Below are 144,179 nucleotides of genomic sequence, written 5' to 3'. Positions count from 1 at the left end.
GGATGAACATGAAGGGAATTGAGGACTGCATCGATACTGCTTCAGAAAAAGTTAAACAGTGGCTGAATAAAAGCTTGTAAGTCTATAACTGTATCAAGAGCAGAAATTTGATCAAAACGAGCACTCAGCTGAGGTAAGGTTCATGGATTGCTTATTTTTCAAAACCAGCCTGTGAAAATAATCCACACAAAACTCTGTCCAAATCAGCCTGCTTTCTTCAACGTGACAATGCCAACAGCAGCCTGCAAACCTGAGAGGAGTTTTCCAGCCTTTCAGGAGAATAAAACCTTTTGGAATGCGACTGTGACAAGCCGGATTCACCATCCCTCCCCACAAAACAAGTTGCTGCAGAAAATGGCAGGTGTGCACACAGAATCATTGAAAATCTCACCAGATTTAAAAAAAAATAATTTTTATTTTTAAATAGAACAGAAAATATATGAATCCTCAGAAACACAAAAAGTTGCATAGACTAAATCCGAAATTAGCTGATGATGATAGAAGGTCATTGTCATGTCCATAAGTACAATGTACAAATGCACCAAGATTGCATTGGGGGAGCACGGTTGGTGTAGCAGTTGGGCACGATGCCATTACAGCACCAGCGATAGGGACCAGGGTTCAAATCCTGCGCTGTCTGATAGGTGTTTGTACATTCTCCCCATGTCTACGTGGGTTTTCCCCGGGGGTTTCTTCCCACTGCTCAAAACGTACCAGGAGTGTAGGGTAATTGGGTGGCACAGACTCATGGGCTGAAATGGCCTGTTACCGTACTGTATATCTAAATTTAAATTTAAAATTTTTACTTTTTGCAGTCACACAGGTACTTAAGATACACAAGCCACAATAGTGTTAATTATATGACCACAATATGCCAAGACAGAAAAAGATATAATAAATATAAAAGGATAACTAGATGTATTTACAGTTACAGTTAGTGCAAGAAAAATAGTGGTTTTTCAGTAATGCAAACTGATCTTTTGGTGGTCCCAGAGTAGTTTAAGGTTATGCTTAGGGTAGTATGGGGAGGTTCAAGATCCTGATAGTTTGGGGGGGTGGGAAACTGTTCTTGAACCTCGCAATGACACACTTCAACTGTCCGTATCTTCTGCCTGAAGGCAGCAGTGAGAAGAGTTTGTGAGTTGGGTGATGGTGTTCTAAGCGATGTTGGCTGCCTTCGTAAGGCACAGAGATCTTCAACGGATGAGAGGTCAGTGTACAAGTTGAACTTGGCCAAGTTTGCCACTCCCTGTAGTCTTCTGCATTCCTGGGAACTCAAGATTCCAAATCAGGCTATAATGTAACCAGTCAGTACACTAACAACATTCACCTGTAGAAGAAGTTCCTCAAATCTACAGTCTTAGAAAGTGGAATTCTTGGCTGAAGTGTGGGAATCTATTTATAATCTGATGAGTACGACCTCCTTCTGTGCACGGCACTATTTGTTGCAATTTAAAGTGGTCCATAGAGTACACTTGTCTAACGTTAAATTGTCTCGTTTCTATTCCGATATAAATGTGATAAATGCAAAAATTTTCATTCTTCTTTGATTCACATGTTCTGGACTTGACCTATCTAGAAAAAGTTTGGAAAGATAATTTTCAAACATTATCGATGATTCTCAATTTCCAAAGTAAAACCTTGTCCTTTAATTGCTCTATTTAGATTATTTCAAGATGATGTTTTACTGACTCCAACTCAAAACCAAATTTTATCTTTTATTTCATTGATGACAGGAGAGATAACTCTCCACCTACACGTACACAATGGTTAAATGACATTATGTCTTGTTTAAGTTTTGAAAAAATTAGAAATCCCATTAAAGATTCAAATATTAAATTTGACTATTATCATAACCTAAAGAATGAGGGTATTTAGCTGCTCATGTTTTGGGCTGCTGTCACCTGATCCCCAGGTATCTTTCTATTAACCTTTCTTAGTGGTAGGGGTCTTGATTGATAAGGTTTTATTTTTCCTTTTCTTGTCTGGGACTTTCTTTTCATTTTGATAATATAATAGACAACTGTTTCGTTCAACTGTGAATAACGTAAACATTAATAAGATTATTATGGAAGAGGAGTACATTTTTTAATAGAAATACATTTTTTTACTTTCCTGAAAATAATTTAGACGTTCATTTTTCGTTCTTTCCTTTATTTCTCCTTTGGGTTGAGCTTTTTTGATGTGATGCATTGATATAAAATTACGAATGTGCTCTGGATTTTTGAATTGTTTTCAGGTTTGTAAAATTTATTTTCCTTTAATTTTAATTGTGTTCACATTGTATGAATGTATTATTAAATTGTTTAGACTTTAAATAGAAATAAAAATATATTAAAGCGAATAGAAAAGGAAGTCAAATTCGAATATCTAAGTCTGTAAAAATCCATTATCCATCAATAGGAATTCCTAACTGTTTGTGACATTTGCTGCATTCTGTATCCAACTGACATATCCCAAATAGACAGAATCACCAATCGCATTCCAGACAACATAACAGTGCACCCTCCTCTCTCCGGGACAGGGGTCACCGAGCACTTTCCTCTCTCCAGGACAGGAGTCAATGAGCACCTTCCACTCTCCGGGACACCAGTCACCGGACACCTTCCACTCTCCAGGACACCATTCACCAAGCACCTTCCTCTCTCCGGGACACCAGTCACCGAGCACCCTCCTCTCCTCGGGACAGGAGTCACTGAGCATCTTCCACTCTCCGGGACAGGGGTCACCGAGCATCTTCCTCTTTCCTGGACAGGGGTCACCGAGCACCTTCCACTCTCCAAGACAGAGGTCATCAAGCACCTTCCACTCTCTGGGACAGGAGTCACTGAACACCTTCCACTCTCTGGGGCAGAGATCACTGAGCACCTCCCACTCTCCGGGACATGGATCATCGAGCACCTTCCTCTCTCTGGGACAGGAGTCCCCAAGCACCTTACACTCTCTGGGGTGGGGGTCACTGAGCACCTTCCTCTCTCTGGGCACCAGTCACCGAGCACCTTCCTCTCTCTGGGACAGGGGTCACTGAGCACCTTCCACTCTCTGGGACAGAGGTCACCGAGCGCCTTCCATTCTCTGGCACAGGGGTCACCGAGCACCTTCCTCTCTCCAGGACAGGAGTCACCGAGCATCTTCCTCTCCCCACTATCACAGTTCCCATTTCTTTTAAACTAAACTGATTTTCCTGGCTGTGCTCCCATGAATGTTAACAGGTTTTCTGAAACTTAATGGAGTAACATCTTGTACAACTTGAATTAAAAGTATTTTACAGTGCCCTTAAAATTCCAGCCAGTTTTCCAGAAAACTGCGTGTCTGACACTATTAAAGTCCCAAACATGCCAGATTATCATTATACTGGTGAGCAGTGTCCCTTCCCAACCGTTGCCATTGTTTTGTAAAAAGTGTCCTGCCTGGTACAAGAACGGCTCTGCCCAAGTCCCCAAGAGTCAGTGGAGAGCTTGAACACAACTCAGGCCATCACACAAGCCACCCTCCCCACATCAACTCTTGCCACACCTCCCACTGCCTTAGGAGAACAGACAACATCCCTGTCCAGTCACACCCACTTCTTCCCTCCTCTCCCCCATTGGGTTGAGTGTGGTTCTCAGCTTTCTTCTTTCGACTCACATCCCACTTTAAGTAATCCCGATCCCATAGGTGCTCTGTGATTAGTAAGGGTGGGATGTGAGTGGAAAGAAAAAGTTTGAAAACCACTGTTTTAATCATATCTCATTGACTCATTATGTGCACGGTTTCATAACTCCAAAGGAAATGGGCCAATGACAATTTTTCTCAAGCAAAATATTTCACTAACAATTGGGTCCAGAGCAGTGATTCTCAACCTTCCCTTCCCACCCACATACAGCTTTAAGCAATCCCTTACTAATCAGAGAGCACTGATGGCATAGGCATTACTTAAAGTGGGATGTGAACCACTGAGGATAGACAAGTTTGAAAACATGTGCACCAGATGCAAGGACAGTTCCTTTCTGCTGTTATCAGGCTCTTGGGGACTTGGGCAGAGCCGTTCTTGTACCAGGCAGGACACTTTTTACAAAACAATGGCAACGGTTGGGAAGGGACACTGCTCACCAGTATAATGATAATCTGGCATGTTTGGGACTTTAATGGTGTCAGACGCGCAGTTTTCTGGAAAACTGGCTGGAATTTTAAGGGCACTGTAAAATACTTTTAATTCAAGTTGTACAAGATGTTACTCCCATTAGTAAAAGACGATGCCTTGCACTGTGAACTGTATCTTCTCTTTAGCATTATAAGCTGTACTTTTGTTTTATTCAACACTGTGCTTTTATCCTTACACTACCTGTTGGCAGGGTTGACTGCCTGGAGAGCGCGCACGTGACAATAAACAATTCATTTCAATCAATCCATTTAAACATTGAAGATGTGGCAATGGCAGCCTCACTATACCTGCAATCACATGAATATTTTAATGAAAACCTCATGTATGCAACATTCAGCAAGTCTGGATTTTGTGTGATCTTCCCAACACCCGCCCCATCTGCGTCATGCCCGGCTGCTGTTTGTTTTGCTGCAGTGTGATAATCTGATTTTAAAAATTAAATCTGCTCCAGAAGACAAGAAAGGGAAGTTCGGTCAACTTCAAAGCAGGGAGTATGGCCACCCAGAAGAAAAGAAAGCAGAGCCAAACCATGAATGGTATCCGACCATCAGTGACAACCATTCTGAACCCAGACAAGTTGCTGCATCGGCCTGGTTGGAGACTCTGTGTGAGACCCACCACTGAAAACTGACTGGTTTCATTGAGTCTCTGATCTACTGTGAGCCAGGATTTAATCCAGAAGGTTGAAAACGCATTTTGTAACACTACAATCTGCTCAATCACAGCCTTTGAACTCTATTTTGACATGCAGATTCAATCACATCTCTTCACCTCAGTCGAAAGCGCTGATTTTGCTGTAGGGACTGATCCTTTGATGTGAGCAGTTGAAGTGGGGAAGAGCAGAGGGAACAGGAGGGCGAGTTTCTTGTGGGACTGCTGCCTGCATTAAGGTCAGGGGACATTTTACCTGCACAGGATTGCTGCTCCTCTCATGGGTGTGTGCATTGTTGACAGTGAGCTGTGCCTTGAGAGGAGAGAGAATGATCTCAGTGAAGATTGGACAGGGTCACATTAGCTGTGATCCAGCAGTGCCCCGTATTCCTGGCATTGAGTAGAAAAAACAATGGATACCCATTGAACTATTGCAAAGGACTACTCATATCATCAACAGCTCAAGGGGTTGTATCCACGGCACCAGTATCTGCTTATCATCAGTATTAACCTGTGGCCATTGTGACAGAGTATATAGAAATGTTTCTGGGAGATAAATTGGGAAAGGTTTGTTAGAGTAGGTGACATGCAAACATTTTAAAACAGATTTATTTGAAATACTGGAGACAGTGGCTTCTCACAACTTTTTGCAAGACCTTTGAAGAGTGCTCAAGAGATGTCACTAATGGATTCTTGTTTACCCAAAAGCAACAGATGAAAGAGAATGCTAGCTCTGCTATTGTCTGCAGGAGACTTGCTGTGGTTTTGTAAGCAGAGAGAGTCAAACAGGCTTTCTCTCAGTCTCAGAGTGTGTGTGAGAGAGAAAAGCAGAGATCAGTTCTACAGTGTTACAGCCAGCAGAAGTTGCTGGGACTGAATCAGGACAAGCTGGCAAGCTTTTGGAAGACAGCCTGGTCGAAGTCCTTGTGGTTCATACAAGAGGAGAGGACGGGCTGTCTCATGTTTCACTTGGAATAAGTGAAACAGAAAGGAACTCTGTAGTGACCTGAAAGAAATTGGTTATCATTTGGAGAACCCTGAAGGGGAAAGTTCTGTCAGCAAGACACTGAGGTGACTGATGGAAGTACATGAGTTGTGGATGTCCTGGAACAACAAATCTCTCTCTGAAAACCTACAAGAACCTTCCTGAGTGGTAACCATTTACCTTTTGAGCACCAAAGCCTGGTGAACTTTATATATGTTAAATTCTGTGCACAGTGTAAGAATTGTCTACAACTAGTGAACTTGGAGGAATGGGAAGTGAGAATGGATTGTGAACCAAAGAACTTTTCTGAACTTACATACACGTGCGCTTTGAATTAGAAGGGGGTTAAGTTAAGTTAATAATAGGCAAGTTAAAGTTTGATTCTGTTTTCATGTTTAAAGATAATTAAAAGTAACTTTTGTTTATGTAACCATTTGTCTTGGTGAATATCTACTGCTGCTGGGTTTATGGGTCCTATGGGTACTCTAGACTCGTAACACCATCATTAGTCAGGGAGTGCAGCTTTGTCCAAAGTCAAATATTCAGCTTTAACCATCACATCTCCCAGGTGCTGTTAACAGAATGCCAGCTCAGTGTCGCACGTACCGAAGTACAGTGAGAACATTTGCTTTGCGAGCAATCCAACGTGTCAACACGGGTGTGGGAGAGCAGTAAAATCACAGCACAGTTAGAAGGGTTACAGAGGTAGAACAGAACAAAGGCAACATTTTCAAAGCCCTGTAAATAACATGAGGGTGGGAATCAGGGAACCACTCTTTCAGCACCTTCATGTGGAACACCTCCCACAGAACTACAATCGGACTCGTGTGCTAGTTGTGTGATTGATCTCTCCAATGAATCTCACTTACCTTCTCGGTCCCTCGGAGCCCTCCATTGCTAATGCAGTTGCAGCTTTGAATTGGTTAGATACAAGACACAAACAGGTAATAATTTCTGGAAGACTTACTTGGTAAACTTGTGTGGCACGTCATGTGTGTCCATCTATATACAATGTATGTGCATGCAAGCTGCATACATGCTATTAACCTTGCTGGTACAGCACAGATGTGACACATACAAGGTTTATTTGTTGCACAAGCCGATCTAAGCACATACACTCTATTAGATTGAACGCTGATGGGTATGAGAGTTACAGAAGACTGCAGATTTGCTTTTGACCTATGATGGATCAGCGAAATCTGAGCTGTGCCTTGCAGCAATATCTGGAATGGGCAAGTGGAGCAAGATGAGTGTCTGGGGCTGATCACAAGGGGAGGCAGAATCACAAGGAGTCAACGGCAGAAGAAAGTGACAGCAGAGAGATGAATTGTGCCTTTATAAATCCACACAATAATAATGTGTCCAAAAGATACCATCCCCACTGGGAAATACGGGCAGGGATGATTTGTTTTACATCCTCTCATACCGACAGATGGCTGTAAATCTTTTGTGACCTAAATCTCCATCTCATTCCTTCCTGCCTTAGCTCAGCTCAGGCAGACGGAAGCCAGGAGCTTGCCAGCAAGTGAAAAATAGCAGAGAGGACCTTACTTTGACCTTCATCCCCAGGTTCATCTGCCTGAACGCTATGACTAGGCTGTACTGAATTGCCCATTTGCAGCCTGCCAGCCCCTCTCTTTCAGCATCTCTCAATGGAACAGAACTCCAGCTGACAGCAGCTCCCTTTGATCAGAGGTAGGATGGGTGCGGCCAAGGCCTCGGGGACCCAAGGCTAATGGCAGATGCCAAAGGTGAAATAAAGCAGCCCACTCCCTCTCAAACTGTGAAGCCTAAGAATGATCTGCCTCCTCTACAGGTCTGAGGTGACTATGGGGGAATCTGCAAACCATCAGAGTTGGAATAAGTGGATTTTAATGGTGGGCACGGCTTCTAAATGGGCCCTCTCCGAGAGCAACTGATGAAGAAGGTCCGAGTGCTCACACCTGCTCTGGCTGTGGGCCGGGAATTCTGCGGCTGTTACCTTTTCTCGAGAAAGGAGATCTCTTGTAGAATGGTCAGCAGGTCAGGCAGCATCTGAAGGAAGAGAAAGAATGAATGTCTCTCGCTGCTCGAGTGCGGCAGTGATGTTGACCTGGGAGAGGATGACCACATCAGATCGCTCTTCCTACCAGTGGAAGATTTTGAGGAGGCGGCATTGGGGGGTCTACTTAAGACGCCTGTTGCAGGGAGTCCATGATTCTGAAGGCATGAAGGATAGAAGGGGGACCTTGATGCGAGAGTTGTGGTTTTCTTGATTACATCCTGTAGAGTAGGGGGTCTCCAAAGTGGTTGATATCAACCCCTGGGGGACGATGGGACTATCCAGGGGGGTCTAAAAATGCCAGAGGAGTTCGATAAACACTGGGAGGAAGGTTGATTGAAATTTTGGAGTCAAAAGAATTGTAGAGCCCAAGGTCCCCGCTCCCGCCCAGGAGCTCAAGGCAACTTCTTCGATGCAGATGGCACCACACCCAATATTGAGAATGGAGTCGCCATCACTGAAGACTCGGACCCAGCTCCGTTTGGGCATCTCCCCGGCCAGAAGCAAAGGCTTTTTTTAAACTGTTATTGCAACCACTTGCTTGGTTCATTTACAGATTTGTTACTTGGCGATTGAGGGGGTGTTGTAACCCAGTTTGGATTGTTGCTGGGAGGCCTGGACACCGTGCATATGGTATGCACTTTTCCTCACTAATATTTATGGAAAGTGCACCCCTACTTAATCATTTATCTATTGTACATGCCTGGCGGGTCTATGAGGGGTCAAGGATTTCATGAAGGGGTCAATGGTCTAAAGAGTTTGTGGACCCCAGCTATAGAGGTTAAAATGATAAAGTTTGTGCATTAGTATATTTGCGGTACTACTGGTTTAGAAATTTTACCAATTCTGTGAAGGTGATAGAGTGTCTGAGTTTTGGAGGGGCGGGGGTCAGGCAGTTTACCACTATGGACCAAGCAAGAAGTCTTGTTTGATGGTCGGTAAGAACATGCTTCAATAATGTTTGTTGACCTCAATCTCAAGTTATCTTTCAAATATCTCAAACTATCTTAACTCTTTCAAGTAATTTCAAAGAATTGTCATTATTAACAATGTTTCTACAACCGAAGAAATCATATTCTATCAAATCTGAAATGCAGCAACGTTTGAAATTGTACCTCCATCAATAAACAACATTGAACTGAACTTATTGCTGGATTATGGAACAGAGAACGAGCTGAGTGTCAATACTCTATGTTAAACATACCGACATTCAGGAGAGAATAGATCTCTACACATCTCTTCAGGGTGATGAATTTATGCGCATGAAAGGGCATTTGGGAGACCAGCAGGATGGATGGGGGTGGATCTTCCGGCAGCGGCAGGTGTCTTTTGCCAGGAGGGGATTGGACACTTCCCTGTGCCTTCTCTCCCCTCCTAAGCCTCAACAACTGGGGGTCTGGGTGGGGCTGGTATCCCTGAGTAGGTCCACTCACTTCCCTGACTCAGCGAGTCCACCTACTCACTCCCCCATCACTCTGAGATTCTCCGACTTAGAAACAAATCAGGCTCTGGGCAGCTCTCAGGAACGGAACCCCCGCTGTAACCTGGGAGACAGCCTGCACTGGTTGGGCTGGCGGACCTCATCACCAATGTGTGCCCACGCTGGGAGCTGACCTCCCACTGGCCCTGGTCTTGATTGTTGGGGACAACGTTGATTAGTGGGGCAAGTTGGTAAAGGATCTTGGTGTTCCAAATCGCTGGCATAAGATCCATGGAGCTTTAAAGAATGGAAACCCAATCTGTCCATGTTGACCAAGTTATTTACCCAAGCTAGTCTCATTTGTCTCCTTTCAGCTCATATCCCTCTAACCCTTTCCCATCCATGTACCGGAGTAAATTTTTTAAAAATTGAACAGGTCCCCACCTCTACCACCTCCATGTATTCACTGCCCTCTGCACAGAAAAAGGTAGCCCTCGGGTCCCCTTTAAATTTATCCCCTCTCACCTTGAACCTATGCCCTCTGGTTTTAGATTCTCTTACCTTGAGGAAAATGGCAGTGACTATTTGCCTTATCCATGCCCCATATGATTTTATCAACCTCCATCCTTCCTTTTCTGCACACTCAAAGGAGGAAGCAATGGTCTGGGCTCATGCACATCCACAGGTTCGAAGTCAGGGCGATCGTTGTCCAGGAGTGGAGAGCTGGTGAAGGTCGGTGAACTCCACTCCACCAGAGGTGAGGTGGGCCTTCCCACTGCAGAGGCTCAGCCTGGCTTGACGCCAGTGGGCACCAGGACTGGGCGTGACAGACTTGTTGGTGAGGATTCGGGCTCACGTTGACATGGAAGAGTGGATGGAAGAAGGGGGCACATTTCTAGCAGGGGGAAAATATGAGCTGGATCTCCATCAAGGCTATAAAGGCCATTGTGAGGAGAGGGTGTGGGCAATGGCTGGTGCTGTTACATTGTGAGGGTACAACTAGAATTCTAGAACACTACCACATAGAAATAGGCCCTTTAGCCCATCTGGTCTGTGGCAAACTATTATTCCACCTAGTCCCATTGACCTGCACACAAACCATAGCTTTCCAAATGATCCCATCCACGTACATATCCAATTTTTTCTTATATGTCAAAATGGAGCCCTCATTCACCACTTCAGTTGGCAGCTCTCACCACTCTCTGCGTGAAGAAAATGCCCCGATGTTCTCCACATCTAATCTTTTACCCTAACCCATGTCCTCTACTTCCTGCCTCACCCACTCTCAGTGGAAAAAGCCTGCTTGCATTTATGAAAGTTGCACTGTGACCTGGGGGGGGGGGGGGTGGGGCCAGCTGTTCGATCCATGAAGAAGACCCTGACAGCAATGGGAAGCAAACAGATTCCTCTGTAACCAGTGGAACCAAACATATCATCTTCCTTAGAGATGGTCATGGTTGCAGACCCTCTGTACCTCCTAGATGGGGGCATCTGTGGTGGAAACAAATGAATAGGGTTATGATCTCAGTAGGATTCTGCCCACTCCAGAAGCCCTGCTCACCAGTTGATGCCCACTTCCCCAAACTGCAATAGACAACACACTGCAGCAATGGATCCAGGACATTCATGGTTGAGGGGACCTTCAAAGTGCTTCCTCCAGGGGTGCTGGCTGCCCCACTGGCCTTGAAATGGGCTTGGATCATCAACAGGGTAGATCCTTGAGCTTCTGTTGGTCTTGACTCTGCATGTGCTGGCCCTCTTCCCATTGGAGAGGATCATTAGGGAAAGGGCTTTTGAGCATTTAGAGAACCATATTTTTCTCAGGGATAGTCAGCATGGCTTTGCGAAGGACAGGTTGTGCCTCATGAGCGAATTTTATTTTTAATTTTTAGATACACAGCATGGTAACAGCCCATTTCAGCCCATGAGTCCGTGCCGCCCAATTTATACCCAATTAGCCTTCTATCCCTGGTACATTTTGAATGGTGGGAGGAAATCAGAGCCCCCAGGGAAAATCCACGCACACACAGGGAGAACATATAAACTCCTTACAGACAGCGTGGGATTCAAACCCCGGTCCGGATCACTAGTACTATAAAGGTGTTGCCAACTGTGCCACCCTAGTTTTTCAAGAAGGCAACAAAGAGAATCGATGAGATAAAGCAGTGGAAGTGGTGTACATGGCCTTTAATAAGGCATTAATAAGGCACTTGGTAGGTTCATTCAGAAAGTCTTGGGGTAAGGAATCCATGGAACCTTGGCTGCTTAGATTCAGATTATCTTAAAGCATGATGGAGGAGGTTGTTGTAGGATACAAGATATAGACAGGATGCAGAGTTGCACAGAGAAGTGGCAAATGGAGTTCAATATGGATAAGTGTGACATGATGCACTTTGGAAGATCCAATTTGAAGGTCGTGTACGTGGTTAAGAGTAGAATTTTTAACAGTGTGGAGGAACGGAGAGATCTTGTGGTCCATGTCCATAAGACATTCTAAGCTGCTACACAGGTTCAAATCAAATCAAGTTTATTGTCATCTGATTGCACAAGTACAACCCTATGAAACAGCAATCTCCGGTCCTCGATGCAAAATATGCAGACACACAACCAGACATAACACACATACAGACAGATAATACATATGCAGGACAAGTGTTTCATCTATACAAATAAATAAATATCGTTTCATGAACATGAAAGTCTCAAATGGTTAGTGCGACACATACATTCAGCACAGTAACAGGCCATTTCGGCCCACACCACCCAATTGCACCCAATTAACCTACAACCCCTGTATGTATTGAACAGTGAGAGGAAACCGGTGCCCCTGGGGAAAACCCACGCAGACACGGGGAGAGCATACAAACTCCTTACATCAGCATGGGATTCAAACTCCGATCCCGATCGCTGGTGCTGTAACAGTGTTGTGCTAACCACTATGCTACCCTTGCTGCCCCTTCTGGATAAAACTCGATGAAGGGTCCTGACCCCAAACTATTGACTGACCACTGAGTCCCTCCAGCTTCTCACGGTTTGACTATCGACTCCAGTGTCCACCACATTTTTGTTTCTCTGATGAGCCTGTTAGTTTGGAGTTGTCAGGTGAAGAGAGCTTCCATTGAGCCATTTGATGCTGATTTACCCATGGCCATGTCTCTGTTCCCCTTGCCGTTTTACATAAGTTTGAGTGCTGGGTTTGTTCAACAGTCATTGACTTCTTTCATGGTCAAGGTGATGTCCCTTCAGTGTCTGAGGAGATGGTAGTGGATTGGGTCAGGTACTTGCCTCTTTGGTGAATCAGGGCCTTGGTTATGGTGGGACCGCATTTGACTGTATACGGCCCACAGAGTTTTACACCATTCTGCCTTTGTTTGACTCCTGAGCGAAAACAGGAGTAAAAGAGAGAGTGAAATAATGTTGTGAATAACTCTGCAAGCAATAGTAGGCATTTCTGAGCAGTGCCACACTTTTTTATGTTATGTGGCCCCAGAGTGTACGACAACCTTCAAATGTGCTGTTCGACCTTAATGGTGCGAGTTCATGGTTAAACCTATCCTTATGCTGCCTCCATCAGGCCTGTGTCACTGCGAGTCTCCCCATCCCCTTGTTTGATCATGGACTGAGGCAGGATACTGTTGGTTATCAATTTGGGTACGGCGATTCATGTGACTGGGCGCACTTCCTTTCAACAACTTCTGCTGAGAGAGAGCCTTTCACACAGTTAGAAAAAAAAACCTAAAAAATTACATCTGCACAAACATTGATACCCAGATGTTAGGAGAGGTGACTAGTCAAAGAGAAAGGGTAAGAGCAGAGTGGCGATTAAATTTGGATATCGAAATCTAAGAAAGACTCCGAACCAATGTCTACTGCAGAAAACTAAAACATTCACTGGGCCAGGTGCTGAGGAGAGAAGGAACAGAAGTCTCTGAACAGATGTGCTTTGAAATTTTAAATTTAGACAGACACCACGGTAACAGGCCATTTCGGCCCACAAGCCCGTGCTGCCCAATTGCACCCAATTTACCTACAACCCACAGTACATTTTTTGAAGGGTGGGAGGAAACTGGAGCCTTTGGAGGAAACCCATGGAGACATGGGGAGAAGGTACAAATTCCTTTCAGACAGTGCAGGATTCAAACTCTGCAACTGATCGTGGGTGCTGCAACAGCATAGCGCTAACCATGGTTTCCCCCCACCTCCCTTTGTATCATTGAATGGAGAGAGGAAATGGTCAGAGATTCGTCCTGCCCAGCCTCTATCACCCCCTTCCCCCCACTCCCACTACCCTCTCATCCTTCCTCCCTCTCCTGTAAGCCCCTTCTCCCACTCCCAACCCCCATTTTCCTCCTTCCTCCCTCATACCAGTTCTTCCTCCCCAATCCCCTCCCTTTCCCATTCTGAACAGCCTCCCTCCCCTTCTTACTCCCTCCTATATCCCCTCCCAACCCTCTTCTCCCACCAGTCCCTCATCCCTCACTCCTCCCATATCTCCCCTTTTTCCCCTCCTCCCACCAGTCCCTCCCCTCCTTTTCTTACCTCTCCTCCTCCTCCTGTACCTCCCATTAGCTCCTCCACAGTCCCTCCTCCCTCCCATACCTCCCCTCTTGCTCCTGCTCCCACCAGTCCCTCATCCCTCTGCCCCTCCTCCCTCTTTTTCTGTCCGATGTCCATCCTCCTTCACTCTTCCCATACCTCCCTCTTGCCCCTGTGCCACCAGTCCCTCATCATTTATTCCTCTGCCCTCCTCCCTCTCCCACTTTTTCTGTCCATTTTCACCAGCCCCCAGTGGATTCCATCAGTGCAGAGGGCATGGATGGGCAGAGACCAGGAATTGTGCCTGGGGCTGTAAATTTGAGTGAAACGGCTAGAGCAGAGAGGGACATCAGTCAAACCCAGAACAAGTCCCGACATCTCCCCTGGGGACTAAATTGACTGGATACAACTGTATAGCAGACAGAAAATTGCTGGAGGGACTTAGTGGGTCAGAAAGCCTCCAGTCAATGTTTTGAGTCGGGATCCTTTATAAAGACTAAAGTAGGAAGGAAGAAAGTATCTAGGGGAGGAGCCCAGAGGTGATCATACAAAAGACATGAGAGGAGGAGAGACAGGGAGATTATTAGGAAGGGGAAGGAGAGAAAAGTTAGAGAAGGCACAGTTGGCATAGCGGTTAACGCCAATGTCCAGGACTGGGGTTCGAATCCCGAGCTGACAGTAAGGAGTTTGCAAGTTCTTGCCATGTCTGCGTGTTTTACCCAAGGCTTCAGTTTCCTCCCGCTGCTCGAAATGTACCAGGGGTTGTAGGTTAATTAGGTGTTATTGGGCAGCGCGGACTTGTGGGCCATAATGACCTGTTACCGTGTTGTATGTCTAAATTTAAATTTAATTTACTAAATTTAACAATTTTAAAATTTTAAAATTTAAATTTAAGGTGCTTTTTTTTCAGGAGTAGGTAAAGAAGACTTGGAAACAGTAGAATTAGATTGGGGGGTGGATTTACCTAAAATTAGAAAGAAATCTATGTTCATTCCATTAGGAATTCCATTCACTCCATCAGACTCCTCAACCACAAACTCAATCAGGGACTCACTTAAGGACTCTTACTTGTGCACTTGGTTGATTTTTTAATTCTCTCTGCGTTGCACTATCAGTTTGCTTACATTTGTTATCTGCTAACAATTCTTTATTTGTTTATATGTTTACGTGGTGTACAGTTTTATTTAAGTGGTAATTCTGGCTAGCCCACAGTAAAAGAATCTCAATGTTGTATGTGATGTCATAGAACACTATGGTACAGAAACAGGCACCTTCAGCCCTTCTAGTCTACTGACCTGCACCCAGTCCATAGCCCTCCATACCTCTCCATCCACGTACCTGTCCAAATTCTTCTTAAACGTTAAAACTGAGCCTGCATTCACCACCTCAGCTGGCAGCTCATTCCACACTCCCACCGCTCTCTGTGTGAAGAGGTTCTCACTAAACTTCTCCCCTTTCACCCTTAACCTATGTCCTCTGGTTTGTATTCCACCCAACCTCAGTAGAAAAAGCCTACTTGCATTTACTCTATCTATACTTATAATTTTAAATACCTCTATCAAATCTCCCTTCATTCTTCTACACTCCAGAGAATAAAGTCCTAACCTATTTAACCTTTTCCTGTAACTCAGTTCCTGAAGTCTGGGCAACATCCTAGTAAAATTTCTCTGCACCCTTTCTATCTCATTAATATCTTTCCTATAGTTTGGCGACCAAAACTGCACACAATACTCCAAATTTGGCCTCACCAACGTCTTGTTCAACTTCACAATAACATCCCAACTCTTGTACTCAATACTTCGATTTATGAAGGCCAATATGGCAAAAGCTCTCTTCACAACCCTATCCACCTGTGAAGCCACTTTCAGGGCATTATGTATATCTATTCCCATACCCCCCTGATCTATTGCACTCTTCAGTGCCCTACCATTTACTGTGTATGTTCTTTCTTGGTTTGTCTTTCCAAAATGCAACACCTCACAATTGTCTGCATTAAATTCCATCTGCCATTTCTCAGCCCATTTTTCCAGATGGTCCAGATCCCTCTGCAACCTTCTTCACTGTCCACCACGCCTCCAATCTTGGTGTCATTTGCAAATTTGCTGATCCAATTTACCACATTGTCATCCAGATCATTGATACAGATGACAAACAACAATGGAACAGCGCTGATCCCTGAGGCACCCACTAGTCACAGGCCTCCAGTCTGAGAAGCAATCGTCCACCACCACTCTCTGACTTCTCCCATCCAGCCATTGTCGAATTCAGTTCACTACTTCTCCCTGAATACCTAGCATCTGAACCTTCCTGATTAATCTCCCATGCGGGACCTTGTCAAAGGCCTTACTGAAGTCCATGTAGGCAACATCCACAGCCTTTTTTTCATCAATTTTCCTGATAACCTCCTCAAAAGACTCTATAAGATTGGTTAAACACGACCTACCCTGCACAAAGCCATGTTGACTATCCTTAATCAGTTCCTGGCATTCTAAATAATAGTATATCCAATCTCTTAAAACACTTTCCAATAATTTTACCTACTATTGACATCTGGCTCACCAGCCTATAATTTTCAGGGTTATTTTTGGAGCCTTTTTTAAACAACACAACAATGTGAGCTACCCTCTAATCCTCCAGCACCACACCCAGAGCTAAGAATATTTAAAGTGTTTCTGCCCGAGCCCCTGCAATTTCTACTCTAGCCTCCCTCAAGGTCCAAGGGAATATCTTGTCAGGCCCTGGGGATTTATCCACTCCTATTTGCTTTAAGACAGGAAACACCTCATCTTCTTTACTCTGTATCAGTTCCATGACCTCACTGCTTGTTTTCCTTACTTCCCACAACTCTGTGGCCTTTTCCTAAGTGAATACAAAGCCAACCACTCTGATCTTCAAGGGGACCAATTTTGTCCCTTACTATCCTTTTGCTCTTAATGTACCTGTAGAAACCCTGAGGATTTTCCTTCACATTGTTTGCCTCATGTCTTTCAACCTTCCTGATTTCTTTCTTGAGGTTTTTTATGCATTTTTTATTCTCCTCAAGTACCTCAATTGCTTCATGTTGCCTATACCTGTAAGACATCTCTCTCTTCTTCCAAACCAGGTCCCTCAAAAACCAAGGTTCCCTTTGCCTTCCAACCTTGTACTCTCAAAATTTCACCTTTGAAGATCCTCTAGTTACCTTGCACATCCGTGCCCACAAACAATTTATCCAAATCTGCACATATTCTAGATCCTTTCTCATTTCCTCAAAATTGGCCTTTATCCAATTTAGAATCTCAACCCGAGGCCCAGTTCTATCCTCCATAAATAACTTGAAACTTAATGGCATTATAATCACTGGACTCAAAATGTTCCCCTACACAAATTTCTGTCACCTGTTCTATCTCGATCCCTAAGAGGAGATCCAGTATTGCACTCTCTCTAGTTGATACCTCTATATATTGATTTAGAAAACTTTCCTGAACACATATGACAAGCTCCAAGCCTTCCAGCCCTTCAACAGTTTGGGAGTCCCAGTCACTAGATGAAACAGTTAAATCCCCTACTATCACAACCTTATGTTTCTTACAGTTGTCTGTTATCTCTCCAATTGCTCTCCATTTGCTCCTCCAATTCTCATTGACTATTGGGCACTCTATAATAAACCCCATGAGTGTGATTATACCTTTCCCATTCCTCAGCTCCACCCATGTAGCCTCAGTAGATGAACCCTCTGATGTGTTCTGCCTGATCAGTGATATTTTCCCTGGTGAGCAATGCCACTCCTCCCCCTTTCATTTCACCCTCCCCATTCTATTGCGTACTGCACCTTGTCTTTAGCCACATGTCTTTAGTTGCATAATCCTCCTATTTCTAACTAGGACGTGGCACAGGTCACAATCCTGGAGGTCCTGTAAATCTGGTGTCTAACTCCCTGAACTCTCCTTGCAGGACCTCCTCAACTTTCCTACCCTCGTCATTGTCCCTATATGGACCACAACATCTGGTTGCCCACCCTCTCTCCTGACAATGCCATGAACTCAATGTGAGATATCTTGGACCCTGGCACCAGGGAGGCAACATACCATCTGGGATACCCAATCTCTTCCACAGAATCTCTTATCTGTCCCCCTAACTATGGAATCCTCTATCACTACAGCTCACCTCTTCCCCTTCTTGGCTACAGAACCAGACACCATGCCAGAGACCTAATCACTGTGGCTTGTAGGTCACCCCTACCTCAACAGTATCCAATATTTTATTAAGGGGAACGGCCACAGGGATGTCCTGCACTGCCTGCCTGTTCCCTTTCCCTCTCATGACTGTCACCCATCTACCCTCCTAGGTGTGATAGTGTCCTTGTAACTCCTGTCTATCACCTCCCTCTGCCTCCCAAATGATCCGGAGTTCATCCAGCTCCAGCTCCAGTTCCTGAACTCGGCTTGTCAGGAGCTGCAGCTGGATGCACATCGCGCAGATGAAGTCATCAGGGAAACTGCTGGCTTCCCTGCTGACCCACATTCTGCAAGAGGAGCATTCCCCTGCCTCGGCTGCCATTCCCACTGATATCTAAAACCTGCCCTTACCTGTGCCTACCTGCTGAATTATTTGTGTTCCCCGAATACAGTGCCCCTTTCTTACTTCAACTCCTTCCATCCCTTGCCTCTTACCTGTTTTCACTGAAGCCTGTTGAGCCAGATCCTTACCTCTCTGACTCAGTTCCCTCCAACGATTACCACTCCCTCGATATGTATGTATTCTGACAATAAATCCGCAATTAGGTTTAAGTGTTTCTCCTGGACCCAAAATTAAACATTGGAAAAATTACTAAGTGCCAGGGTAACAAGATGGAAGGGATGAGGTGGAAAGGTAGATTAAAATTCTCACTCTCTCTTGGTCCTTTTTTATTTGTTGGGTGGAATTAACCAGCAGGAATAAATTATTGTTCAGTTGTGAAATGTTACGCGCATTTTTGTTTCAGATGAATTTCACAATGTGAGCCCAAAACAGATATAAATTATAGTGTTATTTGACACTGCCCTGAGATATTCTCTGCAGGTGTTGGGCCTCGGAAAGTGTGGGTGACTGGAAATGCTCAGCTGGTCACTCAGTGACCGTAAAGGTAGAAAGGGAGGGGGAGAGAGAGCAAGCGGGCCCTCGGGGCCTGTTCTTTCACGAGAAAGGGAGAGGTTGGCAAAATAGGAACGCGGACTGGCAGATCTACGGAGGGAACCGTCCTGAGGATTCTCAAAGAAGGGAGGGGAAGATGTGGGAGATTGTGCAGAACACTGGGAGTTGGAGAACTTCCATAGGGGGGTGGGGGGGGAGGAAACTGCTAAATGTGAGGCTGGTTGGGTGGAATGGGAGGACAAGGGTGACCTTCTCCATGTCCTGAGTAGGATGAGGAGGGGTTGAGAGCAGAACCCTGGGAAGAGGTAGGCAGTGATGAAGGAAAATGGAAGATATCTGGGGTACTGGACGGGAACGATGGAGCTGAAGAATGGAGGGTTGTCCTTCAGGAAGGGGAGAGGACACCAACCCATCTCCTGAGCTCACAATGGAGGGGTTGCAAAAGAGGAGATGAGGGTTCAGTCAGGGCCCAAGTCAAAGTTAAAGCAGGGCAAGAAATGGTAACAAAGGTCATGGAGTGACCAACTTCTGGATGAGGACAGGAAGCAGCTTCACTTGGCTCAGAGACGTCATGAGAAAGGAGGGGGTGGAGAGAGAGAAGAGCAGTGGGCTAAGCCCGCATCCTTGGGGTGCGCCTGTGTTGATTGTCCTTGACGGGGAGATGTTGTTACGGATTCACACTGACTGTGGTCTTCCGATGAGAAAGTCAAGGATCCAGTTGCAGAGGGAGGTACAGAGGCCCAGAGTTAGTAGTTTCTTTACCAACACTGAGGGAATAATGATATTGAAGGCCAAGCTATAGTCGATGATTGCTGTTTTTGAGGTGATCGAGCACTGAGTGGGGAGCCAGAGATACTGCATCTGCTGTGGAGCAATTGTAGCGATAGGTGAATTGCAGCGGGTCCAAATCTTTACTTAGGTATGGGTTAATTCTGGCCATGGCCAGCCTCTCAAAGCATTTCATCACAGTAGATGTTGGTACTACTGGACGGTACTCATCGAGGCAGCTCACTCTACTCTTCTTGTGCACCAGGGTGATTAATGCCCTTTTGAAGTGGGTGGGAACCTCTGACAGCAGCAATGAGAGATTTTCACTGTCTTCACCACCGGTGCTGGCATCCTCAGTCTCTGCTTGTGCACCAGGAGTAGAAGTTCAGCCAGGTGATCAATCCTGAAGCGCCCTCTTGTCCTAGACTTCCCTACCATGGGAAAAACTTTGCTACATCTACTCTCTCCGGGCCTTTTGACTGATATTTTTCAATGAACTTCTGAACTCCAAGGAGTACAGTCCAAGGGCTATCAAACAATCCTCATAAACTAATCCCTTCATTCCAGGAATGATTCTTGTGAATCTTCTCCAACGCCAGCACAGTCTTTCTTCAATAGGAGCCCAAAACTATACCCTGTTCTCAAACTGAGGCCTCACCAGTGCCTCAACATCACATCCCTGCTCTTGTATCCTATTCCTCCAGATACGAAGGCCAACATAGCATTTGCCTTCTTCACCATCAACTCAACCTGGAGGTTAACTTCAGGGTATCCTGCACGAGGATTCCCAAGTCCCTTTGCACCTCCAAATTTTGACTTTTCTCCCCATCCCAATAATCGTCGGCCCTATTATTCCTTCTACCAAAGTGCATGACCGTTCACTTTCCAACAATGTATTACATTTGCCACTTCTCTGCCCATTTTCCTAAGTCTCTCTGCAGCCTCTCCATTTCTTCATACCTCCCTACCCCTCCACCAATTTTTGAATCATCTGCAAACTTACCCTCGAAGCCATTTATTCTTCAATCCAATTCATTCACATCGAACCCTGCGGAACAACACAGACAACCGGTAGCTATCCAGAACAGGATCCCTTTATTTTGACTCAGTTTCCTGGCAATCAGCCAATGTGCTACCCATGTAATTTCATGGACTTTCATCTTGTAAAGCAGCCTCATATGCAGCATCTTTAAAAATCCAAATGTACAACATCCTTTGTCTAGCCTGCTTGTAGTTTCATCAAAATATTGCAATAAGTTTGTCAGGCAATATTTTCCCTAAGGGAATCCAGACTGATTTTTTTGGCCTATCTTGTCATGCATCTCCAGGTACTCCGTAACCTCATCCCTGACACTCGACTCCCAACAAATTCCCAACCACCGCTGTCAGGCCAACTGGTTCATAGTTTCCTTCCTGCTGCCTCCATTCTTTTTTGAATAGAGGAGTGACCTTTGTGATTTCCCAGCCCTCTGGAACCACGCCAGAATCTATCGATTCCTGGAAGATCATTACTAAGGCCTCCACGATCTCTGTAGCTACTTCTTGCAGAACCTGAGGGTGAATTCCCTCTGGTCTGGGAGATTTACTGTATCTACCCTTAGACCATTCAGCTTTCCAAGCACCTCCTCTCTGGTGATCGTGACTGCCCTCACCTCTGTTCCCCAACACCCTTGAAAGTCTGGTATACTGCGTCTTCCACAGTGAGGACAGATGCAAAATACTCATTCAGTTCCTCCGTCACCTCCTTGCCTCCATTATAGCTTCTCAGCATCATTTTCTATCAGTCACATATCTACTCTCACCACCTTTTTTCACTCAATATATTTAAATAACTTTTGGTATCCTTTTAGATCATTACTTGCCAGCTTCCTTTCAAAGTTCATCTTTTCCTTCCTAATGACCTTTTTACTTACCTTTTGTAAGCTTTTAAACATTTCCCAGTACTGTCTCTTCCCACTAATTTTTGTTTCCTTATATGCCCCTTCTTTGGCTTTGACTTCTCTCGTCAGCCACAGTTGTATAATTTTTCCATTCAAATACTTCCTTCTTTTTTGGCATACACATTCCTTGTTTCTCGAAGAAACTCCAGCCCTCCCTGCTCGTGTGCCTTTCCAGTTTTCTTTGGCCAGTTCATCTCATACCTCTGTAGTCCCCTTTACTCCGTTGGTACACTGACACCTCTGAATTTAGTTTCTCCCTCTCAAACTGCAGGGCGAATTCTATCATAGAAGGATCACCCCCTCCTTAGGGTTCCCTTATTAGCTCTGGTTCAATCACAGTGCCCAATCCAGAATTGCCATTCCCCTGGTCGGCTCAGCCATAAGCTGCTCTAAGAAGCCAGTCCTGAAGGCATTTGATCAATTCCTTCTCTTGGGATCCAGCACCAACCTGGTTTTCCCAATCAACCTGTATATTGAAATCCCCCCTGACTATTATAACATTGGACCTTTTTGCATACCTTCTCTATCTCCCTCTGTTGTTTGCATGTCACTTCCTGGATTCTGTTTGGAGCCCTGTATACAACTCCCAACAGGGTCTTTTTACCCTTGCATTTTCTTAATTCTGCCCACAAGGATTCTATATCTTCTGATCCAATGTTTCCTCTCTCCAAAATTTAATTTCATTATTAACCAGCAGAGCCCCACCCCCACCTACCTTCCTGTCTTTCCAATACACTGTGTATCCACAGATACTTAGTTCCCAGCTGCAATCTTTTTTCAGCCACGACTCAATGAAGGCCACAGTGTCATACCTGCCAACTTCCAGCTGCACCTCTAGATCAACCACCTTAGTTCTTTACGGGGATTTAAATACAAGACCTTCAGTGCTATATTCATCACCATTTCAATTTTGTCTCCAAACTACCCCAAGTTAAATCCTTTATCTCACTCTTGTAATTTTGCCCCATTGATTGCCAATCCTTCCTCACAATCTCGCTACACAGTGTATCTACTTGTGTGTCTTCTACTCTGTCTTCTCCCACTGGCTGCCACCCCCCTGCCAGACTAGATCTTGCCCTGCCCAAAGTCTTGTCTGACAGCCGTTGGAGCTCCAGGCCTCCACGCCTTCATCTGAAAATATTCATGGCCCCATTTTCCATAGCCTCCTTGAACAATAAAATCATCCACCGGCGTTGGGATCTTGTGCACCACCTCATTACTGATGGCTAAAATCCTCACTCTTCACTCAAAACCTTTCTCTGTCAATCCTCCCATCTATCCTTCGTTTCAATGTTCCCATGTGTCTGCAGACAGCTCCCGGAGATGTTTCTCTGCTTTCGAGTTGAATTGTTTATTGTCATGTGCAATACTGCGAGAAAACTTTGTATTATGCAATATCCAGACCAGTCAACCTCCCCATACTATGTCAAGTAGTGCACAAATAAACACAAGAGTCCTACGGTAAAACAAAAATATGGTCAAACAAAATGCAGGGTTTCGTGTTAAAGAGAAAAGTTCACTTAAACAGTGCTAGGCATCATCTTGTACTCACGAGAGATCCATTCAAGAGTCTGATAACAGAAAAATTGACCTTGAATCTAGGGGCATATTTTCAAATACGTGTATCTTCTCACCAATTGACTGAAAGGGGAGAAGGAAGTGTGACTGGGTGCCGACCTGAAATGTTGACTATTTCTACTCAAGGACACTGCCTGATCTACTGAGTTCCTCCAGCAGCCCTGAGGTGGTTCTCTGCTTTAGAGGTGCAATGGAAATATCCTTAAATATTGCCCATGGCAGACAGTGAAAATTCAGTGAGTTATCAGTTATCACAGGCTAGTAATCACAAGGACTAGAACGTGTACTCAAGATGGAGAGCAGGAGGAGAAACGTGGCTGCTAGACCTGGGGCTAGTTGCCCAAGGCATTAAAGCTCAGCCAGAAGGTATGGCCTCCAGTTCCACTCCAGAGTCTTGAGCACATAATGCAGGCCAACAGTCCAGGTGCAGCGCAGTGTAATTATTGTCCTGTCAAAGGTGATCACACTGCACTAACTCTACACACGGATTCCTCGCCCACTACCTCGCACGTAGCACTCAGTCTCTTGCCTGTACATGCTGTAAAGTATTTATTCATGCTACAGCTCATCTCTTACAGATTACAACCCCCGCCCCCCCCCCCCCAAACACACACACATGCACATCTCCTGTGCACAGCACGGTCACTCAACACTTCAAACTTGTGAGCTGTCAGAACTTGCCGGGTCTCCCACACCAGCCAGCAGGACCCTGTAACAGGTCTGGGCTTCTGCAGGTGTTGCTTTAATTATTTTAACTGAAATCTCTTTTCTGAATCAGTTACATTATAAGTACATGGCTGCTTTGATAGAGGTTAGTGAGATTATGTAGGGAAAGGTACGTGGACACCAATACCCCTGAGTGTAAAGCCCTCCAAAAGGTAGTGGACACAGCCCAGGACATCACGGGAAAAACCCTTGCCACTATCGAGAACATCTATGGGGAACCCTGCTGTCAGAGAGCAGCAGCAATATCAAAGACCCTCACCACCCTGCACACGCTCTGTTCTCACTGCTGCCATCAGGAAAGAGGTGTAGGTGCCACAAGACTCGCACTACCAGGTTCTGGAACAGCTACTACCCTCCATTGTCAGACTCCTCAATGACAAACTCAATCAGGAACTCGTTTAAGGACTTTTCCTCGTGCACTTTATTGATTTTTTAAATTCTCTCTGTATTCCACAGTCAGTTTGTTTACATTCATTATCTGTTTACGGTTGGTGTAGTGGGTAGTGCAACATTGTTACAGCGCCAGTGATCAGGACCAGGGTTCGAATCCTGCACTGACTGTAAGGAGTTTGTACGTTTTACCCATGTCTGCATGGGTTTTTTTCTGGGGGGGGTCCAGTTTTCTCCCACCCTTCAAAAAAAACCGTACCTGGGTTTAGGTTAATGGGGTGTAAAATGGGGACTCATAGGGACTAAATTATTTTTAAAAATCTTTGTTTACATGTATGCAATGCGTACAGTTATTTTGCACTACCAATAAGTGGTAGTTGTGCCTCGCCAACAGGAAAAAAGAATCTCAGGGTTGTAAATCTGAGATTAAAGGATAGACACAAAGACATATTTTGACTCCCAAGTTGAAAAATTGAAACGCTCCCAAGGGATAAATAAAATAGAAGAGTTTCAAACCAATCAAAGGTCACTTTATTGCTTGGAAAATGAGAGCTTTAGTGGAGAAAATGTGAGGGAGAACTGGAGGTGTAATGAGAAGAGTCATTGGAGTCAGAAAAGACTGCTGTTGCAAGACATTAGATTTTAGATCAAATGGCCCATCTCTGTGCTGTGGAGTCTATTGGACTCCATGTGAAATACTTTGCTTGATTATTTCTTCAAGGGGGGTGGGGTTATCGCCCACACTTGCCATATCTTTATCAGCACATTCTTCTGTTTGAGTTCATCTGTGGCTCAGGTTTTTGTCCAGTGCAGCTGAAGATGCTGTTTTTTCAATGAAATCAGGATCAGTGAAGAACTTATTTGTTCTGGCCAATATAAATCACTCCCTCGACATCACTATGAATAGATTATCTGACCACTAGAACATTGCTAGTTGTACCATCTTGCTATGTAGAAATTAGCTGCCACATTTCCTTCCCCACTCCACTGACCTTGTCATTATGTTAGAAAGAGCCCAGAGAAGATTCACCAGGATGTTACCGGGACTGGAGGGCTTGCGTTATAAGGGGATGCTCAAAAGGGTGGGTCTCTGAACAACCTGTACCTGAACAAGACTGAATTACTCCATCAGTCCATGCCAAACACCAACGCCATAGAACCAAAAATCACTTGATGACAGACAGCTGACAAATGTAAATAGCTTCAAATACTTGGGGAGCATCATCTCGAGTGATGAGTGTTTGGACAAAGGAATTGACTCCGGGATCAGCAAGGCCAGCCAGGGTCTGGGGAGGCTGTGTACCAGAGTGCTCAATCAACACAACATCCACATCTCCACAAAGGGGAAAGTCTACAGAGCTGTGATCATCCCTTCTCTCCTACATGGATGTGAGACCTGGACTCTGTACCGACATCACATCAAACAACTAGAGAAATTCCAGATGTGTGCCATCCGTTGGCAAGACTGTGTCTCCCTGGAGGTCTTGGGTCATGCAAAGTCCATCAGCATTGAATCCTTGATCATCAGAGCCCAGATGCAGTGGGTGGGACACGTCATCAGAATGGATGCCCACTGTATGCCTGGTCAATTGGTTAATTGGTCTATGGTGAACTGAATATTTGAAGGAGACCTCAAGGTCATCCACACAAGCGCTATAAAGATGCTACTGTGACATCCAGCCAATGTTATGAAGCCCACACCAGTTTTGAAGACAGGGGCTGCCAAAAACTGATGGAAAACTGTGAACGACATCACCAAGAAGTAGTCATGGTTATTACAAAAATGGACTTCCAGAGCCCCCATTGTGCTGGACTCTGCACTTCCAGAATGGGACTGCAAAGCCACCTTCATGTCCACAGATGAACTGCACAACAACACGTCTTCTTCGAACCAAAGGACGGCTAATATGCCATCAGTGCTCTGTGATTAGTAAGGGATTGGTTAAGGTGGTATATGAGTGGGGGGGAAAAAGATTGAGAACCACTGCTCTAGACTCAATTGTTAATTGGTTGAGAAAAATTGTCATTGGCCCATTTCCTTTGGAGTTCTGAAACTGTGCACATAATGAGTCAATGAGGTACGATTAAAACAGCAGTCTTTTTTCCCAGGGAATGTTTAAAGTGAGAGGAGCGAGAGGGACCGGAGAGTGAACATTTTTATGAAGGCCGGTTTGCATCTGGAACAAGCTTCCTGAGGTACAGTTACAGTGTTCAAAAGATATTTGGACAGATTGGAAGGGTTCAGAAAGATATGAACCAAATGCAAATAGTTTGTGGTTCCCTTTATTGACATAAAAATGGCAATGAATACGATTCACATCAACCTTTTCCTGCCGTGAGGCAAACAAAAAGCTGCCACGAGCATTTCCTGGTACCCTAATAGGATAAAGAGAAGCAAAAGGAGGTCTCTTCAGAGACACCGGGTGCCCGTGGATTCGCCTGCGGCCCCTGCACCCACAGTCTTCTGTTCAAACCATTAGCAGCCCGAGCTTCAGGTCCAAACCTCCAATATGACCAGGAAGCCTCAGTGCCCCCGGGATCCTCTCAAATCCTGGTTCTGATACCTGGTTCCCATGAGCCTGTCTCCTGCAGCCTGTGTGGGCCCTTCAGCCGCTGAGCCGATCACTGATCCGTTGCTGTGGTTACCTTCCTGTTCTTCTTCTTCTTCCCAACAGAGGGGGCTGTTCTCCCCATTTCTGCTGCCCTGCTCCCCTGGAATCTGCAGCCCTTCGTGGTCGCTGCCGAGCACAGGTACCGTCATCTTGGGGCGCAGATCTCCACGGTTTTAAAATAGAACTCCATCGGCTCCTTTGACAGGCCGTTGAAACCAGAACAGGCAGTCGGACCCTGCGGAGCAGCGCTGTGTCTCCGCTCCCCACGCTTCTGGGTCCGCACCAGTAGTAACGCTACGGGTCCAGCGATGCCACGTTTGAAATGGCAGTCACCCAGAATGCCGAATTGGATGAGTTGGGCCAAAGGATCTATTCCATGGCTGGTCATCTTGACAATATTCAAAAGCACTGTCTGCATTAAAGGCCACCATAGAAACCCAATTCAGCAGGGATTAAACTACGAGAAAGGTGCAATCAACACCGGTGCTTTTAAAGAGGTGATAATGTGGTGATTCCCCCGTGCACCAAAGAAGAGGGACAAAGATTGCCTAAAGAAATCTCTTGGTGCCTGCCACATTGACCACCGCCAGTGGGCTGATATCGCCTCAATCCGTGTATCTTGGCGCCTCACAGTTCGGCGGGCTGCAACCTCCTTTGAAGAAGACCGCAGAGCCCACCTCACTGACAAAAGACAAAGGAGGAAAAACCCAATACCCAACCCCAACCAACCAATTTTCCCTTGCAACCGATGCAACCGTGTCCGCCTGTCCCGCATCGGACTTGTCAGTCACCAACGAGCCTGCAGCAGACGTGGACATTTACCCCCTCCATAAATCTTCGTCCGTGAAGCCAAGCCAAAGAAAGAAAAGAATGTGGTGATTGCACATATTGTACAAAGAACATACGCTCAAAAATCATTACTTGCTGCAGCTGAAGAGGTACTTTGTAAATAAGAAAAAGCAGCTAAAAAAAGTTAGTAAGATAGTGTAGCGGGCCGAATCGCCGCAAAAAATGCCCAAACATCCCGAAAATGGCCGAGGAGCCCTCTGCTTCTGCGGGTGTGGGCATTTCGTTCGTCAGTAGCGCTACTGAAGTGGTCGCTTAGTTGAAATAAAAACGCAGTCATGGTCCAAAATGGGTCATGCTGGGATAGTGCAGGAGGGACCATTTTGGCCGGTATGGTTAAGATGGGCTGAAGGGTCTGCTTCCACGTGGTGAAACTGCTGTGCTGGGTTGTTGGCCTTCATATGATAGCTCACATCCATGGCATGTGATTTAAAACCTTTCGCTGACTCTAAGGCTGACTGAGGGAGTGCTAACAGGGTAAATTTTCCATTTGGATATCCTTTGGCCGTTCAGACAGAAGGTATTCCACAGGATCAGTTTGAAGAGTAAATTGGTCACTTCCACATGGACTAATCGATCAGAAACAACCACGGTGTTCCCTCCACGGATTCCGCCTGGCTACTGTGTTGTTCTAGATTCCTGGATCTGCTCTCTCATCTCTGTTTATGATGTCTACCTGTGATATCATGCTTCCAAATGTGTCTCAGTGTGTCATTTTTAAACTGTTTCATGGGTTGTAAAATGATTTGGAGACCCTGCTGATTTAGATCAATGGGAGATGGGAGGCCACTTTGTTCAACTCCAGCGTTCTGTCCAGGGTGCAAGCTCAGGGCCCCGCTCAATTCCCCCCACCTGCCCCATGATGATATGTCTGTCCTCAGCCTCCTCCATTGCCAGAGTATAGAGCTCGTCGAAAGAATCAAAGACTTGTTGATCCAAACCAAGGCTTTTATTAGCAAAAGACAGGAGCTCTTCACAGGTGGCCGACCAGTCCGGAATGATCCGACCTAGCTAGGGACACAACCCTTTAAGGCCTAGACAGTAGGCGTGGCTTAGCTCTCAGCCAATCGCTGTAAGCACAGTCGAGATACTGTAACTATATACACTATATACATTGGTGATAGATCTGTACTATCACACAGGGTGAGGCCAAATGTCAAACTTCATCCTCCTGGGTAGGTCAGAACCCAAATGGCATAAACATCGAGCTTTCCAATGTCAGGAAACACCAACTGTTTCCACTTCTCTTTGACCTGCTCCTTTTCTCCTAACCCAACAGAATTCAGCATCAGAATTTATTGTCATGAACAAGTCACAAAATTTGTTTTGCAGCAGCATCGAAGTGGAAAGATTCAAATAAACCACCTGACAACAATAAATAAAAATAGTGCACAAAATAATAATTACAATAATAGTCCATGTAAAGTGAGGCTGTGTCTTTGGTTCATTGATCATTCAGGAATCTGATGGCAGCTGGGAAGAAGCTGTCCTTGTGCCACTAAGTGCTCGTCTTTAGCCTCCTGTACCTTTTCCCCAATGGTAGCAGTATGAAGAGGGCATGACGTGGGTGGTGGAGGGTCCTTGAGGATAAGAGGTTGCTTTATTAAGACACCGACTCATGTAGATGTCCTCGATGGAGTGAACCTTGGACCTCTCCCCAGCGTGACCCCTCCCCAGTGTGGCCCTTCTCCAGTGCGCAGACCCTCCCCAGCACTCAGCCATCCCCACAACTCAGGTTCCTCCCCTTTGAAGCTTGCTCTCTCCCCTTCCCACTTTACTCTCAGCAAAGAGTCCAGACCCCACCACATCGTCTGACCTCTCTATGGATGCTGCCTGCCCAGCTGAGCCCCTCTTCACTCACTTACATAAGTGGAAGTCTTTATCGGAGTGTGACGTACCAGCAAATTCGAACCCTCGCTGAAATATTAGCCAGGCCGCATGCCTGGCACAATAGGTTAGCGACAAGTACCCCATCCTTCACCTGAGAGAGATAATCCACTTGCAATCCAGCTATAGCACACAGGATGACAAAAACCCGCCGATTGTCCAGGCTCGTGGGAGGCTGAGGACGTTCACTGAGATGATGCATTGGTGTTTGCAGAGGCTGAGGCCTGGGCGAAATGACCACCTGGCTTCAGAAGAATTCAGCACCACCTCCCAGACCTGATGGCACCTCATAAGCTGCTAAAATGTGCTGCAAGACAAGAACTCATTCACTTTTTAATATTTTTGAGAGAGGAAAAGCAAACACACGAGTGGAGATTTGCTAGATGTATTTAAAATTCTGAGGGGGATAGACAGAGTAAATGTAGACAGTCTTTTTCCACTGAGGGAAGGTGAGATACAAACCAGAGGACATGAAAGGGGGAAGGTTTAGGAGGAACCTCTTCACACAGAGAGTGGTGGGAATGAGCTGCCAGCTGAAGTGGTGAATGCAGACTCAATTATAACATTTAAGAAGAATTTGGACAGGTATTTGGATGGGAGGGGTATGGAGGGATATGGAATGGGTGCAGGTCAGTGGGACTAGGTAAAAAATTGGTTTGGCACCGACTAGAAGAGTTCTATGATTCTATACAAAATTCCCATCAATTCAGCAAACAGGTTCTGGAAATAATCCACTCCCCTACATGTACTTTTCTGACACTTTTCAAGTTAGGCTTACCCGAAAACAAGGCACGGGAGAAATCGCAGTGGAACAGCACCAGAGATCGAGGTTCAGTCCTGACCATGGGGGTGCTGTCTGTGGGGAGTTTTCATGTTCTTTTTTTAAAAATTTTTTATTTTTCACACTAGAAACCATACTGACCAAAATACACACAAACATTTCCCTCTTAAATATACACAGTGTCATTTTCTCCCCTTTTCCCCCCTCCCTTCCCTCCCTCCTTCAACCCCTCCTCCCCACCCACTCAACGTTCAACATATATGATACATTAAGCCCATTAAACAATGTCATCACACAATGAAAATAAACAAGAAATTTGTGTCATCTACTTTTACATACTGTGTCAGTTCATTTCGTCTTCTTCTGGTGGAGGTCCGCGGTAGGACCTCTCTGTTGTGTTCCATGTACGGTTCCCAAATTTGTTCGAATACTGTGATGTTATTTCTTAAATTATATGTTATTTTTTCCAATGGAATACATTTATTCATTTCTATGTACCATTGCTGTATTCTCAGGCTATCTTCTAATTTCCAGGTTGACATAATACATTTTTTTGCTACAGCTATGGCTATCATAATAAATCTTTTTTGTGCTCCATCCAAATCGAGTCCAAGTTCTTTACTTCTTATATTACTTAGAAGAAAGATCTCTGGATTTTTTGGTATGTTGCTTTTTGTGATTTTATTTAATATCTGATTTAGATCTTCCCAAAACTTTTCCACTTTCTCACATGCCCAAATTGCATGTATTGTTGTTCCCGTTTCCTTCTTGCAGCGAAAACATCTATCTGATACTGTTGGGTCCCATTTATTTAACTTTTGGGGCGTGGTGTATAGCCTGTGTAACCAATTATATTGTATCCTGCATAACCTCGTGTTTATTGTATTTCTCATAGTTCTGGAGCATAGCTTTTGCCATGTTTCATTCTTTATCTTTATGTTTAGATCTTGTTCCCATTTTTGTTTAGGTTTACAGCTTGTTTCCTTGTTCTCTTTCTCTTGCAGTTTGATGTACATGTTTGTTATAAATCTTTTAATTATCATTGTGTCTGTAATCACATATTCAAAATTGTTTCCTTCTGGTAACCTCACCCAGCTTCCCAATTTGTTCTTCAAGTAGGTTTTCAGTTGGTGGTATGCAAACATTGTACCGTGAGTTATACCATATTTGCACTTCATTTGTTCAAAAGATAATAATTTATTTCCCAAAAAACAATTTTCTATTCTTTTGATCCTTTTCTCTCCCATTCTCTAAAGAAAAGGTTATCTATTGTGAAGGGGATTAGTTGATTTTGCGTCAATATTAATTTTGGTAGTTGATAATTTGTTTTTTTCCTTTCTACGTGAATCGTCTTCCAAATGTTGAGCAGATGGTGTAGTACTGGTGAATTCCCATGTTGCACCAGCTTTTCACCCCACTTATATAGTACATGTTCAGGTATCTTCTCCCCTATTTTATCTAGCTCTAATCTGGTCCAATCTGGTTTTTCCCTTGTTTGATAAAAATCTGATAGGTATCTTAATTGTGCTGCTCTATAATAATTCTTAAAGTTTGGTAGCTGTAAGCCCCCTTGTTGGGAGTTTTCATGTTCCACCCATCACCGGATTTGCCACATCCCAAAGTTTGGGTTGGTTGGTTGGTTAATGAGCCACTGGAAATGGACCCCTCTGTGCAGTGAGTGGTGGTAACTGGGAGGGTGTTGATGGGGATGTGGGGAGGACATTAAAAAATGGGATGAATGCATAATGGTGAGTGGAGGTTTGATGGACCAATGGGTCTGTTTGCATGCAGTGATCTAAACAGTTCATCAAGCTGACCTGTGAGCCTTGTGTCCATTCTCATCGGGACATCTAAGGTTCTCAAAACTTTGCCTACACCCCATGAAAGAGTAACAGGCATCCCTCATCCATCCCTGCTCTGGCTCTCATCCCTTTTGAATCACCACCATGTTTCTGGGTCTTGGGTCAATCTCCAGGATTGCATGGTGAGGCAGAAAATATCATGAGGGGGGGTTTTACAAAGGTTATACAAGTTGCTTTCAGTTTTGTTCAATGTTCTTGTTCATTGGAAGTGAGCGTTGTGCTGCTTTAACTGGGTGGTTGAATTAGGGAAAGGAGGCCTTACGACGGGGCCCTGCATCAGTTGGTAACCCTGACCCTGCGTTTTATGAGCTGTGGCATTTATCTTCTGCCACCCCCACCCCCTTCCCCATCTCTGCAGCTGAGTTCACATTCAAACTTAGAAGGAGGTTAACCAACCCCAGGCCTTAATGGAGGTTTTGTATGGGCCACATTTACATCGTATGAAGCTGATTAAGGGCCACCGTTGTTGTTGTTTCAGCAACAAGTATTTATGCATGGTGCAGATTGCTGAACAGATCACTGGCAGGTCGCTCAATGCAGCATTTGAAGATTAAAGTAAGAATTCTTGAGTGATTACTTGCTAAACCTTTAAGAAAATTGCAGGCATGTTCCAACTGAGTCTCAGTGAGATTCACACCCGCAGCCTGTACGTACGGTTGGATGATTTATGATCAGTGTTCAACCCCATTTGATTTCTTAACGACACAAAAACATAATGAGATTTTTTTTCTTATTTTCATTCTGCCTGAAGTGATGGATTGGTCCCAGATTAAGTGCACTGACTGACAGGACCCTAAATTGTAAAAGGTTATCTAATCCCTCAGAGATGAAGCCAGTGGCAGAAATTTGATCTGCACAGTAGGCTTGCATTCATCAGGCCTCTTACAGTAGGACCTTTCACGCCCCGCATTCGTGTTGAGCAGCGCCTCGTAGCACCTCCGGCTGCGGACGAAGGTGTCATCAGCCTGCCCCTAGCCAGCCACAACAGCGGCTGTACATTCAAGCCAGGTGGTGGAGCGCTGCACACCGCCGATTATCTGGCCACGGCGCACTCAAGAAGATAAGTCCCCCGATGTCAGGGCAGAGAACCTCCATCATTACAGTCGGGCTTTTTTGTTACGTGAAATGGCCTAGCAGCCCGGTGGTTTAGGGCAATGGACTACTGCTGTGTATGATGAGATTCAGCAGCTAATTTACATACAGCATGGCCCCACAAACAGTAAACAGATAGGTTACCAGCCATGTTCTGAGGCCAACAAATATCGTCAAGGACATGACCTTTTACAACTAGGCCTTGGAGCATAAGCTCACTCCAGAGACAAAAGAGAATGGTTCATCCCATAGAAGAGTGTCCCATGAGAATCCAGTTCTACTTATACTATGTCCAGAATGGAGGACTTGAACCTATGAGTCTTGGCCAAGAGCTCCAGTATTTTCCATTGTAAAGTACCTGGGCCAATGGCTTCCTGACCTCAGTGTCCAGAGCAGAATGTATGGACACATGAGGAGCTTCAATGAGGTGTGGATCTTCACAGTCTTCCTCTGGAACATACAAAACATTGTTGGAACCCACTTGAAAGGGTGATACCTTTAATGGCAACTAATATTACAGAAGAGTGTGGATGCTGGAACCTTGAGGTCAGACAGCATCCATGGAGGGAAATTATCAGCCAACATTTTGGGTCAGAACTCTTTGTTGAGGCTCATGGCTGCCTGATCCATTGAGCCGCTCCTTGTTTAACTAATGTTTCATGGACTCCATCCACTGAATCTGCTCCTTGGGCACTGGATTCCTGACCACCATGACCTTAACTGCCCAGTCATGGCCAGTATCCCACAAACCAGTGGAATTTCCAAACATCCCTCCCTAGCGGAAGGAGATGAGCAAAAACATTCTTACCCAGGGCTTGAAGGACATTAGACCAAAACTACTCGAAGTGGTGTGTCTGGATTTGATTGGAATTCTCTAAGTGAAGCAGCGGCGGTCACTTTATGAAACAATAACTATTGTTTAATAATGACAATTATTATTTCAGGCACAAGCAGAGAGATTTTGGAATAAAAGGAGAATTATGGATTCTGGGGATTGAAGGATGTTGGGCAACTGATAGGTAAGTGGAGCTGAGTCCATGTTAGTGAATGGCAGATATTATGAACCCAGAGGACCCCAAAACCCGCAGCAATAGATATTCATCAAGACAAATGGTTACTTAAACAAAAGTTGCTTTTAATTACCTTTAAACATGAAAATAGAATCACACTTTAACTTAACTAACCTAACTCCCTTTTAATTCTAAGCGTACGTGTATGTAATGTGTGTGCAAGTTCAGAAAAGTTCTTTGGTTCACAGTCCAATCTCACTTCTCATTCCTCCAGGTTGCAGGCAATTCTTATACTGTGTACAGAATTTAACATGTATAAAGTTCACCAGGCTTAGATGCTTGAAAGGTAAATGGTTACCACTCAGGAATCTCCTTCCATCAGTCGCCTCAATGTCTTGCTGATTAAACCTGCCCTATCAGGGTTCTCCAGATGATAACCTATTTCTTTCAGGTCATCAGAGTTCTTTTCTGTTTCCCTTATTCCAAGTGTATCATTAGAGAGCCAGTCCTCTCCTCTTGCATGAACCATAAGGGCTTTGACCAGGCCGTCTTCCAAAAGGCTTTCCACAAGCTTGCCAGCGTATCCTGTTCCAGTCCCAGCTGCTTCTACTGGCTGTAACACTGTAGAACTGATCTCTCTCTCTCTCTCTCTCTCTCTCTCTCTCCCCTGCCCCCATCTCTGAAAGAAAGCCTGTTTGACTCTCTCTGCTTGCAAAACCACATTACCTTATTAGAACAAGTTCTCTTCCAGACAATCTGCGGCTCCGACATGATCTTTGAACTGTTGCTTTTTGTAAACAACAATCCATTAGTGAAGTCTCTTTAGCACTCTTGGAAAAGCTGTGGAGGAGATATGTCTATCTCCCGAAGACATATCTATATACTCTGTCACACAGAGCAGGCTCGAGAGACCAGATGGCTGACTCCTGCTCCTATCTCTTATCTGATGTTTGGCCCTTTCAGTGTGTGGAGCCAATCATCACAGGAGAGAAGATCCTCCTACCTTTACACCATTTTACTCCTGCACTCCCTTCCCAGAATCATTTGCTCATCCTGTCATTAGAATAAATTATTCATGATCGCCAGGAGCAAGAAGTTCTGGAAGATGTTTTCGTCACCATTGTTAGCAAGGACAATGCTTTGCGCCAATGGTTAGTTTCGTGCCTGAAGCATTGGGTGTAATTCTGGTTTAAGTTTATTGTCACATAATATCTATTACAGTGAGAAGGGTTTTTCTGCGATCAGACCAACCGGTTATCTCTACCATTTTATTCAGCCATATCTGAAGCCTGATTTACAGAGTGTAGTAAGACAATGGAAAGGAAGATCAATCAGCACCAAGCAAGGGCAGCATGAGAGCGCTGATATGGGGTTCATTCAGGAGCCTGATGGCTGCAGGGAAGAAACTGTTTAAGCCTGTGGGTGTGAGATATAGACTGGTTCAATACAATTTTTTTTACATCAACTATATCTCATGCCACAAAATCAAAATCCGAAATATCTGAAATGTGCTTCAGATGTGGTGTTGAAATGGGAACCTTTTCACATTCTAACTGGTCATGTGCAAAGGTTAGACCATTTGGTCTCTGAAACACTAGCAAGGGTAGTGACTCTTCTGGGCAACCTGATGGACGTGAGCTACTAACACACTAAATTTCAAATTCACCTTGTCAAAGTAGCTCTCGCTGTGGCAATATCTTGGAAATCCTCCTCTCCCCTCCTTATTGATTGATGAGCCGCAGAGTTATGTAGTTGTATACCCATGGAGGAAGTTACTTACAACTTAAAAAATAAATATGTCACATTCATTAATATATGGCAACTGTATTTAGATTATGTAGGGGTCCAATTATAAACTTGACCCTTCAATGTATGTAACAATGTGATATCCCTGAAAAGGAATTATGAAAAATGAGAGCTCTGATGGTATGTGAAGTTATATTTTTTGAGTTTCTGGTGGGGGGGATTTTAAATTTTGCAGTTATTTAATATATTTGACATGTATAAAAGTTTAAAGATTGTGTGAATGTATTTTTGGAAAATGAAAAATAAAATATTCAAAAAATAAGCCTGTTGGTGTGCGCTTGCTCACTCTTAATGGTTCTCCCCGATGGCAGGAGAAAGGAGAGAGCATGTTTGGGGTGCAATGGGTCTTTCATACTTTTGGCTGCTTTTCCCAGGCAGTAGGAAATGTTGATGCTCTGGGTGCCACACTATGGGAAGGACGTGATTCTGTTAAAGAGATTGCAGAAGAGATTCAGCAGGATGTTGGATGGATTGGAGGACTTTGGTCATGGGGAGAAATTAGATAGGCTGGCTTGTTTTCCCTTGGAGTGAAGGACCTGATAGAAATATAGAAGATTATGAGAGACAGACAATAAGAATCTTTTCCCGCGATAGGAATATCATAAACATGGGGGAGAGGAAGGAGTTTAAAAGGTACCTGAGGGTTTTTTTTCCCCCAAACACACAGAGAATGGTTGATATAGAAAACTCACTGGTGGAATCAAGTTCAAGTTCAGAGTACATGCATGATATCACATACAACCCCGAGATTCTTTTTCCTGGAGGCCAGAATTTCTAAGAAAGTGCACTTTCTAAGAAAGTGCACAAGCAAGAGTCCTTAATTGAGTCCCTGATTGAGTTTGTCATTGAGGAGTCTGAGGGTTGAGGGGTAGCAGCTGTTCCTAAACCTGGTGGTGCGAGTCCTGTAGCATCTTTACCTCTTTCCTGATGGCAGCAGCAAGAACAGAGCATGTCCTGGGTGGTGTGGATCTTTGAATGATTGTTGCTGCCCTCTGATAGCAGTGGTCCATGAACGTGCTCTCTATGGTGGGGATAGTTTTGCCTGTGATATCCTGTGGTGAGTCCACCACCTTTTGCAGGGCTTCTTGCTCAGAGCTATGGCTGCCTCCATTATCAGGCCACGATGCAGCCAGTCAGCATACTTTCCACTGCACATCTGTACATGAGATCCAATCATTGCCTTTAAGAGAAAGTCACATAGACAAAGCAACAGGTTGTAATGCAGGCAATTGGGAATAGTGAGAGAGAGAGAGAAAAAAGGTCGGCGTGGATGTAACGGGCTGAAGCCCTGGTTTCTGTGTATAACTCTGGGTCTCACTTTGCTTGGAAACACTTGCATCAAAGTTGTATAACCACAAAGGAAGGCAAAGGCTTGGAATGCTTCAGGCTGTGACTGAAAGCCTGTGAGCTCTAAAGTGATTTTTTTTTTAAAATTTTTTTTTTCACACTATAAACCATATTGATCAAGATACATTTTCCTTTTCAAATATATAGTGTCATTTTCTCCCCCCCTTCCCTCCTCCCCTCCCTCCCTCCCTCACCTCCCCTCCGACTTATTTAATGTTCAGAATCTAAGATACATTAAACCCGTTAAACAATGTTGTCACTCAATAAAAATAAACAAGAAATTCCACTGAGTCAGTTCTTTTCATTACCTTCTCCTTCTGTCATTTTAGGTGGTAGATGTCCATGGTAGGTTTTCTCTATTGTGTTTCATGTATGGCTCCCATATTTGTTCAAATATTGTAATGTTATTTCTTAAATTGTATGTTATTTTTTCTAATGGAATACATTTATTCATTTCTATATACCATTGTTGTATTTTCAAGTTATCTTCTAATTTCCAGGTTGACATAATACATTTTCTTGCTACAGCTAGAGCTATCATAACAAATCTTTTTTGTGCTCCATCCAAATCAAGTCCAAATTCTTTGTTTTTTATATTACTTAGGAGGAAGATTTCTGGGTTTTTTGGTATATTGCTTTTTGTGATTTTATTTAGTATCTGGTTTAGATCATCCCAAAATTTTTTCACTTTCTCACATGTCCAGATTGCATGAACTGTTGTTCCCGTTTCCTTTTTACAGCGAAAAAATCTGTCTGATACTGTTGGGTCCCATTTATTTAACTTTTGAGGTGTAATGTATAGCCTGTGTATCCAGTTATATTGTATCATACGTAACCTTGTGTTTATTGTATTTCTCATGGTTCCGGAGCAGTTTCTCCCATGTTTCATTCTTTATCTTTATGCTTAGATCTTGTTCCCATTTTTGTTTGGTTTTACCATTTGTTTCCTCATTCTCCTTTTATTGTAGTTTAATATACATGTTTGTTATAAATTTTTTGATTATCATTGTATCTGTAATCACATATTCAAAATTACTTCCTTCTGGTAACCTCAGACTGTTTCCCAATTTATCCTTCAAGTAGGATTTCAGTTGGGGGGAGTCACGTGATGGAGTAGTGGCCGGACGGTGAACTCCAGCCCTCTCCAGAAAAGTCGGAAAAAACAAAGGAAAACACAAAGGCACAGAAATAAAAATTAAAGAAAAATGAGTATAAAGGTGGAAAGAAGATGGCGACAAAAAAAGAAAAATCAAAATCAACGGTAAGAAGAGAGGAAGATAAGACAACGGAAGAAGGAGAAGGCCTTACCTGTTCGAAGAGGCCCGCGGTGGAGAGAGAAACCCGCTCCCTCAGGTCGGTAGAAAGTGGACTACAAAAATGGCTCGCTGAGCCGAGTAAAAGTGCGCAACCGCGCATGAAAAAAACACACCGACGGGAGGGGTGACCAGCTGGGGTGTCGATCTCCACAGCCGGCAATGACAGCTGCAGAACACCTGCAGCAAGAGGAGAACACAGAAGACAACGAAAACAAGAAAGAAGAGAAGAAAAGGGCAACAAAGAAACAACAGATGGCCAACCCAGAGGAAGAAGAAGAGGAAGAGGAAGAGGAAGAGTACAGTGAAATAGAAGAAGGGAAAGTCAAGATAAAGGATATACTTTCTCTTATTAAAGGATACATGGAGTCATTTAAAGAATGGCAAGCGCAGGAATTTAATGATTTAAGAAGAAGAATAAACAACACAGAAGAGAAAATGAATAAAATAGATATGACCGTAACAGAAATGGGAAAGAAAATGGAGATAGAGGACTTAAAAAAGAAATTAGAGGAATCTAATAAAAAAGTTATAGAGACACAAGAACTGTTAGCTCAGAAAATAGATATAATGGAAAATTATAACAGAAGAAATAACATAAAGATAGTGGGCCTTAAAGAAGATGAAGAAGGCAAGAATATGAGAGAGTTTATAAAAGATTGGATCCCCAGGATCCTAGGATGTCCAGAACTACAGCAAGAAATGGAAATAGAAAGGGCACATAGAGCATTGGCCTTTAAACCACAACCACAACAAAAACCAAGATCTATTTTAGTAAAATTCCTAAGATATACTACAAGAGAAAAGGTACTGGAGAAGACAATGGAAAAAGTAAGAGAGGGCAACAAGCCACTGGAGTACAAAGGGCAAAAAATCTTCATTTATCCAGATATAAGTTTTGAACTCCTAAAGAAGAGAAAGGAGTTCAATACAGCGAAGGCGATTTTATGGAAGAAAGGGTATAAATTTATACTAAAGCATCCAGCGGTATTGAAAATATTTATTCCAGGACAACAAAACAGACTATTCTCGGATCCAGAGGAAGCACGAAAATTTGCAGAACAATTACAAAATAGACTGAGGGATGAAGACGTGTAATGAGAGTACAAAAGACTGAGAACTAAAAAGACACATAAGTTTTGAACTCCTGAAGAAGAGAAAGGAGTTCAATACATCGAAAACGATCTTATGGGGAAAAAAAAACTATTCTCAGATCCAGAGGAAGTAAGGAAATTTGCAGAACAACTACAAAACAACCAGAGAGATGAAGACATGTAATAAGAGTAAAAATGACCACGATTTATATGTATTTGGGTAAAGAGGTATATGTGTGTATATGTATAATGTGCATACATGAATGTATCCGTATTTAGAGGAAAATATAGATAGTATAGACAAGAATTAATAAGGGAAGGAAATGGAATAGAGGGAATAAGGAGGGAACTAAAAGAGTGACCTTTGTTACATATGAAAAGTGAAATCTTTTCTGGGGGGGGCTGGGTGGGGGGGAATAGCGGTCACTGCAAAATCAGTTGACGCTTGCGAGTGAATTCGCAAATCCAAATGGAGAGGGGAGATGTGGTTGTCCGACAAGAGATAAAGGACAACTCAGGAGGGGAAGGGGAGATTGGGGCTAAAGAAGTTTTAATTAGGAGAATAAGGAAAATGTTTGATGTTTTAGGAATGTTGTCTTATAAAGGGTTTAAAACAAGAAAACAGAAATGGATAAGGAGGAAAGGTAATGATGGAGAAACGGAAAGGGAAGATAAACAAAGTATAAAATAGCTACGTTGAACTATATGACTTTAAATATTAATGGAATACATAACCAAATTAAAAGGAAGAAACTGCTAAATTTACTGAAAAAAGAAAAAATTGATATAGCATTTGTGCAAGAAACACACTTAACTGAATTGGAGCACAAGAAATTAAAGAGAGATTGGGTAGGACACGTAACAGCAGCATCGTATAATTACAAAGCAAGAGGAGTAGCTATATTAATTAGTAAAAATGTGCCATTTAAAATAGAAGAGGAAATAATAGATCCAGCAGGGAGATATGTAATGATAAAATGTCAGATATATTCGGAGTTTTGGAATCTACTCAATGTATATTCACCTAACGAAGAAGATCAAAAGTTTATGCAAGATATCTTTTTGAACGTAGCAGATACGCAAGGGAACATATTAATAGGAGGGGATTTCAACCTGAATTTGGATTCAAATATGGATAAAACTGGGGAAAAAATTAACAGAAAGAACAAAGTAACCAAATTTATAATTAAATGAATGGAAGAAATGCAACTTTTGGATATATAGAGGAAACAACACCCAAAAGAAAAGGAATATTCATTATTACTCGGCTAGACATAAAACATACTCAAGAATAGACCTATTTTTGTTATCAGCTCGTATGCAAGATAGAGTAAGAAAAACAGAATATAAAGCTAGAATACTATCGGACCATTCACCCTTAATATTGACAGTAAAGCTAGAGGACATCCCTCCAAGAATGTATAGATGGAGATTAAACCCCATGTTACTTAAAAGGCAGGATTTTAGAGAATTTATTGAAAAACAAATAAAAATGTATTTTGAAATAAATATGGAATCAGTGGAAGATAAGTTTATACTATGGGATGCAATGAAAGCATTCATTAGAGGACAAATAATAAGTTATGTAACCAAGATGAAGAAGGACTATAATCAGGAAACAGAGCAGTTGGAAAGGGAAATAGTAAATATAGAAAAAGAATTAGCAATGAAGGAAGATACAATTAAAAGAAGAGAATTGGCGGATAAAAAAATAAAATATGAAACACTACAAACATATAAGGTGGAGAAGAATATAATGAAGACAAAACAGAAATATTATGAACTAGGTGAAAAAACGCACAAAATCCTAGCATGGCAGCTTAAGACAGAACAAGCTAAGAAAATGGTATTGGCATCAAGGAAAAAAGACAAACAAATTACATATAATCCAAAAGAAATTAAGGAAAACTTTAGAGAATTCTATGAACAATTATACCGAACATAAAACGAAGGGAAAGAAGGGAAAATAGATGAATTTCTGACTAAAATTGAACTACCAAAACTACAAATAGAGGAACAAAATAAATTAACAGAGCCATTTGGAATAGTAGAAATACAAGAGATAATAAAAAAATTACCAAATAATAAGACACCAGGAGAGGATGGATTCCCAATAGAATTCTACAAAACATTTAAAGACTTATTAATTCCGCCCCTCCTGGAAGTAATCAACCAGATTGATGAAACACAAAGCTTACCAGATTCATGTAAAACAGCAATAATTACAGTAATACTAAAGCAAGGGAAAGATCCACTCTCACCAGCGTCATATATACCAATATCTTTAGTTAACACAGATTATAAGATAATAGCTAAACTATTAGCAAACAGATTAGCAGAGCATGTACCGAAAATGGTAAATTTAGACCAAACTGGATTTATCAAAAAAAGACGCACAACAGACAATATTTGTAAATTTATTAACTTAATTCATGCAGTAGAAGGAAATAAAGCACCTACAGTAGCAGTTGCTTTAGACGCAGAGAAGGCCTTTGACAGAGTAGAATGGAATTATTTGTTCAAAGTATTGCAAAAATTCAGTTTACCGGAGAAGTATATTAATTGGATTAAAGCATTATATAAGGGACCGTTAGCGAAAGTGACAGTAAATGGACATGTATCAAAGCAATTTAACTTAAGCAGGTCAACACGGCAGGGATGCCCACTATCACCTTTATTGTTTGCGTTAGCTATAGAACCACTAGCAGAATTGATAAGAATAGATAATAATATAAAAGGAATAAAAATAAAAGACAAGAAATATAAAATCAGTTTATTTGCGGATGATGTTATAGTGTACTTAACAGAACCAGAACTATCAATAAAAGAATTATATAAGAAATTGAAGGAATATGGAGAAGTGTCGGGTTACAAGATAAACGTAAATAAAAGTGAAGCAATGCCTATGAATAATGCGGATTTCTCAAAATTTAAGAAGGAATCACCATTTAGATGGCAAATGCAAGCAATAAGATACCTAGGTGTACAAATAAACAAAAATCTCGGCCAACTATATAAACTCAATTATTATCCACTAATGAAAAAAATTACAGGACGATTTAGAGCATTGGAAAGATTTACCACTAACACTAATAGGAAGGATAAACTGTATTAAAATGAACATTTTTCCAAGGATATTATACTTATTTCAGGCATTGCCAATACAACTGACAGAGAAATTCTTCAAGGAGTTAAAGAAAATAATAAGGAAATTTTTATGGAGAGGGGGGGAAACCGAGGATAGCACTAGATAAATTAACAGAATGGTATAAACAAGGAGGCTTACAACTGCCAAACTTTAAAAATTATTATAGAGCCGCACAATTAAGATACCTATCAGATTTTTATCAAACAAGGGAAAAACCAGATTGGACGAGATTAGAATTAGATAAAATAGGGGAAAAGATACCTGAACACATATTATATAAATGGGATGAAAAATTGGTACAACATAGAAGTTCTCCAGTATTACATCATCTCCTCAATATTTGGAAGAAGATTAATGTAGAAAGAAATAAAACAAATTATCAATTACCAAAACTAATATTGACGCAAAACAAGTTACTCCCTTTTACAATAGATAACCTTTCCTTTAGAGAATGGGAAAAAAAAGGGATTGAAAGAATAGAAAATTGTTTTTCAGGAAATAGATTCTTATCCTTTGAACAAATGAAAGATAAGTACAATATAACTCAAGATACAGCGCTGGCATATTACCAATTGAGATCCTACTTGAAGGATAAATTAGGAAGCAGTTTGAGTTTGCCAGAGGCAAGTAACCTTGAATATGTGATTACAGATACAATGATAATCAAAAGATTTATAACAAATATGTATATTAAACTGCAAGAAAAGAAGAATGAGGAAACAAATGGTAAAACTAAACAAAAATAGGAACAAGATTTAAATAAAAGATAAAAAAGGAAACATGGGAGAAGTTATGCTCCGGAACGATGAGAAATACAATAAATACGAGGTTACGTATGATACAATATAACTGGATACACAGGCTATACATTACACCTCAAAAGTTAAATAAATGGGACCCAACAGTATCTGATAGATGTTTTCAATGTAAAAAAGAAATGGGAACAACAATTCATGCAATCTGGACATGTGAGAAAGTAAAAAATTTTTGGGAAGATCTAAATCAGATATTAAATAAAATAACAGAAAACAATATACCAAAGAATCCAGAGATCTTCCTCCTAAGTAACATAAAAAACAAAGAATTTGGAATTGATTTGGAGGATGCACAAAAAAGATTTGTTAAGATAGCTCTAGCCGTAGCAAAAAAATGTATTATGTCAACCTGGAAATTGGAAGATAATTTGAAAATACAACAATGGTATATAGAAATGAATAAATGTATTCCATTAGTAAAAATAACATATAGTTTAAGAAATAATATTGAAATATTCGAACAAATATGGGAGCCTAACATTAAATACAATAGCGAAAACCTACCGGGGACAATCATTACCTAAGTTGATGGAAGGAGAAGGAAATGCAAAGAATGGACTCAGTAGAATTTCTGGTGTATTTTTGTTGAGTGAGAACATTGTCTGACTGGTTTAATGTATCCTAGATTGTATACCTTAAATGGACGGTAGGGGGTGGGGTGGGGGGTGGGTTGGGAGGAGGGGAAAAGAAAATGGCACTGTATATGTGTGAAAAGGAAAAAGTGTGTACCATGGTTAATGCGATTTATGGTGTGAAAAATAAAAAATTTAAAAAATTTAAAAAGTAGGATTTCACTTGGTAGTATGCCAACCTTGTATCGTCAGTTATATTATATTTATCCTTCAATTGTTCAAAGGATAATAGTTTATTTCCCAAAAAACAATTCTCTATTCTTTTAATCCCTTTTTTCTCCCATTCTCTAAAGGAAAGGTTATCTATTGTAAAAGGGATTAGCTGATTTTGCATCAGTATTAATTTTGGTAGATAGTAATTTGTTTTATTCCTTTCTACATGAATCTTCTTCCAAATGTTGAGCAGATGATGCAATACCGGAGAATTTCTACATAGTACCAATTTTTCATCCCATTTATATAATATATGTTCAGGTATCTTCTCCCCTATTTTATCTAGTTCTAATCTAGTCCAATCTGGCTTTTCCCTTGTTTGATAAAAATCTGATAGGTATCTTAATTGTGCAGCTCTATAATAATTTTTAAAGTTTGGTAGTTGTAAGCCTCCTTGTTTATACCATTCTGTTAATTTATCTAGTGCTATCCTCGGTTTCCCCCCTTTCCATAAAAATTTCCATGTTATTTTATTTAAATCCTTGAAAAATTTCTCCGTTAATCGTATTGGTAATGTCTGAAATAAATATTGTATCCTTCGGAAAATGTTCATTTTAATACAGTTTATCCTTCCTATCAATGTTAGTGGTAAATCTTTCCAATGCTCTAAGTCATCTTGTAATTTTTTCATTAGTGGATAATAATTTAGTTTATATAGATGGCTGAGGTTTTTATTTATTTATATACCAAGATATCGCATTGCTTGCGTTTGCCATCTGAATGATGATTCTTTCTCAAATTTTTAGAAATCCGCATTATTCATTGGCATTGCTTCGCTTTTATTTGCGTTAATCTTGTACCCCGACACTTCTCCATATTCCTTCAATTTCTTATGTAATTCTTTCATTGATATTTCTGGTTCTACTAAGTATATTATAACGTCATCTGCAAATAGACTGATTTTATATTCCTTGTCTTTTATTTTTATCCCTTTTATTTTATTTTCTGTTCTTATCAGTTCTGCCAGTGGTTCTATGGCTAATGCGAACAATAAAGGAGATAGTGGGCATCCCTGCCTTGTTGATCTGCTTAAGTTAAATTGTTTTGATATATATCCGTTTACTGTCACTTTCGCCAATGGCCCCTTATATAATGCTTTAATCCAATTAATATATTTCTCTGGTAAGCTGAATTTTTGTAGTACTTTGAATTAATAATTCCATTCTACTCTGTCAAAGGCCATCTCTGCGTCTAAAGCAACCGCTACTGTTGGAGTTTTATTTCCTTCTACTGCATGAATTAAGTTAATAAATTTACAGATATTGTCTGTTGTTCGTTTTTTTTTAATAAATCCAGTTTGGTCTAGTTTTACTATTTTTGGTACATAGTCGGCTAATCTGTTTGCTAATAGTTTAGCTATTATCTTGTAATCTGTGTTAAGTAAAGATATTGGTCTATATGACGCTGGTATAAGTGGATCTTTCCCTGTCTTTGGTATTACTGTAATTATTGCTGCTTTACATGACTCTGGTAAGCTTTGTGTTTTATCAATCTGGTTGATTACTTCCAGAAGGGGAGGAATTAATAAATCTTTAAATGTTTTATAGAATTCTATTGGGAATCCATCCTCTCCTGGTGTTTTATTGTTCGGTAGTTTTTTTTATTATCTCCTGTATTACTTCTATTTCAAATAGTTTTGTTAATTTATTTTGCTCCTCTGTTTGTAATTTTGGTAGTTCAATTTTAGTTAAAAATTCATCTATTTTATCTTCTTTCCCTTCGTTTTCAGTTTGATATAGTTGTTCATAGAATTCTCTAAAGATTTCATTAATCTCCTTTGGATTATATGTGATTTGCTTGTCTTTTTTCCTTAATGCCAATACCATTCTCTTAGTTTGTTCTGTCTTAAGCTGCCATGCTAGAATTTTGTGCGTTTTTTCTCCTAGTTCATAATATTTGTTTTGTCTTCATCATGTTCTTTTCCACCTTATATGTTTGTAGTGTTTCATATTTTATTTTTTTATCTGCCAATTCTCTTCTTTTAGTTGTGTCATTGCTAATTCTTTTTCTATATTTCCTATTTCCCTTTCCAACTGTTCTGTTTCCTGGTTGTAGTCCTTCTTCATCTTGGTTGCATAACTTATTATTTGCCCTCTGATGAATGCTTTCATTGCGTCCCATAGTATAAACTTATTTTTCACTGATTCTGTATTTATTTCAAAGTACATTTTAATTTGTCATTCAATGAATTCTCTAAAATTCTGCCTTTTAAGTAGCATGGAGTTTAATCTCCATCTATACATTCTTTGTGGGATGTCCTCTAACTCTATTGTCAATAACAGGGGTGAGTGGTCTGATAATAGTCTAGCTTTATATTCCATTTTCCTAACTCTCTCTTGCATGTGAGCTGATAACAGGAATAGGTCTATTCTTCAGTATGTTTTGTCTGTCCGAATAATATGAATATTCCTTTTCCTTTGGGTGTTGTTTCCTCCATATATCCAAAAGTTGCATTTCTTGCATCGATTTAATTATAAATTTGGTTACTTTGTTCTTTCTATTAATTTTTTTTCCAGTTTTATCCATGTTTGAATACAAATTAAGGTTGAAATCCCCTCCTATTAGTATATTCCCTTGCGTATCTGCTATCTTCAAAAAGATATCTTGCATAAATTTTTGATCTTCTTCATTAGGTGAATATACATTGAGTAAATTCCAAAACTCCGAATATATCTGACATTTTATCATTACGTTTCTCCCTGCTGGATCTATTATTTCCTCTTCTATTTTGATTGGTACATTTTTACTGATTAATATAGCTACTCCTCTAGCTTTTGAATTATATGATGCTGCTGTTACATGCCCTATCCAATCTCTCTTTAATTTCTTGTGTTCCACTTCGGTTAAGTGTGTCTCTTGTATGAATGCTATATCAATTTTTACTTTTTTCAATAAATTTAACAGTTTCTTCCTTTGAATTTGGTTATGTATTCCATTAATATTTAAAGTCTTATAATTCAACATAGCCATCTTATACTTTGTTTATCTTTCCTTTCCGTTTCCTCATCATCACCTTTTCTTCTTATCCATTTCTGTTTTCTTTTTTTAAGCACATTATAAGACAACATTTCTAAAACATAAAATATTTCCATTACTCTCCTATCTCAAAATCCTTTAACCCCATTATCCCCTCCCCTTCCTGAGTTGCCCTTTGTCCCTTGTCGGGCAACCACATCTCCCCTCTCCATTTGGATTTGCGAAATCACTCGCAAGCGTCAACTGATTTCGCAGTGACCGTATCTCCTCCCCACCCAGCCCCCCCCCAGAAAAAATTTTAATCTTCATATATAACAAAGGTCACTCTCTTAATTCCCTCCTTACTTCCTCTCTTCCCTTACTTTCCCTTATTAATTCTTATTTATACTCTATATATTTTCTTTTAAATATATATACACACACACACATACATATATATGTATACCCATATACACACATACATATAGTTCGAGGTGATTTTTGCTCTCGTTACATGTCTTCATCTCTCTGTCTGTTTTGTAGTTGTTCTGCAAATTTTCATGCTTCCTCCGGATCCAAGAATAGTCTGTTTTGCTGCCCTGGAATAACTATTTTAAGTACCGCTGGGTACTTTAGCATAAATTTATATCCTTTTTTCCCCATAGGATCGCTTTTGCTGTATTAAACTCCTTCCTCTTCTTCAGGAGTTCAAAACTTTTATCTGGATAGAAAAAAATTTTTTGACCTTTGTATTCCAGTGGCTTTTTGTCTTCTCTTATTTTCTTCATTGCTTTCTCCAATATATTTTCTCTTGTATATCTTAGGAATTTTACTAAAATGGATCTTGGTTTTTGTTGTGGTTGTGGTTGAGGGGTTAATGTTCTGTGTGCCCTTTCTATTTCCATTTCTTCCTGTAATTCTGGTCTTCCTAGGACCCTGGGGATCCAATCTTTTATAAATTCTCTCATATTCTTGCCTTCTTCATCTTCCTTAAGGCCCACTATCTTTATATTATTTCTTCTATTATAATTTTCCATTATATCTATCTTCTGAGCTAACAGCTCTTGTGTCTCTAACTTTTTAAATTAGATTCTTCTAATTTCTTTAAGTCATCTACTTCCATTTCTATGGCTGTTTCTCATTCTTCCACCTTGTCCACTCTTTTTCCTATATCTGACATGACCATCTCTAATCTATTCATTTTTTTTTCTGTACTTTTTATTCTTCTTTTTATTTCACTAAATTCTTGTGATTGCCATTCTTTTATTGATTCCATATATTCTTTAAAAATATATATATCCATGTACTTGCCCTTCCCTTCTTCCATTTCTCTGTATTCTTCCTCTTCTTCTTCCTCTGGGTTGGTCATCTGTTATTTCTTTGATTTCCTTTTACTCTCTTCTTTCTTGTTCTCGTTGTTTTCTATGTTCTCCTCTTGCTGCTGTGTTGTGGCTGTCAATTTCAGCTGTGGAGATCGACTCCTCAGCTGGTCCCCCCTCCCGTCAGTGTTTTTTTTGTCTTGCGCGGTTGCGCACTTTTGCTTGGCTCCGCGAGCCATTTTGGTAGTCCCGAGTTCGGGACTTCTCTCTCCACAGCGGGCCTCCTCGGACAGGTAAGGCCTTCACCTTTTTCTTCCGATGTCTTTTCTTCTTCTCTTCTTCCCGTTGCTTTTGACTTTTCTTTCTTCGCTGCCATTTTCTTCCCACCTTTACTTTCACTTTATTTTAATTTTCATGTTTGTGCCTTTGTTTTCTCTGTTTTTTCTAAACTTTTCCGGAGAGGGCTGGAGTTCCCCGACTGGCCACTACTCCATCACGTGACTCCCAGCTCTAAAGTGATTAATGAGTGACTGTATACAAGTAGAATGTGGATTTTTACATTTGTTCATTAGTTTTGATTCGGTTTTCTAAATAGCTGCCCACTTTGTGCCAAAGGATTGTGAATCGAGAGAGAAAGGGAAGGAGAGGAAATGCATCTGATGCTCTATTACCCTTGCAATGATACAGCTGAAACAACAGTACAGTTCAACCAGCATCCAGGCACTGCCTGTGCTTGCATGCTTCGTACAAGATGAAATATATATTACAGAAAGAGAGGAAGATAAAGAGTTGTTTTGAAAGCTAATCTTAGATATTAAAGCATGGTTAAGAACCAGCTGCTTGCAGTGAACCACACACAACTGTCAACACAAAGCCAGGCCTTTCAATCAAATCGGTCTTTGTGTTTGAAGACACTCGAGTTCAGAGTGCCCCATCTCCCACACTGCATCCTCTACCCTGATTGCCCTTCTGTTCCTTTGGCCCTCATCCCACCACCTATGAACTACATCCGGGGCAGAGTAAGGAGGATATCTATTCTCTGGGGAAGGCAGGTTCTCCTGAACTAACGCCAGGTGTACTGGCATTCATCTTATTATTATGCTTGTCTTGGGTTTTTGTCGCTGCAAACACATCCCATAATTTCTCTATAATTTTAGGACCATTAGCTGCAGGGACTACATTCAGGTATTTCGATTTGACCACTCATGGAGAAATACATTAAACACTTGCAAGCTATCCACATGCACACGTGTCTGCTTGTGCATTTGCTCATGACCTGAACGTGCTTAAGGATTACTGGGCAGATCTGGAAAAGAAGGCGGCAATGGTACAAACTGACACACTACACCCAATGTCATACTGACAATTGTGACAACTCTTGTTCAATGACAACAGCCTGTTGCAAACATTTCAAACATTTCTCATTTGCTTTAAAGTTATTTTGAACAACCAGAGGCATCGAAGGTTCAAAGAGAAATCAAATGTTCAGACTGCTCCAGGGTTCAAGATCTCCGTCAACGGTGCTCCCAGTGTTCGGCATTCTCCATGTGAACGGTGCACCCAGTGATCAAGGTTCTGTGTCAATAGTGGTCCCAGGGTTCACTGTGTGAACCAGTGTTCAGCATTCACAGCATGAACAGTTAATGTTCAGTTAAAACAGTGCAAGGGCGGCATCATTTAAATAATGAGAGGATCATTCAAGAGTCTGATAATAGCAGGGAAGAATCTATCCTTGAATCCGTTGGTGGCCATTTTCCAAATCGTGCATCTTCTGTCTGATGCGAGAGGAAAAGGAACTTGACAGGATGGGATGGGTCTTTTAATACATTAGCTTTGTTTCCAAAGCAGCGCAAAACAGAGTCAAAGGAGGGGAGGCTGGTTTACATGATGAGTTCACGAGTTCTCTGCAGTTTCTTGCAGTCTTGGGCAGAGCAGTTCCTGTTCAGGCTGGAATGGATCCGGACAGAATACTTGCATCTATTAACGTTGGTAAGAGTTATCAGGGGCACGTTGAATTTCTTTCTGCTTCTAAGGAAGGAGATAACGTCGATGAGTCTGCTTGATTGTAGTAGCATCAATAGGATTAGGTCAGATTATTGGTGATTTGGGAATTAGTAACAGAAAACAACAGATGATTTAAATCAACACTTTGTAGTCATCATAACCTCAAAGGACTGAAAACAATCCAAGGATAACAATTGGACCAGTTTCAAATAGGAGGGGAAGTGCTCATTAAAAATATTCTCAAAGTATTGGAAAGGCTGATGGGACTAAAGACCGACTGACAATCAGGGCACCCTAAAGGGTGCACCCAAGGGTTTTCGAAGAGAGCAAAACCACTTGTTGGTTTGTAAAGTTTACTAAGTTCAGGGAGGATACCAATGGAATGGAAAACCATAAATACCCTGGTCAAGCAGGGAGGGAGAAAAGAAGTGCAAGTTATGGGCTTATTGTTGGAAAGATGCTGGAATTTAGTGAAGGAATTTGGGGTGGTATGGTTAGCACAACTCTGTTACAGTGCCAGTGATTGGGACAGGTTCAAATCCCGCGCTGTCCGCATGTTCTCCCCATGACTTCGTGGATTTTCCCCCGTGGGGTCCAGTTTCCTCCCACCATTCAAAATGTACCGGGGTGTAATTGGGCAGCAGGGGCTCGTAGGCTGAAATGGCCTGTGATTATGCTGGATGTCTAAATTTAAAGAAATAAGATCTCCAATTGTTCAAAGAAGCCTAATGCAATCAAATTAATTCAACATACTTTTATGAAAGAAAAATTATGTTTGATATCTAGTTGACAGAATTCTTTGAGGATATGATGGGCAGTGTTGATAAAGGGGAATTTGTATATTTGGATCCAGAGGACATTTGATAAAGTTAACACATTAAAAGCTAGTGAACAAGGTATGAACTCGTAGTACAACAAACAATTAAAAAGGCAGATTACTCTACTCATTATACACCCATAACTGTGCGGCCAGGCACAATTCCAATGCCATCTACAAGTCTGCTGATGACACCACAGTTGTCGGCAGAATCACAAACGGCAATGAGGGAGATAGATCAGCTCATTGAATGGTACAATGACAACAACCTTGCAGTCAACATCAGCAAAACCAAGGAGATGATTGTGGACTTCAGAAGGAAGTCAGGGGAACACAACCCAGTCCTCATCAAGGGCTCAGTACTGGAGAGGATCAAGAACTTTAAATTCCTGGATGTGAACATCTCCGAAGATCTGTGCTGGAGCCTCCACATTGATGCAATCGCAAAGGAAACTCACCTACTACAGGAGTACCATGGAGAGCATACTGGCTGGTTGTATCACTGCCTGAATAAACTCCAGAGGGTTGTTATCTCAGCCTGCGACATCACAGGCACCAGACTTCACTCCATCGAGGACATCTACATGATGCGGTGTCTTAAAAAAGCATCCTCTATCCTCAAAGACCCTCACCACCAGGCCATACCCTCTTCACTTGGCTACCTTGAGGGAAAAGGTGCAGTTGTGGCCACTGGAATCGCAATGGACACGACAAAATAGCCACACAAGAAGTTTGTAGAGTGAATCAAATGGATTTACTCTTCATCACTCATGCAACCTTTTAAAGGCCAGAATCATGCGCTTGACACACACGGATATCATCACACACACTGATGTCACATGGCCATTCGCTGCCTCCTGGGAGTTGTAGTACCGCCATAGCGCCGCTACTCAGGAGCCTAAAGACGAGCACTCAGCGGCACAAGGAAATCTTCTTCCCCGTTGCCATTAGATTCCTGAATGATCAATGAACCAAAGGCACTGCCTCAATGTATCTTTTTTTAAAGAGTAATGTTGTAAGATAGTTATAATATGAATGTTTGCACTATGATTAGAACATCCAGGTCTGAACTCATCAGGAAGACATTACCTCAGAGAGATTGATAGATATTTGCAATGTCTTCCCCGAAACTCAGTGGATTGTGGGGGTCGGATGAAACTTTAAAGAATTTAGGCCACTGAGTAGTGGAGCAAAACCAGATGAGCAAGATCAAGGGACCAAATCCTGCGATAAGCCTGCATGCATGTACCTACCACCTCTTGGAACTCCACAAGAAGTTGAGGTGGGGAGTGGGCAGCAGGACAGAATATAGTTGGAGGTCAGAGATGTAAAATTATTGGCATGGAGTGGGAGAAGGTATTCGTGTTAGCATAGGTACAGCGGAGAGAAGGGTTTGTGAATTGCAAAAAAATGTTGAGGGAGAGTTAGGAGTGTATCTTCTCTTAGTTACAACTGTAGGAAAGGCAGGGCTCTGGGGAGTGCCATAGATCTGAGAGATCTGGGGGTAAAATTCCCTAAACGTAACACACAAGTAAAGGGGTGGTGAAGAAAGTCCAGGCATTCTTAATTCATTAGTCAGGGCACTGCAATCAGGAGTTAGAACATCATGTTACAGCTGAACAAGACATTGGTGGAACACCCCTTGGAGAATTCTGTGCAGTTCTGGACACTGTGCTGTAAGAAGGATATGATTAAGCTAGAGAGGGTGCAGAAAAGATTTACAACAAATGTTAAAAGGGCTGGAGGGTTCAAGTTATAAAGACAGACTGGAATAGACCATTTTCCCTGGAGCATAGGAGGCTGAAGGTTGAGCTTGTAAAGGTGTATAAAATAACCAGGGTGGGGTGCATAGATAAGTTGTATAAAATAACCAGGGTGGGGGGGGGGCATAGATAAGGTGAATGGTCAGTTTTCATCCCAGGTAGATGATTCTAGAACTAGAGGGAATGATTAGTGAGAGATTCAAGGGGGATCAGAGGGTCGTTTTTCCATGGAGGATGGTGGGTAAATAGAACGCGCTACCAGAGAATAGAATGTTTAAAAAGCATGGATATGAAAGGTCAAAAGCAGGTAGGAATGGCCAAGTTGGCCAAGAACTCGGACTTCAATTTAAAAGGCAGAGATCAATTGGGTGGGAGAGTGGTGCTGTCTCTGTCTCTCAGTACTCATGACTCAGGTTCAATGCTCCTCTCCAGTGATGCGTGTGGAATTTACATGTTCTCCATGTGACTTGAGTCCAGGCACTCCAACTTCCACCACTAGCAGACAGCACCCTCAATGTTTATTCTAGCTCTACCTTTTGCTGATTGATGTGGTAATGTTATAACTGCGATTTAGATTTATTGGTTAGGATCCAGTAAAGGGAAGAGTCAACAAACTGAATACTTCAAATGGTCTTTTTTGGCTAATCTTTCAGGCCCCCTGGATGTGAAGATTCAGAATGTATGCCAAGCTCCCACCATTTCACACCAGGAAGTTTGATCTGGATTTTGGATCTTCAGAGCAAGATTATATGGCTGAACTTGTCAAATGGGCAACATTTTAGCTTGGGTCAGGTACTGCCACAAGGAAATGTGGTAATGACTTTGTCATGTACATTGTACAAGGTACATACTCACTCAAAGCCATCCACTCAATTAATCTTCTCTACCTTTTAAATTGAAGTCCGAGTTCTGGGCCAACTTGGCCATTCCTACCTGAACTAGTCCTATTGGCTTGATCTTGACCTTTGAAACATTATAATTCTACCCAGATCTGCCACAACCTTTGGTGGCGTGTTCTGTAGACCCACCATCCTCTGCGGAAAACCTTGACCCTCAAATCCTTCACTAATCATTCCCTCCAGTTCTAGAATCATTAACATGGGATGAAAGCTGACCATTCACCTTATCTATTGTACAATAGCATACACCGAATTGTAAAAGATAATAAATACAGATAAATCATAAACGATCACAGTTGTATAATAGGCTGGGATAGGAGGCCCATGGAATGGGACTTTCCAGGGGGGACATGAGAAAACCTGCCTATGATTCACCCGCTTCTGATGAAGAAACAGACAGACACTGTCACCCAACTCAGGACAATCCCATGCTGCTGGGCCTGGTCACAGTGGCCACGTTGCGAGAGAGCGCAGTTAGTGCTGAGACAACAGAGGCTCTTGTGAGGTATCCATGAGAAAGGGCAGGCTTTTTATAATACAATACTAAATTATTATCATTTAACATATCACTGAACACAGGCAGAGCGATATATAAGGCGGCATCAATAGCTGCTGGCTTGTGGTGGAGGCCAGGTGTTTGTGTGTGGGGGAAGGGAGCTCATTTGCCCTTAATCTGACGCTGTGTGATTGATATTTGTTAAGGTTTGACTGGAATTTAGGCCTGGAAACAAATCCCCACTTGATCGGGAGGATTTACATTCAAATGCGTGCATTTAAAAGTATTATTGGAACAAAATGTGCAACACTTAAATAGAGTACTTAGTAGTATTTTAGGCTCAAGGTGGGCTTCTATAGTCACTAATGCCAATTACTCCAGCTTTCCTAGGATGTCCTTGATCCATAAAACTTTTCCTGTCTGTTTATCTGCCCAAAATGTTGCAGTTGTACCAGCCTCCATCACTTCCTCTGACAACTCATTCCACATATATGCATCCAATGTGAAGAAAGTACCCTATAGGTCTCCACTCTCACTGTAAATCTCTTCCCTCCAGCATAGATTCCCCAACCCTGGCATAAAGACATCATCTATGCCCCTCATTTTATAATCCTCATTACAGCCACCCTTCAATCTCCAACACTCCCAATGGCTCTGTAAAGGCTTTAAAAGGCCTGTTAAAAGGAACCAATTAGGTTTTATTTAAATCCAGCAACCACAGAGGATCTGTGCTCAAGATGGCAGCGTCTGAGCTGGGCAGTGGACCACAAGGAGTTGCAGACTCCAAGGGTGTAGCGGACCAGTGTAGGGCATCAGAAGTGGGGAGAACACACTCCTGTTCAGGAGTGGCATGGGAGATGACCCTACAAGGAAGGTGACCCTGGCTTCGGATCAGTGGCTGAAGCACCTACCGCTGTAGGGGCTTGGCAATTTGGGGTCAAAGGCTGCAGGCGACTTACCATATAACCGTTAACGGAGCAACTTGGGTTTGAGGAAGGACTGAGGGTAAGAAGGGCTCTCGAGAAACCTACAGTGCAGAAAGCTTCCTGATCGTTTGGAGGTTTGGACCTGGAGTGCAGGAGCCCCATGGTTTGAACAGGAGACTGTGTGGCTCCAGGCGCTGAAGGCGAATCAATGGACACTCAACAAATCTGAAAGGACTCTCTTATGCTTCTCTTTCTGTGATTGTGAGAAGTGCCAGGCAATGCTCATGGCAACTCTTGTACATCAGTAGTTCTCAACCTTTCCCTTTCCACTCACATCCCACTTTAAGTATCCCCTATCCCATAGGTGCTCTGTGATTAGTAAAGGATTGCTTAAGGTGGGATGTGGGTGGAAAGAAAAAGTTTGAAACCCACTATTGTAATCGTACCTCATTGATCCATTAAGTGCACGGTTTCATAACTCCAAAGAAAAATATTTCAGAAACAAATGGGTCTAGATCAGTGATTCTCAACCTAATCACAGAGCACTGATGGCATAGGGATTACTTAAAGTGGGATGTGGGTGGAAAGAAAAAAATCACTGATGTACATTATATTTTTATGCATTATAATGGGACAAAAAAAAAAAAGAACCTGAATCATGCAGTCTTTCCTCAGAACTCAAGCCTTTCAGCTGCAGTAACATTTAGTGTTGCGGTACTTCTGGGCCTACACTTCGTCTCACAGCTTTTCTCCAGTTGGAATGGTGCCCTTTTGTGTTGAGAGATTGTACAATTCTAACCATTGTCTGCAATCTCAGAACTCAAAATTTCATGGACTATGCAGACCGAAGGCCCTCCAATGTGAAGCATTCCAGAGATTCACAACAGGAGCAAAGGAAGGTATTTCTCAAGGCCCTATCTCCCTAACCAGAGACTATAATTTACAGTTCCAGATTCTTTATCTGGGGAAAATCACCCATTAACATCAAACTTTGTTTGGCCCTTTGAAACTTTGGATATTTTTAATGTATTCATATCCTGTGCTTTAAACCAGTGGTTTTCAAACTTTTTCTTCCCACTCACATCCCACCTCAAGTCATCCCTGACTAATCACAGAGCACTGATGGCATAGGGCTTACTTAAGGTGGGATGTGAGTGGAAAGAAAAAGTTTGAAAACCATTGCTTTAAACATGAAAAAGAGGTCTAGTGAAAATATAATTGAGCCAGTTTACTCTGATCTCACCTGCAATCCCTTTCCAACCTCCTCTTAAAAGAAATTCTTTGTCTTCTCACTCTTCAAATTAGTTTGAGATTCACTTTTGTACAATGTAACAAAGCAGTCCAAGCACCAATGGCCCTTGGGGTGAATTTCCTACCAACGTTCTCAGCCTAAGGCCCATAGCAGGAGAGAGGGAGCAAGATCTGATGGTTCTGCTCATTCACTGCCTTCCCCCACCTTGATGGTAAAGGAATGATGACACCTGGAGGGAAAACTATGCAGGTGCAGACATTTATAAACACTTCAGCCATGCACATAAAGTGTGAACCTACACCCCTTGTCACTGTACATTCGCCAAAAAGTTTTATTACATCTGTATTTGTCCCTCAGTTACCAATGGGGCAGCACAGTTGCCATGGCAGTTAGCATAACGCCTTTACAGCACCAGCAATCAGGACTGGACTGGGGTTCAAATCTGTAAGGAGTTTGTACGTTCTTTCTGTGTCTGTGTGGATTTTCTGTTTCCCACCCCACCCCCATTCAAAACTTACTGGGGGTGTAGATTAATGGGGTGCAAATTGGGCAGCGTGGACTCATGGGCCAAAATGGCCTGTTAACATGCTGAGTTAAATAAATTAAGACAGCACACCTCTTCGTCACCAACTTCCAACTCGCTTCAAGGTCTCTGTGTTGCTGATACTTGTTTAGATTTTTGCAAGCTTTCCACCCTAAGTGAACTATGCTGTTGGAAATGTTAATTCACCAATCACCTCTGCTCTCTGCCATACAATTGCCTCTACGACTTGGAATTAAATATTCTCTTCACCACTCTCAATTGGCCTAGAGGCACCCCAGACTAGAACAGCTTTTTCATCATACCCTGATCTTTTCTGGATTTTCATTGTCTGAACACAGCCAAGCAAGTCTTCACCAATCAAATCCCCAAGTTTTCTTTCCCCGCGACAATCCTTAAAAAGAACTTTGAGCTACTTTTTTTTCAAATTTAAAAAAATCAGGAGTAAACTATAGTGGGCTCTGTCCTGACATTCAATAAGACCAGAGTTCTCCCTGTGACTGCATGCATTTCCCTGCTGGGATTTTTTTTGACATCCTAGTGTGTGGGGCTGTATGTTAACTGACTGCTGTAAATTTCTTCTAGAGGGTATGCAGTTGGTAGAATCTGAGGAATGGGTGGAATAGGATTGACTTAGTTTAAAGGGGTGCATGTCTCTGTGGGCCAAAGGATCCATTTCCTGCCAAGGTTATGGCTGATCTGGTCCTCAGCTCCTCATTCCTTTCTGTTCCCTTAAGTCCCCAACAGATCAAACATCTGTCATCTTGCAGTCTTGAATACAAGCATAATACTACTTGAATGAATATGCAACAGGCATCACTAACTTCAAGACCTGCGTGGATGAGTGTGCAGCCACGCGCAAATACCAGGTGTCCTACAACCAGAAGCCCCTGATGAATCAGAGAATCTGCAACTTGCTGAGGGCAAGAACAAGGGCATTTAAGGCTGGGGATCGAGATCTTTACAAGTCCAGGTAAGACCTGCAGAAGGCCACCTCCGAAGCAAAGAGGCAATTCCAGAGAAAGCTAGAGACAGAGACGGATACACGCCGGCTATGGCAGGGAGTGCAGCCTACAAAGCAAGGATGAACAGTATAGATGGCTGCGATGCGTCACTACCCAATGAGCTGAACACCTTCTATGTCAGCTTTGAGAAGAACCAAACAATGCCTACTAGAATCCCAGAAAAGGCTGAGGACCCTGTGATATCTGTCTCTGAGGGTGATGTCAGAACATCATTTAAGAGGGCGAACCCTTGCAATCTGCGCCAAACTACTAGCCAGAGAGTTCATGGACATTTTCAACCGCTCATTGTGGCAGTCAGAGGTTCCCACTAACTTCAAAGGGGTATCAATCATTCTACTACCCAAGAGTAGTGTGGGCTGACTCCACAACTACCGCCCAGTAGCCCTTACTCCTGTGATGAAATGCTTTGAGAGGCTGTTCCTGGCCAAAATTAACACGTATCCAAGATCTGGATCCACTGCAATTCACCTATAATTGCTCCACAGCAGATGCAATACCATTGGGTCTCCACTCAGCTCTGGATCACCTCGAAAACAGCAACTCATACATACGGCTGCTCTTCATCGACTACAGCTCACCCTTCAATACTATTAGTCCCTCAGTGCTGGCCAAGAAAATGCAAACTTTAAACCTCTGTACCCTGCTCTGCAAATGGATCCTTGACTTTCTCATCGGAAGACCACAATCAGTAAGAATTGGAAACAATGTCTCCTCCTCACCGATCATCAACACAGGCGCACCGCACCCCAAGGATGTGTGGTTAGCCCGCTGCTCTACTCATTATACAAGCTTGACTGTGTGGCCAGGTACAATTCCAATACCATCTACAAGTTTGTCGATGACACCACAGTCGTCATCAGAATCACAGACGGAAATGAGGAAGCCTACAGGAGGGAGATAGATCAGCTCGTTGAATGGTGTCACACCAACAACCTTGTGCTCAAAATCACCAAAACCAAGGAGATGATTGTGGACTTAAGAAGGAAGTCAGAGGAACATGACCCAGTCCTCATCGAGGGCTCAGTAGTGGAGAGAGTCAACAAATTCCTGGATGTCAACATCTCCAAGGATCTGTCCTGGAGTCTCCATGTTTTTTTAAATTTTTTACACTATGAACCATACTGACCAAAATACACACAAACGTTTCCCTCTTGAATATACAGTGTCATTTTCTCCCCTTTTCCCCCCTCCCTTCCCTCCCTCCTTCAACCCCTCCTCCCCACCCACTCAACGTTCAACATATATGATACATTAAACCCATTAAACAATGTCATCACAATGAAAATAAACAAGAAATTTGTGTCATCTACTTTTACATACTGGGTCAGTTCATTTCGTCTTCTTCTGGTGGAGGTCGCGGTAAGACCTCTCTGTTGTGTTCCATGTACGGTTCCCAAATTTGTTCGAATACTGTGATGTTATTTCTTAAATTATATGTTAATTTTTCCAATGGAATACATTTATTCATTTCTATGTACCATTGCTGTATTCTCAGGCTATCTTCTAATTTCCAGGTTGACATAATACATTTTTTTGCTACAGCTACCATAATAAATCTTTTTTGTGCTCCATCCAAATCGAGTCCAAGTTCTTTACTTCTTATATTATTTAGAAGAAAGATCTCTGGATATTTTGGTATGTTGCTTTTTGTGATTTTATTTAATACCTGATTTAGATCTTCCCAAAACTTTTCCACTTTCTCACATGCCCAAATTGCATGTACTGTTGTTCCCGTTTCCTTCTTACAGCGAAAACATCTATCTGATACTGTTGGGTCCAGGGAGTCTCCCATGTTGATGCAATCACAAAGAAGGCTCACCAGTGGCTATACTTTGTGAGGTGTCTGAGCCAGTCCGATATATCACGGAAGTCTCTCGTAAACTTCTACAGGTGTACGGTGGAGAGCATTCTGGCTGGTTCCATCATTACCTGGTATGGATACACCAACTCTCGGACAAGAATGAACTCCAGAGGGTTGTTAACTCAGCCTGTGACATCACAGGCACCAGACTTCACTCCATCGAGAATATCTACATGAGGCGGTGTCATAAAAAAGCAGCCTCTATCTTTAAGGGCCCATCACCCAGGCCATGCCCTCTTCACTCTGCTACCATCGGGGAAAAGGTAGAGGAGCCTAAAGACAAGCACTCAGCGGCAAAAGGACAGCTTCTTCCCCGCTGCCATCAGATTCCTGAATAATCAATGAACCAAAGATACGGCCTTATTTTTTGTGGACTATTATTGCTTTTCTATATTATTGTTGTAATGTGGTTATAATATGAATGCACTAATGATGCAAAACACTGAATTTCATGATTTGTTCATGACAATAAATCCTGATTCTGATATACTCATGTAATTGTCAATACTGAGCAATAGTTGATCCCTTCGTTTTTGGCTCCAACTGCTTGCTCATCTGAGCCCCCGACACCCCAACAGTGGACCTTCGCCCCAGCCATCAGCCTTCTGGAGCTCCCGATGCCCAGCCACTCGCCTACTGGAGTTTCTGACCGCCGATCTTTTCCCCAACCACACACCCATCCAGGCTCCTGACCACAGACTTACCTTCCCATCCAAACTCCAGATGCCTGAATGATGCAATTACTTTGAGGCCAAAAGTTTCATCCATGTTACAGTTGACCCCCATCCTCTTTTTTAGCCTGAGAAGGTGGTTCCAAAAAGTTCAACGATTGCACGAGTATATACGGTATAATCGCTAGTCAGAATGCAGGAGCAATCAGTCATCCTGAAACTCTATCCCAATATCTGTATAGCTCAGTGTCAAATTTAGTTTGATAGTGTTTCAGTGAAAACCTTGGGGCATTTTAAAATGCTAAAAGCAGGGCAACACTGAGCTGTCAGCTCTGGCAATTACCAAGACACTAATGCTAGTTAGATTGCCAGCACAGCTGATGTCCCAGGTGTTTGCAAGATATTACAAGTCCTCCTGTTCACTGGCCTCCAGCTCTGCAAAATAAAAATCATGGGCTTCACAAGTCCCAGAATGTGAATTAAAAATTTATTTATCAATATATTAGACATGAAAAACAAAGATCAAAATAAATCATTCATGCATACCTATACAAAATAAAAGTTCCAAAAATACAATATATACTAATTGGGACATTTTACCTTTCTCTATACCAGTTTCAGCAGTACCAAGAGTGTTGGAATTACAAGTTAAAATAAAACAAAATCACCGTCTAATCTGGAACACCACACTCATATTTAACTTTCTACTCACATCAAGTTCAATGGAATGATGTAAAAAATCTGTTAAAAAGTTATCAGTTTGAAGAATTCACGCATCAGTTAAGTTAATGGTCATTATTGAAAAATTTTGGCAGTGTAAATTCACAGGCAACAGCTAGAAAGTTTGGACAAGGGTTTCAAAGCATAGATTAAACTGAAGAGCAAAGATACGGGGTGCAGTATTTACTTTTCAGGCCTTTTATTTTAGTGCTTTCTGAATTCTGGGACCCTTCATTCCTGTTCCTTGCCCACAGTCATCGCCTTTCAACACAGGTCTCACATTCGGAGAATCTGCAGTACAAGACCCTCCTGTGATTAGAAAATATGAAGAGAAAATTCTGGCAATATTGTATGGTCGAATGCATCTAGAGGGGGAATAAAAACAACCGTGCACCATGTAACAGAGCTGTGCATGATGAGGTGTTCTTGTTCAGCAAGGTTAGGGAAATTAAACAGCACAGCTATTTAATGAGTTGGGACAAAAAGTTGCTTAAAACTCCAAAAAAAAACAATGATCAGGTTACCTCTCAACCACTGCACCCATCTCCAAGTACCCACCTCATCCACACATGCATACCAGGTCCACCACAACCAGAATTCAAATAAAAATCCTTTGGCATGAATAACCCCTACTTGAAAAATCACTGTCATTTTTTTTTAAATTCCAGGTGACAATTTCTTTAAAACATTTTATAATCCCAGGGAAAGCCAAACCAATATTTATGTTTTAAAGCCTAGAATGTTCTAGGAAATTTTGTTCAGTCCACAACATGTAATAATAACTTGCAAAATTCTGTCAACATTAAGGCAGAATTGATGGATTGTTGGAGGATGAAGAACATAGTGATAATGCAACTTTCAGGGGAAATGATAGAGTCACACAAAATACACACAATAAAATCCCTGCTATTCGGGCAACAAAAAAAAAACGCAGAAAATAAATGCAGTAAAATCCCCGCTATTCAGGCAAAAAAAACCACAGAAAATAAATAGGTAAAAAATATGAAAGTTTAAAACTGGCACCTTCCCCACCCCCCAAATTGGGTCATTCATAACTTCAAGCAACCGGCAAATTCACTTATCTGGTATCTATAACTCCCCAGATACCGGGAGTTTTACTGCATGTGGTTCACATAGGCTATTTCATCCAGAGAAATTCTTATGGGAATTGGGTAGATAAAAGCCTCTGGAACTTTGTGTTTTTTTTTAAATAAAAACTACACACCTGACGCCGTTTCTCCTATTGTTTTGCCTTCCTCCTGTACACTGTTATACAATGAAAATGATGCCATGGGCAGGAAATTCACTCCAGATATACGTGCTGGAAAATGACCGATTCACCAATGGGAAGAAATTTCAGGGTATGGCATTATTCATTGCATTGTCACAGACTGAATTCAATATTACAAATCACAGCTTCACAATATTTTCCAAAGGGTTCAGGCATATAAAAGAAAGGTTGGTTGGGAGAAAAAAAATTCACACACTGAACTGGAACTCTACAAGCAATATTTTCCTATTCCTTCAACATGCACCAGTCTTCTGTACAGAGTCCATCGGACAAACAATGGACTGAAACATCGAAAGGTTGAAAGGTTCAAAATAAGTGAAGTTAGGCAAAGCCAGGAATCTCCTGATGGAGCACTGAAAATATCAATTTTACCAAGGTACCATTTTGTTAGAATCTGCAGTACAAGACCCTCCTGTGATTAGAAAGTATGAAGAGAAAATTCTGGCAACATAACCAGCAACTTATTTGGCGCCCCTGAACAGATTTAATCTGTAATAGATGAATAATGCTAATGGAATTTTTATTTTAACGAGCTGATTAGTAACAGGAGCAAAAGGACCACAGATGATACGTCATAGTGTACTGCAAACATAAGGCACGATTCTTCCTATTGTGCTTTGACCAAGTATACTCTGAACAGGGACCAACTTCTTTACATCAGAACCAAAATATACAGATGATATATTTCACTAATTCTAGACTCTAAATCCAATCTTCATTGACTGTTCAAAGACTCAGAGGCACAAAGACTCCTGAAACTTGGTTTAAAAGCAGCACGCTATGGAAAAGAGGCAGCTTTGTAAACCTTTCCCGTCAGCTTTTGTGTTCCCGATTCCATTTCGAACCTGTGATGAAACAACTTTGGATGCCATTTACAGCTAACAACTCACGTCGCACTCCTTCATTGCTGCAAGTCCATTAAAGGAGCTGATACGGTTTTGATCCATCACAAATTAACAGCAGTGTCTCCATAGTCCTCATTCCATCGCTTGTACCCCTCAAGAGTCTGAGGGCCTACACTGCGCTTGATCTTCCTTAATGAATCCTCAAAGTCTGAAAGTTGGATCTTTCTCACCTGCATAGGCAGAGCACAAGGCAGCGTCACATTTGAATTCTCAATAGGTATGGTTTATTAATACACTAAAATAATCATGGAACAGGATTACAAATAAGCATGCAATATACAGAACTACGGGAGAAACTCAGCAGGTTACGCAGCTGTTATGAGCCCAGAGGACCCCAAAACCAAGACAAATGGTTACTTAAAACAAAAGATACTTTTAATCATCTTTAAATGTGAAAATAGAATCAAACCCAAACTTATTACTATTAACTTAACTTCTAATTCTAAGCGCACCTGTATGTAATGTGTGTGTAAGTTCAGAAAAGTTCTTTCATTCACAGTCCAATCTCACTTCTCACTCCTCCAAGTTCACTGGTTGCAGTCAATTCTTATATTGTACACAGAATTTAACATTTATGAATTTCACCAGGCTTTGGTGCTTGAAAGGTTTTCAGAGAGAGATTTGTTGCTCGTTGGACACCCACAACTGATTCCTTCCGATCAGCCACTTCAGTGTCTTGCCAAAGAAACTTGACCCATCAGGGTTTTCCAGATGATAACCTCTTTCAAATCACCACAGAGTTCCTTTTTGTTTCCCTTAGTTCAAGTGAAACATTATACAGCCAGTCATCTCCTTTTGTGTGGACCACAAGGGCTTTGACCAGGCTGAACTAAGAGCTCACAACCAGTCTTCAAAATGGGGCTTTTCCACAAGCGTGCCAGCTTGTGCTGGACTGCAGAACTGAATTCTCTCTCTCTCTCACTCAGAGAAAACCACACGACCCTCTTAGAACAGCCAACTGCACTCAGACAGACTGCGGCTCCAAACCTAATCTTCTGAGTTCGTTCATCTGTTGCTTTCCAAAATAATAATCCATTACTCCACAGCAGGTCCTATTAACACCTACTTGTGAAGTCCTTACAGGTATTCTTCAAAGTTTGTGCAAAGGCATCAGAGCCTGGTCTGTCTGGCTTGAGCAGAGCTCTGGCATTTTAAATGAGATCTGTTTTGAAGGGTCTGTAACTGTGTGTGACCTAAACTAAAAAAAACCTGCCACAATTTATCTCCTTTAAAACATATCTATATACAAAATATAACATAATCTGTCACACAGCATCCATGAGAAGTAAAAGGTAATAAACATTTCCTGAGCTCTGTCAGGAAATTTAAAAACAAGTTCAGTTTCTTCAGCAGTTGTGTGTATTAAACTTGATCCCTGCATCTGCAGATTTTCTTTTTTTTATATATTTTATTTATTAATCATAATGCATATATTGAAACATACAATGAATAGAACTTAAAAACAATTCAAAGAATACAATGAACTAACCCCCTACAACACCCACCCCCCCTCCCTAACCCACCCACCCAACCCCACCCCCCACTTACCTACCCCAAAGAAAAAAAAGTGAAAAAGGAGATCAAGCATAACCACAAAATTCATCAATTAATTACCATGGATTAGAGAAACACCACTACTGTGCTTGAAACATTGAACTAAAATTAAATACTGAATGGAGCGGGTCATCAATTTCACTCGCTCGTGTGATCGCTACAGAGACTGCGAGTGTGGTTGAGTCAGCATCGTGAGAGAGTACACCGTACAATACTCTCATCATTGCCCAGCATCGCAAGAGTGTAGCGGACCGCATATCACAAGCACGGGAACAGATCGGAATTCAAAATTGAAAGTACGGATTCAAACCATTGTATCTTCAAAAATTCTTAAGTCAAACCATCGCAAGTAGGGGAGCACCAGTAACTGTTCACTGGTGTACAAATAGGACAAATATTGCAATTTAACACATGGAAATACTTCGAACACAGAAGAAATGGTTCACACCTCACTGGCAGCCATACTCCTCACTTCCTCTGGCTTGAGTTCTGCAGGAAAAGGAAAGCGTACATTTTAGTTACCTAAAATGTCAAACCAGAGCGGATGAAACACTGTAGGAACACCAAACATGCATACTTTAACAAGAAAGTGGTTAAAAACTGGCAACAAAGCCATTGGATAATGGTAAAAAGGCAACTTGCTCCTTTGGGAAGAAAGCTTGGTCAATCTTACACCTGTGGATTAAATGGTTTTGGAGTTGGATATCTGTGATTAATGATGTTCACAAAGGTCGATACAGGGACTCGTGCTGTTTGTAATACTTGAAAAAATATTTAGATGTGGATGTTGGAGTCACAAATCAGCAAGTTTGCAGATGACACAAAGATTGGTGGAGCTGTTGACAGCGTGGAAGGTAATCTTGGTGACTGATGAAATAGGCTGAGATGAATTCTAATCCGAATAAATATGAAGAGATGAATTTTGGAATCCCTAATGAGGCTAGAACATACAGTGCCCTTCATAATGCTTGGGACAGACACTTTTTCCTTTATTTGCCCCCTTTGCTCATAGTTTTGAATTTGCGATCAAACAATTCACATGCAATTAAAGTGCACAATCTGGAATCAGGGAGATCAAGGGCCAGGTGAGATGGTCAGAGGGTTGGGATGGAGAAGGGAGTAGAGTAGGGAGAGGTGTAGGGGGATAGGAAAGGGTTAGGAGCAATAGTAAAGGGGGGGGGGGGAAGGGAAATGAGCCTTTGGGATCCATCAGTAGCATCAGCCTTGGCTGTGCGGGGGAGGTCAGGACCACACTAAGTTTTTGCATAGTCAGGAGCCGGGGCTGTGGTGAGAGTTGTTGGGACCTCTGGCCTGCAGGTGGCTGTGTCCGATGTGAGAGTTGACACTGGAGGTGTCAGGACCTAATTAAAGTGCACAATCTGGAATCGGGGGATCAAGGGTCAAGTGAGATGGTCTGAGGGCGTCAGGACCTCCATTGGGCGAGCAGCTGGAACCCAGGCAAGAGTCGACGGCCAAGGCGTCAGGAGCTCCAATGAGTCATTCTTTAATGAAGGGCTCAAGCCCAAAACGTTGGATGTGTATCTTTATCTTTGCTATATAAAGGACACTGCTTGACGTGCTGAGTTTCTACAACATTGTGTTTTGACTAAAACCATGCCCAACATTGTCAACATGATCTCAACCAGAGAGCATTTATGTATAATAACTTCCCTACCCATCGCAGAAAACCAGAACAAAAAGGCTTGTTATGCTGCATCAAGAATAGAAGCTCAGGCAGTGATACAATGCAATTCAAACCAACCTGGATAAATTAGAACTGTGCCAGCTTCAAATGTTTTTATTTTCCCACAACACGCAAGTGACCCAAAGCAAGGTTGGGCTGGGGAACTAGGCTACAGCCCCTCAAACCTGCTCTATAATCCAATCTTAGATGTCATTGGTGATCTGATAGCCCAAACTCTACATTTCTTTCTGTTCCCAGAACTTTGATTCCAATATAGTCTAGAAGGTGTAGAAGAAATTTCTTAAGATAATATTAGGTTAAAGGGATTTGCACTGTAACAGCTGGGTAGAATCAGAAAAGAGAAAACATATCAATTCGGGTTTTTAGACTGCAGGAATTTAACGGCACAATCAACGAAATTTGCCACTACATGGGCAGTCTATAAAGGAAGTGCAGGAATATTTATTCAATTCTTGCACCGTGATTTATCCTGCAGGACCCCTACTACTTTTTGGGGGAACCCTGCAGTCTAATTCACACCGCAAAACTCACCTCGTGAATCTGACGTCCAGCGGATGACTCAGGCCACGCTTCTCCACGTAAAAGCATCAGGACTAACGCGCACAGGAACTTAAGGGGTGCAGTGTAAATGACCGCAAGGTGAGTAATTATGTTAATTTATGTTAAATTTTTCAGATTTTTCCAACATTGCTGTCTAAAAAAAACACTAGTGTCAGAAAAGGTGTCAGGATAAACTGAAAAAGGAGGTGAAGTAATGAGATCTGAATGTAAACTGAAGGATGGCAGAAACCAATTTAGCATAAATTATGTGTCCAAATTTCTTATGAAAATTAAAGAGGAAAACAAAAGTAATGAGAAAAGAGCAGAGAAGTTAGTGAAGCTGGAAATAACTTACAATGAGTTGGAACACATATGATGAGATGAATGGCATTTCATTTCATAACCACTTGCCTCGAATTGGACCCAGCGCTGCATCTTTCGCCAGTGCGGTCAGGTCACTCCCCGAATATCCTTCTGTCTGCCTATAAAACACCATAAATCATTCTTTTTCCCAAATTTAGACATACAGCACAATTATAGGCCTTTCCGGCATACAAACCAGTGTCGCCCAAATACTCCAATTAACCTACAAATTGAAAGATGGGAGAAAACTGGAGCACTCAGAGGAAACACTCATGGACACAGGGGGAACATACAAACTCCTTACAGACTGAAACCCAGGTTGTTGGCGCCGGACTGAAACCCAAGTCACTGGCATTGTAACAGCGTTGCACTGTTATGCTAACCTTGGCACCCAAAGTTCACATATCCAACACAAAAGATAGAACATTCTAAAGCACTGAACTCAAAAAACGGAGCAGCAAGTCCAAGTCAGCATTTGTACTACAAGTGTGCAATAAATATTTGGGCAAAAACTCAGGACTTAGTAAAACAAGATACTTAACGAAAGAGCCAATTTACATACTTTTCGATGCCCTGCACCCTCAACGTGCCTTTAGTTAACGAATACCCATTAATCTCAGCTTTAAAATCATCTGTAGTTGATAGAAGATAAAAATTGAACTTGTGTCCTTGGCATACAGGAGCATTTTCTAAACATCCAACCTGCAACAAAACACAAAAATGATGCAAGAACTCAGCAGGTCATGCTGCAACCATAGGATAAATAACCAACCTTTCCGGCCAGAGCCCTTCATCAAAGTATGAGCAAAAAGCAGACAGGCACCTGAATGAAAAGGCTGGGGAAGGAGAGGAGCACAGACCAACAGGTAAAAGGCCATAAATGGACATAATATTAGGGCAGGAAAGGTGAGAATTGATCAGGAGAGACGAGTGGCTCCGTGAATGCAAAGTTGAAGGAAAGGGGAGACAGATATAGGGGACAGGAAACAGATATAGGGGAAAGGGATAGACAGGGACCTAATGGAAACCAGACGAGTTGACGTTAATACCATCCGGCTGAGGGGTGGGGGGCGTGGGGTGCCCAGATAGAATGAGGATATGAGAGTGGTCTCAATCTGGCATTGCACAAGACCATGGACAGGCACGTCAGCATGGGAATGGGTTACCACTGTGTCAGCCCGGGAATGGGACAGGGAATTGAGTGGGTGCCGCTGCGTGACCTGCCAAGTTCTTTCAGCATTTTTGTGTTTTCACTATAATCACGGCATCTGTGGACTTTCATATTATAGTGAATTCAACAAAACAGGTTAGTTTCCTCAATTTCCGAAAACTCATGGAGTTGCTACTTAATAACTCTGAAATACAGTCTGAGCTGATGTGTGGAGGGTACTGCAGCCATTTTCTAACGGTTGCACAATTACTGTGGAACATTAGATCAAGAGGCACAAATGAAGTTAAAGCCTGCTATCGATCAGCCTGAAACAGAAAAGTAATCAATAAGGAACACACACGATCTTAAAAAAAAAGCATCTTGCACTATTATCAATTTCAACAGTTCAAAATGGTAATTACTTACTTAGCCAGGTGATCAAGTTCTTTTTGATTCAGTGGACGGCCATGTTTGGCCAAGAGATTTTTCAGTAGCAACAAACGAGTCTGGGGGAGACGCAAGAAAGTAAATGGAGCTTCAGAAACTGAACACCTCACTAGATCTTGCTGCTCTGCCATTCTGATATCAATAATGCAGAGAACAATGGGGGGGGGGGTGGGGGGAGAGAGAGAGAGAGACAGACAGAGAGAATATACATTTCTGTATTCAATACTCATTAGTATTCTTCATTTACTCAACTGGGCCACTTGAATAACTACATTTTACATGGTCATATTGACTAGAAATAAAGTATCAAGAAAAAGGTGAATATAGAACAGTGAATGAGCAATTAACAAATAGAAGTATTAATTTAGGAAGTAACCAGGATTAATAAATCAGCAAAACAATACATTCCACTACATTAGAATAAATCATTACACAAGACGATTATAAAATACCCCAGCCCTGGAGATTTTGCAGCGAAACATATTCTGATAATTAAGTTTAAAGTAATGTTGAAAATTGTTAAATATCATTCACTTACTTGCTTATTTGGCAGAGAGACAAACACTCTCTTTGTAAAACGCCTGCAGAGAAGAAGAAAGACCAAAGGAACATTCACACTTCCAAGTGACCTTTAGAATAACTTTAATAATTACGCCTTCCATTAATGTCAGTTTTCAAAATTTTAAACTTACCCTTTTGGTCAATTCATGTATTCATAAAAGAAAGCCATTTGGCCCATTTTATCAGGAACGTACTATTCAATAGTCCCATTCCACTGCTCTCTTCCTGCAAATACTTTTCTTATGCAAAATGGAAGTCCCTTCTGAATGCTGTTAAATGTGATTCCTTTCAAAGTATAACCCAAATCATAATCGGTTATGTAAATATTTCTTCCTAATTTGCTCATTACCTATAGTTCATTCTCTAGTTACTGACGATTAAACTGTGGCACTTCATGACCTCCAATTAAAATGGCCGGTGAACGACTGGTATAAGGGTTTGTGCAAGGCCTTTACAGCACTAGCGATCAGGGCCAAGGTTTGAATCCTGCGCTGTTTGTATGCTCCCCCCGTGTCTGCATGGGTTTTTCCCTGGGACTCCGGTTTCCTCCCACTGTTCAAAACATATTGAAGGTATACGCTAATCAGCCGGCATGGACTCATGGGCCAAAATTGCCTGTTACCATGCAGTTTGTCTAAATTTAAATTTATTTTAAATTTTAAAACCTTAAATGATTTTGAACATGATTAAATTTCCTCTGAAATTCCTAAAACCAGTTCCTGACAGAGTTGTCCTTGATTACAATAATTTATAAACTTGAACACTGAGCCAACTAAAAAACTAACACAAACTGAATATTACATTAAAATAATTTACAAAAAAAGTAAAATGAACATTAAAACCTTCACCTTTGCCACTTAACAATTTAGAATTCCCCAGCATAATGTAAGGCAAGGCTTTGCTCATTTTGTCATTAGACTTAAAATAGAATCCAGCAACGATTTCTGTTACTAATTTTCAGACTCTCATCTTGACACATCAACATCAGGACACGATGGCTCATCTCTGTAGAATTGCTCCCATTGGAACTGCTGGCCAAAAGCAAGCATCATTCTGATGCAAAAATTTTTTAAAAGGGACATGGGAACAATCTAGTTAATTGAAACCAATCTTCAATCATCTAAAAATAAAACTACAAATTTAAATTGCAAAGTGAAATCAGATGTGGGACAGAAATTGGTAGCAATAAAAACCTGTGGCATTGCCATTCTGGCAGCGCTGCCAGAGACACAGCAATCCTCCGCGGGGTTCGACCAACAATGGCTCCTTACAGACTTTAAACAGCCTGTTAAAGAAGCCAATGGTGGTTTATTTAAAAAATCCTGTGACTGCAGGGTCTGGGCCAAAGATGGCACCGCCGATGTACGGCAGCTGCCATGAGGGGTTGCAGACTCCAGGGAAGCAGAGGACTGATGCAGGGCACCTGAACACAGAGCCCCCCCACACACTGAGAATGAGAAGCAAGGGAGACGACCCACAGGATTGTGACCATGGTGCTGGACCAGTGAGGGGCTCGGAGGCTAAAAAAACAACCATACAGTCAGTGGGCTGTTGGTGACTTGAGACGAGGAGTGCACGCAGGCTGGGGGCGACTGACTCAAGACTGACTGAAGGGGCACCGGGTATTGGAATGGAAATGTGAGGGGGTACCGAGGGCTTCCTGATGGTGCCAGAGGTTTGAATCTGAAGCTCAGGGCACTGATGGTTTGGACTAAAGTCCGTATGGCTGCAGGAGCGCTGGAAGCAAATCCATGGACACTCAGTGACTCTGGAGTAACTCTCTTTTGCTTCTCTTTCTCTGACTGTAACGAGCACTGGGAGAATCTTTGCCTGCCTTATGGTAGGCTATAGGAAATTTGGTGTAATATATATCAAAACAGAAAAATGTAACAGCTATAAAAGAATTTAATCAGTAGGAAACAAGTCAGTGATGGGGAAAAGGGGGCCATAGTTGAGGACAAGAAACAGTTAAAATGGTATTGGCCACATGCACACATTCAGCACTGTACACAGTTCTGGTCATTCTGATGGAACAAGGATAATGGACAGTTCAGAATTAGCCAATCAAGTTAAGACTAAATAGAAGATTTTTTTTAAAAAGACATCATCAAATCCAACTGAGGGGATGGACATAGCTTTGGTGTCAATACCTTATTGTTCCCCCCCCCAAAAAAAAGTTTATTCCCAATAAATTATTAACAAAAAAAAATTCAAAGACTAATCACACCTTTACCATCATATCCATACATTTCCATCAATGCACATTGTTACACGCTTTCTAATTACAGCATCGCTACCTCTGTGGCACCTTGTCATTACTGCCCCCCTCTGTTGTTTGAGGGGCTTCCCCACATTGCCTGGTAACAGGCTCCTAGACTGTGGTTCTTCTCTACAACACCTCGCCTTAAACTCAGCACCTGTGATTACCCCTCAGTTGAGTGCAGGAGCTCCAGTCTCCACAGTGGGAACTGAACCAGAGCCTGTTGGCACATAGGTAAATGGGCAAACCAGCTGAACAACAGCAAGGTCAAGCAGTTTTAGATGTGTACCTTTCAGGAAAAAAGAGAAGTGCCCATTCAATAGCTTGTATTAACATCAAAATGTGGTGATAAAGGAAATGTTTAAAATATGGCACCATATTTAGTGTAGGCCATTTTTTGAATTAATGTCTAAAATGAGGGCCTCATTGGGCACAAGCTGGAGCAGAAAGTGTTGAAAAAAGGGTGGGGAAGAGTAAAAATGATTACTGAAAAGAGTCAAGAGAAGCTCAAACACCCACTGATACCTGAATATATATTCAGCCAGCTCGTTTCACAAGACCATATAAAAAATGTCATTATGAAACGCCCTCTGCTGGGCAAGATTTCCATTGAAATTGGCAAGCTGCCCGACTAAAACGGAGCAGCAATACAGAAACACAAAATACTCACCTGAGGACTGCATCATCCAGCTCCTGTGGCCTATTTGTTGCACCCATTACTAGAACTCGGTCATCCCCAATGGACTGCACCTGAAAATCAATTTGGACAATTGCTTTACTGCTTTGTTTACACTGATGATGACTTTGTATAGGATATTGGCATCCTTACTCTTTCCTTCATATTCTATTTATTGTTCAGCAGAAAACAGTGAACGATTTGCTTGTTCCTTTCCGATGACTCTCTTGTGATAGCTACTACTGACAAGTAACCTTGAGTGAGCACTGCTGCGAAAGGGTTGTATATGGAGCTCAGTGGCAGGGCATCGATCGAGCAGACTGCTCTGCCCTGATAACCCTTCACACATGCACTCAGAGACTACAGAAATTGAGGAGGTGCTGCTTTTCGAGCCCCAGCTGTTCTTCACCACTTTTCCTAATCTGCCTTTTTGCATCCAAGTGCATTGTTTGGATACCAGGCAAGGTGTCCAAATTCATGTTCTTTCTGCAAGCCTTTGAGGAGCGGTCAGGAATATAAAATCTGGATGGAGCTTCCTTCTGCTCCCTTGTTCAAGATATTACAACTTGGAACCCTGGTATGCTTTTAAAATGTGGTGAGGAATTGCATTTATTCATTGGCCTATTGAGGAAACAAAACCCTAATTTCGAGTTGAGAGAAGGTCTATGATTCTGAGAGGCCTATATAAAGGGGACAGCTAACACCTTTTTCCCAGTGCAGGAATAGCAAACACCAGGGGACATCTGTACAAAGTGAAGGGAGGGAAGTTTAGGGGAAACAATCAGGGGTGGTTTTTTTTTTAAAAATACACAGAGTTGTGGGTGCCTAGAATGTTAGTGGTGGAGGCTGAAACATTAGAGTATTTAAGAGACTCTTAGACAGGCACATGGATGAAAGAAAAATAGAGGGTTACGAGGTAGGAAGGGCTTAGTATTTTTTGGTCGGAGTATATAGATTGGCACAACACTGAGGGCTGAAGGGCCTGTACTATAATATTCTAAGATTCAAGTTTCTGACCATTCATTGGCATCTTTAAATGGGTTGTCAGGCATTCAAATCCCAATGGTAAGTTGGAGCAGGAGGCGAGGCCCACGACTGCTGTCTTGCCTTTGCTATAAGACACCAAGCAATGTACTTGTGACCCTCTGCAAGGAGGTTCAAAAGGAACTGTGAGTAAAAAAAAAAAAGAGAAATGAGAAAGAAATTAATTTTTTTCTCCTCATGGTCAGGTACAGCTTATCTGTTGGAATTGGCTCACTCAACCATATTGTGTTGTCACCCAAAAGTTAATAAGAGAATTTTTAACTCAATCAATGCTGAACTTTTTTTCTGATCCAGAATTTATAACTGGATGCTGTTGGCAGGATCAGAATGCATCCTGATGAGAGAAGAGAGCTGCCTCCTTGAATGGCTAATAGATTTCCATATTAACTAAGAGCCCTGTTATATCACCTCAGTATGGTGCAAGTCTCAACTAACTTTTCCATCAGCAGAAGATTACAGAAGCTCAAAAAACACAAACCTCCTTATTGAAGGACTGTTTCTGCTATCAGCAGACTCTTGAACAGACCTCTCATTGGTAAATTATGCCCTGGGCTGTTCCAACTGTACTTTTCTCTGTCCACTGTACTTTTTGACTTACCACAACAATATACCATGCACTTCTGCTCTGCTGCACTTAAACATTGATCAACTTGCCGAAATAGCCCACAAAACAAACCTTTTTACTGTATCCTGGTACACGGGACAATAACAATTCAAGAATTAGTCAACCAGCATAGCTTTTGCAACAAACAACCTGACATTCAATTTAACTAATTTTCAAATTTTGTACCCAGATTTTTAAAACAGAATTCAAATTCTCAGATTGATGACATTTAAATTTGCATTCTCTGGGTTGGAATTGGCTCACTCAACCACAATTGTTTCTTTGAATTGGAAACCTCTCTTTGCTGCTCTGGCACTTCTGTCCTGTTCATCCAACCTGCTTGGAACATTGTATCTGGCCTCTCTGGAGAAGGCAAAAGATAAACTGAGAGCGTAGGAAACTGAGTTTTTTCATTTAGTCTGGTCTAATAGACCCAATTCACATTCCCATGAAGTTTGTGTTGTGTGTTATTAAATCCTTGGGAGCAGTTTTGACGAGGAACAACAGCAGATTGGCGCCCATTTTCAAGTGGTCCTGATCTTTGTTGCTTGAGGAGTATCATAACTGGAACTTCACTCAATATAAACATGGAAGAACAGCTGTCAATCAGCCTTGCAGGTTGTGGAGAAATTAAAGACAATGAAATTATAGCAAGCTCACATTCTTCCTGGTTGAAAGTTTGGCTTTCTCTGGGAGAATAAATAACTATGAAATTTTAACTTCAGGCTTTGCTTGGTAAATAGTAGTCAACAAACTTGGCCAATGCTTGAAAAGGGGAAAAAAAAAATCACAAACTATATTTGAAGTATTTCAATAAGTCTAGCTGATATACAGAACGATCTACAAAACAGACTTTCTAAGCATTGGGAAATGTTGTTATTGATTCATTCAGTTAATATATGTCACCAGTGATCAATAGGTTTGTACATTCATGATTAAAAAGAAAAGTTTTAATAAATTGAATCAATTTTTTTTTAATGGACTAAACGCTTCCAATTATTTAAATCTTCCCCCAACTCAATTTAAATGACAGCAAAGATCAGGACCATTTGAAAATGGTTGGCAATTGCTGCTGTTCCTCGTCAAAACTGCTCCCAAAGATTTAATAACACAACACAAGCTTCATGGAAATGTGAACTGGATCTATTAGACCAGACTAAATAAAAAGGCTCAAAAAGTTTCCTGTGCTCTCAGTTTAATGGTGTTTATCTTTTGCCTTCTCCAGAGAGGACAGATACAATGTTCCTTCCTTGCCAAGCAGGTCGGCTGAACAGGACTGAAGTGCCAGAGCAGCAAAGAGAAAGGTTTCCAATTCAAAGAACCAATTGTAGTTGGGAGTTAAGTGAGCCAATTCCAAAAGCATAAAAATGAGCTGGAAGAACAAGGCTGGAGGTCATGGGGAAAACAGTTCTCCCATGACTGGAACAGGAACACTATTTCTCTCAAAAGAAAAGCTGCTGTATCACAAAAGAAATTTAGGAATACAGCACGATAAAGGTGCCTTTCAGCCCACGAGCTCATGCTGCCTAATTAACCCCCAGGTTTGTTTTGAACGGTGGAAGGAAACCAGGCCCCCTGGGGAAAACCCACACAGTCACAGAGAACATACAAGCTCCTTATAGATAGCATGGGATTCGAACCCCCGTCCCGATCACTGGCACTGTAACAGTGTTGCACTAACCGCTACGCCAACCATGCTCCCCCATCAGTGGAACGTTGTTTTTCTTTCCTTTGCATTGAGCAGTGCAAAGTAATATTTAATTGGTGGAATCCAATTTTAGTATTGGAAGCAAAATAAAGCAAAGCCACACTTTACAACTGATTTTGCCTTATTCGAATATTTACCATACTACCTTGCGGAAGGTAGAGAAACGCACATCCAACGCACAAGGGCATTATCATTTTATGGCACAGTCAGCATCAAGATCACATGTTCTACTATATACAGTACCAAAATATTGATTAACAAGTTTCCTGGTTGTGAGGGAAGGGAGATCCAATTAATGGAGCTCCAATCATATACTGCAATGCTCAAGTGATATTTAGCACTGGACCTTATTATTATTCCTTCACCCTTCTTTAATATACAACCAAGTACACAATGAAGCTCCTCTCTGCTCCAACACGTGGAGGACCATAAAGTGTCACTGGGGCAGCTATCCCCCAAATGTCAACATCACATAACCCATACTCACACCATCAAATTCTATTAAAAATTCTGTTTTTAAGCGCCTGCTTGCATCATGCTCTCCTTCTCTCCTTTCACAAAGGAGGCTGTCTACTTCATCTGCAACAACAATCAACACATTTGTCAGTAATGCAGAACCTGTCAAATGCCAGCATTTTTTTTTTTTTTAAAAAACCTCTAAATACAGTAATAACTGAGAATTTTAGTACTGCACTCACCAATAAAAATAATGGATGGCTGAAGTTCTCTAGCTACTGAAAAAAGAGCTCTCACCAACTTTTCTCCCTCTCCAACCTGAAAGCAGAAACAAAGATCATTTCATTAAAACATGATCTCGTAATTCAGCCCTTGCAATCTGACAAAGCATCTCCACGATATAAACTGTAATGAAACATTCAACTAAATACTTTGGAGGTGGTCTCTCCTCCATGATACTACATTGTGCATTACTTTAGCCGTGCATGGAGAAATAAAAATGACATTAAGGATAATTATAGAGTCCACGTGGACTGGAGTACTTTATTTCATCCTCACTGTGTTAGTCCAGTGCCCAAAGGCACTTTCCTCCTCCCTCTCCTAAAACTTCAAAATGAAGCAACTAACCAAATAGAAATCATTCACAACCTTACTTTCTCTGAGGATTACAGGGTTACTCACGTATTTGGAAGTGAGGCTTGCAGCACTGATATTAAAAAAGGTTGCATTGGATTCAGAAGCCACAGCTTTAGCCTGCAAGAAGCAAGAGAGTTGAAATGAAACAGCAAATTAGTACGCCACAAACTCCTTTCGTTTGGAAGAAGGCCCCTTAAACATCTTGTTCATCATGCATCACATTTTGGGCATCTTACCCAAAATAATTAATGAATTTATTCTTGATAAAGGGTCCCAACTCAATATACTGTCTTGCTGGGTACCTCCAGCACTTTATTGATAGCTGCAGACCATTACAGCGGTTTCCTTAACAGATCACAAACAATTTGGAAACCAATATTGCTGCACAAAATAAATCCATATTTTAGGTTGACACAAAAATACCGGAGAAACTCAGAAAGTCGCACAACATCTTCATGCAGCAAAGAAAAAGTTACATAATCGTAACTAGGCTCATAGTTTCAATGTCTGTTCTGAAATCTAATGGTTTCAGGCCTGAGCCCTTTGTCAAGGTATGAGCAAAAAGGGAAGCAGGTTCATGAATATTTTATCTTTTATATATTATTGAACCATTTTATTCAGGCACCTGCCTCCTTTTTGAACAACTTTTCTTACCAAATGAACTTCAAATGTAATCCAGGCCATCTAAGAAATAAAAATTAAGAACTGACATTAACATGCAAGACTTGTATGCCAGCTTTTCAGTGAAGATACCACACAGTTCAACAACACAAGGCAGGCATTGTTTTAAGTCAAGAGATCTGGGTAAACACTGGCACTGTCTTTAAACACTCCCACGTGGTGCTTTTATGTTAAAAGTTTCATGTTTAATTAGGATTCTGCTTAAGCCTGTGTGAAGTAGCCATACGAAATCCTGCCTTAAAGGATACAAGGCAGTCCACTCTTCAATTGTAATCAGTCAAAGCACAGCGGAGAGCAATCACCCAAGCTTGATAACATGGATTCAAGCTCCACTCCAGGTTGTCATATGAGAGCTGAACGATGAAGGTTGCCATCTTTCAAGTGGGAATCAAGATCAGGAGACATTATTTGTCAGAATGTGGCCATCAGTCCACTGTTGATGTGAAAGGTTACTGTGCAGAAGTTAGACCCGTCTCCCATGTCACAGCAATGACTACAACACAAATCCACTTCAATTAGAAAATGAGTTACAATCTTCTGAAATCATTCAATGAAATGCACTTATTTCTATTGCTTTGCTCATCTTTCAGTTTCTCAAACTCCCCCAAATCGAATCATTCTGTTCCTTTCGACATACACACACTTAAAATTGTCCTCATGTTTAACAAGTGAAAAGAGCATAGAAATAACCCGTTTTCATTCCAATCTTTAAAGGCTTAATGAGAAGCTATTTTTTTTTAAATAAAAGTTTCAGTTGGAGCATGCAAACCGTGATCTTTGATTTCATACCGTGCAGTTTATACATATTGCAGACAATGAACTGACTTGCCAATTCTGTATGACCATTGATACACAGCTATTGGCAATGATACAAGTCTTCACCTCATTCCAGTCCTCCATCTTCTAGTCACAAGGGTTTGGAATCTGCAGTCACAGCTAGTCCAGCAATGAATAAAAGCCACTGTTGGGTTTGAATTTATATTATTCAGTGTATCATGGGTTGAGCGTGGGATTATCAGGCTGCATCTTCTGCAGCATGCGCTGCATTTGAAAGCAGACTTGTTTGGATCCCATGAAGAATATCGAGTGCAAATCAGCATGGACCATCTGGAGTTCGTACAAAGGCACACAATGGGAGATTCAGTTTGCATGCTACAACTGAAAATAAGAAACATGCAGCTGATCACGAAACCTGCTCATTCTGACAGAACAGAGGGGCAAAGAATATCAATACATCAATCCTTAGTAAACATTCCATTACAAAAACAGCTTCTTTCTCCTCTGCCATTAGATTTCAGAACAGACAATGAAACTATGAGCATTACCTCTTTATGCACTACATGGTTTTTTTAAATCTTGTATTGGAGTAGTTGTAGTTTTATTATAATTTTGCACCTTGTTCTGAACCATACTGCTGCCTCAAAACAAATTCCATATGTTCATGACAAACCGGATTCTGATAATTTTGCAAAACAGCTCAACATTACACAGCAGTCACATTGACACCAGCAGAATCTGACCTTAATTACACAAGTAAGTATATGGACAGATTCATTTGGAGATGAAGTGATAAAGGATGGCTAACAAGAACCCAAAAAAATCCATTTATAATCACACTTTTCATCACCCAAGTTAGCAAAGTTAATAATCAATTTAAGTATTGTTACTATTCTCTCTCTTTGGCTTGGCTTCGCGGACGAAGATTTATGGAGGGGGTAAAAAGTCCACGTCAGCTGCAGGCTCGTTTGTGGCTGACAAGTCCGATGTGGGACAGGCAGACACGATTGCAGCGGTTGCAAGGGAAAATTGGTTGGTTGGGGTTGGGTGTTGGGTGTAATATACTGTAAATTGTACAGTAGTTGATTTGCACGAATATTTGAACAGAATATTTGTTGCCACAACCAAAATAACAGTGAACACTCTGGCACTTCAACACAGTGCCTTCCTACATCCAGCAGAGGGCACCCAGAATTACTTCGGATCTGAGAGGGCTTCACTGACTCAATATCCCAGATTAGGTACTCAAATTTCCGACATAATGGACCTTCCAACTTGACTTTTCACCGAGCTCTTACCGACATACAAAACTATATCCAGTCAGCACTAGAAATCAAATCCAGTAAACAACAATGCAATGGAGAGTACAGCAAGAATCATCTTGAAGCATCATGGCTTTAAAATTTTTTTTAAATCAACACATGTATGGGTACATTTCCTAATTACTTACCAACATTGTTTTCCCATTTCCTGGTGGGCCAAACAAGAGTAACCCTCGAGCTGGAGCTCTTAATCCTGTGAACAACTTCAGGAAAGGAAAACAAAATACAAAGTCAAAACATCCTCACTACAATAATTTCCTACATCATATGTGCCCAAAATGTCATTAAGTGGCTATTTTAAATTTAAATTTTTTTTTAACAATTCTAACAATAATGCACAATAGAAGACCCTTCTGGCCCACAAAACCCATGCCACCCAATCAAAATACCAACCCCATACATTTTGGGGGCTAGGAGAAAATAAAAGCACCGGGGAAAAATCCAAACAGGTCATGGAGAGAATGCACAAAATCCTTAATACTGCCGATTTGAACCAGGGTCACTGGCGCTAACCACACTGTAAAATGATTTTCCACATGGCATGATTACAATCTGCTCAGAACATCTCAGCCAGTGAATTACTTTGGAACTACAGTTGCTAGTTCAATGCCATCACTCTGTGCACAGTAAAGTGCCTAGACCTGCTTCACCTGCTCCTACTGTAACCCTACAGAACAACGTCGTGGAGGATCAGATTCAGATTTATTGTCAGTACACATATGGCATCACATACAACCGAGATCCCTTTCTCCTGCAGGCGCAGCAGAATTACCACTAATTGATGCAAAAAATAAACTGTGCACAGCGTAAAACACGCAAATAAAAACTGTAAACAAATAATAAATGTAAACAAACTGACTGTGCAATACAGAGAGAACAAAAAGAAAATCAATAAAGTGCACAAGTAAGAATCCTTAAATGAGTCCCTGATTGAGTTTGTTGTTGAGAAGTCTGATGGTGGAGGGCTAGCAGCTGTTCCTGAACCTGGTGGTGTGAGTCTTGTTGCACCTATATCTCTTTCCTGATGGCAGCAGCTATAATGAAGTGCGCTGAGTGGTGAGGGTCTTTGATAATTGCTGCTACTATCAAACAGCAGCATTCTCTGTAGATGTTCTCAATAGACCTAATCAGAAAGGACTCCCTTCAACCCTTTAGGAACTATAAAAGTAAAGGTTCCATTATTGTCATGCAATTCATTTTAGAATGTAAACATTCATGAAATTCTTTAACTTCTGTCTACTGTCAGGAAGACAAAGTCGCCACTTTGTCCAGCGCCCCTCACAAAAATGAGGCCCCAGCGAGGAACAAACTCACGACCCCTTGTTTACAAGACCAGTGCTCTAACCACTGAGCTATCAGAGCCTTAACTACTTTTAAGAACTAATAATGGTTCTTTATCTAACATTAAGAAAGTTTGGGAACAGGACTTAAAATAACTCTTTGTTGAACATACACGGGACTATAATGAAAAATGTACATTCATCCTCTCTATGCCAGACATTCCTTATTACATAGAGCCCCTATTCCAAAGTTCTATGAACTAAATTTTACCCCAATATATCCTCTAAATGTGAGAAGTGTACAACTCAGGAAGGTCCTTTATATTACATGTTCTGACTATGTCCCTCCTTTTGTAACTATTAGAAAGAGATATTTAGTAAACTATCTTTAATTCTTGATATCAATCTCTCTCCGAGCCCTTTTATTGCTATTTTTGAAACGAGTGGACCAATGGACTTAATCCCATGTAGTTGCATTTGCTTCCGATTGCCAGGAGGCTCCTTCTGCTGCAGTGGAAGGATGTTGTCCATCTCACACATACACAATGATTGTTGGATTTGATGGCATCCCTCTTGCGAGAGAAAATTAGGTGCTCAACAACTAAAAAGAGTATTAAATTTGTCTCTCGCTGGGATTCCATTTTCAATTATTTTCAAAATTTATAGATCAATTATTTTTGGCTTTTTTATAAAAAAATTCCTCTTTTTTCTATTTCTTGAACAATTAGTATTGAAATTAGTAGTCAACACCTGGCTTTGATGGTAATCGCTCATACAACAGACTGGGGTTAGAAATTGGTGATAGATTTTTTTTTTCCCTTTTCCCCCCAATCATAGGGATCTTATTTACTATCAGTAATTTTAATTTACTTCTATTTGAATTTTATATCATATCCATCTATGTATCTGATATATTTTTTTGTTAAAAACCAATAAAAAGATTGAAAAAAAGATAGTGGGGAGGGTTTTGCCTGTGATGTTCTGGGCTGTGTCCACTAACTTTTGCAGGGCTTTACACTCAGGGGTATTGGTGTCCCCACACCAGACCGTGATGCAGCCGGTCAGCACACTTTCCACCACGCAACTGTAGAAATTTGTCAGGGGTTCCGATGTCATATCAAACCTCCACCAACTCCTGAGGAAGTAGAGGTGCTTTCTTCACGATGCTATTAGTGTGTTGGGTCCAAGAAAGATCCTCCGAGACAGTGATTCCCAAGAACAAACTTGCTCACCCTCTCCACCTCTGATCCCCCAGTGATCACTGGATTGTAAACCTCTGGCTTTCCCTTCCTGAAGTCAACAATCAGTTCCTTGATTCTGGTGACATCGAGTACAAGCTTGTTGTTGGTGCACCATTCAGTCGAGTTTTCAGTCTCCATCCTGTATGCTGACACATCCCCTTCCTTTATACAACCCACTACCGTGGCATCGTTAGCAAATTTGTAGATGATGTTATTGTCGTACCGAGCCACACAGTCATAGGTGTAAAGTGATGCAGCAGGGAACTAAGAACACAGCCCTGTAGTGCTCCGATACTGTAAGAGATTGTGGAGGAGAGGTTCTTACCTTTTTTTTTTCTTTTCTTTTTCTTCTTTGGCTTGGCTTCGCGGACGAAGATTTATGGAGGGGGTAAAAAGTCCACGTCAGCTGCAGGCTCGTTTGTGGCTGACCAGTCCGATGCGGGACAGGCAGACACGATTGCAGCGGTTGCAAGGGAAAATTGGTTGGTTGGGGTTGGGTGTTGGGTTTTTCCTCCTTTGCCTTTTGTCAGTGAGGTGGGCTCTGCGGTCTTCTTCAAAGGAGGCTGCTGCCCGCCAAACTGTGAGGCGCCAAGATGCACGGTTTGAGGCGTTATCAGCCCACTGGCGGTGGTCAATGTGGCAGGCACCAAGAGATTTCTTTAGGCAGTCCTTGTACCTTTTCTTTGGTGCACCTCTGTCACGGTGGCCAGTGGAGAGCTCGCCATATAATACGATCTTGGGAAGGCGATGGTCTTCCATTCTGGAGACGTGACCCATCCAGCGCAGCTGGATCTTCAGCAGCGTGGACTCGATGCTGTCGACCTCTGCCATCTCGAGTACCTCGACGTTAGGGGTGTGAGCGCTCCAATGGATGTTGAGGATGGAGCGGAGACAACGCTGGTGGAAGCGTTCTAGGAGCCGTAGGTGGTGCCGGTAGAGGACCCATGATTCAGAGCCGAACAGGAGTGTGGGTATGACAACGGCTCTGTATACGCTTATCTTTGTGAGGTTTTTCAGTTGGTTGTTTTTCCAGACTCTTTTGTGTAGTCTTCCAAAGGCGCTATTTGCCTTGGCGAGTCTGTTGTCTATCTCATTGTCGATCCTTGCATCTGATGAAATGGTGCAGCCGAGATAGGTAAACTGGTTGACCGTTTTGAGTTTTGTGTGCCCGATGGAGATGTGGGGGGGCTGGTAGTCATGGTGGGGAGCTGGCTGATGGAGGACCTCAGTTTTCTTCAGGCTGACTTCCAGGCCAAACATTTTGGCAGTTTCCGCAAAGCAGGACGTCAAGCGCTGAAGAGCTGGCTCTGAATGGGCAACTAAAGCGGCATCATCTGCAAAGAGTAGTTCACGGACAAGTTTCTCTTGTGTCTTGGTGTGAGCTTGCAGGCGCCTCAGATTGAAGAGACTGCCATCCGTGCGGTACCGGATGTAAACAGCGTCTTCATTGTTGGGGTCTTTCATGGCTTGGTTCAGCATCATGCTGAAGAAGATTGAAAAGAGGGTTGGTGCGAGAACACAGCCTTGCTTCACGCCATTGTTAATGGAGAAGGGTTCAGAGAGCTCATTGCTGTATCTGACCCGACCTTGTTGGTTTTCGTGCAGTTGGATAATCATGTTGAGGAACTTTGGGGGACATCCGATGCGCTCTAGTATTTGCCAAAGCCCTTTCCTGCTCACGGTGTCGAAGGCTTTGGTGAGGTCAACAAAGGTGATGTAGAGTCCTTTGTTTTGTTCTCTACACTTTTCTTGGAGCTGTCTGAGGGCAAAGACCATGTCAGTAGTTCCTCTGTTAGCGCGAAAGCCGCACTGTGATTCTGGGAGAATATTCTCAGATTGGTCTGTAGGTGAGGAAATCCATGGTCTAATTACACAGTGGGGTGTTAACTCCCAGGTCTTGGAATTTGCTGATCAGTTATGAGTTGACTCAGGATGGAGAGCTCCTTCCTACCCAAGATTAACAGAGCTGCTCTTGGACATAAGCAGCTGTACCAAATGAATGATTTTAAACTTGGACTTGGAAGGATGTGGGTCTCAGTGTTCAGGCTGTAACCTATACGCATCTCCAATTGTCCTACAACACATAGGGTCTCTGCTAAGTCACATTACCTAAAGAAGTGGTTTTCAAACTTTTTCTTTCCACTCATATCTTTGGCTTGGCTTCGCGGACGAAGATTTATGGAGGGGGTAAAAAGTCCACGTCAGCTGCAGGCTCGTTTGTGGCTGACCAGTCCGATGCGGGACAGGCAGACACGATTGCAGCGGTTGCAAGGGAAAATTGGTTGGTTGGGGTTGGGTGTTGGGTTTTTCCTCCTTTGCCTTTTGTCAGTGAGGTGGGCTCTGCGGTCTTCTTCAAAGGAGGCTGCTGCCCGCCAAACTGTGAGGCGCCAAGATGCACGGTTTGAGGCGTTATCAGCCCACTGGCGGTGGTCAATGTGGCAGGCACCAAGAGATTTCTTTAGGCAGTCCTTGTACCTTTTCTTTGGTGCACCTCTGTCACGGTGGCCAGTGGAGAGCTCGCCATATAATACGATCTTGGGAAGGCGATGGTCCTCCATTCTGGAGACGTGACCCATCCAGCGCAGCTGGATCTTCAGCAGCGTGGACTCGATGCTGTCGACCTCTGCCATCTCGAGTACCACGACGTTAGGGGTGTGAGCGCTCCAATGGATGTTGAGGATGGAGCGGAGACAACGCTGGTGGAAGCGTTCTAGGAGCCGTAGGTGGTGCCGGTAGAGGACCCATGATTCGGAGCCGAACAGGAGTGTGGGTATGACAACGGCTCTGTATACGCTTATCTTTGTGAGGTTTTTCAGTTGGTTGTTTTTCCAGACTCTTTTGTGTAGTCTTCCAAAGGCGCTATTTGCCTTGGCGAGTCTGTTGTCTATCTCATTGTCGATCCTTGCATCTGATGAAATGGTGCAGCCGAGATAGGTAAACTGGTTGACCGTTTTGAGTTTTGTGTGCCCGATGGAGATGTGGGGGGGCTGGTAGTCATGGTGGGGAGCTGGCTGATGGAGGACCTCAGTTTTCTTCAGGCTGACTTCCAGGCCAAACATTTTGGCAGTTTCCGCAAAGCAGGACGTCAAGCGCTGAAGAGCTGGCTCTGAATGGGCAACTAAAGCGGCATCATCTGCAAAGAGTAGTTCACGGACAAGTTTCTCTTGTGTCTTGGTGTGAGCTTGCAGGCGCCTCAGATTGAAGAGACTGCCATCCGTGCGGTACCGGATGTAAACAGCGTCTTCATTGTTGGGGTCTTTCATGGCTTGGTTCAGCATCATGCTGAAGAAGATTGAAAAGAGGGTTGGTGCGAGAACACAGCCTTGCTTCACGCCATTGTTAATGGAGAAGGGTTCAGAGAGCTCATTGCTGTATCTGACCCGACCTTGTTGGTTTTCGTGCAGTTGGATAATCATGTTGAGGAACTTTGGGGGACATCCGATGCGCTCTAGTATTTGCCAAAGCCCTTTCCTGCTCACGGTGTCGAAGGCTTTGGTGAGGTCAACAAAGGTGATGTAGAGTCCTTTGTTTTGTTCTCTGCACTTTTCTTGGAGCTGTCTGAGGGCAAAGACCATGTCAGTGGTTCCTCTGTTTGCGCGAAAGCCGCACTGTGATTCTGGGAGAATATTCTCAGCGACACTAGGTATTATTCTATTTAGTAGAATCCTAGCGAAGATTTTGCCTGCAATGGAGAGCAACGTGATTCCCCTGTAGTTTGAGCAGTCTGATTTCTCGCCTTTGTTTTTGTACAGGGTGATGATGGTGGCATCACGAAACAGCCAGGAAATCCAGGAGCTGCTGGCAAAGAAGCGAGCTGCCCACCAGGCTCACCTTACAAAGCCGTCCTGTCCAGAGAAGAAACAAGCCTTCCGTCGCGCATGCAGCCATCTTCAGCGCAAACTACGGGAGATCCAAAATGAGTGGTGGACTAGCCTCGCCAAACGAACACAGCTCAGCGCGGACATTGGCGACTTCAGGGGTTTCTACGAGGCTCTAAAGGCTGTGTACGGCCCCTCACCCCAAGTCCAAAGCCCGCTGCGCAGCTCAGACGGCAAAGTCCTCCTCAGCGACAAGATCTCCATCCTCAACCGATGGTCAGAACACTTCCAATTTCTTTTCAGTACCAACCGCTCAGTCCAAGATTCCGCCCTGCTCCAGCTCCCTCAACAGCCCCTAAGGCTAGAGCTGGATGAGGTTCCCACCCTGGATGAGACATATAAGGCAATCGAACAACTGAAAAGTGGCAAAGCAGCAGGTATGGATGGAATCCCCCCCAGAAGTCTGGAAGGCTGGCGGCAAAACTCTGCATGCCAAACTGCATGAGTTTTTCAAGCTTTGTTGGGACTCATATACCACCTTAAGTAATCTCTTTGCCATCGGTGCTCTGTGATTAGGAAGGGACTACTTAAGGTGGTATATGAGTGGGAGAAAGGGGAGAATCACTGCTCTAGATCCAATTATTACTGAAGTATTTTGCTTGAGAAAAATTGTCATTGGCCCATTTCCTTTGGAGTTATGAAACCATCCACATAACAGTAAATTAGATACAATTAAAACAGTGACTTTCAACCTTTTTCTTTCCACTCGCATCCCACCTTAAGCAATCCCTTTCTAACCACAGAGCACCTATGGCATAGGGAATACTTAAAGTGGGATGTGAGGGGAAATGAAAAGGTTGAGAACCACTGATTTACAGACACCAATTCTATACAAGATGGCCATTAATGATACAGGTGAAGATTCAGTCAAAACATCTTCAATAAATTGGGAGAGAGGAGGATTTACTATACAAAGTATAGTTGAAATGAATAGCAGGCTTGCTTTTATTGGAAAACTAGGTAATACAAGGGCAAATGGAAAGACAGAATACAAAGATCTGGTTCAAAATGAAGGAGGAGAGTACAAGGTTGTGTATGAGAAAGAGGAAATCTACCATGGATCTGTCAAGTCACCTCCCCTTGGCATCTTTGCCAAGTAAACTCCCATCTCCATTCTGGAAGGTTGAACCACCACTCGCCAGAAACTCAAATGGACTATTCACATAAATAGCTGAAGCAGGGCAGAATCAGAGTATCCTAAACTTAGACCAAAATCCTGATGCACTAAAGCCTTTCCAGCATCTCCAGGGCACGTCAGGAATGTAATGGAATGCTTGACATCCCCCGAACAAGTGTTACTTCAATAACTTTCAAGAGTTAAACACCATCCAAGAAAAAGTAACTCGTTTGAATGGCAGCCAACAAAATGACTTGAATATCCACCACAACCACACTGCAATGTAATTACTCGCCCAGACTACCATGATGACACCTCCATTACCCACAACCTCTCCCACTAAGACCAACACAGAGCAGAAAGTTCCCCTCCAAAGTGCACACCACCCTGTCCTGAATTGGACAAATTTAAATTCCTGTGAGTCCTGCTCTGAGGACTTTTCCTGGACCCAACATCCTAATGCTTTTTTGTGAAGAAAGCACGTCAGCGTCCCTCCTTCTTCAGCGGTATCTCATCGGAAATTTTGGCAAACCTCTACAGATGGAATTCTCCAAAACAGCACTGTAGAAGTACCTTCAGCAGAAAGGCTGCAGTGATGGGAAATGAGTTTAAAACAGGTCTTCCCATCAACTACAAGTCTGGGCAGTAAATGCTGGCTTTGCCAGTTTTGCATCCAACCCAAAAGAAATGACTAAAAATATGGCACCATTAAACATTGTTGCTCTTTGCATCAGTGTGATTGGTAAATGAGCTACTCTAATTGTCAAAAAATAGGCTCCCCTCTATTGACTAAGGACTTTGAAATAATGAAAGCAAAATTCAAATTTATTGTCAAGAGTTCATACATAACATCACATTCATCCTCGAGATTTTTTTTCCTGTGGACCAGGCAGAATTTCTACTTATCTATATTTGTAAGCTGCACTCAAAAAAGAAAGTCGTTCCATGCAGATATCCTCAATGGTGCAGAGTTTTGCCTGTGATGCACTGGGCTGTGTCCACTATCTTCTGCAGGGCTTTCTGCCAAGAGGTTTCAGTGCTGCCCCCCTCCCCCATTCCAGGGCGTGATCCTGGTCAGCGCATTTTCCACTACACATCTGTAGAGGTTTGCCAAAATTTCCGATGAGATACCGCTGAAGAAGGAGGGACGCTGACGTGCTTTCTTCACAAAAAAGCATTAGGATGTTGGGTCCAGGAAAAGTCCTCAGAGCAGGACTCACAGGAATTTAAATTTGCTTACCATCTCCACCTCTGAACACTATTTGGAATCATGCTTAAACTTTCCTCCTTTTGCTATTTTGGAGATGCACATCTACGGGGAGAGGAGAGGATCAACCACCCATGAATAAACTGGAAAATACAAGCATTCTGGTTAGAAAGCAGTCCAGCAGTCCAAATTTACCTGCTACTGAACCCCAGTACCCTTGAGTGTAAAGCCCTGCAAAAGGTAGTGGACACAGCCCAGGACATCATAGGCCCACCTTTGAGAACATCTACAGGGAACGCTGCCGTTGGAGAGCAGCAGTAATCATCAAGGACCCTCACCACCCAGCACACGCTCTGTTCTCACTGCTGCCATTAGGAAATAGGTACAAGTGTCAAGACCCGCATCACCAGGTTCAGGAACAGCTGCTACCCCTCCACCATCAGACTCCTCAACCACAAACTCAAACTCAATCAAGGTTTAAATTCAGCATGTCTTTACTTGAGCATTTCATTGATTTTTTTTTAAATTCTTCTGCATTGCACAGTCGGTTTGTTTACATTTGTTATCTGTTTACATTCTGCTTACAGTTCATTTGTTTACATATGTAGGTCGTGTAAAGACTTTTTTTGCATTACCAATAAGTGGCAATTCTATCTCACCCAATGAATCTCAGGCCTGTATGCAATGTAATGTATGTACTGTGACAGAATATATAGAGGTGTTTGGGATATAAATTGGGAAAGGTTTGTTAGAGCAGGTTACACGCAAACACTTTAAAAACACAGAATTTTTGCAGGTGCTTTTGCAAGAGGCTCAGATTCATGATGGACTGTAATTTGCAAAAGGCAACAAATGTAACAACAGGCAGTAGCAGCTTTGTCTGTAAAAGATCATTTACTGTCTGGACGGTCATATGATCTTTGCAGGGGGAGAGCAGAAAAAGAAGCAGGCTTTGCTTGGGGAGAGGGGAGACATTGGTTCCAGAGGGTAAAGCTGGCAAGCTTTGGAAGACGGCCTGGTCAAAGGAGAGGACTGGCTGTCCGGTGTTTCCCTTGGAATAGGAGAAACAGAAAGCAATTCTGTGGTGACCTGAAACAAGAAAAACTCTCTCTCTGAAAACCAACAAGTACCCTTGAGTGGTAACCATTTACCTGTTAAGCACCAAAGCCTGGTGAACTTTATTAATGCTAACTTCTGTGCACAGAACAAGAATTGCCGGCAACCAGTGAGATTGGACTGTGAACCAAAGAACTTTGCTGAACTGACACACACATGCACTTAGCATGAGAAGGGGGTTAAGTAGGTTAAGAGAGTCAATAGAGACTAGTTAAAGTTTGATTCTATTTTCATGTTCAAAGATAATTAAAAGCAACTTTTGTTTAAGTTACCCTTTGTTGTGGTGCATATCTATTGCTGCTGGGTTTTGGGGTCCTCTGGATTCTTAACAGTACTCTGACAATAAATCTGAAATCTGCAGGGAGCCTCTCCATCTTTTCGTTCATTTTTGTTACTGGTATTAAATTCAGCATGTCTTTCTAATTTGCAGCCAGCATTAAACTGCAAAACCCTATTTTTTTTTTATTAATTATCCTTTAAGAGTCATTGTTGCAGACCCCACCAAGTTAGTTAAGCAATGACACAAAGTCATTCTTTCTGCTTCAGAGTCCAAAGGGCATTGGTGTAGGGAACAAGCACAGCAGGGTTGAAAGTTCAGGGCCAGGGAGCAGGCAAGGAGCCTGCCTTATTATATGCTACAAACCCTTTCTAACCACAGGTTGCTCAAATGATGGCATTAAATCAAAATTTCAGTGAAATACACATTAAAGTAATAAACATCTCAGGCCAAGGAGGTGGGGGCTTTACTTACTTCAGGCCGCAAAGTTGGAAGAATGACGATCTCCTGCAGAGCCTGCTTCGCCAACTCTTGCCCAGCTACATCTTCAAAACAGACAGATGGCGCACTGTGGAAAAAAAAAATCATCGATAAACACTGCTGACTTCTCATTCAGTTCCATCCAGGACTCCATAGACATTTTATATCAAGCACCTCCAATTACATAGATATTCCAATAATCTGCTCTCTGGCTATCTCGTAGTTTGGTATATAGCTCACTATATGATGTTTTAACTCACCAGATCCTTGGTTCTCATGCAGTCTTTAAATTGATGAAGATCCCTTTTTCTGCTATTACCTTACCAGGTAAGATCTTACCAGGTCTAACTTTACCAGGTTCACGGACAAAGCTATTACTTGCAACTTTTTTTTAATGCAGCATGTTGGAATATTACTGTCATTCAACAGTTCAGAAATTCTGCTGGTCTGACATCAAACTCAGAATGTCAGATTATCAGTTTACTATAGAAGTGGTTGTAACCCATATCCCCTCTCAGCATCCCCCTGCTCCCGCTCCTTCTCAACCCCAGTGGAAGTGAATAGTTTAATTTTATGTAACAAGAAAAACAAGTATTGTTGATAAAAGGAAAGCATTATTTAAAAACACTACACTGAAGCCAGAGTTCCTTGGGGCAGTGTTTTTAAACCATACTAAAGGCACAGTTAATGTAGTGGTTAGCACAATGCCAAATAGCGCTAGCGACCTGGGTTCGAATCCGGCAGTCTGTAAAGGGTTTTTACATTCTCCCTGTGGAATTCCTCCAGTTTCCTCCCATCCTCCAAATACATAATTGGTATATTTGGGTGCCACATGCTCATGGGCCAGAAGGACCTGTTACCTTGCTGTAATTCTAAAGCAAAATTTAGAAAAAAAAATTAAACAGCCAAATCTCATCCCTGAAGCTGCAGCTGACATCAAAATCCAATGACTGACTTTCAGCGATGGTGGAGTGACCAGATAAAAGGAGACAAAACATCTTAAAATATTATTACTGTTCTTGATCATAATTCTTTCACCAATTGAGGGGAACAGGAACATAAAACATTGCAATAATTGTACAATTGCCATGGAGACATTTACTTTTTGGATAAATGAATAACTGCAGATAGTTTCAGGGGGAAAAAAAAATCCACAGGAATACTGGAATATTGCCAAAATACAATCCAACAACGCTGGAAAGCTGGATGGAAGTCAGTGGCACTTGTAAAACACCTGCTGCTACCTTGATACCAAATCATTCTGGACTCCCAGAAATGAAAGAGGATCAAAAATAAATGCTCCTGAAGGAAAGATTATGATAATGGACTTGCAAAACACAGGAGTGGAGTAATAATCAAAAAAATAATTCACATCCCAGTCTGAGAACTCGAGTTTGGTTTAAAAATTCCAGAAATAAAAATCAGCATCAGTGACTAGTGTTACAACCGAGACCAGCAGCAAAAGAAATTCACCAAGATAATGGTATCTTCAAAACAATATCTTTTATTAATAACATAACACTTCTTACTTAACTCTCAACTTAACCCCACTATGCGCAAATGGATGTGTGTGTGCAGTGAAACCCAAACCATTACAGTTTAGGCAGAATTCCGAAGAGATGATTTTAAAGTTTAGTTTCAGAAAGCTTTTGTGTTGAAACTCAAAGTCTTTACTGCTGTTCAAAAGTTCTCAAACTCATGAATTCTTGTAGGTTTGCTTTCAGAGAATTGTTTCTTCATACGAATGATTTCCCTCTGTTTTATGGAAGTTTCAGAACTTGTGTCTTCTTCCACAATGATTTCACAAACCCCGGCAAGGGTTACATAAAGTGGCCATGTAAAAATGGACACTGTGAAATTGTCCTCTTTTCAAAGAGACAGCTAAAATGACTCTTCCTTGCCACAGATTTGTACATCTTCCATGGGAAAGAGAATATAATAAGAACAGCACCTCTCTCACTAGAGGCTACTGCATTTCTGACTTCAAATGTTTCTTGGTGCAATATTAAAGATGTCTTGCCATTTCTTCAAACCACTTCAGAAATATAATTCAAAAGCAAATGACTCCTCTCTGTCTACTGGCCATGGAATTAAAAGTCCTCTGTGTACATAGGTGCTTCTCCTTTGCAAACACTATTGTTCCAGCAATTAAATGAACCATTCAATTCTTATTTTTATTGCTCCGTTTTCCAAACATCGCGCCTCCGAAAATAGCTTCTTTCTGTGTGTCAGTAAGTGAGCCTCTCTTCATCCCACAAAATAACTACTAAAAATATATAACTAAAGATTAATAATAACACAAATCCATCATACTAGGAAAATGTGGAACTGTTAAAGAACAGCCAACTGGGCCATTCATTTGCTTCACGGAAGATTTCTGTCTCTGATAAAAAATTTAAAATGTCAATTTTCTTTTTAAACCACATATCCAATCCCAGTTTAATATCTATGCAATACAACATATTTACCTGTCCACCACTTCGTTCAAGATCAGGTTTGCCAGCTTGCTATCAACATTACGAAAATTTTTCATGTCTTTCTTCTTCTGAGGCGTTGTAACAGGAGTGGTAGGTTTGTTTGGTCTGTTGTGCCTTGAACTCACTGCCAGCTTAAAAAAAAACACTGAATAAACCTTCAAAACAAAATATGATTAAAAAAAAAAGAACTGCAAAAACTAAAAACTATCATGACAAATTCCTAAAATATCATTTTATTTATGACCTCTTCATGCTCTATACGCCCATCATTCAACTATTCAATTTCTTCAATCCAGTCTATCCCAAATTTCCTTCTCTTGACCACTTTACCTTTCTTGATTTAGGCCTCATTCTCAAACTTCCTTCCTACACCTCATCTTTGTTTCCTCCTTAATTAAGCAGCTTGCATGCCAAGTGTTCTGATAACATTCCTGTGAAGTGCTGTGGGAGGATCTACTGTGATTGGACAAACAAAGTTTGTAAAACACAGGCTGGTTTTTCAGGCAAATGGTAGAACAATAATTTTACTGGGGCAGAATGCAAATCTTTCCTTGTGTGAATTAAATTTTGTTCTTTTTGGGACTGATCTTAAATATTTTTTCCCTCTCTTCTCTTTTCAAAGACATTGACATTCATACAAGTGACCTCTACCAGAAAGAACTACAAAGTAACTTGGGAGTTATCGACGTTTGTGAAAAACCCAACTCTACTGTAAATGTGAAGCAGTAAAAACACACACAAATGCTAAAGGAACTCAGCCGGTCTCGCAGCATCCACAAGAGGTGAAGATACTTAATTGACGTTTCAATCCAAGCCCTCCTTCAAGGAATAAGCAAAGAAAAGTAAGACATAAGAATAAAGAAACTGAAGGCTGGCAGGGGAGGAGTCCAGACCAACAAGACAGCAGGAGGAGGATTTAAACAGAGAAGTCTATGTTAATGCCATCTGGTTGGAGAATGCCCAGAAGGAAGAGGAGGTGCTGGACCTCAAATTTACAGGTGGTCTCAGTCGAGCAGTGCACGAGATCATGGACAGACATGTCACCAAGGGTATGGAAATTGTAATGAGTGACCACTGGGAGATCCACACTATTGCAGCAGGTAGCGTTGGGGTACTTAAAGCGACCTCCCAGTCTCTGCCCTGTCTCTCCAAACAGGAGCACTGGATGCAGTAGATGACCCCTCCAGATTCACAAGTGAAATGTTTCACTTGGAAGGACTGTTTGGGGCCCCAAATGGTGGTGAGGGAAGATATGTAGGTGCAAGTGAAGCATCTCCTGCGGTCACAAGGGTAGGTACCAAGGGTACAATCAGAAGGGAGGGAGCAGTAGATAAGGGAGTCACAGAGGGAGCAGTCCCTGCAGAAGCCAGAAAGGGGAATATGTCTCGTTGTGGGATCATATAGTAGGTGGCAGAGATAGCAGAGGAAGACATGTTGGACACGATGGCTGGTGGGGTAGTTGGTGAGGACAAGGGGAATCCTGTCCTCATTGCATGTGAGGGCAAAGGGAGCCAGAGCTGTTGTAATGGAGGTTATGTGGATGAGTGCCAAGTTGATGGTGGTAGAGGGAAAGCCATGTCGTGAGAAGGACGTCTCTGATGTTCTGGCATGGAAGAGGTCATCCTGGGAGCAGAAGCAATGGAAACTGAGGAATTGAGAGAAGGGAATGGAATCCTTACAGAGGACAGGGTGTGAAGACGCAATTGTGCATGTTGGTGGGCTTGTAGAAGATGTCTGTCGAGAGTTTGTCTCCCAAGATGGAGACAGAGTGAGGAAAGGGAGAGTTCAGCAAGAGATGGAGCAAGTGAATTTGAGGTCGGGGTGGAAGTTGGCAGCAAAGTGGATGAAGTCCACGAGCTCATCACCATGAGTGCGTGAGGCAGCAACAAAGTAATCATCAATGTAGCAGAGGAAGAGTCGACGGGCCTTGCCTGTGTAGGTTTGTAGCATGGATTGCACCTACTGCAAATAAACTTTTGCTACAATCACTTCCTCCATTCCTTTAGCACCAACGGAATGGTAGAGTTCATCTCAAGCCCCATACCAAACAATGAAAAGTGACCATCAGCTCATGCTGTCATAGAACTGCTCGATTGGCCTACTTTACCTATTGCTTCAAAGGAGCAAAAGGTGAGCATAGCAATCTGGCACCGTCTGTACGTTCTCACAGTGTCTGCGTGGTTTCCTCCAGGTGCTCCTGTTTCCTTCCACCCTTCAAAAACGTACAGGGTTTGTAGGTTAATTGGTGTAGTTAGGCAGCACGGGCTCAAGGGGTGGAAGGGCCTGTTACCATGCTGTACATCTAAATTTATTTTAGAAAGATCCAAGAGATTGGAGTGCCAGTATGAATTGAAGAATGGGCATTGTAGCAAAACACCCTTCCCCCATATCCCTGTCCTGCCATTAGATCACCTGATGAGCTAAAATCTGCAGCAGCTATAGAGCCTCAGGCCATCTCAAAGGGATAATAAAGGCAATGAATTAGTTATAGTGCAGTCAACACTCTGTTGTAGGAAGCACGGCAATTTTTGCACGATAATGCCAAGATATTCTAATTCTAATTCTGGGATAAATACTGGATGGGACAATAGCCGGGGTTGGGAAAAGAGAAGAAACTCCCGTTCCTTTAAAATAATACTCTGGGATCCCTTGCACCCAGTTGAAGAGGCAATCAGGAGCTTCACTGAAAGTCTGCAATTACAAGTATTTAAAGAGCCCACACATCGAAAGGGGTAACATACAGGAGGAAGAAACGGCAACAGTGAACACACTTTAGAATATTTTGATCAGAATTTGTCTTATTTTTTTTCTCTCAATCTGAAATACAATATCAAACATATCAATGTCTCTTCTTTCCACCACCCACCCCCCCCAAGATTAATCCGATCTAGCCCCTGGAATTATTAGCAAACAGCTCAGAAATCACTGGGGGAGAAGAGTGTTTAAAACAAAATCAGAATTAACTGAACTACCTGAAATACATTTAGTCTACAAATTATTCCTCGCCAGTAACTGCAGTAATACAGTCATCAACAAACTGCCATGCATGCCACAGTGCTTTGAAATTCACCGCAAATGGCAAGGAGACTGAAATTTCCACCAATGACAGGTGTTTTGGAAGGATTCTGAGCAATAGCCTCACAGTGTCTGAAGATCACTTTTGGAGTTTACCTGCCATCCAGAGCCTGCTTTGTGAGTAGACGACATCTATTATTTTAATTTGGTCGGTTTTAAGGTCGTGCCTGCATACACTTTTAAGGCCAGCGGCCAACAAGATTGAAACCATCGCAAAGACTGACCATTTGAGTATGCTTCAAAGAGGGAAAAAAAAATTTCTCTATCTACCACCCAAAATGACAGAAGGAGAAGAGAATGAAAAGAATTGACTCAGTGGAATTTCTTGTTTATTTTTATTGAGTGACAACATTGTTTGACGGGTTTAATGTATCTTATATTCTGAACTTTAAATGAATGGGAGGGGAGGTAGCGAGGGTGGGATGGGAAGGGGGGGGGGGAGAAAACGACACTGTATATATTTGAAAAGGAAAATGTATGTACCTTGATCAATGTGGTTTATAGTGTGAAAAATAAAAAAAAAATTTTAAAAAAAGGAAAAAAATTCAAAGCTGTGATGGAAGAATGGAATTGCATGATTAATGCCTCTTTTAGAGAGCAATCACATACCTGTCAAATAAATTCCACAAATTCATTCGAAGAATTTGATCACTTTCCACATGGTTAAATTAGACTACTCAGTTATTCTATTCTTAATTTAATAACTTTAAAACTTTCAAAGCTACCAAATGAAAGATACTTGACTGTAATGACATAAAACAAGCTTCAAGTTCCATACTTTTAAAAGTGGTGGTTAAGTTAGGGGATCCAAAAGAAATTCAGTCATCTGTGTGAAGTGGCCACTAAAATGTCATGGACAAACACAAAATAATCAAAACGTCCAATGATTCATCTTTACATCTCTTTGATGGGTAAACTATAACCAGTAAAACCCTGGTTAGGCTACTCCTGGATTAGTGAGAGTAGATTTGGCACATACAAAATGACCTTGAGGGAATGCAATACTTTCCAGTTACAATGTCCATTTGACAATGATCAAATTATGATGAGAGATTTCTCTAACTAGGATTAAGTGCACTAAAATTTAAGATTGATTTTTAAAATAGTTAGGGAAACTAACAAATCAGAAGCTGAGTAACCATTGATGTTAGTTGGAGAATCAAAGACCAGCTTAAAAAAAAATCAAAGTCAAGTCTATCAGGATGACTGGTAAATTCTTCAAAATACAAAGATGGGGTAGAGGTTTATAAAACTTCCACCAATGGCAGTTGACGCAAGGCTAATTGTCAACTCTCAGATACTGGTTTCTGTGGGGGGAAAAAGTACAAAAAAACATGGAGTTAGATTAAGAATCCACCTTGACCTTATCGAATGGTAATAGTCAGGAACTGCAGGTCAAATGGCAGTTGACGCAAGGCTAATTGACAACTCACAGATACTGGTTTCTGTGGGGGGGCGGGGGGAAGTACAAAAAAACATGGAGTTAGATTAAGAATCCACCTCAACCTTATCGAATGGTAATAGTCAGGAACTGCAGGTCAAATAAGTTTATCTCTGCTATTTGAATTTATAGAAGCAATGACCAAAATTATTTAACTGTCTAAATTAAATTAGAAAAAGTACCAGTAACCCTACTTTAACCACTGAAGCTTATCAAAATAAACCATGTTTAAGCTAACAGGTGCTTATACATCCAATAACATATGGAAATTACAAGGCTTCCCAGGGACAAGCAGGAAGAAGTTGAAAACGTTGAATTTCTGCTTCAAGGGCTCATGTGTGAATCAACAATACTGACAGTGCAGGACTTGGTAAATACAAGAGATCTCGGCAACATTGATACCTTGGCAGTTGAGGAACTGGGTTGAGCAGGTGCTCGGGATGCCCCAGTGATATTGGAGATTCCACTGTAGCTGTGGGCCCTGTTGTGACCACACTGTCCTGGTGAAGCAATTTTTGCTGTGCACTTTGAACGAGGGAGAGAATTGCTTGTATGTATCAAAGGATCCTTTTTCTTTGGAACAGCTCCACTTTCTACAGTCAAAACAGAACAAGTGTCAGAAGTACAAACCATATAGACAGCAACGTACTCAAGAGTGCTCCAAAGCCCTTGTTGCCAAGTCTAAACTCACCCATCAGCCTAACTTTCTTATAAAGATTCAATTTAAAAATTCTCAACCTGGTTTTCACATTTCTATGTAGTTCCCAGTTTTACAACCTTACAAGATGCTGCATTTCTGCTATTCTGGTTCTTCACTTTCGTGACTCCACCACTGACAATAGTCTCTTCAGTAGCCAATACCTAAAAATTTATACATCTCGCACCATATGTTTCAAAACTTTCTCTCTTCTGAGGTTTCTTGAAAACTACTTTTCTATCAAATTTAGGGTCATCTCATCTAATAGCAACTTGTGACAGTGGGCAAACTTTGAATGCAAGAACTCATGAAGTGTTTTGAGATACTTTGCTAAGCTATTGAATCCATGCAAAGTGAAGAACATTGATACTGTGGCTAGTATGCCTTCAGGAGAGCTCTGCAGGAACATACGCTGATGGGTACAACAAGAGACAAGGCAAATTTAATTTATACAAAAAGAGACTCAATCGTGCAAGACACCTAATATTGAATCATCTTTACATTAAAAAGGATGAGTGACAAGAGTGTGGAATGCACTGCTAGCTGAAATGGTGAATGTAGTAGCCTCAATTTTGACATTTAAGAAAATTTTGAATAGGTATATGGATAGGAGGAGTATGGAGGGCTATTGGCCGGGTGCAGGTCAGTGGAACGAGACGAAGTAATAGATTGGCACAGACAGGATGAGCAGAGGTGCCCATTTCTGGACTGTAGAGTTCTGTGGTTCTACGATCATCCCGTAAACAAGAGCTCCAGTTCACCAACACTAGCTAAATAGGAGTCAAAGAATGGGCAGATAAATTTACATGGATCATTCACACAACTTGATACTGCAACATGCCAAGTCCTTGAGATTCAGCCCCTGTCTGTATGCAAATGAGCCCATTTTAAAAATTAAGTCATATACAGTACTGTGGGGAAGATAAATAAACCATGAGGTGGCAAATGTGATGGGCAAGAGCATCTGGAGAGTAAGCATTAGGTCAGACCAAAAGATTCTGTGCTAAACATATTCTTTGCAATGAAGATGCCATGTGGATGGCCCCAACAATCCTGTGTATGCTGCTGAGTGAACATTGTAATACAAGTGACTTTGTCATTACTATCAGTGCAAAAGGGAAATCTTGAAAGATCGTTTCAGAAGCTCAACAGAGAGTTCAGTGGCAGGGTATCTTTTGAAGCAAGACAAGGAAAAAGTAAAACTGGAGAGGAACCCTCAGTAAAGAGTGGCTGCCTCTCAGCACCAGCAAGTTCACTGCTGACCTTGGGTCCTCGCTGTGTGGAGTTTGCACATTCTCTAGAGGACCAAATGCATTTCCTCAATGTATTCCAATTTCCTCCCAAAGACGTTAATTAGCTATTGTGGACCGGGAGTTGCAAGAGAACGAAATGGGATTCATGTAAATGTTTGATGTCCAGCCTGGATTCAATAACCTAAAGGACCTGCTGCAAAGCTGCAACTTTGTCTGAGAAAGCATCATGGAAGGATTGTCAGGGCATCTTTTGAATGAAAAGATTAAGCCTGATACTTGAATTAGAATCTATCAACATGGAAATTTCAAAAGACAAAAAGGCTGCAGTCTTGTAACTTCAAGATCAGTAATACTAGTAAGCTGGTTAATGTTCTGTCATCTCTGTAACATTGCCAGTCAATTTCTGCATAAAGATTCCAGTGATGTGGATTGAGGGTTAAAATGCTGACTGTGAATTGGCTCCTTTTGCATTCACCCAACAGCACAAACAATTTAAATGTCATAGCATAGGCATTTGAAGAAGCCTCACTGGAATAGCAAGCTGGATTTTTGGGCTCAAAAGCTCTGTAATGTGGCTCAACCCCACATCCTTTTGACAAATCAATAGCACCATGCAATAAACTATGTTTGATTTTAAAACTATGTTTCTTTTTAAAAAAAGAGTGGTCTGGTATACTGAACCAACATTGTAGCTGTGGAATTTAAAAATATATCAATCAACTGAAATAATTAAAAGCTACCATTAGTAATGGTGACTATGAAATTCCCACTAGCATCCTGAAGTAAATATACTGTCCATATCTGGTCTGACTGATGTGTGATCCCAGATTCACAGCAACAATGAACTCATAAATGCCCTCTGAAAAGGTCAAACAAACCACTCAGTTTAGGAACCATTTGGGATATAGAATGAATTCTAGCTTAAAGTACGAAGTTCAGATTTATTATCAGAATGGGGCGGATGTTGTTTGTGCTCATACGCCATCATGTTGAAATAACGAGACCACACCTGAAGTTGTCAGCCAGCGAAGAGAAGAGCGTTTATTAGTGTTATCAGGCTTAATATAGACACCCAACATGTGACCTGGCGTCATGACATCTGAAGTGCTAATGACCTCAAGACAGCTACGTTGAGTAGGCCAGGACTTTTCAATTGACCTATGGTTGATGCTGAGTCACTATGCCTCATGGCTTTAGTAGCTAGTTACCATTAGATAGGAGGCTGTTGTGTCTAGCTGTCACAAGACAGGATCTGTTAGCACTGGTTCTGCCCACTCCCTCCAAGTGTACCACTACAAGAGTATATATAACATACAACCCTGAGATTCTTATTGGTAGTGCAAAAAAAAAAGCTGACTGCAATACAAAGAGAAAATAAAATCAATAAAGTGCACAAGTAAGAGTGCTTAAATAAATCCCTGATTGAGTTTGTTGTTGAGGAGTTGATGGTGGAGGGGTAGCAACTGTTCCTGAGCCTGGTGGTGTGAGTCTTGTGGCACCTATACCTCTTACCTGATGGCAGCAGCAAGAATGGAGTCCGTGCTGGCTGGTGAGGTCTTTGATGATTGCTGCTACTCTCCAACAGCAGCGTTCCTTGTAGATGTTCTCCATAGCTGGGCAGGGCTTTGCCTGTGATGTCCTGGGCTGTGTCCACTACCTTTTGCAGAGCTTTATGCTCAGGGGCTATACCAGACCATGATCAGCAGACACACATCTGAGGGCATTTAAGAGTCCAGCATTGCTGTGAATCTGGGATCACACATCAGCCAGATCAGATATGGACAGCATATTTACTTCAGGACACTAGCGGCATTTCATAGTCACCATTACCAGTGGTTGCTTTCAATTTTTTCAGAAATTTGCCAGCATTTCTGACATAATATCAAACCTCCACAAACTCCTGAGGAAATAGAGCCAACGATGTACTTTCTTCACAATACTATTAGAGAGTTGGGTTCAGGAAAGATCCTCTAAGATAGTGACTCCCAAGAACTTAAATTTGCTCACCCTCTCCACCTCTGATCCTCAATGGTCACTAGACTGTATACCTCTAGCTTGTTGACTTATCAGCTCCTTGGTTTTGGTGACATCGAGTGCGAATTTGTGTTTGAAAACCTGGCTGAATGGTTCCCCCCTGTATGCTGCCTCTATGTGTTGTTCAGATAGCTAGCTCCTCCCCTGGCTTCACCCTCACCTACCCCAATATAAACCCTGGATTTCCTGCCTTACCTCAGATTCACCTGTGGACTATTGTGTCTACCAGCCATCGACTGCAAGCTATCAAAAGCGTGTTTGTACTCCTCACTTGTCTGAGCGTAATCAGTTGCGTTACAGCCTCATCGCCCCTTTTTATACAACCCACTACCATGGTATCATCAGTAAGTTTGTAGATGGTGTTGGTGTTGTCGTACTGAGGTGAATAGTGAGTAAAGCGGGGGCTAAGAACGCAGCCCTGTGCTGCTCTGGTACTGATGGAGATTGTGGAGATTTGCTTAACCAACGAAGTCATATCCTGTGCATGAACCAAAAACATATCTGGACTTTAAAGCTGAGCCTTTGGAAATAAAAGTCATAGAAGACCCCATTATATATTACACTGGCTCAATGCACTTTACAGTGATTGATGTTACACCAGAAAAATGTGACAGTCGAGATCCCACACTCGCATGTCTAAACTTGTGATTGTTGAGTAGTATTCACTGGGACACTGGTTACTCTAAACTTGTTCAGTGTCATGGATCACCATTGCCCATCTGGGAAGGTAGACAGGACGACATTCCCTCACAACGACATTGTTAAATCAGACAAAAAAAAAACAGCCAATAGACAGCAAACAAATAAAGAAAATGTAAGGAAAACAAAAGCCTGAACAAAGCAAGGTGTTACGGGTGCTGCGACGTCAGAGGTACTTCATCTGCTAGCTCAGTCAGGTGAATGCAAAAGATCCCAGAGATTGTTCAGGTTAACTTCTCTTGCATAGTACATTATTGCTTCTCCCACCACCCCTAATAAAACAGATTAACTGACACTTTACAAAATGTGCTGCCATATTCCTTTGCATTAATGTCCAACTTTAAAGAATACCTCTGCTTGGACTTTATGAAGCACCTAGGGTCTGTAACACTAGTTCAATACTTTCAGCAAGACAGTGCTTGCTGTGCAGTGAAGCTTGGTTTAAGTTGAATGCATTAGAAAATGCACTAAAGGCATTTCCTTTTGGTTCACAAGATTTTTTTCTTGATGATCATCTCACTTCAACAAGTGGCTCAACAGATGCTATCTGGCCCAAGTAACTATGCAGCTGGTTTTTAACTGTAGATTAGTCTCATTGTCTCCATCACCAGGGTCCTCCTTAACCACATCATCCCAATGGATGAAAGCTTCTCCCCAAATCAGCCCAACTTTCACCAAGTGACAACTTTTTTAAAAAATTGGTACAGGTACAGAACCTTTTAATCAGAAACCCTTTGAATTTTTCAGATAATGCAATAATATGTTAAGAAATTGTGCCGATTTCAAATTCACACAAAACAAAGACACACTCCAACTAGAAGGGGCGGGGGGGGGGGGGGAATTGCAGCAGCACTGGACATGGCGGGGGGGGGGTTGGCAGCCATTCAAGTTCCCAATGCTCCAAAAGTAGACCCTCGCCCCAGCAGTTCACCAACTGTAGCTCCTGACACCCCAGCCGCCCGCCAACTGGAGCTCCTGACACCCCTTCAGAGGACCCTCACTCCAGCTGCCTGCCCACTGGAGCTCCCGCCACTCCGGCAGACTGCCCATCCAAGTTCCCAGCTGCAGATCCTTGACTGGATGCCTGCCCATCTGAACCCAACACTCCGGCTGCCCATGGATCCTCGCCCCCAACCTACCACCCACCTGAGTTCCAAATTTGGATGGTGGACCAGTGGGGGGAGGGGGGGGGTTGCAGTTGCAGTGGCGCTGGACCCGGGGGAGTGGGGGAGGGGTGTCCAGGCATCGGGCCATTTACGACGAATCAGGCATCCATATTTGGAGAATAGTAGCCGCTGGACACTTTTTCTGCCTGCACCTCTAAAGAGAGGATTCCCTTGGGTTCCACTAATTACTGACATGGGATATTCAATTATCAGTGGCATCAGGTCACGTTTTCCACCAAACGCCAGCTTTGGTGTGCAAACGACATCCATGGAAAAAATGTTGTGTTTTCAGAATTTTGCATGAAAGATTATGTACAGTTATAATGCAGTCTTTTCAACTGTACCAAAGCCCTTAGCCCTTTTTGCTCTGGCATGCTAGTTAATTGATAGTCCAGTGTCCTGGGATAGGTAGCTGTTTGTACTGGGAAACTGACTGCTTTTCCACTGAACACAACTCATCCTTCATGGGGAAATTGGAGAGTCTACCTTTCTACCTTCAACTGGAATGGATGGAAACTGTCCTTTTTCCAGTGGTTTAATCAGCACACTGGCATCAGCTGACACCAGGGATATGAATGGGGTTGAGGCCGTCAATTCCCGGCGTGATTGGACATCATTTGGATGCCAGTGTGCTGATTGTTTTCCTTTTCCACTGGACCCTTAACTGGTTAATTCCCCGTTAATTTCTGGGTCAATCTGCCAATGGAAAAGGGGTTTTTGACACCATTGATCGAGAGGTACTGTGGAGAACCCTCCTTAAATTTGGCTGCCTGCAAAAACTTATTTCGGTCTTATACTTGCTCCATGCTAACTAATCATCTGCAGTGAAGACTGGGGTCAAACATGGCTGCATCATTGAGAAAGATGGAGTTAAATGTTGGAGCAATGTTGTACCTCACTTCCATGAAAATTCTTAAGGAAACAAAGTCAGAACTAATGGTAAACTGTTCCAAAGGCAACCACACTTCAGAACCAAAGTTACTGGAATCTCAGTCACAGTATTGCAGTATACAGACAAATCTTGCTTTTGAGAGTACTTGGTTTTCAATTTCAAATGGCATCAATTCAAAGCAGACAAGGCACTGGGCAATGATTGTATCCCGACTGCACCACACTAGCCTCCGAAGACCCTGGAAAGCATGGACCAGTTCCCATATCTTAAGAGCCACCCTCATGAAAAGGCAGACATTGATGATTCCCCACTTCCTTTGATCAATTGAGTCAAAAGGCATTTGAAGATCCAGACCATATCTTGCACAAAACTCATGGTCTACCAGGTAGCAATGATCCACGATTATGAAAGCAGGCATGGCAAGATAAAGAGAAAAATACCACCAATGTCATCATCATAAAACCCTCTTCATTCACTAAAAGGATGCACACACCAATCAGAATCCCCAGCACTGAGTCAGATTCTGTCTCAGTTGGCCATATCAATCACCTGTCTGAAAGCAGATTCCTCAAACTGACTCTCTCTTCCAAGCTCTCCTGTGGAAGGAAATCATCAGGCAAAAAAAGTTTCAAGGAATGCTCTTAACGTCCCCAACTCAGAGGAATCTGTCCCTTAATTGCTCATAATGGAGGAGAAGAATTCAAGATAGCAGTGAAAACCTCAAGGTCATAAGGCTATGGATGTTGAACAAATTAACTTTAATAAGGCCTCTGACAAGGTCTCACATGGGACAATAGTACGGAAGGCTCAGGATTCATCATGAGGTAGTAAACTGGATTCGATATTGGCTTTATGGAAGAAGTCAGAGAGAGGTAGCAGATGGCTTTCTAAAGCTTGTATTTTTTTCCCCCAAAGAATCTGGACCAGCTCGAAAATTGAGCTCCAAAATGGCAGATGGAATTTAATGCAGACAAGTGTGAGGTGTTCCATTTTAGAAGGACAAACCAAGGTTGAACATGCATGGTAAATGAGAATAAAAGACAAAAGTCTGCAGTCACGGTAAATGGTGGGGCACTGAGGAGTGCGGTAGAACAGAGGGATCTGAGAATACAAACACTCAATTCCTTGAAAGTGGTGTCACAGGCAGATAAAGGTCATAAAGAGAACTTTTGGCACATTGGCCTTCATAAATCAAAGTACCAAGTATGGGAGTTGGGATGTTAAGGTCAAGTTGTATAAGACATTGGTGAAGCCCAAATTTGGAGTACTGTGTGCAGTTTTGGTCACCCAACTACTGGAAAAATATAAGATTAAAAGAGTACAGAGAAGAGGTTGCCAGGACTTGAGGAACAGAGTTACAGGGAAAGGCGTAGAAGAATGAGGGGAGATTTGATCGTGGTATTTAAAATTATGTATATTTAGAGTAAATGCAAATAGGCTTTTCTACTGAGGGTAGGTGAGATACAAACCAGAGGACATGGGTTAAGGGTGAAAGGGGAGAAGTTTAGGGGGAACCTCTTCTACAGAGAGTGGGGAGGCAGAGGAAGTATGGAAAGAGCTGCCAGTTGAAGTGGTGAATGAGGGCTCAATTTTCACATTTTGGAAAAATTTGGACAAGTACATGGATGGGAGGGTATGGACTGGTGCAGGTCAGTGGGACTAAGTAGAATAAAAATTTGGCACAGGCAAGAAGGGCTGAAGGGCCTGATTCTGTCCTGTAATGTTCTATATATTGGATAAAAGAAGCACATGACCACACAGCATACCATCCACACTCCCCATTAACTATTTCTTTCCCCATCTGAGAGGCCCTGCTGTTCCTATACTGGTCTCATCAGAACCAGAGGGACTGCCCAAGAATGCAAAATAAAAGTCAACCAAAATGTACCAAATGTACAAAATCTACCAATTTTCATTGCCTGAAAAACTGGCTCTATTACAACACACCTGCTGTTGACACTCACCTCAAATGGGACATCAGCAAGCTCATACATTGGAGCCATTGCTCAAGGGATCAGAACGGAGGAGAGAAGCTCATTAAACTGTGGGGATGGGTATCTGAGATGGGATGAAACCAGAGTGATTACTCCCCCTACTGCTTAATGAGCTTCTGTTCTCTTTCCTGGGTTTTGACCCAAAACACTGGTCATTTTCCTTCCCTCAGATGCAGCCTGACCTATCGAGTACTTCCAGCACATGCTTTTCTCTTCTTTAGAAAAAAAATCATTTTCAATTACAATTGCCTTGTGAGTGTGCAAGCATTTTTTTTTTTTTTTTTTTTAAACCTGCTAATAAAGCCACAGGTGGACAAACTGAAAAAGTGCACCTGACTGGAACCAGGCACCGACACAGTGGGGTTGGGTTGCCTCTACACCTCTCTCAGGCTTGGAGGCTAGCATCTGCTCTATACAATCGGCAGAAATAAAAAAGCACAACAAAGTAAGTTTACAAAGAATAAATAAATTCGGTTGTAGCATTGAAATATGGTATTCCTGATATCTGAAATTCAAGCAACCAGCACCAACCTCAAGTAACTGAAAAAAGGAAAATAAATAAATATTAAAATAGATAAGAATAAGATGGAAGTTTAAAATTGTAAAAGCAAATATTATCTAATTAACACATCAACCTTTGGTGAAGATGGAAGCAAATATTCAGCCAGCGGAGGGAGAGCCTTGGACGGGCTTTGCTCGTAGCAGCTGTTGAATAAAGTTGTACAAAACTGCAATAGCATCTCCCACGATGAAGAGCTGGTCGATGCCGCTCACTATTGGGGTGATTCTTAAAGCGCCTCCTTATCCCTGTTGAGTAAGAGTTGCTCCGGCTTTATCTGTTAACCGGAGGGAGGGGGGTTAATTATCTATAATGTTATTGTTCGTCTTTCTGGTGGCTCTGCGGAAGAAGAGCCTACAGATCCAATAACGGTTAAATGCTTTCAAAGAATGTATCTTGTATCATACAAGATTAAATTTAAAATTTTGCATAAAGTATTATTCCAAAAGCAGATGAACCAGATATTAATATTTTGCAATAATTTAAGCATTCAAAAATGTATAGGGGATTTGAGGACTGTTTTTTTTTAAAAAACCAAGGTGGCTGAAATCTGGAAGGGATATCTACATATATTTTGCATTATTTGCAGTAGTTAATTATTAGCCAACTTTTAGACGCTGTCTATCTTGAAATGAACTCACTCAAGAGCAGTCGAGAACAAGTCAACTGCAAGGATAGCAATTTGTCAAACAATAATTTGAGAAAGTATAAACCTTTTTTTAAAAAAAGCATACGGCATGGTAACAGGCCCTTCCGGCCCACAAGTCTGTGCTGCCCACTTGTGCCGACCTTACTTTCTGATAATCTCTCCCCTCGACAAACCTAATTGTAAAACACACACCTTCTACTAATGTGCCTTTCCTTTTCTTTCTCCTTAAGCTATACATTTACTTTTCTTTCATCCTCATCCTAAAAGCTCTCAAATTGATAGAGTACCTTATACCAAATTTATAAATGCTGTATAATTTCAAAGATTGCATGTGTAACTGTCATGTTGGGAAAAGTATCAGATTCGATGGGTTCAGAGGGACAAGTCTAGACACAAGTGTTACAGTCACACACAACTTTAATTAACACATGGAAGACAAACAGGGGAGAACGGTACTCGATTACTATTTCACTTAAGCAATGATTATAGACATTCACCTCAGACCTTGGCTGAACTCCAACATGCTCACACACTTCACTGCACACACTACAAACAGGGACTCTTATACATGCCCGGTTCCCTGTACCAATGGGGGTGCAGATCTCTGCTCTATCACAATACTACGGATCAGCTTCAGTCTAGTACGCTCCTTACCCACAACACTTCCAGCGACGTCCACAGTAGCAACCTACAGTGGAGCGATATCCAGGGTTTGGACCACAAGGCAGAGACAAAGAATGTGCTGTGCATTTGTGTTTACATACAGTGCTAATCTGTCCTTCTAGCCAACAATGACCCTAGGTGATTTAAATTAACCAATGGAAAGGTGCGCACTAATGGGTGGCTGGAGTACAACCTTGATTGACAGGTGATGTGACTTCAAAATAAGTTTCAGACAGGGAGGATGAGTGACCACGTGCAATACACACATTCCAGACAGGCAAGGAGGCCACATTTCCTCCATACACAGTAATACAGACCCAAACAATATCTTTTGGACTGAGCGAGCAATCAGTATATTGTCACAAAGTGTTTATGAGGCATCCTCCAAAACATTTTAAATATTACAGTCATTTGTCATTATTGATATGGTGCATTTTAATGATCAAGATTACAGAAGACCAAACAAATTTACTAATTTCCAGGTAAAGACAGCAAAGATGCCCATTTAAAAAGTGACCTGTTGCACCAGAAACTCCTACAATGGGAAACAGACCCTGCCAAAGCGCCTCAAGAGCTCAAGCTTCAAACAAGACTCTTATTCTTCTAAACTTCAGCAGATACAAATCTAAGCTCTTTGGGCTTTCCTCATGAGATTTCACACCCATTCCAGTTATTAGTCTAGTAAATTTCAGAGTTGCTTCTAATACATTCCCATCCTTCCTTAAAGAAAATATTAAAGCAAGCAAGCAAGCAAGAGTTTCAGGGAAAGATCTGCTTAATGGGACTTTTGGGTTTGATCTACCAAGAGCTGCTACAGACTTACAAGCCATGTATCTACCCACACCCCCTATCTCAGCTGTAACATTTCTATGATTCTGCAGTGCATATTTAACAAGCCCACAGAATTAATCCATTAATATTAATCATCTTATTAATCCTGTTCACTGACAGTAAATAGGTCCCAAAAAAACGTACAAGTCTTTGTTCACAAATAATTAATATTTCATTGGCAGGTGCAAGGAAATAATCAAAACCCAACTTTAAGGGAATTGAAATTGCAAAAATGTTGAAAGTACAAAGCCCTGATTATCCCACAGCTAAAATATTGCAACCAGCTGCATACACTAGACTTCAGGAAGCATGCATTATCTGTGGAGGGAGTTTAGCACAGATTAACCAGAATATCTGGACTCTGAGGGTTATTTATAAAATAAATTATAGAAACTGAACTAGTATTACCCAGTATTTAGGAGAATATGGCAAGATTTTATTAAGATATTAAAACAAATTGATAAAGCAGAAAAAATGTTTTATTCTCTTTGGTCTAGGATTAGGACCTTAAACCAAAAACTAAATACTTTCTGAATTGAGATTAGTTGGAAAAAAAAACAGGAAATGCAGAAATTTGGAACAAAAGGCAGCATTGCTCATTTTAAATCTGAAACTTAAATTACTTGTTAATCAAAACTTATTCAAGTATATTTGTGGGAAAGAGTGAAAAATGGAGTTGGAAACAGGATGAAGATCAGCCACAACTTTGTGAATTGGTGAAACGGACTTAAACTTTACCTCTTTTAGTTTTCCACATTTAACAGAAATATGCTCAATCTCTGCAAGGTGCTCAGAATCAAACTTTCACATGCAATCAATTATAAACATGTATCCATGATCCATAGTTTTAATTACAGTACCTACCTAGCTGTTTTAGACGGTCCTTGGCCATGATCAAGTTGGTTGTCATTTTGCTCTGCAATCGTTTGGCTCGAACAACCTGATCACCTGGCAAGACAAGAGATCAGTGAATATTTAGTAACAAATATAAAACTGTTAAAGACTTAATCATATAACACCCAAAATGCTGGAGAAACTCAACAGGTCAGGCAGAATCCATGGAAGGCAATGATTCGGGCAGGAACCCTTCATCTCACTGACCTATCGAATTCTTCCAGCATTTTGTGTGTTGCTCTAGTCTTCCAGCATCTGCAGTCTTTCTTGTTTGCTTATGTAACATTCAGGTTTTGACCAGCAAAAGAGGACCAGTAATGAAACCAAAAAAGTTCAGTCCATCTTGTATGTTATGTCGCAGACGAGGAGCAATAGAAATTCACCAAGCAATTTATTGTTTTTCTTTGAAAATATATTTATTAATAATTACTATTAGTAACATATTCCTTAAATTGACCCCAACTGTGCGTGTGCACAAAATTCAGGGAAGTCATTCCCAAAGTTCAGTCTTAGAAATCCTGTGTTGAAACTCAGACTTTTAAACTGATGCCCAGAAGTGATCACGAAGGGGTGGAAGAGAATGAGTGACGGACCTGCTGAAAACTCACGTTGTTTCTTGCTCAGAAATACCCTCTTGGACAAATGGTTGTCACAACTTCCCTTTTCCCTCCATGGGGAAATGAAATGAGTGACTTCAATGAAGCTTCCAAACCCAGGCACGAGTCAATCGAAATGACCATCACCTTGGTCACGATTCAATGCAGCAATTCTCCTGCTTCCTTTGGTCACACTGGTTCAATAAATCCCCCGTCAGGGAGAATCAGCCAAATTGTCCACTTCACACAGTCACTTCAGCTCCATGTTCATCAGATAGCTGGTGGTCAAATATCAAATCCTGTTTCTTTAAGTGTCCCACTCACATGACTCTCTTACCACTTGCTTTCCTGGATAAGTAACCATTGTTCTCTCTTCCTCCAGAGTATCAATTTTGCTTATATTTGGTACTTGATGGTGCCACTCAGTCTCACCACAACTATGAATGGTTGAAGCCTGCACTAACCCTTAAAGTGACAGTCACACTAAATGAAACAGGAGCTTGTAATAAATAAAAAACAAACTGGAAAGGGGAAATCGAGTGCTTGAAATTTTCGAGAAGGATAGCCTAAGCTATTGTCGAAGAGTTCCATTTTGAGAAGATTTTAAGGTGTCGAAGCATGCAGAACTCCAAAGCGTATAATCCAAGACTATTGCTTTGTCGCAATCATGGGTCAGAGAATAAGTAACTCACAGCAAGGACAACGGAAAAATGAGTGAGATTTCTGCACCTAGTGAAAGGTGAGACAACCAATTTATTTCATTGCCTGTCTTGATTGGGTACTTGATGACCTGGCCAAATGGAGTCCATTATGAGAATTTAATTCTTTAAATGAGTGATATTTTAAACACAATTGAACAGAACCCATAATAGAGGTAGTCCTCAACTTATGATGGGGTTATGTTCCGGCACTCCTATCATGTCAAAAAAGGGCAGCGGGATCAGTGTGGGGACTGACATGGGGCAATGGGGAGACATTGAACATCATAGCCTAGCCAAGCTTTGAAGTACAGTACGGATTCAAACCATCGTGACGTCAAAAGAATCTTAAGTCAGAGACTACCTGTATTATCATTGCCACACAACTTCACCTTAGAAAAACTAAATGGAGCTCCACACCTTAATGATTGCTTTGAGAAGTCTTGTCACTGGGAGGACCTGCATTAGCTTCTGAACAGAGTAATTTTATACACCAGAGCAGTTTAGAGTTAATCACATTGGTGGGTCTCAAGATAGCGACAGAAATGACAGCAGAATTCCACAAGATCAGAGGACATAGGGCAGCACTGTTGGCACAACACCATTACAGCGATCGGGACCAGGGTTAGAATCACGCACTGTCTGTAAAGAGTTTGTATGTTCTCTCCATATCTGCGTGGGTTTCCTCCCACCATTTGAAATGTACCAGGGCTGTAGGTTAATTGGATAGCATGGGCTCGTGGACAAGAATGGCCTGTTACTGCGCTCTATGTCTAAATTTTAATTTTTCTTAAAAAAGAGTGAACCATCAGGGTATTTTAATAACAATTATTAATTTCTCCAATTGCCTTTACTGGGACTCATGGTCCATCTAGATCTGATATTTAATGCCTCTTTATAATCAACATTTCATGAAGTTGACTTGATTCTGCCAAAACAATTTTTTTTTTTTTTTTAAATCAATGAACTGAATCCCCAGCTGCCAGAGCAGTATTCAAACTGGTGTTCTGGTATCACTGGTCCAGGCCCTGAAACAACCAGCACAATAACTACGGTGCCACTGCAGCCTTAATACAGGCTGCTGAATTACAAAGATACTGTTGCAGTTTTACTCGTGGAAATCAGAAATCTCAAAGCTAATGTTAAAAATGAAAAGCATGTAATATTACAAATTATGATTAACCTGACATTTCAGTTAATAAGCCCATATAGAGCTGATCAGAAGGAGAAATGTTTAATCAATAGGAAATGTTGAACCTTACTTCAAAATTGACAACCCCATCCAAGTCAGAAAGGTGGAGACCCTGTACAGAAACACGGAAACAGAAACTCACACTAGTGCAGGACTAAAGAGTACAAGAGCAGAGCTTCAATCTTCCAAATGAGACATTTAAACAGAGTCTTATAGAGAGATGTTGGGAGGAAATTCCAGAACTTATGGCTGAGAAGGCCCAATGGCATACATGGATTACAAATCAGATCCAAAGAGACCAGGGTTCTACAAGAGGAACAGAGTTTCAGAGGATTGGGGAATGGAGAGAGGGAAGGCCACATAGGAACTTAAGTGTGAAAACTACATTCTGAAAATTAAGAAATTGCTGAACTAGGATCCAACATGCAGCACGAGCATCTTTTACACTTGCATCCCACTAAGTCTGCCATTCAGTGTCCCAGGATAGGAACGGTGTTTTTGCTGTTCACACTTGACCACCCTTAACTGGGACACTGAATGCATTTATACTTGCAAGGACTGTTCCAATGACGTCATGATGCAGAGAGCGATGATGGACCTGCCCTAAATACTGATCAATGTATTATGATCTTATATTTTAACAAAATTATAACATAATTAAACTTTATGTACAGCACAGTATGAGCCCTTCAACCCCTGTTGTTGTGCCAACCTATATAAATCTTTATAAGGGACCGTGGGAAAGTGCCAGCAATAGCGGAGAATTTTTAAACAGCATGGGAAAGTTGGTAGCATTATCACATACAATATATAAATATCGTGGGGAAAAAGCCATGGCAAAGAAAGGGCTGTATACACGGCTGCATGCACAGAGCACTCAGAGGGGTTTCTCTGTCACACGGCATTCGAGGAAGTCTGGTCCACCATCGGTTTATCCCCATGGACTTTATAAATTGTGTGCTATAGTGCTACCAACTTTTCTACGCTGTTTAAAAATTGTCTGCTATTGCTATTCATTTCCTCTCTCACCGCAACTTTCCCATGGCAAAGTTTATACCTTCATTTTAATCTTTTCTTCATTCATGTTCCTGCACTCAAGCAAAACCTTGGGTCATTTCTATCCCAGAAAGCAATTGCCCATTCTACAATTGCCTGATTGCAATGCCAGCATCTGCAGACACCAGGGATTGTACTAGGGGTAAAGGCCACCAATCCCCAGCGTGAGATGACATCATCTCATCCCAGCATTGAGAAGATTCTCCTTTCACACTGGACCCTTTTTAGGCCAAGTGGATGTTAATTCCTGGGACTACTTGCAAGTGTGAAAGGGGCTATGGTTAGATCAACATTGTTATAGTGCAAGTGACTGGGACCAGTTTCAAATCCTGAGCTGTCTGTAAGGAGTTTGTACGTTTTCCTTGTGTCTACATAGGTTTTCCATGGGTGCCCTGGTTTCCTCCCACCAGTGAAAACTTACTGAGGTTGTAGGTCAATTGGGTGTAAATTGGGCGGCATAGGCTCATGGGCAGAAAAGACCTGTTACCATGGTATACATCCACATTTAAAAATTAAGTTTAAAATTCCTCAATGAGAACAGGATTAAGAATATACCTAGTTTCAAGGATGGCTGCTTTGACACACACTTTTGCCACAACCTTATACTCAGAGGTAAATATCAGCTGCTTCATTCATTAATAATTACTTCATGCTCTATAATTCCATTTTCTCATCATTGAGCCATTTCAAAAAACATTGAGCCATTTCACACCCAAATTCAAAAAACCCTGTTCCAATTCACCTACCATAGCGACAGATGCCATCTCACTGGCTCTACACAAAACCATGGAACACTTGGACATGCATTCATCAGGATGCTCTCTATCGACTACAGTTCGGCATTCAACACCATCATCCCCTCAAAATTGATCAGCAAACTCCAAGACGTGGAACTCAACACCCCACTTTCAGACTCAGTGAGGATTGATAGGAACAGCTCTTCCATAATCTCCATCAGTACCAGAGCACCACAGGGCTGTTTTTAGCCCCCTGCTCTATTCGCTGTACTCCTTGGACCTCATCAGGCCGCTGGATCTGGGAGGGGGTGTCGAGAGAGTGGGATTGGAAATCCCTACTTGCCCAAATCCATTCATGCACATGCTGTTCCTTTCTGAGGAGTGGGGTATCAAATCCCACAAACTGACTGAAAGGAACCATCATCATCCTATGGGATGGAGAGCCAGAATACACCTTGGACTGTGTGGCACACCACCACCATCTACAAATTTGCTGAAGATGAGCGCTCACACCCCTAACGTCGAGGTACTCGAGATGGCAGAGGTCGACAGCATCGAGTCCACGCTGCTGAAGATCCAGCTGCGCTGGATGGGTCACGTCTCCAGAATGGAGGACCATCGCCTTCCCAAGATCGTATTATATGGCGAGCTCTCCACTGGCCACCGTGACAGAGGTGCACCAAAGAAAAGGTACAAGGACTGCCTAAAGAAATCTCTTGGTGCCTGCCACATTGACCACCGCCAGTGGGCTGATAACGCCTCAAACCGTGCATCTTGGCGCCTCACAGTTTGGCGGGCAGCAACCTCCTTTGAAGAAGACCGCAGAGCCCACCTCACTGACAAAAGGCAAAGGAGGAAAAACCCAACACCCAACCCCAACCAACCAATTTTCCCTTGCAACCGCTGCAATCGTGTCTGCCTGTCCCGCATCGGACTTGTCAGCCACAAACGAGCCTGCAGCTGACGTGGACTTTTTACCCCCTCCATAAATCTTCGTCCGCGAAGCCAAGCCAAAGAAAGAAATACAGGTAGTCCCCAGAAGATCAGTTAGAGCTCAGAACAACACTGACTCAAAATGAGACCCTCAATCCATTGCAATGGTGATTGAAAGTCCAACGAAAGCCCTACCGATAGTCTCTGCAGAGATGTCAGTGATAGGAATGGCCTTCTGTCATCTGGTAGTCTGGTCTTCACACATGAACAAAGTATATCCCCAAGATGGCAGAAGTCTAGGTACACGTGCTGGAAACAGAAATCCGGAACAACAAATTCCCCCAGTTTGGATTTCATGTCTGGAAACTTTAGAGCAGTGGTTCACAACCTTTTTCTTTCCACTCACATACCACTTTAAGTATTCCCTATGCCATAGTGCTCTGTAAGGGATTGCTTAAGGTGGTATGTGGGTGGAAAGAAAAAGTTTGAAAACCACTGTTTTAATCATACCTCCTGGACTCATTATGTGCACGGTTTCAAAACTCCAAAGGAAATGGGCAATGACAATTTTTCTCAGGCAAAATATTTCACAGACAATTGGGTTTAGAGCATTGATTCTCAACCTTCCCTTCCCACTTAGATCCCACCTTAAGCAATCCCTGACTAATCACAGATCACCGATGGCATAGGGATTACTTAAAGTGGTATGTGAGTGGAAAGGTTGAGAACCGCTGCTTTAGTGTGTTGACATGGCAAAGAGGTCCTTGCCCATAATCCAACATCTGCAACTAGTTTGATTGATGCTCTTCTACCAGGATGCGATAGATTGTGAAGTGACTCAAAAATTCCCACCTCATTGCCACGGGCACAAAAGGCCTGGGTCTTCCTGTGTGGGGGGAGGGGAGAAAAAAATAATCGCAGACCAACTTTTCACCCGATTCATCCAGGGTCACATCTTGAAGATGGAGACTAGAGTTGATCCGGCCATACCGGATGAGATCGAGATCAGTGTGCTGTACGCGAGCCACAGTGGTGAAATTAATGGCAAGTGTTGTATACAAGGCGTCAATGTCAGGGCATTGGCCACGGCATTCACTTTTCCTCGGATGTGCCGCATGTCCGATGAATTTTTTTCAGCCAAGCTCAGTCAAAGTATAGGCCAAGAGGTCTCGACCAAAAGTACATCCATCTTGCAGTGAAACATTTCCTCTTTTATTGGGAGGTCGTCCTTTCACCATTTATATAGACCACCAGCCTCTTGAGAATACTGTGAATACGAGCACACATCTCTACTTGCCCAGAGAGATTCAGCACTTTGACTTCATCGTACAATTTTCATTGGTCATGCGTCACATCCGAGGAAAAGCGAATGCCATGGACGATGCCCTGTCCAGGTGCGGCATTGACGCCTTACATCCAACTATTCCCATCGATTTCACCACCTCGTGTAGAGGTGTATGATCCAGTGATTAATGGGAGGGGGGGGTGGAAAAGAAGAGGTGGAGAGTGAGAAAATTTCATTTTTTGGGAGACACCATCTCCAAGGATCTTTCCTGGAGCCATCACACTAATGGCATCATGAAGAAAGTACATCAGTGCTCTACTTCCTCAGCAGTTTGTAGAGATTTGGTACAACATCAGAAACCTTGGAAAATTACTACAGAGGTGCGATGGAAAGTTCATTAACCGGCTGCATCACAGTCTGGTATGGGGACACCAATACCCCTGAGCACAAAGCGCTGCAAAAAGTAGTGGACACAGACCAGGACATCACAGGCAAAACCCTCATCACCATCGTGAGCATCGACAGCACACATGTCAAACTCTGGCCCGCGGGCCAAATTTGGCCCACGATATAATTATATTTGGCCCGCAAGATCATATTAAATATATATTAGAGTTGGCCCGCTGGCCGCTGCGCAAGTAGAGCACATGCACAGCAGCAAGCACTACCGTAGTAGTTTTTAGCACTTCCACAGCAGGCACAGCAGTACACAGATATAGTTAACGGGAACGTTAATTAGATATTCACGCCGCCGCCGCCGCGCTCCGGCGGACCCGCCGCCGCCACCGCGCTCCGGCGGACCCGCCGCCGCCACCGCGCTCCGGCGGACCCGCCGCCGCCGCGCTCCGGCGGACCCGCCGCCGCCGCCGCGCTCCGGCGGACCCGCCGCCGCCGCCGCGCTCCGGCGGACCCGCCGCCGCCTCGCTCCGGCGGACCCGCCGCCGCCGCCGCGCTCCGGCGGACCCGCCGCCGCCTCGCTCCGGCGGACCCGCCGCCGCCTCGCTCCGGCGGACCCGCCGCCGCCTCGCTCCGGCGGACCCGCCGCCGCCTCGCTCCGGCGGACCCGCCGCCGCCTCGCTCCGGCGGACCCGCCGCCGCCTCGCTCCGGCGGACCCGCCGCCGCCTCGCTCCGGCGGACCCGCCGCCGCCTCGCTCCGGCGGACCCGCCGCCGCCTCGCTCCGGCGGACCCGCCGCCGCCGCCTCGCTCCGGCGGACCCGCCGCCGCCTCGCTCCGGCGGACCCGCCGCCGCCTCGCTCCGGCGGACCCGCCGCCGCCTCGCTCCGGCGGACCCGCCGCCGCCTCGCTCCGGCGGACCCGCCGCCTCCTCGCTCCGGCGGACCCGCCGCCTCCTCGCTCCGGCGGACCCGCCGCCTCCTCGCTCCGGCGGACCCGCCGCCGCCTCGCTCCGGCGGACCCGCCGCCGCCTCGCTCCGGCGGACCCGCCGCCTCCTCGCTCCGGCGGACACGACGCCGCCTCGCTCCGGCGGACCCGCCGCCGCCTCGCTCCGGCGGACCCGCCGCCGCCTCGCTCCGGCGGACCCGCCGCCGCCTCGCTCCGGCGGACCCGCCGCCGCCTCGCTCCGGCGGACCCGCCGCCGCCTCGCTCCGGCGGACCCGCCGCCGCCTCGCTCCGGCGGACCCGCCGCCGCCTCGCTCCGGCGGACCCGCCGCCGCCTCGCTCCGGCGGACCCGCCGCCGCCTCGCTCCGGCGGACCCGCCGCCTCCTCGCTCCGGCGGACCCGCCGCCGCCTCGCTCCGGCGGACCCGCCGCCTCCTCGCTCCGGCGGACACGCCGCCTCCTCGCTCCGGCGGACCCGCCGCCGCCTCGCTCCGGCGGACCCGCCGCCGCCTCGCTCCGGCGGACCCGCCGCCGCCTCGCTCCGGCGGACCCGCCGCCGCCTCGCTCCGGCGGACCCGCCGCCGCCTCGCTCCGGCGGACCCGCCGCCGCCTCGCTCCGGCGGACCCGCCGCCGCCTCGCTCCGGCGGACCCGCCGCCGCCTCGCTCCGGCGGACCCGCCGCCGCCTCGCTCCGGCGGACCCGCCGCCGCCTCGCTCCGGCGGACCCGCCGCCGCCTCGCTCCGGCGGACCCGCCGCCGCCTCGCTCCGGCGGACCCGCCGCCGCCTCGCTCCGGCGGACCCGCCGCCTCGCTCCGGCGGACCCGCCGCCGCCTCGCTCCGGCGGACCCGCCGCCTCGCTCCGGCGGACCCGCCGCCTCGCTCCGGCGGACCCGCCGCCTCGCTACGGCGGACCCGCCGCCTCGCTACGGCGGACCCGCCGCCTCGCTACGGCGGACCCGCCGCCTCGCTACGGCGGACCCGCCGCCTCGCTACGGCGGACCCGCCGCCTAGCTACGGCGGACCCGCCGCCTAGCTACGACGGACCCGCCGCCTAGCTACGACGGACCCGCCGCCTAGCTACGACGGACCCGCCGCCTAGCTACGACGGACCCGCCGCCTAGCTACGACGGACCCGCCGCCTAGCTACGACGGACCCGCCGCCTAGCTACGACGGACCCGCCGCCTAGCTACGACGGACCCGCCGCCTAGCTCCATGTGGCTGGACATGGTGGGTCACCTCCACGTCTCCTTGAGCTTCATCTGTGGGCGGGTGCTGCTGGGCATCGGACTTTCCACTGGGGTGGAGGTCGCGGACGAGTTCCACCGCTCTCACTGTATTCGCTGTGCGATGGCGAGACCAGCGGGGACTCTTTGGGTTGTTGTCAGCGGTTGCGGCAGGCAGAGGCGGGGGCGGAGGAGGGAGAGGGGGCAGAGGGGGGGGGGGATGCCGCTCGGGTTTGCTGGCTGGGCTGGGGAGGGCTCCCTGCAGACCTCCGCTCCCAGGCATGCTTCTCGGCAATGTGCGATCCTTGGCTTAAAGGCTAGAGAGAAATATTATTTATTGAATATTTTATTTCTTATTTGTTAATGCTTCTTATGGAAAGAGTTTAACCAAAACTATTATTAAACATTTATTTTAATAAGAAAAAGTTTAACATTACATATGTTGAGAGAAAACTTGCAGATGTTGTTGAAAATTTTCAATAAATATTTAGTTCGGCCCTCGACTTAGTCCAAGTTTTTAATTTTGGCCCTCGGTGAATTTGAGTTTGACACCCCTGATCAACAGGGAATGCTGCCATCATAGGGCAGCAGCCATCATCAAGGATCCACACCACCCAGCACACGCTCTGTTCTCACTTCTGCCATCAGGAAAGAGGTATCGGTGCCACAAGACTCACAGGTTCAGGAACAGCTGCTACCCCTGCACCATCAGACTCCTCAACAACAAACTCAATCAGGGACTCATTAAAGGACTCTTAATTGTACACTTTATTGATTTTTCTTCTCTGTATTGCACAGTTTGCTTACATTTCTTTATTTGTTTATATGTGCATGATGAGTACATTATTTTTGCCTGCAGGAAAATGGATTCGAGGGTTGGATGTGATGTCATGTATGTACTCTGACAATAAATCGGAATCTGAAATTCTAATGTCCTAAAAAAAGTTTTAAAAAGACCCCAGCTTCAGGAGGTTTTCCAGAGAAGCATTCAGACTTTAGGCACTTTTTTTTTAAAAAGATGTTTCCCAGTTATCACTCTGAAAAGGTCATGAGCTAATTTTAGGATGATGCTTCAGGTTCTCAATCCTTCAAATAGGGGAAATAATTTTCTTCCTTCTGACTTTTCAAATCCAATATCAAACATTCAAAATTACTTAAATCTTCTGTGCTTAAGGGAATGCAAGCCAGGCCCACAATGGCATCATGCCACAACATATTCAAGACACATACGTGATACCAGAATCAAACATCAGACTCCGACTAACCAAAACTCAGTACTGCCACAATACAATTTCCACCTTCAAACTCTCAAGATAAAAGGCCAACATTCCCATAATTTTGAATTAATGTTTTCATAAGATTTCCACATTTGGAACTTTTAAAGTTTCTGTTCCTTCATACTTTTCAGTAACTCCATATTTTAGGCTGCAAACAGATGACTTCTACACTTTTCTCTTGAACTCTACCAGCTTCTATCCATCTCCCTCCCTTTAGGCCACCAAGACCAAAGAGGTGGTTGAAGAGGGGTGGGGTTTCCTCCCCAGTCCGTATCAACCAGACAGAGGTGAAGATAGTAGCCTGCTTGAAGATTCTAGGTTTAAACATTACTAGTGACTTGTCCTAGTCCACCAACAATGATGCAATGATCAAGAAAGCAAGCACATTGGAGCCTCTAGTTCCTCAAAGTCTGAGGAAATTGGGCATGTCGCCTGCATCCCTCCACAAATTCTACAAATGCACCATTGAAAGCATAATATCAGGATGCATCACTGTGCGGAAGAGGAATTTCTCCACCCAAGACCAAAGGGAACTGCAGAGAATTGTGAGCGCGACTCCAGCCATAGCACACATCTCCTCCCCTCCAGTGTCTTCATCTACAACTCCCATTGCCTTGGCAAAAACAGCGAACGTGTCAAAAGAATTATCCCATACCGATCACACTCTCTTCACCAACCTTCCATCAGGAAGGCTTGAGTAGGAGATCATGTACTTCTTCAAGAACCATTTCTTTCGCACTGTTATCAGACTCCTGAATGAACCACAATATAGTAAAATAACGCTACCGTTTCTCCATACTACCTAATCTCTCTGTAACTCTATACTGATGTTCTGTGTCTTACTCATAATACGTACGAGATGTCTAACTGGTCTGCTCATGTAACAACATTATAAATAAGCTATCCCAATCTCATTCTCTATCTTACTCACATTAGATTTAGTTTCCCCTAAATAATCTTCAATGTTCTCAGGAATTCTGCCTCAAACGTCAACACTGGAAACACTACCATAGCCTCCCTTATTGCTCATCTGCCTTCCTTAGTTTTAATTTTTCTTGGTTTCAACTTAAAAAGAATTCTCATCCACTCATCCTCCTAGAGATTATAGATGTTGCTCCCGCATCCCCATCACCAAAATTAAAAACATGCACATCTGTATTTTTTCAAACTAGATTTGAGGCAAGGTTAGCATAGAGGTCAGTATGGCAGTTAGCGCAATACTTTTACAGCTCCAGTGTCCTGGGTTCGAGTCCCGTGCTGTCCATAAGGAGTTTGTACGTCTGTGTGGGTTTCCTCTCACCCTTAAAAACGTATGGGGGTTGTAGGTTAATTGGGTGGCACGGACCAGTGGGCCGATAGGGCCTGTTATTGTGCTGAACGTCTAAATTTTAAAAAGTGACAAAAAAAATTTAAACAACGCAGCAAATGAAGGATAATCGACATAATCTACAGCTTTCCAACCCTGCTCCTACCAACCCCTCCCACCCACTGTATGAAGAGGATTTTGGCAATTGAGAGATAGAGCACAGCAAAGAAAAAGTAAAGTTCTAGTTTTCACTGATCTCATTCAGTCAGGGCTCAGAATTCAGACACCAATGCCAAGCTAGAAATAAGTCTCAATACTCCATTACTATTCCCTCAGATGTCACTGCGACTGACAGAATAGCAGCCAATAAACGATCAGGTTCTCTGTCAACTAATAACACAGGTCTATGCCACATTTCTGTGTGTAGATTACATCATGTGGGCAAATGCAACTTTCAGTGAAAAAAATATATACAAATGGCAGTAGGATGCGGTGTAGTGAAGTCGGTTTGGAGAATATTAATCCGAGAGCATAATTTTAAATTTAAATTTAGACATACAACACAGTAACAGGTCATTTCTGCCCTCGAGTCTGGCTGCCTAATTTACATCCAATTAACCTACACCCCCGATAATGGTGGGAGGAAACCGGAACCCCCAGGAAAAACCCATGCAGAGACATGGAGAACATAAACTCCTTACAGAGAGCACGGGATTCAAACCCCCGGTCCCAATCAATGGTGCTGTAAAGGCATTGCACTAACCACTACGCCAACTGTGCCACCCCAAAAGTTGGAAATCATCCACCATTTGAAAAAGCAGCTGCACAATCTTAATAGTAAAGCAGTCCCAAAATAGTAGATAGGATTTTCATCCATGATCACTTTGCATTTCTTTCAAAATCAACACCCTCTTGTAAGTCACAAATTGCCTAGCCCTTGAATAATCTATTTTAAATTCCACTTGCTGCTTTGAAATCTACTCAATCCCCGAAATGACGAACCTTCAACTCAATGACATCAAAACCAAGGAGCGGATTGTTGACTTCAGGAAAGGAAAATTAGAGGTGCACAATCCAGTGATCATTCGGGGGAAAAAAAATCAGACGGTGAGCAAATTTACATTCTTAGGAGCCAATACTTTAGAGGATCTTTCCTGGATCCAACATACTAATGGCATCATGAAGAAAGCACATCAGCGCTTCTACTTCCTCGGGAATACGACACCAGAAACTCTGGAAAATTTCTACGAGAGAAGTGCAATGGAAAGTGTGCTGCATCACAGTCTGATATGGGGATGTAGCACTACTTAAAGGCAGAGCTGCTGAAATAAATGCTGTCCTCACCAAGCAAGTAAACCTTTTATTCAAAACACGCGCGTTCCTTTTTAGGAGAGGCGACAGGCTCATGGGAGTGATGTCATAATGCTGCTCTGACGCCTGGCCATTCCCCTGGCAACACACTCCTGCAGCCTGGAACTAGTGCGCAGTTGGGGTGGGGGGGGGGGGGGGGCGCCCCAGTGCCTTGCCACGCTGGCTGCTCGCTACGGCGATTCAGCTCACCGTGTCTGGGATTGACCCAACCCGCAAAAAGGACACCAATACCCCTAAGCATAAAGCCCTACAAAAAGTAGTGGACAGCCCAGGACAACACAGGCAAAACCCTCCCTACCATCTAGAACAGGGGTGTCAAACTCAAATTCACGGAGGGCCAAAATTAAAAACTTGGACTAAGTCGAGGGCCGAACTAAATATTTATTGAAAATTTTCAACAACATCTGCATGTTTTCTCTTCTTTCAACATATGTAATGTTAAACTTTTTCTTATTAAAATAAATGTTTAATAATAGTTTTGGATAAGCTCTTTCCAGAAGCATTAACAAATGAGAAATAAAATATTCAATAAATAATATTTCTCTATAGAGGATTTGTCAAATGTTGCTAGTGTGCTGTCGAATAGTAAAATCTGAGGGCTATTGAGAATGTGGGAGAATAACATGATTCCTGAAACAATCAAATGGGTGACTGATTGTGGGCATGAACTCTAGCAGGGTTATTTGCCATGCCCTTTTTCCATTGGTACAGATATCCTTTGATTTACACACTTTTCAAGTTTTATGCCTAATGAGCTTGTATCCAGGTGCAGGACCATTTTTAACCAGGAATATATTTATCACTGTGACATGAAACTATTGGAAGATCGTTTTATCCTGAGATTAAAGTTCATAATACTTACTCAGGCCTGTGTGCGGGAGAGCAGGGTTTGCGGGCGATCGGGTTGGACAACAACAGTGCGGGGGCATCGGCTCTCGCTGCAGGGCGGCATCTCGGCGGATCAGCGGCCCCATCACCGTGAGTCGTGGGTCAGCCTGCGGCAGGGAGGGGGAGTGGGCAACGGTCCTGGCGAGGTCAGGCCCCCCCTGAGTTTCTGCCGGACCCTCCTTGACCTGCTGAGTTTCTCCCGGACCCCTCCCCCTTGACCTGCTGAGTTTCTCCCGGACCCCCTCCCCTTGACCTTCTGAGTTTCTCCCGGACCCCTCCCCCTTGACCTGCTGAGTTTCTCTCGGACCCCCCTTTGACCTGCTGAGTTTCTCCCGGATCCCCCTTTGACTGCTGAGTTTCTCCCGGACCCCCCTTGACCTGCTGAGTTTCTCCCGGACCTCCCTTGACCTGCTGAGTTTCTCCCGGACCCCCTTTTCTTTCCGTGCCGGTGTCCCAGGACCTTTCCAGGGCAGTCTCCGCGCTCAGGACCGCACTGGGATCCCGGTCAGCGGTGGAGGAGCAGGTGAGCACGGCTAATCCCGATCCAGCCCACGCCACTCCCGAGATTGGCGGGGGGTTCCACCCTACCTGCCCGACCAGCCTCGCTCTCCACGTGTACTCCGGGCACCTGCCGCTGGTCCGGTGGGAAGGCGCAGGGCGGCCAGCGGCCGGCGCCTCCATCGCCCGGCGGGGAGCCCCAATCTTCCCTCCGGCGTCCCGACTCCATCTGCAGCTCCAAGAAACGCTGTGCCATTGGGATTCCGGGTGCTGGGAAGCGGCCTTGGCTTCCTCTGACACTGGCCAGGCCGCGCTGCGGTGGGGGGGGTAGGCAGGGGGACACGACAGCGTGTTTATAAAACCACCCACCACTACTTTTCAAGGACCAGGATTTTTCTCTCTCTCTCTCTCTCACCCTGTGCATGCACTATACTCGCGCGGCGGCCAGCGGGCCACCACTAATACATTTTTGACATGATCTTGCGGGCCAAATATAATTATATCGCGGGCCAGAGTTTGAAATGTGTGATCTAGAACATCTGCAGGGAATGCTCCTGTCTAAAAGTGGCAGCAATCATCAAAGATCCACATCACACGCTCTGTTCTCACTGTTGCAGGATCAGGAAAGAGGTATAGATGCCACAAGACTCACCACCAGATTCAGGAACAGCTGCTACCCTTCCACCATCAGACTCCTCACAACAAACTCTATCAGGGACTCATTTAAAGACTCTTACTTGTGCACTTTATCCTTTTTTTATTTTCTCTGCATTGCACAGTTTGTTCACATTCGTGATCTGTTTACATTTCTTTATTTGTTTACATGTATAAACTGTAGTTTCTTTTGCACTACCAATAAGTGTTAATTCTGCCTCGCCCGCAGGAAAAAGAATCTCAGGGTTGTAAGTGATGTCATGTATGTACTCTGACAATAAATCTGAAAGTCTTCTTTGCACTGGAATCAACTGGAACAATTTTTCCATTTGTGGAGACCTTACCAGATCCAGAGATTTGGACTGCAATCCCATGCTCAAGTTCTGCAATCCCTTTCTTGTACCACTCCACAGCTTTCTTCTTCTGTCCTATTCAAACAGAGGAACAGATTTATACAAGCCATTTGTAGAACACAATTTGCTGTTTCTTTTCTGCAATTGACTATCCACAAATTTGGTTACTTGAAACAGTTATGATTTTATCTAGTTATGTAAAAAATACTGAACTCCACATTATTACCATACACATCTTGCTATTACATACCATCTTTCTCCCTCTTGTACAAATTGAGGCCAACTCTGCACATCCAACATAAATGTACATAAGCAGTCTGAAATAGAACCACTGAACCATAGAACATTACAGCACAAACAACTGGTCCTTTTTGTCTGTGCCAAAATATTATTCTGCCCAATCCTACTGAGCTGCACTCAGTCTGTAGCCCTCTATATCTCTCCCATCCATGCACCAGTCCAAATTTTTGTTAAGCATGAAAACTGAGCCCACATTCACCACTTCAGCTGGCAGCTTGTACCACACTCCCTCCCACCACTTTGTGTGAAGAAGTTCCCCCTCAACTTCGCCCCTTTCACTCTTACCCCATGTCCTCTGGTTTGCATCTCACCTCCCCTCAGTGAAAAAAGCCTATCTACATTTACTCTGTCTATCCCCCTCAATTTTAAATGCCTCTAGCAAATCTCCCCTCATTCTTCTATGCTCCAGAGAATAAAGTCCTAACCTGTTTAACCTTTCTCTGTAACTCCGTTTTTGAACTTGCAACAACATTCTAGTACACTACTTTGCATTTTTTCCATCTTATTCACACCTTTCCTGTAGTTTGGTGTCCAAAACTGCACACAATACTCCAAATTTGTCCTCACCAACATCTTATACAATTTGACCATAACATCCCAGCTCCTATACTCAATACTTTGATTTATGAAGGCCAATATGCCAAAAAGCTCTCTTTAGAACCCCATCCACCTGTGATGCCACTTACTGTATGTATCAGTATTCCAGATCCCTCAATTCTACCGGCCTCCTCAGTATCCTACCATTCACGAAGAAGGCTCACCTGCAGCTATACTTTGTGAGGTGTTTGAGGAGATTTGAAAACTTGAAAATTTCTATAGGTGTATCGCGTAGAGCATTCTGGCTGATTATATAATGGTACAGAAGGTGCAGATGGTCAGGACAAGAAAAAACTCAAGAGGGCTGTTAATTCAGCCTGTGACATCAAGGGCACCAGACTTCACTCGATCGAGGACATCTCAAAGAGGCAATGTCTTAAGAAAGCAGCCTCTATCCTCAAGGACCCCCACCACCCAGGCCATGCCTTCTTCGCTCTGCTACCATCAGGAAAAAGGTACAGGAGCCTAAAGATGAGCACTCAGTGGCACAAGGACAGCTTCTTCCCCGCTACCATCAGATTCCTGAATGATCAATGAACCAAAGACAGTGACTTTTCGTGTACTATTTTTATTTATTTTTGTAAGATGGTTTGCACTGTGATACCACCCATAACAACAAATTTCCCAATTTGTTTATGACAATAAATTCTGATTCACAGTGAATGTCCTACCTTGGTTTGTTCTTCCAAAATGCAACACCTCACCCTTGTCTGCATTAAATTCCATCTGATCAGGTCATTTTTCTATCCGGTCCAGATCCCTTTGCAAGCCTTCGTCACTGTCCACAATGCTTCCAACGTTTGTGTCATCTGCAAACTTGCTGAGCTAATTTACCACATTATCAACCAGATCATTTATATGGATGACAAACAAAAATGGTCCCAGCACTGATCCCTGAAGTACACTACTAGTCACAGGCATTATGCTCTGGCTTCTCCTGTATAACCAATGTAGAATCCAGTTCACTACCTCACCATGAATACCAAGCATCTGAACCTTCCTGACTAATCTCCCATGTGGGACCTTGTCAAAGGCCTTACTGAAGTTCATTGGACAACGTCTACAGCCTTTCCTTCATCAACTTTCCTGGTAACCTCCTCAAAAACCTGAGATTGCCTAAACACGACCTTCCACACACAAAGCCATGCTGATTATCCCTAATCAGTCCTTGGCTATCCAAATAAGTGTATATCCAACATCTTCAAACACCTTCCAATAATTTATCTACTACTGATATCAGGCTCACCAGCCTATAATTTCCAGATTTAATTTAAACAACTGAACAACATGAAGTGGCACGTTTGGTATAGTAGTTCATGCAATGCTATTACAATAACAGCAAATGGGACCAGGGTTCGAATCTAGAGCTGTCTATAAGGAGTTTGTGCATTCTCCCCATGGTCTACATGGTTTCCTTCCACCCTTCAAAACATACCAGGGGTTCTTGGTCATTTGGGTGCAATAAGGTGGCATGGGCTCGTGGGCCGAAGTGGCCTGTTACCAGGCTGCATGTCTAAAATTTAAAATGAGCTACCATCCAATCCTCTGGCACCTCACCTGTGGCTGAAGACGATTTAAATATTTATACAAGAGACCACATACAAGCCTCCCTCATGGTCAGAGGCAATATCTTGTCTGGACCTGGGAATTTATCCACCCTTATTTGCTTTGAGACAGCAAGCACCTCCTCCTCTTTGATCTGTGTTTGATGGGAGGTTCCATGACCTCACTACTTGTTTTCCTCAATTCCCTAGTCTCTGTTCCAGTTTCCTGAGTAAATAGGATGCAAAAATCCCATTTAAGATCTCTTCCATCTCCATACAAATCCAACCACTCTGATCTTCAAGGGAATCAATTTTGTACCCTACTATTCTTTTGCTCTTAATATACCCATAGAACCCCCAAGGATTTTCCTTCATACTGTCTGCCAAAGCCACCTCATGTCTTTTAGCCCTTCTGATTTATTTCTCAAGTTCTTTTTCTGGCATTTTTTCTACCTCATTTGCTCTGTATTGCCTATACATCTCTCTCTTTCAAACCAGATACAGCAACATACAAACTCAGTACTCTCAAAATTTTACTTCTGAATGCCTTCCACTTACCAAGCACATCTTTGCCAGACTACCACCTCTCCTAAACCACGCAAATCTAGATCCTTTCTCATTTCCTCAAAATTGGCCTTTCACCAATTTAGAATCTTAACCCGAGGCCCAGACCTATCCTTCTCCATAATTAACTTGAAATTAATGGGATTATGGTCACTGGACCCAAAATGCTCCCCTACACATACTTCTGTCACCTGTCCTGTCTTGTTCCCCAATAGGAGATCCAGTATTGCACTCTCTCTAGTTGGTACCTCTATATATTGATTTAGAGAATGTTTCTGAACACATTTGACAAACTCCAAGCCATCCAGCCCTTCTACAGTATGAGAGTCCCAGACAATATGTGGAAGTTTAAAAACCTCTACTTTCACAACCTTATGTTTCCTGCAGCTGTCTGCTATCTCTCAGCAGATTAACATAGAACATTACAGTATAGTATTGGCCCGACCTCCTACCTTGTAACACTCCATTCTTCTTGCATCCATGTGCCTGTCCAAGGGTCTCTTAAATGCCCCTAATGTTTCAGTCTCCACCACCATCCCTGGCAAAGCATTACAGGCACCCACAACTCAGTGTAAAATACCTACCCTTGATGTCTCCCCTAAACTTTCTTCCCCTCAATCATCACTGACTGTTGGGTGGTCTACAACACAACTCATTTTCCATTCCGCAGCTCCACCCATGGAGCCTCAGTAGACAAGCCCTCTGGTCTGTCCTGTCTGAGCACAGCTGTGATATTTTCCGACAAGCAATGCCACTCCTCCCCCTTTCATCCCTCCCGCCCTATCACATCTAAAACAACGGAAGCCTGGAACGTTGAGCTGCCAATCCTGCAATCAGGTTTCACGAATAGCCACAATGTCATAATTCCACATGCCAATCCTCGCTCTAAGCTCATCTGCCTTTCTTACAATACTCCTTGCATCGATATAGATGCACCTAAGAATATTTCCACCAAGTTCAGCCCTTGATTTCTGACTTTACATACAGTCTTCAAATAATCTTTTCCTCTTCCACTCCACTCTCTGCTCTGGCACTCTAGCACCCATCCCCCAGCAAATCTAGTTTAAATTCCCCAAGGTAGAGCAGACCTTCATGCAAGGATATTAGTCCCCCTCCAGTTCAAATGCAATTCGTCCTGTTGGAACAGATCCAAACCTACCCAGAAGGGAGCCCAATGATGTGGAAGCCTCCCTCCTGCACCAACTCTTTAGCCACATGTTAAGCTGCATGATCCTCCTATTTCTAACCTCTCACAAGCACAAGTAGCCATCCTGAGGTCACAACCCTGGAGGTCCCTTGTTTCAGGAGCCACTCACACGTATTAGAATAACTGCCTCAAATTCGGCCTGTGGTTAGGGACAAGAGGGGGTGAGTGCAAGTGAGGCTGATAGTGGAGGAGCCTCAGCCCTTGATCTTGTCTCACAAGCCGGAGTTCTTGTTCCTTGTGTGTGTAAGAGTGGGGGCTGTAGAAAGGATGAGCAACCTGACTGTGGCACCATAGTTCAGTAAAGCATTCAAGTGGGGAGGGGGGGTGGGGGGAAGAGAAGAGATCTGTAGTGGGTACCAACGACAATGGTAGAATGAGGAAAGCGGTTCTCCTAAGGGAATTTGAGGAACTAGGGACTCTTTGGCTTGGCTTCGCGGACGAAGATTTATGGAGGGGGTAAAAAGTCCACGTCAGCTGCAGGCTTGTTTGTGGCTGACAAGTCCGATGCGGGACAGGCAGACACGATTGCAGCGGTTGCAGGGGAAAATTGGTTGGTTGGGGTTGGGTGTTGGGTTTTTCCTCCTTTGCCTTTTGTCAGTGAGGTGGGCTCTGCGGTCTTCTTCAAAGGAGGTTGCTGCCCGCCAAACTGTGAGGCGCCAAGATGCACGGTTTGAGGCGTTATCAGCCCACTGGCGGTGGTCAATGTGGCAGGCACCAAGAGATTTCTTTAGGCAGTCCTTGTACCTTTTCTTTGGTGCACCTCTGTCACGGTGGCCAGTGGAGAGCTCGCCATATAACACGATCTTGGGAAGGCGATGGTCCTCCATTCTGGAGACGTGACCCATCCAGCGCAGCTGGATCTTCAGCAGCGTGGACTCGATGCTGTCGACCTCTGCCATCTCGAGTACTTCGACGTTAGGGATGTAAGCGCTCCAATGGATGTTGAGGATGGAGCGGAGACAACGCTGGTGGAAGCGTTCTAGGAGCCGTAGGTGGTGCCGGTAGAGGACCCATGATTCGGAGCCGAACAGGAGTGTGGGTATGACAACGGCTCTGTATACGCTTATCTTTGTGAGGTTTTTCAGTTGGTTGTTTTTCCAGACTCTTTTGTGTAGTCTTCCAAAGGCGCTATTTGCCTTGGCGAGTCTGTTGTCTATCTCATTGTCGATCCTTGCATCTGATGAAATGGTGCAGCCGAGATAGGTAAACTGGTTGACCGTTTTGAGTTTTGTGTGCCCGATGGAGATGTGGGGGGGCTGGTAATCATGGTGGGGAGCTGGCTGATGGAGGACCTCAGTTTTCTTCAGGCTGACTTCCAGGCCAAACATTTTGGCAGTTTCCGCAAAGCAGGACGTCAAGCGCTGAAGAGCTGGCTCTGAATGGGCAACTAAAGCGGCATCGTCTGCAAAGAGTAGTTCACGGACAAGTTTCTCTTGTGTCTTGGTGTGAGCTTGCAGGCGCCTCAGATTGAAGAGACTGCCATCCGTGCGGTACCGGATGTAAACAGCGTCTTCATTGTTGGGGTCTTTCATGGCTTGGTTCAGCATCATGCTGAAGAAGATTGAAAAGAGGGTTGGTGCGAGAACACAGCCTTGCTTCACGCCATTGTTAATGGAGAAGGGTTCAGAGAGCTCATTGCTGTATCTGACCCGACCTTGTTGGTTTTCGTGCAGTTGGATAATCATGTTGAGGAACTTTGGGGGACATCCGATGCGCTCTAGTATTTGCCAAAGCCCTTTCCTGCTCACGGTGTCGAAGGCTTTGGTGAGGTCAACAAAGGTGATGTAGAGTCCTTTGTTTTGTTCTCTGCACTTTTCTTGGAGCTGTCTGAGGGCAAAGACCATGTCAGTAGTTCCTCTGGTTGCGCGAAAGCCGCACTGTGATTCTGGGAGAATATTCTCGGCGACACTAGGTATTATTCTATTTAGTAGAATCCTAGCGAAGATTTTGCCTGCAATGGAGAGCAATGTGATTCCCCTGTAGTTTGAGCAGTCTGATTTCTCGCCTTTGTTTTTGTACAGGGTGATGATGGTGGCATCACGAAGATCCTATGGCAGTTTACCTTGGTCCCAACAAAGCTTGAAAAACTCATGCAGTTTGGCATGTAGAGTTTTGCCGCCAGCCTTCCAGACTTCTGGGGGGATTCCATCCATACCTGCTGCTTTGCCACTTTTCAGTTGTTCGATTGCCTTATATGTCTCATCCAGGGTGGGAACCTCATCCAGCTCTAGCCTTAGCGGTTCTCCTAAGGGAATTTGAGGAACTAGGGACTAGGGATCAAATAAAAAGCAGAACCAAAGAGGTGGTCATCTTTGGATGACCACCTGAGCCATGTGCAAATTAGCACAAGACCAGAAGATTAGAGCGTTAAATGCATGCTCAAGAATTAGTGTGGGAGAAGTGGGTTCCAATTCATGGGAAAATGGTACCAGTTTTGGGGAAGGGGACGGACTCCATCTGAACAGTGATGGGACTTGGATCCTGGCAAATTGCATAATCAAGACTGTAGGCAGGGCTTGATACTAAATAGAGGGGGAGGTGGGTTCAATGAATTAGAGAGGGACGGATGAAGTATAAAAGAGTGCATAAAGTAAAAGCTAAAGTTTTAAAAGCTTTCTCTTTCTCTAAGAGCAGGGGGTATGAAAGTCAAGTACAAAAGAGGCAAAGAAGACCAAATTTTAAAAGCACAATGGGTACAAGGCCATAGTATTCGAAACCAGACCAGTGAACTTCTGGCACAAATCAGTACAAAGGGAGTTTGATTTAGTGGCCATTGAAGAAACATGGTTGCAGGGTGGAGAGGTTTGGGAATTAAATATCCAGCGATATCAGGTAATATGGAAGGATAGGCAGGAAAGTAAAGAAGGTGTGATTGCGCTCTTATTTAGGATGAGATCAGGGCAATAGTGAGAAATTATACAAGATCTAATGAGCAAAATGTTGAGTCCGTTTGGGTAGAGATTAGGAATAGTAATTTTTTTTAAATAAAAATCATGAGTAGGAATCTCTCTCTCTCTCTGTCTCTTTCTGTCTCTCTCTCTTCCCAGACTCCTTTCACACAGACATGATAAATTCTTACCTCTCCCCTCATTGTATCCAATTAACACCCTTTGTGGTCTGGATTCCTCCCTCAGGCCATCAGTGCCTGAATTCTGAGACTGTTTGCTTTTTTCTCATTCTGCTTATTCCTTGAAGATGGGTTCAAGCCCAAAACGTCTGAAATATATCTTTGCTTTTTATGGACGCTGAAAAGACAAGCCGAGTTGCTCCAGCATTTTGATGCACTTTTATGATCCATTTTTCTGCCTAGTCCCACTGCCCTGCACCCAGTCCATAGCCCGTCAAATGCCTCCCATCCATGTACCTGTCCAAATTTTTCTTAGATGTTAAAATTGAGCCCACATTCACCACTTCAACTGGCAGCTCATTTCACATTCCTACCACTGTATGAAGTTCCCCATAAATGTTTCCCCTTTCACCCTTAACCTATTGAACCTCAGTAGAGGTGCCAGCACCACTCTGGTATAAAAGTGTTGGCAGAGAACCGTGCCACAGGCAGAAGTTTTAACCAGAGGAGAAAGGGTTAAAAGTCCTGAGGGAGACCATGGCAATTTTTTCTAAGATCAGCTCACTGTTCCAATCAGGGAAAAACTGACTGGCTGTAAGACTGGAGAAAGCAGATCCAATAGGAAACTGGACAAAATTATATAGGCACATCTCTAGATTTCCCATCCAAATCCCTCACCCCTTCACAAATTTAAGATACAACAAGGTCACATTTATCTATTTTATTCAGGCACCTGCCTGCTTTTTACTCATACGAAGAGCTCAGGCCCAAAACGTTGGTTATACATCTTTGCTTCCCATGGACGCTGCAGGATCTGCTGAGTTCTCCAGCATTTTGCTTATTAACTACAATCACAGCGGCTGCAGAATTCCTTGTTCCGCAGAGGTTACATTTCAATCTTTTCGGGCATGACCGACTTTGAGGCAAAATAAAAGGTTGAGAAAGGCAAGACTCCAAATGCTCAAGCATTTCTGTTGCAGGATAAAGTGCTGAATAAATTCCAAAAGAATCATCTTTATCCAACTTTTCTGGAAAGTTACCAAGAAAGTGAAGTTTTCAGGTGAAGGAGAGAGGACATGGCCAAAATAATTCAATCTCCAATTTCATAACTTTAGTCACACTTTCAGTATCTTGTATTAGAGTGGTGCCAGCACCTCTACTGAGGTTCATTAGCATGGGTTAAAGGTGAAAGGGGAAACATTCGGGGGAACTTCATGAGGGTAAACGCATTGTAAATAAGCGATGCCAATCTCAATCTTGTTCACTTCATACTTAAATTCCCTAAATGTTCACAGGCATTCTGCCTCAAACATTAACAATGGAAGCACTACCATAGCCTTGTTTATACAAAGAATTTTGCTTATCTTCCCTTCTTAGTTTTAATTTTCTTGGCTTCAACATAGAAAGAATTCTCATCTGCTCAACCTCCTTGAGATTATGGATATTGCCCCCGCATCTTCATCACCAAAAAATAAAACATGCATATCTGTATTTTTTCAAGCCAGATTTGAGGCAGGGCATAAAATTAAGGATGAAATTACTTCAAAGGTGAAAGAAAAAAATAATTAGGTCTATCAGCAGTGAAAATTGGTGGAATTCATAGAGTCTTATGGGACAGCATAGTGGAGCAACTGATGCCTCCCAGTTCCAAATATACTAGTTCAATCGAGACTTCTAATGCTGTATTATGAAGTTTGCCCATTCTCCAGGCAGCTTTCCTTCAGGCATTCTGGTCCTTCCCACATCCCAAAGATGAGTGGATTGTTAAGTTAAATGACCAATGGAAGTTGACCTGAATGTGTAGACAAGTGATAGCATCTGGCAAGAGTTGATAGGAATGTGAAGAATAAAATGGGATTTGTGTAGGAAAGATGCAAGTAGACAATCAGTGTGGAACGAAGGGTCTGCTTGTGTGTTGTAAGAGGCACGAGTCTAATTAGGAAAAAATTTAAAAGTGAGTGTAGAAAAGAGGAACAGCTCCCAACTGTTGGAACATATTGGTATGGCACAGTTAACACCATGATATTACTGCAACTAAAATTCAAATCCTGAAAAGTTTGTAAGGAGTTTCTACTTTCTCCCCATATCTGTGTAGGTTTCCTATGAATGCCCCTTGAGTTTGGAGAAAAAAAACACATTTAAAAGTGGAATAAATGTTAAAAAATAGTTAAAAAAATAATTTTAAAAAGGTACTTTAATGCTTTTAAGTAGTTAACAAACCATTTTGCAGGGAAATTAGTAAGAATGTTTTGAACAGTGGAAGGAAACTGGAGCAAGAGGATATGGGGAGAATGTACTAACTCTTTACAGACCATTCTGGATTTGAACATGTGCGTTGCAAGAGACATGCGTCTAATTAGAAAAAGATTTAAAAGTGAGAGTAGAAAAGAGGAACAGCTCCCATCCATTGGAACATGGTGGTTTTGCAGATAGCACCAACAACTCATGTTCAAATCCAGAATGGTCTGTAAAGAGTTAGTACGTTCTCCCCATATCCTCTTGGCGCTCCAGTTTCCTTCCACCATTCAAAACATACAGGGCTTGTAGGATAATTGGCTTAATTTGGGGGCACAGGCTTGTGATCCAGAAGAGCCTGTTACTGTGCGGAATGTCAAAATAGTATAAAAGATTGAGCATGCATGCAGCAAAGATGAAAACATTTTAATAGATTTTAATTTCATATTGATAGGAACATGAAGGAAAGGTTATGACAAAAGATAGCAAGTTTCATTTGCCACATTCAAGATGGTTTATGGCATCAATGAGCTCCAAAGCTATCAAGTGTGCAAACTCTGGAGGGGCAACAGTGGTGGAGCAGATGAAGTAGGCAATTTTACACTTAGTGATGAACAATGAGTCAGATTTAATTAATGCTCCTAAAAGTGAAAAATGTTTGACAGTAATAAATGAAGAATGGATCTTGTTGAGAACCAATCTGCTTGCACTGCTCAGTACAAATGCTGAGATGTTTCGCTACTGGACTTCCAATGAGGAAGTCCCAAATTTATTGACTGAGCAATTTTCGCACCAAAGTCTAGCACCAGAGCTTCATTTTGTGCGTTGCAAGAGACATGCTTCTAATTAGAAAAAGATTTAAAAGTGAGAGTAGAAAAGAGGAACAGCTCCCATCCATTGGAACATGGTGGTTTTGCACAGATAGCACCAACAACTCATGTTCAAATCCAGAATGGTCTGTAAAGAGTTAGTACGTTCTCCCCATATCCTCTTGGCGCTCCAGTTTCCTTCCACTGTTCAAAACATTCTTACTAATTTCCCTGCAAAATGGTTTGTTAACTACTTAAAAGCATTAAAGTACCTTTTTAAAATTATTTTTTTAACTGTTTTTTAACATTTATTCCACTTTTAAATGTGTTTTTTTCTCCAAACTCAAGGGGCATTCATAGCAATTCAGAAATCATGAAAGCATCAATATTAAGCAGCTAAAGTCACTTCTCAAAGATTTTCCAGGGACAGTTTCAGACCATATTTCTGTCCTGCTTCATCGGAGACGCTCCCACTGATAAGGAACAGTTCTTGCCTATCCAACAATTACACGAGTCAGGATTGGATCAGATATTAAAATAATTGCTGCGATTTTATATCCAAGCAGATCTCTACTTAGGGGCTCCACACTGGATTATGATAATAATTGGCTCAAGGTAAGTTTGCAGGCCATGAAATCATGCATCAAGGAAATCCAGACCAATGCACAAGAATTTAAAATTATGTCCAAAAAAAATAGGGACGTAAAACAGTTGCCAAAATTCTATGTTTCAAGCCACTATTTTCTTTCCTGATATACTGTACTGCTTGTGAGCAATAGCAGCATTTATTCCTATCTTCAGTGTCTGAAAATATGTCAATGAAAGATTAATGAGAGGTATTTAGGAACTTACTGTGATGCAGAACCAATGTATACCTCCAGGGAAGCGCAAATTCGTATACTGTAATTATTTTAATACCCAAGCACACCTGACACATAATTAAGTAGGAGCTGTTCCTGAGCATTGAGGAGGCCACAAAAGAAGCAGGAGAAGGCTCTGGTCTGAAGACCTCCCCTGAAACCCTTTGCCAGCTGGCATCATCCAGCAGAGTCTCCAGCTTTGCCAGCTGTTAACATTGTCATAATTTCTAAATCGTCGTGAGCACATGCTAGCCACAAGATAAAAGACAACATAAAGTATCAGTGGTAAGAATGCAAATAAATAGGCAAATTACAAAGTACAATGAAAGATAATAAAATTAGGATCAGGACGAAAATGCCCATTTTCTGTTTTTGATTTGAGAGCCAGCATCTGCAACATTATGCATTTTAATTATTAAAATTAAGAATTCTTGTTATCTCTGTGCTGCGCAGGGTCAAATTCCTGGGACTATTGTGTAGCTTCAGTTTCCTTATTTAAGGAGGGATATAATTACATGAGGAAGTTACAGAAAAGTTCACTCAGTTGATTCTGGGGTGGAGGGGCTGCCTTTTGAGAAACAGTTCAGCAGATTCTCTTACATTGGAATTCAGATAAACAAGAGACAATCTTACTGGACTGTAGATTATATGGGAGTTTGACAAGGTGGATTGTGAGAATATGTTTCACTGCTTGTGGGGAAATCAAGAATGATGGGACAGTTTCAGATCAAGGTTCCCTCATTTTAAAAAACACAAGATGAAATCTCCATACAGCTGAAGCAGGGTGAATCATCCAAAAGAGAGAAAAGCATTTTTTTTTGTTCTTAGGGATCAAGCATTAAGGGAAAGAGATCAGAGTCACTTTATTGTCTTTTTCATACTAGAAGCACAAAAATAAAACAGTACATCTCCAAACAGTGCCATAAACATGAGACAAGGCCCAACCAAAAACAATCTAACAAACGAGACAGCCCAAGCACTCCCCTCATGACTGATCTTGCCTGATAGCAGAACAAGCATACTGTGACTTTAGTTTTAAAGTTGTCTTACATAAAAAATATTACAAAACAACTATTTAGCCAGTTTACACATTTAACACCGCTGTCCTAGTGTACAAAATGAAAGCACAGCAAGTGATGATTGATTAGTACATCATAGCAATGCAATAGCAATGCAGCAAGTTAGACTAAAAGCATAGCCTATTTAACATGTTTTTATCTGGACACAATGATTAAAAACAAAGTACAATGCTTCATTGAGTTGCACACAGTAAAACCGAGTCATCTGGTCCCCAACCCCCCATGGCACTCCAGCAACAAAAGCCCATCTCTCGCTCACCTCGTTCGTCTTCATCGAGGCCGAGGGCCGTGGAGATGTACTCGAAGGCCAGCCGGTGCGACTGGCGGATCTGCTCGGGCTCGGCCGTGGCCACGGTCGGGCTGCTGTTCCGCGATGCCATGTCGGCCAGGCGCTGACAGACGTAAGCAAAGAAGAGCCAGAGATGGAAGGCCAGGAAGCGCAGGAAGGTGAAGACGGCCACTAACGGGTAGGAGAAGTAGTAGAGGTTACGCTTGTGAAGCGAGAGCCTGCCGCCGCCGCTACTACTACCACCAGTACTACTACTACTACTGCTGCTGCTGCTGCTGCTGCTGCCTTCGGGCGGATCTCGAGCCGGTTCCTTCTTCCTCCTGCCTCGTCCTCCGGGAGAATTCATTCACCCGCTCGCTCTCCGCCATCACCCACAGCACAACGCGCATGCGCCACCGCTCAAGTCGTCTCCAACCGCCCGCCAATCACAATAGCCACGGTTCCAGGCGCTCATCCAATCAGAGGTCACCTCCTCCCATTCAAGTTATTTCAGGTGTCAATAAAAAGAAAGTGTAGTGGACAAAGTTCAGGTTGTTGTCAGAGTACAAAGATGACTTCACTTACAGTCCTGGGATTCCTTTATCCTGCGGGCCAGGCAGAATCACCACTTATTGGTAGTTCAAAAAAAAATGTACTCAAGGAAAGATACAAATAGAAAAATGAAAAAGGTAAAGGTTCCATTATTGTCACATTTACAATGCAACATACATGAAATTCTTTAACTTTGTCTACCGTTAGGCAGACAGGGAGTCACCACTTTGTCCAGCACCTGGTGTTCCTCGGCAGTCTCCCCTCCAAGTACTGACCAGTCCTAAGCCCGCTTAGCTTCCAAGATCAGACAATCTCAGGCGTATTCAGGCTATTAGAAGCAGAACAGAAAATAAATAGTCAATAATCAATAATGTGCAAAGCAAGAGTTCTTAAATGAGTCCATGATTGAGTTTGTTTTTGAGGAGTCTGATAGTAGAGTGACCTGAACCTGGTGATGTGAGTCTTATGGCACCTATACCTCTTTCCTGATGGCAGCAGCGAGAACAGAGCGTATGCTGGGTGGTGTAAACCCTTGATGATTGTTGCCTCTCTCTGACAGCAGTGTTCCCTGTAGATGTTCTTGGTGGGGGGTGGGGGGGGGGAACTGATAATGGTAAGCAGTATCCACACAGAGATTGATGCACCATCAATAACTCCAAAAGACTGGAAGTTATGTAAAACTGACAGGCTTTATTCACAATAGACTGGAGCCACGTCCATGCTGGTTGACTGTCCTGAACTGGGGAGGGTGCTGAGGGACAGTCAGCTTTATTCAGGAGCCTGTGGGTGGGGCCACAGGTACAGTCAGCCAATGGGTGTGCCCATACATACAGTGGTTTACCACATTCACCTCTTGTTTTAAAAGAGTCTGGTAGGGTGAAGTGCATCCAATGTTATCATAAATTAGTTCTTTGGGTGGTCTGTTCTGCCGCCGTGACCGTTGTAGTACTGGCTGTGGCTGCGTCACAGCGATGGGGTCCAGGACAGTCTGGAGCGCCTGAATGCAGTCGTCAGTGTTGAGCTGGTGGATTCATGACAAGTCTGGCATGCCATCCTTTGGGGCTGACATAAGATGCCATGGCTCTGGTGCATCATAGGTGAGGGAGGTGTGGGGTGATCGGAAAAGGTCTCCAGAACCCTTGAGGGTGCCAAGTCTCTAACATAGACTGTGTCCTCATGCCCATTAGGGTATGCCACACAGGTGTATTGAGGGTTGGTGTGGAGGAGGTGAACCCATTCGACCAATGTGTCAGACTTATGGCTCCTCACGTGCTTCTGGAGTAGGATTGGCCCTGGGGACATCAGCAAGGCTGGCAGCATGGTCCCTGTCGCAGACTTCCTGGGGAAGGAAAACATTCTTTCATGTGGAGTGGCATTGTTGGCGGTACATAAGAGTGATCTGATGGAGTTCCTCAGGGAGGACGTCTTGCCAACGGGAGGTTGGAAGGCCTCTAGATCGCAGGGCTAGGAGGATGACCTTCCCGACGGTGGTGTTCTCCCTTTCCACCTACCCATTCTCTCAGGGATTGTAGCTGGTGGTTCTGCTCGTGACGATGCTTCTGGCCAGCAGATACTGGCACAGTTCATCACTCATAAAGGATGGCCCCCAGTCACTATGGATATAGCAGGGGAACCCAAACAGAGTGAAGAGGCTGCGTAGGGCCTGATGAGTGTGGCAGTTGTCATGTCCAGGCAGGGGATGGCAAATGGAAAACGTGAATACTCATTAATGATGTTGAGAAAGTACATCAGAGGAGGGGAGGGGTCCTTTGAAATCGATGCTCAGGTGTTCAAAGAGGCGGGTGGCCTTTATCAACTGTGGTTTGTCTCGTCGATAGAAGTGCAGTTTGCACTCCATGCAGACTTGACAGTTTCTGGTCATAGTCCTGATCTCCTTAATGGAGTAAGGCAGGTTGTAGGCTTTAATAAAGTGGAAGAAACTAGTGACCCCAGGATGGCAGAGATCATTGTGGAGAGATTTGTGTGTTAGCACAGGTTCCGTGGGATAGAGCATCTGGGGGTTCATTGAGTTTCCTGGGCCAGTACAAGATATCAGAATTGCAGATGGAAAGTTTAATTCTCCACCTCAATATCTTGTCATTTTTGATTTTACATCGCTGCTGGTTGTTGAACATGAAAGCCACCAGCCATTGGTCTGTCAGCAAGGTAAATCATTTGCCAACTAAGTAGTGTCTTCAATGCCCTATTGCTTCACAATGGCTTGATCCTCTTTCTCAACAGAGGAGTGTTGAATTTCGGGGCCCTGGAGGGTGCAGGAAAGAAGGCGACAGGTCTATCCACCTACTTAAGTGTGGCAGCCAGAGCAAAATTGGAACGGGATGGATTTGTCCACAACGTGCATCATAGCCTTCACAATGTCTGCCTTGACGCGGCTGAAAGCTGAACGGGGTGAGGCATGGCCATGCTGAGTGGCTGAGCGGACATGTTTTTCTGAGCTCTCTGAGAAAAAGTGCTAAAAGACGACCAAAGTGTTTTCTAATAGAATTTTTGCTTGAGAAAGTATGTATACAACATTTGAATAAGAAGTGTTGAAGATAACGGGAAGATCACACGCAAAAAAAGCTAAGACCAATGACAAAAGAAGCTCCAGCTTCACCAGCTACCTTAACAGACAGTGCGGGGGTGCTGCCTCTACTTCTCAACAAACGCGAGAGATGGAAATGCTTTTGCAAGAATTTGAAGGACTGGGACAATGTGTCATGGGTGTGGAAAATTCTAATGAAGAGCTCTCCATTCCAGTGAAAGATATGGGTGAAGCAATAAATGATCTATCTGAAAGAATGGATGGCACTGAGAGAGATCTCGGAAAACATGATGAACAGATTGAAGACCTGAAAAAAAAACTAGCCAAACAATGGGCAATAGACAAGCAACTTCTTTTAGATAAACTTGATCACATGGAAAACTTCATTTGGAGAAACAATGTGAGAATAGTTGGCCTGAGAAAAGGTGTAGAAGGCAGAGATGCTGTGAAATTTTTCGAGACTTGGATTCCTCAAGTCCTTCACACCAATGAACTCTGCTATTATGTCCATATTGAACGTGCACACCGAACACTTGGACCAAGAAAAATGGGTGAAACCCACCCTCGATCAGTTCTGATAAGGCTACTAAGCTTCAAAGACAGGGAGACAATCCTGAGAGATGCATTTGAACATTCACAAAATACCCGCTCTCCAATAAAGTGTGACAATACAGAGATTAGGTTTTTTCAGGACTTCAGTAATGGGGTAATCCAAAAGAGGAGAAAGTTCAACGTGGTCAAGAGGCAACTCCGTGAAAAGAACTTCAGATATGTGATGTTGTACCCAGAAACTTTGAGTGGAAATCTCAGAAGGGAATAGAGCAAGGGTGGCCAAACTTGCTTAACTGAAGAGCCGCATACCATAAACTTCAGATGTTTGAGAGCCGTAGCAATCACACGATCGTAGCCACACCCACTAACACTATCATTAGCCCTTTTCAGATGGCCATAATACCCAAATGTAAACCCACCTAAAATACCCGAATGCAGCTGTCGGGAGGCCACCTGAAAGTAGAGAACCCGTCCCCGAGGTGTACATACTCAACCCACCTCGGGGTGGTATATTCTCTGCTTCCGAGCACTCCCCCTAGGCATCTGAAAGCAGCAGCCTGAAAGCGGCTAGCCGCTAAAATGAAAGAAGAGGTGGAAGACTTCATTCGATAATTATGAAGAAGATGAAGAGAAAAGAATGCAGACGCAAGAAATGTTGACTGTGGAAAAATTAATGTAAATGAGATATTTTATGAACCCAGAAAAGTTTTATTTTTTATGAAGGTCGTCTTGCTTATATTAGGAAATGTCAAAGTTTCATCCTATCTATGGCTCTCAGGGAGCTCAGAAAGTGGAAGAAGGTATTGAAGGTTACAGCACGGTTCAAACTCTGGCTTAAATTGGGGGGGGGTAATGGCGTCAGCAGGGGATTTTAGTTTTAAAGATGGCATTTTAGGGTGGGATTCCTCTTCTTCATCCCTGGAGGTTTCAGCGGGTTTTTTATCACAGGACTCAGGGGCTTAGTGTCTACATCACAGTCGGAGTGGAGGTTGCACAATTTTTAATGAGAGGGCACAGATCATGAAACTGTTTACATATTTATTTATTTGCACAGAATTTACAAAACGCTGGTATGGATAAGACATTGAAATTTATAAATTTTAATGTTAATGGTTTGAAGAGCCCAGTCAAGAGGAAAAGCTGATGTGGTATTTCTCCAAGAAACACATCTCACTAAAGTAGAACATAATAAATTAAAATGATTATGAGTAGGACAGGTCTTCTCTTCATTATTTAATTCAAAAGTGGGGGAATAGCAATTTTAATCAATAAAAATGTTCCAATTGTTATAGAAAATATTTCAAAAGATCAATCGGGTGGATATATAATGATAAATGGCAAAATATATTCAGAATAATGGACGTTGATGAATATTTTACGCTCCAAATTACGATGACAAGGCCTTTACGAAGGATGTGTTTTTAAAAACAGCAGAGGGAAAGCAAAATTTACAGATCGGAGGAGACTTTAATTTTTGTCTAGACCCAATATTCACTAAGTCAGCAAGAGATAAGGCAGCTAAGGTAACTCTTTCAAATATGAAAGATTTAAATTTGATGGATGTATGGAGGAAATTCAATCCCACGGAAAGAAAAGTAGATGATACAATTTTCTTATTTATTTTCATTGTGTGATGACATTGTTTATCGGGTTTATTGTAAGGTAAATGTTTAGCGTTTAGTGGGTAGGGAGGGGGTGGGAAGGAGTAAAATGGGGAGAAAATAACACTGTGTATATTCAAGAGGGAAACGTTTGTGTGTATTTTGGTTAATATGGTTCATAGTTTGAAAAAAATTTTTTTTTTAATCCCACGGAAAGAAACTACTCATTTTAATCTAAAATATATGATTCATGTACAAGAATAGACTTGTTTTTGCTATCATCGAGTCTGAAGGATAGAGTAGAAAAAATGAATCATTCACCGCTAACCTTAAAATTACAAATACAAGAAAAACAAAAAAGTATGTATAGGTGGCGATTGAATATGCTATT

The 144,179-nt window shown here is 42.9% G+C and overlaps 1 protein-coding gene across 2 annotated transcripts; it reads right to left on the bottom strand.

Annotated features, from left to right (window-relative positions):
- Positions 1-61,748: 61,748 nt before the first annotated feature.
- Positions 61,749-138,945, bottom strand: spast (spastin). Of its 2 annotated transcripts, XM_069885115.1 has the most exons (16): positions 138,530-138,945; positions 126,000-126,083; positions 110,569-110,652; positions 98,670-98,860; positions 93,743-93,882; positions 91,269-91,362; positions 80,807-80,881; positions 77,944-78,015; positions 77,505-77,580; positions 77,294-77,385; positions 73,445-73,524; positions 70,492-70,534; positions 69,933-70,012; positions 68,405-68,475; positions 66,197-66,237; positions 61,749-64,364 (listed from the first exon to the last, which is right to left on the bottom strand). In XM_069885115.1, the coding sequence occupies exons 1-16, from the start codon at positions 138,903-138,905 to the stop codon at positions 64,236-64,238; spliced, it is 1,728 nt and encodes a 575-aa protein (XP_069741216.1). In that variant the 5' UTR covers positions 138,906-138,945; the 3' UTR covers positions 61,749-64,235. The 2 variants fall into 2 exon arrangements, 1 of the variants encoding a protein (XP_069741216.1); XR_011340108.1 differs by lacking the exons at positions 61,749-64,364; positions 66,197-66,237 and adding an exon at positions 68,919-69,058.
- Positions 138,946-144,179: the final 5,234 nt, after the last annotated feature.

The sequence above is a fragment of the Narcine bancroftii genome, chromosome 6 (genome assembly GCF_036971445.1).
Source record: "Narcine bancroftii isolate sNarBan1 chromosome 6, sNarBan1.hap1, whole genome shotgun sequence".
Lineage (NCBI taxonomy): Eukaryota > Metazoa > Chordata > Chondrichthyes > Torpediniformes > Narcinidae > Narcine > Narcine bancroftii.
Note: the sequence above shows the minus strand (reverse complement) of the source record. Positions and strands in the feature narration are given on the sequence as shown.

What these genes read in the sequence shown, in the direction of transcription:
- spast (XM_069885115.1), bottom strand. Translation starts at nt 138,905, where the DNA reads ATGAATTCTCCCGGAGGACGAGGCAGGAGGAAGAAGGAACCGGCTCGA. An exon ending in GAAATGGGAAAACAATGTTG is followed by an intron (nt 78,016 to 80,806) that starts GTAAGTAATTAG and finishes TGCTTCTTGCAG; the next exon opens with GCTAAAGCTGTGGCTTCTGA. An exon ending in CAAGCCTCACTTCCAAATAC is followed by an intron (nt 77,581 to 77,943) that starts GTGAGTAACCCT and finishes TTCTGCTTTCAG; the next exon opens with GTTGGAGAGGGAGAAAAGTT.